Source organism: Pleurodeles waltl, chromosome 8 (assembly GCF_031143425.1).
Source record: "Pleurodeles waltl isolate 20211129_DDA chromosome 8, aPleWal1.hap1.20221129, whole genome shotgun sequence".
NCBI lineage: Eukaryota > Metazoa > Chordata > Amphibia > Caudata > Salamandridae > Pleurodeles > Pleurodeles waltl.
In genome coordinates this window covers 1,429,868,043-1,430,012,221 of record NC_090447.1, presented here as the reverse complement: position 1 = coordinate 1,430,012,221, position 144,179 = coordinate 1,429,868,043, and positions in this window count along the sequence as shown.

Sequence of the window (144,179 nt, the reverse complement as noted above, 5' to 3'; positions counted from 1 at the left end):
ACAAATTACACCCCTAAAAATATACAGGATCAACATTGGACCACACACATGAACAAGACACCTCTGTGAAATTGATCACTGGAAATATGTGGACACGTGCTGCCTCATCTGCTGGTCCACCACAGCCACTGGAGAGTTGTGGCTCAGTTATATGACCTCAACTGTGGCGTCATCATACATTTGTGGTTCACCTTTGGCTGTCGGGGCCAACTACATGGTACCCACTTCCTCAATGCATGTGTCTGACTCACTGTGGGATTCACCAACAAGTGCCTAGGAAACTGTTACCAAACATCTAGGACATAGGATGGTGAAATTGTGGACCATTGACATGAACAAGTGTCTGCCATCTATCTGGTGCATGCTTTGTCATCTGTGGTGTCTACGTTACCCAAAATCTTGGAAGTGCACATAACAGATGTTGCTACATGTATGACTAACACATGTCCTCTCTCATTTCCACAATGACTTGCATCTAAGGTTTGGACACATTGACTTCACATTCATACAAGCATATGTTCAATAATACATCATGTGATGCACACACACTCGGTCAACAACTACATTAGTTGCCACTGCACACACATTGAGCCATAGGCATTGAGGTATTGTACATATGTGCGTCACATTGCTATCCTCTCCTGATGCCAAACATGCCCAAATTGGGCAATACATATATGTAGGCCACACACATGGCCATCTAGTGCGTCAGCCAACCGTCAAAATCCTGTTAAGGAAGTAGCGGGTCATGGTCCGCTGCAGTATGATGTCTCACATGTGAACATACACCATCAACACCATAGTGGGTGCCATCAGCCTATCTCTGATGTGTCCCAAATGTAACATAACATAAAAACAGAAAAAATGCCCAAAACCAGGTTATGCACTGAAATTTTGACGTTGCTGGCGTTATGCGTCATTTTTTCCCCACCAATACAGATTGTGCGTCATATTTTTTGACGCACAGGAATGAAAATTAGGCCGCATCCAAATAATTGTACAGACAATTTACTATTATTTGGATGCGGGCTAATTTTCACTCCTGTGCGTCGAAAAATATGACGCACAAACTGTATGCGTGAAAAAATATGACACATAACGCGAAAAACGGCAGCCATGTTATGCAGGAAGTGATGTAATAGGATATCCTGTTTACAGATTATGTACAGTGGGTGTACTTTCATTTTCACTTTGCAGTCTGTGAATCTCCTAGACTGTGTGGCCGTTTTCTGAGTGGTGTCCAGTGATTTTGTGCTTTTGTGTCCTGTGTGCTATCTCAATTGTCATTTTGTGAAATAAATATTATTGTTGTATAGTGTCCTACTGTGTTTTGTTTACATTTGTCCAGTATTCTAGTGTTTTTGTTGTTTGTGGGAGTCTGTTGTGGGTAGTGCTAGTTTGGGGATAGTTGGGCTCTTTTAGTGGTTAAGTTTACTTTTCATCTGTTTTTGTACCCCTACTTTCCCCCTTTTCCCCTTTCTACTTCTTTTACCCCTATTCCCCTTTTCATTTGCAAGATGTCTGGTAGGCCACGTCTTGGCGGGATGGGTGAAGAGGAGTTGGGGGGCTTTTGTATGGGGGCCATTTCCTACCACTGATGATCGAGGCAGGGTGATACAGGGGTATCACACTGAGGCGTGCAGAATCCAGTGGGGAAAGGTGCTGCATCACCTGCAGCGCGTGTATGCCAGCCAGAGGAGTGACCACCAGCTGAAGCACCGGTGGGCTGACCTCATCACCAGGGAGCAGGATCTCTTGGACCACCTGGGAATCGTGATTGGTGGCCCTGTTGGTGAGTACTAATCATGTAAATATGCACGATTAAATGCTCTGTAGTGACATCAGATGATTTGTACAATATCTGCCAGCTAACTTGCTGACTGTGTGTAATGCTGTGGAAACATACAGGGTACTTGATGCACTATGTGAAGGATCACAATTGCTAGCTGTCAGGAAGCACGTGCTCTGCAAACGTACAGGATACTTTTCCGTTACTGCCTTTGTGTCAGACACCCAAACAAAATAGGAGCCAATCATGTCTATATAGGCCACATTTGCCAGAGAAGTAAAGATGTACTAAAATATTGACTAACTTTGTTGACGCAATAGCTAGACTGACTTTAGAAACACTACATGATGCAGAAAATGAGTGCTGGCTTCACGTCAATTGATGATAGCAAAGTGGCCCAGACATATGTCTCATGTGAGTCTGGTGAGTGTGGAAGGAAAGCGTTCACTGAAGTTCTATGAATGTTAGGGATTATTGTGGTCCTTCATCTTTTTGGATATATGTCAGATCAGGATTTGAAAACATTGTGAAAAGGTGTAAGGTGCCCTCAGCTAACATCTTAGACTGGTATTTGGAGTTAGTTGTGCCACATTCCAATTAGGGATGGCAGTCCAAAGGTATGCACATGGCTTCACATCTCCATGGTTGGTGCAAATCACCATTGCAGAGCCACATCAAATGAAGAAACTGTAACAACAGGAGGGCTTACAAAAGTCCCTGTCCCTCTGTACATTGTACCTATGTGTCATAAATGTGTCATGGCCACATAGGCTTTTTGACTGGTAATGCAGTCCTCAAGTAACCAGGCTTTGGATGTCTCTCTTGGATGCACATGATGAGACGATTACACTCCATTATTATTTCTGATCACTAATTACAGGGCATGTTTGCCACCACATGATAGTTAGGGCCAATGCATGTGTGCAGATATGTGTCTAACTGTCACAGGAGACCCATGCTATATACGTGTTGGCCGTGATATATCAGATGCAGTATCATCATGTCTGAATGGCTGTCATTTCGTTATTCAGCTTACACATTGTATATGTCTTTGAAATTGTTGGTCAGTGCACAGATTTTGAGCACATTTCTTCCTTCCATGCCTTACAGGTGGACCGGCACCCTACACTGTGGGAGAGGTGGCTACATTTGAGGACCCCGACCACTCCAGTAAGTGTTGATATGTCTGTTATGTGTTGTGTTTGCTGGTGATGTGTGATGGACTTGTGTGTGTTGAACACATAGCAAGGTGTGATGCGCTGGCCAATCATTTGTCTTGTTCCATGAGTGGGATTTCAGTTTCTCAAACGTTTTGAGTTGGCCAATGCTTATCCTATTGTATTATCTGGGGATTGTAGGTCATTCCTGTAGGCCCCACAATGAGTACTGGGGTGAGTCATGTGGATGACAATTGTATCAACAAGATTTGCACTGGAAGTCAGCTCAGATTTAGTCTGCCTGTCAGACCCACATTCTCCCAGATTGGTACTGCAAATCGCTTTCCAACAGACTTCTGCTTCCCTATTCACCAAAGTACTAATTAAACTGTAGGTAGAACTTCCTAGCAGCATGTACTTCCACATGTAGTGCTACAGGTATGTGGAACTTGAGTGCAATGGCCTAGGTGTGCATGCTAATCATGATCATGGGTGTTCTTGCAACTCTGTGTTTTGTGTAAGTCATGCCTTAATGGAAGTATATGTTGTGTACCAAGCTCTGCATGTTCTGACATGTGTGGCGCTATGATTGGTTAATGGTTTGCAGACTCCTAATTGTTGATAGACCTTACCTGTGGTGTCTGTAGAGCCAAACACGTGTGGAGTTTTCTATACACTCCTCGGTGTCCATGTTGTTTGGAATTGATAGGTGTTTCTCCGCCCCCACCCCCCCCCCCCCCAAACACAGGCATGGGTTTGTGAATAGGGTACCTAGGACTGATGCTACCAGTATGTTACACATACATGTGAATAATTGACTGTTTGGTCGGAACCTAGTATACACACTCAGGTATGGCACATGGGTACTATACTGGCAAGTCCAGTTACAACTTGCAGACCATGTGGCTTTAGTTTTGCATTCCGTACACTGACATTTGTAGCCCAGGTATTGGCGGAGGATATGCAGCATGATTGTTAGCTGATAACTGGCAGAACTCAGATGGCAAGTCAATGCCAGTTGCTACCCATCTCGTAGGTTTTGGATGTGCTATGTGTGATGTGACCTTTGTAGGCTGGCCTGCCATGTACTTCCTCAGGGACATTCAATGATCTGTATGGTGATATGAGCTGTTACAAGTACAGTAGATGTATTGCCTGATTGACTTCTCGTGCCATTTCACGCAATGCAGTTCCTAATGTACATTATTTGCATTTGTCTTCACAGCTGCAAACATGACTCCCATCCAGGTCCGTGAGTTCAAGCGGCGGGCCATGAGATATCAACATATCCTGCTGGTAGAGTCGGGGTTCAGGAGGATGGCCCGTCGATACCGCCATGAACGGGCCTCCGGGGCATGGAGGGCTTTCCCACAGGGTGGCCCTAGTTTGCCCACCACAGCCACCACCAGCACAACCACGAGTTCTACCCAGGTGGCCCCACCAACAGCTGGGACTGTTGTCCCTACGTCTGCTGTAGTTCCAGGCCCCAGCATTGCAACAGCTTCAGGACAGCCCACTGGCCTTGGCTCCACACGCCCACAAACCTCCTCTGCCGGTACCCAGACTGCCCCAGCTCCAACAGTTGACCCTGCAGCATTCCACGAAATGGAACGTAAGATGGACTGTGACTTGAGGAAGATAAGTAATCTGAGCCGGGATGTACGCCATATTAACAGGCATGTGAAGTCCATAATGCGGACCCTCCGGAGGGCCAACCTCTAGACTTTGGTGACAATGGACATGATTCCCTCCCCTCCCTCCTCTTTCCTTGTTCTTATACTTAGTGGGCTTAGGGGGCTTAGTGTTAGGTTAGTAAAGTCTGTTAGTTTAGTTAGTGTTAGTGGGTGGAGGGTGGGGGGTCCTGATTCTTTCTATTTTTACTTATTAAGTGTGTGGGTGGCTATGTTGGGGTTCTTGTGTGTTTAATTAAAAAAATAAAAAGAATCAAATAAAAAAATACAAAAAAATATATATTTGTTTAGGATAGTATAGTATGTGTTTAGGTTAGTATGTGTTGTCCTCCATGTGTCCCGTCTCATAAGGGGGTGGAGGGTTGATGTTTAGAATGTTTTGTTACATGTGATAAATAAGTTTAGCTTAGGTTAGTTAGGGACAGTTGTGGGTAATGAGTAGTCAGGGTAGATTAGGGTAGGTAAGACTTTTCCCTCAGTTTCCTCTTCTGTGATTACCATTTAATAAATATATAGTTAACCCTTTACAGTATGTCTTAAATGATACTTGATCATGGCCTTGGCATTAGTGTACATGAATATTGTTCTATTACATTTGTGTCCTATGCTACGAACAAATCCCAACTGAGCTGTAAGATTGGCAGCTACCCCAGAGCTACCTTGCAAAGATTCCACCATTCGTTGCAACCACCAATCACAGTTAATATGGATCCCAACGTGTTTTTGTCAATAAGTATGTTTTCTACGTCACAAACAGTGCTTCCAGACTTGGTATTGGGGGAACAGTTTTAGGTCTGACTGCAGTGTGATGTTCAAGGACACCCTTATAAGATGAGTTGTCGTAAGCACTCTTGTAGTCTTGTCTTCATGACTCACATAGATCATTTGTGACACTATTCAGCATGATTACCTATTTGGATGTAAACTCAGACAGCTTCATTCATGAAGTTTTTGTAGTGTTAGCTTAGATTTGTGTGCACTGTTATGTGTGTTAGTATTGCATGGTGACAACATTTTGCTGCCACTATTTGATGACTTACATATCCCTTGAGGAAGCATTATTCTGTCCAACACAGCATGATGGTGTATGGTTTCTCACTTCATCAGATATTACCCTCAGGAAGGGCAGAGTATGATGCAATCCTGCCCACTGTGCAGATTTATCTGACTACATAATATCAGGACAGTTGTATTGACAAGCTACGTTATTTGACATTAGGCACATTTCAGTTATCTACTGCACGGTTAATGTGTCACATTACCCAGAGACAGATTTGTTGTGTAAGTGCTATTTATTGAAAAGTGCTGTAGTGCTATATGTACATTGTCCATGATTGTGAGTCCATTATAGTGACATCTTAAATTATGATCCTACACAAGGGGTTAAGGAAATGCTTTTGACATGCTGGGGTGATGTTTCAGACAGTGCAGAGGGACAGGATTTGCCAATGATTAAGAGAGAGACAATCACTGGGCAGGCTGACAAGATATACAGTGGTTAGCAGAATAGTCATTGAGTAGAGTTGTTGTAAGACTGGCATGTTACAAAACGCAGGACCTTGATAATAGTTGGCCATGTGGCAGGGACTAGTGCTTCCGGGTACTTTTCTGTGTGAATGTGATCTGTTCCATGTCTTCTTCTTCTGATGTGTGTGTTGCCTCCTCTGTCCTTGTTGGTGGTGGTTGTGAAGGGGCAACACACCCCTCAGTGTTAGAAGACGTGGAGTCAGACAGCCCGGTCACTGCTACCTGTGAAGGTCTTAAGGGCAGTACTGCAGCAAGGAGGATCTGCTGATTCTTAAGAATAGCAGCCACATCACGATGGTAGGCAACCAGGTCGGCCCTGAGGGGTTCAATGTTGCATTCGTGCACGCGTTGACAGGTTTGTTGTTGTAGGTGTTGGGTCAACTGCATTACAGCTGTGCTGATTTCCTTCAGGCTCTTTTGCTGTTCCTGCAAGATAGATGTTAGCCCTTGCATAGCTGCTGCCTGATCTGCAGATGACATCATGCACGAACGCACCCCCTCAAGGCTGGCTGCCATAGTTTGCATCCCTACCCGCACCTCATTGGCCAGCTCCCACTGTACCCCAACTACAGTTCTCTCAAAGCTGGTGCCTGTGTCGTCTGAGTCCTATTAGAGCTGGCAGGTCTTACAATTGGGGTGGTGGGTGGGTCCTCTGTGATGGCTGCTTGTTCTGTGCTCCTCCTTGGGACTGAAGGTGGGGTCTGGAGGGTTCCAAGGACCTCTTGGATAGTCTCCTGGGGAATGTTTGTCAGCTCGTCATCCATGTCATCAGGGTATTCTGGGACAGGCATATCCGCAGGAGATCCATCTTCCTCTGCAATGAAACGGGGTACAATTAGTGTGTGTGTGTTGTGGCATTAGTGATGTGACATGCCTGCCTTGTGATGAATTCACATTGTGATCTTGTTTCGTATTCACTGATCCAGTCTTTCAGATGGGCATTCTCCCAGGCCTATGGCCCACCTGCATGTCACATGTATAGTATTAAGTTATTGGACTTCTCAGCATCATCTCCTCTAGTATTGTTTTAGGCCAAATAGTGAATTGCCACCTTCTTGTCCTACTCAACCCTCCGTCTACATCCATTCTCATGGTGAGGCCTTTCACTGGCTGTGGGTGCTCTGATGGCACTGGCAGCACACTTGACAATCTGGACCTGCCCCAGTCTCTGATCTTTCACATCCACTTAAATGTAGTTGACATGTAGTGTATCCTATGCATAGCATCGTTATGGCACGATATGGATGTTGGCATTGGTAATGTGTACAGCTGATGTTGGGAATGTGTGGTCCATTGGATTGCCCTGATAATCGTATCAGTGTCCTTTTTCCTCCTCTGACTGTGCAGGTGTATTTCAGTGACCAGTTACATGTGTCCTCCCCCTCAATGCTGTTGTCTGAGCAGTATGACATTTGGGATGTTACATTGTGACCCAGGCACAGGATGGAGCCTGACATATGCAGCATGGGTATGTCCTTAGTGCTGTGTAGCTCCTATTGTTGATGACATTGGCTGATGTTTGCGACAACTATGGGCATTGACATTTGACAGTACTGGGGCCTTTGTCTTGTTTCAGGGGATTACTGGAGTTGTCATCCTCAACCCTCTAATTTAGGTCTGTATGATCCATGGGGAAGTTACTGCCATTGGCTACTTGAGCTGCACAAAGAGCGGAGGTGGTAGTGGCAACTGTTGTCGCAGTTACATTCCAGTTGTCGGTATGGCTAGAGGTTGTTAATAGGGCCCTAGTTAATGTAGGGGTTATGGTGGCTGACGTGTGCCGGGATGTCAGTTTGACGTTGTGCCCTTCCCTCCTGGCGTGGCTTTACCTTTGCTCCATCGTTGGTATGGCAGCATGCCCCCATGGGACTGTTGTTGGTGTAGTGTTATGGTGTGCCCCAGCTTCTGTCTGTGCTGGCCATGCCCCCATGCCATACCCCTTTACCCATGCCACTCCATGTATATGATGACTTCCATGCATTTTGTGGTCAGTATCCCCCCCCCGCTTGCAGTTAACATTAGTCAATTTTAATTCCCCATGCGACTTATCCTGCATGTGCGTTGTATCCTGGTAGTCTGCGCTGTCCTGTCCTTGAATCCCTGTGACGATCTCCTCAGGGATGACGGCTGCGACCATCTCCTCCATGTGGTCCAGGGCCCCCTGGTGTGCTGGACTCCCACCTCCAATCTGCAGTGCTGCCTTCCTGTTCCTGGTCATCTTTTCCTTTGTCCCGCACTTGCAGTCATGCCAGCGTTTCTTGCACTCGATGACTGTTCTGCGTACTTCTGCCACACTGTTGATCTTGTCGACAATTTGTTGCCATATTGCCTCTCTCCTACTAATTGGCAATTTTGAGGTGACAAACAGTTGGTGCTGGTGTTCCGTCACCTCTTTAACCAGAATTTCCTGTTCCTCTGCACTAAAGCAACACTTTCTTTTCTTCTTAAAAGTGTCCTGGTTCTTGTGTGGGTCCTCTTGGCTGGTTCCTGGTCTGTTGTCATCTTCCTGGGGTCTGTAGAGGCATCTGGGATCCATTTTGGCTCTCCTCTGCTGAAATGGCTGTGTTCGCAGGGATTTTTGACACTATTGTGTCAAAAAACGCAGCATATCCGGTTTGCGGGGTCGTAAATCGACCCACAGTCATGTCCGCTACGTTAACGTCGTTTTCCTTTACGACTTGACAGTGTGGCACTGATGCAGTTTTGCGTCAAAAAGTATAAGTATGGCCCTAAGGGTCCCAACTAGAAGTTCCTAGTTATCTTCATGGGGGATACAAAGGGCAGTAAGTAATGATACGGGCCCCCATAATATCGAAGATAACAAGCAAAACTGGCAATACCGGGTCCAATTCTGCATGTTTTCCCCTGCTGAGAGAACTAGCGGGCCCAGATCTGCAAACATTTACCGACTGGTAGGTGCAGTTGGTAAATGTTATGGGGTCTTTTTCTTCTGCTCAAGTGTAAGTAGAGGGGGGACAACCCAGGAGGGAACAATGTTTTTTTTTTCTTCAGTAGGGCAGAGCTCCTTTTGCCACCCCCCACCTTTACCAAACTTTTCTCAAGCTGAAGGATGCAGATGAGGGGGAGGAGGGGGCACACAGCTGCCACTTGCCCTCTCAGTTAAACTGTTGACTCCAGGTCTGGGGTGCCCAGGCTCATAATTACCAGATCCAGTGGTGAGGACACGAGGATTATGGACTAGGCGACACCAGAAAGCATGGAATTGCCAGGAGCTGTATCCTCTAGCGGGGCACCACTCCATAAACTCACAATGGGAACCTTTCACAAAATGGCAAACTTGCAAGCAGGACTTTGCAGACATGTTTAGAGGTAATGTACTCTGACCAGGCGCGGCTCCTCCACTAGGGGCGTAGGAGCGTTGCCCCCCCACCCCCCTGGCCAGCAGCAGCAGCTGCAAAGCTTTTACTACAAAATGATAATAAACTGTGTTTATTATTGTTTTGTAGTAAAAGGGGCGGTGCCACAGGCTATGACGAGCACTGAGGGGAGTGCACTGTGCACTCCCCTCAATGTGCATGTATGTTTGGCTGGCAAAACACACATGCGCACAGGGCTCTCTCCAGCCCGGCACTGTGTTGCCGGGCTGAAGAGAGCAGGCCCAGGCTCCCAGCGATTCCTAGCGCTGCTCTGAGCAGCGTCAGGATTGGCTGCAGGGTAGGCTGGGAGCCTGTGCCTGCAGCAGAGGAGCCAAAGGTGGTGGTGGCGGCGGTGGTGGTGACGATCCGGGTAAGTGTTTTTTTCGTTTATTAATTCCCTGCCCCCCAGCCCCCTGCGCATGCTGCCCCACCTATAGAAAGCACCACAAGCCACTCCTGACTCTAACCCACAAAATGTAGGATGATGGACTTTGCTGGGACCCTTTGAGGAGAGTTCTCACACTTTGGCAACTGAGAATGTTCATTCACTTGCAAGAAACTGATGAATGAAGTACAATCTGCCAAAATATCAGCAATGAGGCAGACCTTGTTGTAGCTCTTTGAAATGGAGTGGTAGTTACACACCAAACCAGAGGGGTAAGAACGTGGTAACTTGGATCAAAAATATATAAGCATAAAACCAGTGATAAATGCTGTCCACAGTAAAGAAGGCAACGGTTACTAGAAAGACACCTTAACGCTAATGTATATGTTACAATCCACTTATTCAACCAATGATTAAATCTGGTGCTAAAAACACTGGATGCTCCTAACAAATGTAATCTGCATTGGTAATGAAACAAAACTAGCGACATACATGGCTGTGTTGACTGCTGGCCATAAGGGTTTCGAAAACCAATGTCCAAGTTCCTTTCTGAGAGGGGAAAGTGATGACAAGGATACAATTTGCTTGCGGTACCCTCACGAAATATGGTATATTAGTAAATTAAACAGCATTTCACAGCATACACAGATATAATGGTGCGATGGTAACATAGATGTATAAAGTGTGATATAATCAAAAACACGTGGCTCGATTCACAAAGACATTTTTGGCCATGGCTCAAATGGTTTTACTGCAGCAAATATCTCTGCCATGGTGAAATCACTCGTAATGAATTCCACACAAGGTGTGGGAAGTGGGCAGAACAAAGCGTGATTAGCCTTGTAAGTTTGAGAATGCCCACACATCTGTAGATTTTTTAAGGATTCTGAAACTGAAATTAGACAAGATTTACTGCAATGGGTGGAATAATCATGAGCGTAGCAGTAGCTATCAATAGTGCGCTCATTGCAGTTGCAGCTGCTGGCAGTAAGGGGTGGGGGAAGGGAGGGAAGTGTGCAGACCAAGGAGTACGGGGGCAGTAAAAAAAAAAAAAAAAACGTACCTGCCCCTCTGTGATTCACCACTCCCACTCCAGCCGCCTCCCGTCTTCTTCACTCCCCAACCAATCCTGACGCTGCTTCTCTCATGCTGTTACCCAGCATGAAAGAAGTGCAGCGATTGGCCAGAGTGGGCAGAAATGCTGCTCAGGGAGGGAGTGGGGCACACTCCCCTCCGACAGCTCCTTGAGACCCCATAGGTGATAAACTGCGCTATATAAATTATTGATAGTATTAAATGCTGAAATTAGCCAAACTCTACACTATGAATGCTCGCCGTTTTCAATTCAGCAGAGACAAAATGAATCGTATTTTGGCGTGTCTCAAAAAAAGCAGTTCTTGGCCACAGCCCCAACCTGGAGCCACAGCCAAGTCACCCAGATATTTTACTTTCTCATTTTCTAAAGACTTCCCGAAAAGCTTTGAATGTGATATTGTGAAGAGCTGCATGGCTTTGTAAATGAAAATGATTTCATTTTAGATCCACTCAGTTGGTGGAAGCCGCTAGTGATCCAGCTTTTACAGACCCTGTTGATACCAGAGATGCCCAGCTCTTGACAAGTCTATCAGATGGACTTTTCAGGAGTGAATCATTAAGAACCAGTGCAAGGTAAATTGCCATAAACGGTGTTAACCTACCTTTTCATGTGTGTGTCTGTGTTAAGAAGCCTTGGGAAAAACGTATTACCCCATAACGTATCATTATCTCAAAGTTGATTTTCCAACCACAAAGTTGTGTGGCTTATTAAGTCACAACTCAGTCTCTCCTAAAGAAATAATATTATTCTATTCGAAATTTTGAAAAGTGGAAGTCTAATTATATTGTGCAGACAGTCTTTTTGGGAGAGGCATCTGCTTTCCTGATCACAATATCTAAGGACAGAAAGCGCTGTGACTAAATCACCAGACACCGTAAGGAGGTGGAAACACCTGATAGCACCTTCTTGCCAGACATCCTGCCAACACTGTGTGGATCTGTTCAACTCCTGTTGTTGTTCTTCAAGAAGATAAAGGCCTTTGTTGTGTCAGATGATGGAAAACTTTTAGAGGTTTTACTCTCAAATAAAGTCCTCTCCCATGGTAGGAGAGTGAGAACAAGAGTACACTAAACGTTCTCTAACATGAAGCTAACTCTCACAAACTGTCAATTATATTTCACTGTGTAAAAAGGAGGGGGTTCCTTAAGGAGCAGCAAGGGCTTGGTCTACAGTACCATTCAATAGAATCTTAAAATCACCCTCTATCTTGCCATGTACTCAGGTATGTTGGGTGGGCACTCAGCCACAAGAGACATAGGCCCTCATTCTGACCCTGGCGGTCGGTGATAAAGCGGCGGCCAACCCGCCAACAGGCCGGCGGTCCAAAATATGCAATTCTGACCCTGGCGGGAACCGCCAACACAGCCCGCCGCATTAACACTCCGACCGCCACGGCGGAACAAACAAACAGCGCAGCGGTCACCGCCAACAGCCAGGCGGCAGACAATGTACCGCCCACACTATCACGACCCACCAATCCGCCACCTTTTCCGGGGCGGGAGCACCGCCGATAAAAACACGGCGGAAACAGACTACGAACGGGAAAACGCTCACCTCTACGCACTCCACGCGAGATTCCGGCAGTATGGAACCCGAGTTACAGGTCATCCCCGCACTCCTATACCTACTCCTGTACCAGGAGCAAGCCCGGCGGCGCGGAAGACATCGGTGAGTACTGCACCTACGACACAGGGGAGGGAAAAGATTACCGGCACACACCCACCCACCCACACCCACTACAACACACACATCAATGCATTCCCACAGATCACTGTCACAACCCACAAACCCCCCCCTCCGAAATAATGCAAAGACCAAAAGAAGAGATCTTAAACGGGCAGATATATTGAAAAATGGACAGCAGTAATCCAAATAAATAAATAAACTATGTACAAAATGTATACATCTACTATATGTAGTCCAACCACTGTCCGTGGACCACAGAGGTCCTGAGCAAAGAGGCAAGGCCCAGTCCCACGACAAGAACTCCACGGAGAGAACACTGCAGGGGCATCAGAAAGAAAAAAGGACAGGCACCTCAGGGGGAAGGGAAGGGGGGGCACCTCAGCCACTTGAGTACACGACGCCAGATCCACGAGGGGACTCCATGACCACTGGCCCATCCTGGGGAGAGCAAAGCCACAGTCCATAAAGTCCATACAGTGGGTGGCCTGCCCACTGGGCCATCCTGGGGAGTGCAAAGCCACAGTCCGTACAGTCCATACAGTGGGTGGCCTGCCCACTGGGCCATCCTGGGGAGTGCAAAGCCACAGTCCATACAGTCCATACAGTGGGTGGCCTGCCCACTGGGCCATCCTGGGGAGTGCAAAGCCACAGTCCGTACAGTCCATACAGTGGGTGGCCTGCCCACTGGGCCATCCTGGGGAGTGCAAAGCCACAGTCCATACAGTGGGTGGCCTGCCCACTGGGCCATCCTGGGGAGTGCAAAGCCACAGTCCATACAGTGGGTGGCCTGCCCACTTGGCCATCCTGGGGAGTGCAAAGCCACAGTCCAAACAGTCCATAACAGACTCCACTGCCACTGGAGGAGGCATGTTGGCCAGAGGACATCCTGCAGCCCTGCCCGAGACAGATCCTGCCCTGCCACATCTGCCAAAGGGCCAGCGGTTCTTGCCTTGAAGGGCCCAGTTCAGCGGTTCTTGAGACGGCGGTCCCCAGCGGAGCGGTGCTGGAGACGGCAGGGCCCAGTTCAGCGGTTCTTGCCTTGAAGGGCCCAGTTCAGCGGTTCTTGCCTTGAAGGGCCCAGTTCAGCGGTTCTTGCCTTGAAGGGCCCAGTTCAGGGGTTCTTGAGACGGCGGTCCCCAGCGGAGCGGGGCTGGAGACGGCGGGGCCCAGTTCAGCGGTTCTTGCCTTGAAGGGCCCAGTTCAGCGGTTCTTGCCTTGAAGGGCCCAGTTCAGCGGTTCTTGAGACGGCGGTCCCCAGCGGAGCGGGGCTGGAGACGGCGGGGCCCAGTTCAGCGGTTCTTGCCTTGAAGGGCCCAGTTCAGCGGTTCTTGCCTTGAAGGGCCCAGTTCAGCGGTTCTTGCCTTGAAGGGCCCAGTTCAGCGGTTCTTGAGACGGCGGTCCCCAGCGGAGCGGTGCTGGAGACGGCGGCCATTCTATGGCCAACTGCTCATTGCCTGGTGGTGCCCTCCTGGGCAGCGGGGATGGTGCTCCTTCAATGCCCACCTGGGCTGTGGGGCCCTCATGGCCAGCTGGGCTGTGTCCTCCCTGGGCAGCGGCTATGGGGGTGGTGGGCTCTCCCTGGGCAGCTGTGCCGGTTCCTCCCTGGGCAGCGGCTATGGGGGTGGTGGGCTCTCCCTGGGCAGCTGTGCCGGTTCCTCCCTGGGCAGCGGCTATGGGGGTTGTGGGCTCCTCCTGGGCAGCTGTGACGGGTCCTCCATGGGCAGCAGGCCTGCTGCCTGACTTCTCCGCCTTGCTGCCCTTGCCCTCCTTAGTCGGGAGTCTGTGGCCCTTTCCTCCCTTTGGAGCTGTGGCTGTTGACGGTGGCTGGCTAGTGTCCTGGGGGGATATAGAACCCGGGCTCCTGCGGCGGCCCTTCCGCCTTCTGCTCCTCTTCCCAGGGGGTGGGCTGGCTGTCCCCTTGCTGCTGGGCGAAGATCCAGACCTGCGGGCTGGTGGGCTCCAATACCCCTGCACCCTTGTCAAGGGGGCTGCAGGGCTGGTGGTGGCTGAGGTGCTCTTCTTACCCCGACGAGAAGGAGGGGGGGGCTCAGGGTCAGGAAAGAAGGTAGCAGTAGAGAGATAGATTTTCTTGGGACAATGGAGAGTGGTAGGTACAGTGGGTATGGGAGTGGAGGGAGAGGATGTGGTTGTAGGCGAAACAAGTTTGCTGTCTTTGGGTGCAGGTGCAGGAGCGGGAGGCTGTCGTGAGGTGGATGGCTGTTGGGTGGGTGGGTGGCTGCGTTTGTGTGGTGTGGAAGAGGGGGTGACAGACACAGTGGGAGAGGACACAGGGGACGTGTAAATGGCAGTGGGGGTGGTGACTGCACGTGTGCGGACTGTACTGGAGGGTGTGCTGGTGATGGAAACACTGGCTGATGGTGAGGTGAATGAAGGTGTGAGTGTAGACGTCACAGGGAGGGAGGAGGGAGACGAGGAGGTGGGGGTCACAGAGGTGGTAGTGACTGTTGGCATGTCTGCATCGGAATGTTGCTTGTGTGAATGTCTGCGTGATCTGTGGTGCTTATGTTTGGATGAGCTGCTCTTGGGTGTTGAGGTGTGTGCAGGCTGGTCTGAGGGTGTGGGTGGGACAGGCAGAGGAACAGGAGACTGGGAGGAGGGAGTTAGTAGAGGGAGGCAGGAGACAGGGACAATGGCTGCCGTCAGTGCTGAGGCCAGAGCCTGGAACGATCGCTGATGGGCAGCCTGACCCGAATGAATGCCCTCCAGGTACGCATTGCTGCGATGAACCTCCCTCTCCACCCCCTGGATGGCATTCAAAAGGGTAGTCTGCCCAACAATGAGCGTTCGGAGGAGGTCAATGACCTCCTCACTGAGGGCAGCGGGGGTAACTGGGGCAGGGCCTGAGGTGCCTGGGGCGAAGGAGATGCCCGGCTTCCTGGCAGAGCGGGCACGGGGCGAACGCTGAGGGGCTGCTGGGAGGGCGGAGATGGTGCGCTGGGTGGCGGCTGTACCTGTAATGGCGGGGGGCACGGATGTTGCCCCCCGCAAGGGAGCTCCCTTCCGAGGACGTGTCTGTGTCGCTGCAGGGTCCAGTCGTCCCCGTTGTGGAGCTCCCCTCGCCCTCCGTCTCACTGGTCCAGTCAGACTCTGTGGCATGGCCCTCCTGGGCCATGTGAGATGCAGCTCCCTCCTGCCCCGATGCCACTTCTCCTCCGCCTGATGATGCTGATGCACACAAGCACAGAAAGACAAACAAAAAGGGGGGGGGGAGAGAGAAATAAAGAGATTTTGAGTACATGGATCACCGGTACAGTTAGCGGACATGACAGACACAGATGCCCCCTGCACTAAGTTGCGCACTTGGGGTCCGCTACGCATTCCGTGGAACATGCCCTACACGCCTAGAGTTGACAACTGCACCCATGGATGACACGGCCCAGGGATGGCTGTACTGGCACACTACTGAGGGTGGTGGCTGGGGACACAGGGGCTTACGGGGGTGCCCAGCCTACAGATATCGCCCTGGCCTAGGGGGACCCACAGCCCTCCTCCCCCACCCAGACACCTCCACTGCGCGACAACAGAGTAGATTATGCTTGTACTCACCCCCTTGTGTCTGCTGTGCTGCCCTCACGCGCCCATCCAAATCAGGGTAGGCCACCGCCAGGATCCGGAACATCAGGGGGGTCAGTTGACGGCAGGCACCCCGCCTACATTGGGAGGCCATCCCCAGCAGAGACTCGGCGGTCTTCTTGGTCCCGCGGCGGATGTCCTCCCACCTCTTGCGGCAGTGGGTGCCCCGTCGATGGTGGACCCCCAGGGTCCGGACTTCCTTGGCGATGGCACGCCAAATCCCGATCTTCTCATGGGCGCGGACCTATGTGACACGTACAGGGAGGGAGAAATACCATGTTCAAGTTTGTCTGCATTTTCGTTGCCAGTGGCCCAACGCCCCCCATCCCCGCCAGGCCCCCCGCCATGCCCCCCGCCATGCCCCCCGCCAGGCCCAACATGCCCCCCCATCCCCGCCAGGCCCCCCGCCATGCCCTCCGCCAGGCCCAACATGCCCCCCATCCCCGCCAGGCCCCCCGCCATGCCCCCGCCATGCCCCCCGCCAGGCCCAACATGCCCCCCATCCCCGCCAGGCCCCCCGCCATGCCCCCCGCCAGGCCGAACATGCCCCCCATCCCCGCCAGGCCCCCCGCCATGCCCCCCGCCAGGCCCAACATGCCCCCCATCCCCGCCAGGCCCCCGCCATGCCCCCCGCCAGGCCCAACATGCCCCCCATCCCCGCCAGGCCCCCCGCCATGCCCCCCGCCAGGCCCAACATGCCCCCCATCCCCGCCATGCCCCCCGCCAGGCCCCCTGCCATGCCCCCTGCCAGGCCCAACATGCCCCCCATCCCCGCCAGGCCCCCCGCCAGGCCACCAAGCCAGCCAGTGGCCCCAAATCCATATTGAATTAAACTCACTTGTTGGTCTGGAGGACCGTAGAGTAGCGCATACTGGGGGAGGACCCCATCCACAAGTTTCTCCAACTCTTCTCCAGTGAAGGCAGGGGCCCTTTCCCCAGGCGCAGCAGCCATTGTCCCTTCCAGACCGAGGTCACAGCAACACTTGCAGTATAGGTCCTCTCCTGTGAAAGTTCAAGTCGCGAGTGAATAAGTAGATAGAAAATGGCGGTCACGCCTGCGGCGGTGCGTACCGCGGCGGTGCGTACCGCCACCGCCGGCGCCCTTCGCCATTGGCTCCTGAAACCCATAGGCTTCAATGTTAACCAATGCGGCTTCGCGCCGCGGTCTTCGACCGCCGACCGCCGCGGTGTGCCACGCCAGCGCATTGACCTCACATCCCATTGTCACACTTCACAGGTCAGGCAGCCGCCATTTCGAGGGTCCACATGGCTCAATTTCAACTGCGTCACACAGGCCTAGGCCTTGCATAGCCACTCAGACACTCACTGCATAGAGAATCGTTTACTGTGCAAGCTGTGAGTACGTACCTGTGGGTTGCTTGACTGTGTGCTCCATGTTGTCCTTCCTAGGCACCGTCCGCTGGGTTTGGCGAGGAGACGGATGAATCCTCCCGTGTACAGGCCGCTGGTGGACCTGTCGACAATGGAAGCACGCCACATTATCCTGACCTACCGGCTTGACCGTGCCACTATACATGAACTGTGTGCCCAGCTGGAGCCCGACCTGATGTCCCCCATCCACCAACCCACAGGGATTCCCCCTCTGGTGCAGGTCCTGTCAGTACTCCATTTCTTGGCAAGTGGGTCATTTCAGACAACAGTGGGAATTGCTTCTGGGATGTCGCAGCCCATGTTTTCGAAGGTGTTATCCAGAGTGTTGTCTGCCCTGATGAAATACATGAGGAGCTACATCCTTTTCCCTGAGGTGGGCGAATTGGCTACAGTGAAGGGTGATTTCTATGCCCTTGGACATATTCCCAACGTCATTGGTGCCATTGATGGGACCCATGTGGCTTTGGTTCCCCCAAGAGACAGGGAGCAGGTGTACAGGAACAGAAAAAGTTACCATTCCATGAACATCCAGGTGGTGTGTTTGGCTGACCAGTACATCTCGCATGTAAATGCCAAATTCCCTGGGTCAGTGCATGACGCCTACATCCTAAGGAATAGCAGCATCCCTTACGTGATGGAACAGCTAGAGAGACACCGTGTATGGCTATTGGGGGACTCTGGGTACCCCAACCTGTCGTGGCTACTGACCCCAGTAAGGAATCCCCGGACCAGGGCAGAGGAACGGTACAATGAGGCCCATGGGCGTACTAAGAGGGTGATCGAACGCACCTTCGGCCTCCTAAAGGCCAGGTTTCGGTGCCTGCATATGACAGGTGGATCCCTAATGTACTCACCTAAGAAGGTGTGTCACATCATCGTGGCCTGCTGCATGCTTCACAACCTGGCTTTGCGCCGCCAGGTGCCTTTCCTGCAGGAGGATGGTCGAGACGGTGGTGTTGTGGCAGCTGTGGAACCTGTGGAGAGTGAAGAGGAGGAAGACGACGGGGATGAAACAGACAACAGGGACAGAATCATTGAACAGTACTTCCAATAGGACACAGGTAAAAATTCAAACATAATTTAGTAAATGTAAACTACTCTCCTGCATCTCTGCTGCCTGTCTATTTGCCCCAGTGTATGATGACTGAGTTGTGGCTTTTCCCTCCCTATTTCAGATCTGGGGTCCCCACTACGAGTCCTGTGCTTCGTTTCCCCATGGACTACAGCTTTGTGGCAGCTGTTTGTTGACTTCACTATGTACAAGGACATATTTGCACTGTCATGTCAATTACAATATTTTGAAATCACAGCCAGACTCCAGATAGTTATGTGCAAAATAGGTGTTTATTTCAGTGCTCAAAATGGGATGGGTGGTTTCAAGTGGGTGGGGGCTATGGTGAAGGAATGTCCATGGCAGAGTCCAGAGTAACAGTCACACAGGTGCATTGTCCATAGGCCTGTGGAGAGATGGAGCATGGGCAGTTCAAGGATGGACAGGGTGACAATGTGGGACAGTGGGATGACATCAGGTGGTATCCTTTGCTGGCGGGGGTCTTGACATCCTACTCTGTCTTCTTGCGAGATCTCAGGGCCCTCTTGCGGGGTGGTTCTTCTCCTGCAGGAGGTGGGGGTCTGGTGGGCTGCTGTTGTGCGGGGGCCTCCTGTCCACTAGCTCCGGCGGAGGTGGTTGGCTGTTCTTGGTCCAGGCTAGTGGCAGGGGCCCTTTGTTGTTGTTGAGTGTCCGTCCTGGTGTTGATGAGTTCCTGCAGCAGCCCTACCATGGTAACCAGGGTGGAGGTGAGGGCTCTGATGTCCTCCCTGTACCCCCGATAGTGTTCCTCCTGCAGTACCTGGATCTCCTGGAACCTGGCCAGTACCGTCGCCATCGTCTCCTGGGAGCGGTTGTATGCTCCCATGATGGTGGTGAGGGCCTCGTGGAGAGTGGGTTCCCTGGGCCCGTCCCCCCCCTGTCGCACAGCTGCCCTCCGAGTTGCCCTGTTTCCCTGGGCCTCTGCCCCCTGGCCGGTGTGCCCACTAACACTGCCCCCAGGTCCCTGTTGTTGTTGGGGTGGTGGGTTATCCTGGGTGCCCTGTAGTGGTAGACACACCGCAGATTGACGCGCCCTGGAGACAGAGGCATGGGCCCGCTGGGTGGGAGCTGTGCTGGTGTTCCCAGAGGGGTTTGGGTCTGTAGTGGCCTGTGGCTGTCTGAGGGGAACCGACTGTCCAGAGGTCCCCGATGGTCCGGGCTGGTCATCAGTGTCCAGGTCGACAGAGCTGCTGTCATCGCTGACGGCCTCTTGGGTGGGGGGTGTGGAGAATTCTGGGCCCTCCGTGGCGGTGTGTTGGCGGTCGGGTCCTGCAGGGGTATAGAGGTATGGTTATAGTTTCAATGTGTACCATATGGGTGTATCTGTGGGTTCCCGTGTCCCCAAGTGCTGGCATTCGTGTGTGGGGGCTTTGGTGAGGGTGGCTTGTGGGGGGGATGTGTATATGCATTGGGCACGCTTTGGTGATGGGTGTCCATGCTTAGTGGACGCATGCAGGCCTAGGTTTTGGGATGTGTGGGTTGTGATGGTGAGACATTGGCAGGGAATAGGTGTGCTGGGGGTGGGGGTGAGGATGGTGGTGGGGGTGAGGGTGGGGGTGAGGATGGTGGTGGGGGTGAGGGTGGGGGTGAGGATGGGGGTGGGGGTGAGGGTGGGGTTCGAGGATGGGGGTGAGGGTTGGGATATGATTTGGCATGCAGGTGGGGGGGAAGCAGTGTTGAAGCTTTAACTTACCAGAATCCATTCCTTCGCCGACTCCTGCGAGGCCGTCAGGATGCAGGATGTTCAAGACTTCCTCCTCCCATGTTGTAAATTGTGGGGGTTGAGGTGGGGGTCCTCCGCCAGTCTTCTGCACGGCGATGTTGTGCCTGGATACCATGGAACGCACCTTTCCCCGTAGGTCGTTCCATCGCTTCCTGATGTCTTCCCGATTTCTGGGGTACTGTCCCACAGCGTTGACCCTGTCGACAATCCTCTGCCATAGCTCCGTCCTCCGGGCAATGCTGGTGTATTGGACCTGTGTGCCGAAGAGCTGGGGCTCTACCCGAACGATTTCCTCCACCATGACCCTGAGTTCTTCGTCTGAGAAGCGGGGGTGTCTTTGGGGTGCCATGGAGTGGTGTGTATGATGTGTGGGGTGGAGTATGTGTAGTTAAGTGTGTTGAGTGTGGTGGTGTGTGTTGTTTTGTGTGTGGATATTGTGTGGGTGATGGTGTAGTGTGCCTCTGTGTGATGGTGTTCTGTGATCGCTGCTGTGTCTCTCAGTGCTTCTTTTTGGATTTTGGTCGAAGGGGTTTGTGGGTGATGTGGGTGTGTGTTTTATATTGTATTGTGTGTGTGGGAGTGGTGTGTGTATGTTTATCAGGTGTGTGGAATTCAAATCGTCCAATGTGGCTGAGTTTTGTTCGTTTGTGTGTATTCTGACCGCGGCGGGGTGTACCGCCAATGGAAAACCGCGGTTGAAAGACCGCCGCGTGGATTCGTGGGTCGTAATGGCATGGGCGTATTTCTGTTGGCGTGACGGTGGAGGTTTGGTCACCTCCACTTTTCCGCCGACCGCTGGTCTGGCGGTCTGTTGTGGCTGTCGGATTTTCGGAGGTTTGGCTGCTGCGGGTCAGAATGACCGTGGCGGATTACCGCGGCGGAATTATGGAGGATTTCTGACCGGCGGTAGGCGCCTTTTACCGCCGAGGTCAGAATGACCCCCATAATGCCTCTGGTGTATACCACTTCCCACACCCTCCATGGGCCAAGCGCATTTCCTACCTATGACAATCTGTTCCCTCTCTGCTTTTTGGCTTTGGTAACCCCCGATCAAACAACACACCACCATTTTTTAATAGTGCTCTGAAACTCTGAAATATGCTTCTCGGGGACCACTGGCATAGAGTACATCTACTCCATTCTCTGTAAGTTAGTGATCACAAAGCTTCTACTTGAGTTGAAGGTGCTCGACATGCCTGACCGATGTCAATGTCAACCAAACCTGCAGGCACCAACAAACAAAGACCTGGGTACGCACTGGGTTCCTGTAGGCAATTAGGCTAATTGTAAATTAAATCAAGTTGAGTTTGGTCAAAAAGCAACCTCTGCCGGGCTGTCCTAAAACTTTCAATGATTCTTTTCAGCACGTCACCTACTGTCCTGTTGTTCTATGGGGCTATGAGGGCATCATAGTCTCTCAGTCAACATGAACACCATACCCCCCAAGAAAGTGTAAGCATGAGGTGTGCCACAGAATGAGGCGGTGCAGCTATTCCATTAGCAGGAGCCACCGAAGACACCTGCAGGTAGCAGATTATGCTGCCAAGGTAACTAACATCAGAGGGCTGGTTACCATGGCAATGTAAACTAAAACCTTGAGAGGTTTGCATTGGCTACTTTATTCTTCAATTGCCTGTTTCTGATAACAATGGTCACCATGGATTTCAGTTTGAGTATCGACCGTCATTTAATTTACCTCGATCGCTCGTTTGTGCTTTCACCTTCAAGCCGGCATGGAAATGCAAGGAGGCTGGCGTTGGCCCTGAACCTCGGAAGTCATGCTTTTTATTCAATATACACACACTCTCTAACTCAAAGGATGCGAGTTTCTGTTGACAACAAATGCAAGTTTATATGAAACTGAATCTAAATTCCATGATAATTATCTTGAACCATATTGAGGGCCCTTTGACCTCGTACTATGTATTTGACTCTCCTTGAATAATTAAAAGGGATGTTTTATTGAGCGTTATCATGAAATAATTTTCTCCCACTCAAAATGTGCATCAAACTGAAGGCAAATAATTAATGGAAATGCCCTCTTCCATTTTATTAAGGAAAGTAGAAATGCTTCACTGTAGCAAAAGGGCGGCTAGAAAATTAAATCTGAGGTTTTTGTTTTAAAAAATGAGCACATTTAGAGATGTCCTAATCATCAGCAGAAAATCTTGAAAGGAACACATTCTGGTTGGCCGAGGGGGTACTTTTACATCACATGGTTCAGAGTTGTGGCAAGCAAGCATTTACTTTCTCATTCAGCTCATTGGCGAACACAGCCTGAAAATTCAATTCCATGTACTTATAAAAATAGACAAAAAAAATAAACCAGGCCCTCACGTTCCTCACGCATCCCCAGCCGGCTATTTTTCCTTGGATATCACAGGTCAGCTTTTCGGTCTTGGCTTCTTCCTGCCAGCCTGTCCACCGTGCAAAAGCAGGAGGCCTTTTTTAAATTAAAGACAATCAGCACCAAGGGAAGTTAACAAACCTTCAATCAATCTGCACCGTAAGGCAAATATCTGTAGGCATTGATGATTTTTTGCTTTTTTTCACAAAAGTGCTAATCTCCAGGACGTAACTTTATAGTCCAGCAGGCTTTCTGGGGCTGATTTACAACTGGGCCGGAGGGGAATCTGTTATCACCGGCAGTGCATACTCACATTTTTGCCATGGCGGAGGTGATGTTGTCCGACGTACATGTGCTGATTTCGACCAGGATTTTTCAATCCAAATACAGCAGATTTTCCTCCACTCTTTGGGTTTATCTGTCTGTAGAAACTATGGGAAGGGCAGGTGAATTTCTAGCTACTGGTCAATCTCTAATTACTGCTCTTCAGTGCATAGTTTGAATAATAATGATAAAATAACCATAATAATAACTGCCAGGGCCCAAAGTTTTTCTCAGGAGGCCGTCACTAGTATTGCTGAATGCAGAGCTTGTCAAATACCAAGACTGCCCGGGCCTGGTTTAGAATTTGGCAGATGCAGGATATCAGACAAAAAGAGGTTTATATTCCACTTGCTCTAATTACAGTCTACTGGCATTAAACCACCACACTCCCCTGCAACCTAGTAACACTAGGGTGTTCTAAGCTTGGGTGTCGATTCGCCAAAATGCATGGGTACCGGAAGTGACATCACATACATAGACGTATCTTGATCAGTATGAATGGGGGGTTAACTACAGATTTCCCGACAATCACTCTGGCACATGATGTTAAAATACTTTATACGACAAGCAGGGCGCATGAGAGGGGCTTAAAAGGCAGTGGAAAGAGAGAGGAATACGGATTGGTAGGTGTACTAAGTGAGAGAAAGTGGATTATTTTGTGAAATAACCAACATTTGTGAAGTCTTTCCAAACAGAGAGAGGGAGAGAGTGTGTGTGCATTTTTGTTTGTGTGTAAAAATTCCTTGTGAAACCCGATAGACACCTCACATACCAGACTAAACGCACCTGCACCCAAATATTTGTCACAAAATACATTTATTAGGGTCGTGTAACAACCCCCGCCCCTGAAGCTATGCCCCTGATCACATACCCTTTGACGTTAATGACATCATAAGAAATTACCTCATATGACCCTTGACCCAAAGTATTTCCTGCAAGGCATGTCACAGGACCCCAACATCACATTCACATTCTCTTACACACCCCTACACTCATTCTTATTCAATCTCAAGTACTCACGTTCGTTTTTAATCTCACTCATGTTCACTGACACTCAGGCCCAGTGTCAAACAGGTGCAAAGTGTTAGGTTGGGATTTTTGTGTTGGATATTGTCCCAAAGTAAGACAAAATTGCGCTATGCACCATTTTGCATTATTTTGTGTCAAGTGAGTGTTCCATGGTGATGCATGGGCATTCCCATGCAATCACCTTTGGGTTTTAACACAAATCTCTATCTATAAATATTAGTAGAGAGGAATTTGGGTTAAAAGCCTATGACTGTGAGACGGGCTTAAGAAGGAAAAATGTTATAATTTCTCTTTGTTTTTCCAACTTTGCATGTGTGCTGCATTGTACACCACACAAAGAAAGTGGGAAAAGCCATGAAGCATAGTTATTGTACTAGAATGTACCCCTTCTAGTACATAACCGGTGCTCAGAGAACGCATACACCCTTGCACTACCGCGCAAGGGTATGTGCATTGGCGCGAGGGTGCCAAAATTGAACCCATGAACAGGGAGATAAACAATCCATCATAGCTTAGTAGATATGGTGCATTTGTTCTTTTTCTTACTAGAATAATAGCATATTATTCACTATTAGCATACGTTTAAATGTGCTCAAAATATGAAATGAGAAGCCGCCCCTGGGTGTTTTTGGCACTGATTTTACCACCTCTGAGGCCAGGGGGTTGCAAAGACAGTACGAGCTGCAACCCCTGGCAACAGGGTCAAGACTGATTTGCACATGGCTGGGTTCAAACTGGGGTGGCATGGTGAGCAAAATAATGGATGGATTAAACCCAGATCTGTGACTGGGGGTGAATGTTTGATTGGTTCCGCATTCCGTCCATCCAGTTACGTTATCCCACAGCGTTTGTGTTTTGCTTTGTTTTTGCCGCCCTAAGTGCGCCGGGTATGCCCAGACGTGGGTCCCGGGCTCACTGTGCCACTGGATTCAAGCTATCCTGGCTGATGAGGGGTGAAACCCCGAAACCGGTCCCAGGATGCTTGTTTCCGGTCCAGGGAGAACCTGGCCTGGCAGTTCGGGCTGGACTGTTCCCATGAGGAACAGGGTCAAGACTGATTTGCACATGGCTGGGTTCAAACTGGGGTGGCATGGTGAGCAAAATTATGGATGGATTAAACCCAGATCTGTGACTGGGGGTGAATGTTTGATTGGTTCCGCATTCCGTCCATCCAGTTACGCTATCCCACAGCGTTTGTGTTTGGCTTTGCTTTTGCCGCCCTAAGTGCGCCGGGTATGCCCAGACGTGGGTCCCGGGCTCACTGTGCCACTGGATTCAAGCTATCCTGGCTGATGAGGGGTGAAACCCCGAAACCGGTCCCAGGATGCTTGTTTCCGGTCCAGGGAGAACCTGGCCTGGCAGTTCGGGCTGGACTGTTCCCATGAGGAACAGGGTCAAGACTGATTTGCACATGGCTGGGTTCAAACTGGGGTGGCATGGTGAGCAAAATAATGGATGGATTAAACCCAGATCTGTGCCTGGGGGTGAATGTTTGATTGGTTCCGCATTCCGTCCATCCAGTTACGCTATCCCACAGCGTTTGTGTTTTGCTTTGCTTTTGCCGCCCTAAGTGCGCTGGGTATGCCCAGACGTGGGTCCCGGGCTCACTGTGCCACTGGATTCAAGCTATCCTGGCTGATGAGGGGTGAAACCCCGAAACCGGTCCCAGGATGCTTGTTTCCGGTCCAGGGAGAACCTGGCCTGGCAGTTCGGGCTGGACTGTTCCCATGAGGAACAGGGTCAAGACTGATTTGCACATGGCTGGGTTCAAACTGGGGTGGCATGGTGAGCAAAATAATGGATGGATTAAACCCAGATCTGTGACTGGGGGTGAATGTTTCATTGCTTCCGCATTCCTTCCATCCAGTTACGCTATCCCACAGCGTTTGTGTTTTGCTTAACCCCTAAATGACGTCCATGTCTGTAAGCCACGGAACAACTGTAGTGCTCCAAAGTTTTGCCCATTAGATGAAGCACAGGGTGTGGAAAATTGGTTCCAGTGTGGGATATGGAAGGATAGGAAAAATGGTTAATGGAGGAAACAAGATGAATGAGAATAGAAAAAAATAAATACATTAATTCAGAATTCACCGTGGGCACCAAAGACGAAAACACATTGGGGGTTATTCTAACTTTGGAGGCGATATTAATCCGTCCCAAAAGTGACGGAAAAGTGACGGATTTACCACCAGCCGTATTACGAGTCCATTATATCCTATGGAACTCGTAATACAGCTGGTGGTATATCCGTCACTTTACCGTCACTTTTGGGACGGATTAACACTCCTCCAAAGTTAGAATAACCCCCATTGAGTCTTAAGCAGTATATCCAACTGTTTATTCTGTATTTTCTCAAAATCAAGGATCATCTCTAGCCAACACGTATTTCGTAAGGCCCATCAACCATGAACTAGAATAATATATAATGTGAATAATAAATTCACTTGCTCCAAATTAACCAAATAGTTTCAACCTTACCAGAACTTCATGGTGGTACTTTTACATCAGTTGGTGTATCAAAAGACTATAACCACTGTGCGCAAAAAAGGTTTATTAAAATATCAGTAAAACCAAGATAACACTTTTGTGTATATTCAGCACAACAAACATTAGAACTGTGGTGGACAGTCGAGGTGACACGAGTGGTCTCACTTAACCAATAAAAACCATGTAAGCCAAAACAAAGGCCAAAAAGGAACTAAAGAAGAATGAGACTGTAAGAGTGAGAGTTCTAACTATCCAATATAGCACATGACATAACAATCTATCACCAAACCTAAATCAAAAAAATCATATCTGAAAGCAAAATATCATTGCTGCATAATATATGGAGACCACACTGCAAAATAAAGGACCACTGTATAGTACAAATTACCCAGTAACACTCGGGAGTCATCAGGGCCTTCAAAGGAATATCACAAACATTAATACAACAAGAAGTTGAAAGAAATCGTACCCTTTATACTAAACATAAGTTGCCCACAACAATTACTCTGTGTCCCACAACAGAATCAAACTAATGAAGGGACTCACTTTCATCAGCTTAGAGGAGCTGAAAATGTATTATGCTCCCACCATTGAATGGACCAAGCAATCAAATGTCTCGGTAAAGGCATACAATTATATATATGTACTCAAAATTTCCAGCACTATTAAAGTATTTGCAGATCAAATTCGATAAGTCTGTGACAAGACTTACTAAAATCATCTATGAGGTCAATCACTGCATCTTTGAGTTAATCCCAGAGGCATCCTGCACGGGCACCATATTTCAATCTGTGTATGTGCAGAAATAGACTGAAGACTTGGATCAATTCTCAAGTCATACAACAACGTGAGCAAGCAGATCACTGGAGTCCATGAACGGACAAATAGTTTTGAACCCCTCATATCTCAAATCTTAATGTATGCTGACACCGTTGTTTTATTTTTTATTTTAATATTCCTCCAAATTGAATCTTCTAATTATATGCATGGATTTATTATCCAAGGACCACAAATGCTGATGGTGCAGTCAATCTCCATTTCTACAGAGTCAGTTAAAAGGTGCATTTCAAAAACCTCGATTTTTATATAAACATCAAGTGTACCACCCATATCAAATTGGCTACGTCCAACCATCTTACTAAAAGAGAAAAGTTATGCCTCATACTGAGTATTCTTTATATGAAATAAAGTTCACATGAGCAAAAATGAGGATAATCATTTACAATAATCACTTTTAGAACCAAGGGTGTCTCTTCACACATCCATTGGTCATCAACCCAATAAGGAAATATTACTTTTCTACTATATAGACTCTAGTTATAATATAATTTTCACCATAGTCAGCCAACACATTTTCATACTATGTTACCACAGAGTTGACTATACAGATTATGAGTTGTTCCCAGCAATGTAAATTAAATACATTATGAATAAACCACCCAAGAAATATTGTAACTCGTGGTCACCATTGAGACCTTTTTCCACCCTCATAACTTCAAAATCTGCACTGTCTCTGCGTTACTGAGGGCAAATTCTCTATTATCATGACTAGGGTCCACTGGGGTGCTGTGTATTCCATGAAATCTAATTTATTTACAACTGTTACCCTTGTATACATTAAAATGAGTGGATAAGGGATAGCTCTCATTTATATTTTCAAGCGTCCTGATGTGTTCCAAGATGCATTCTCGCAATGGCCTGATATTGCTACCAATGTATATCTGTTCACACTTAAATATGGGAACATATACTACATATTTAGTGGAGCATAAAATAATACTCTATATCTGATATATCACAAATGCTTTATATTGAAGTCAGTTTTTATCCTCTGCAATACCAACACATATTGCAATTACCATATTTAACAAAACCCTTGCTGGTTTTACTTAACCAATCATTGGATTCCTTAGGCCTTGGATAACAAGGGCTCAATATATTACACAATGTAAGATCCCTTCTGAATGAAATACCGGGTCTTTTGGGCATCACTCCCAGCCAATGTTGGGTCACTGGTGAGTATATTCCAGTGTCTGTTCAAAATATTACTCAATCAGCCTGTATCTGAACCATATGTTGTAATGAGCCTAACCCTATCCACATCCATTACTTGTTTCTTCTTGCCCTCACACAAGGTACCCTTCCTCTTCAAACGTAAGACTCTCTGAAATGTCTGTTTAATGACTTGTGCACTATATCTGCTCTTTAAAAATCTTTTCTCCCTATCAATAACCTTGTTTTTAAAATTCAATTCTGTTCTTGACTGCAATTTCTTCTTGCCCTCACCATCTCACCATAAGGTTTGCCCTTAAGTTGTACCTTAGGGTGTGCACTGCTGCCGTGGAGGATTGCATAACATGACGTCTCTTTCCTGAAGAGTCTGCTGTCTGTTATATTGCTTATTATGTACATTTCAACATCCATAGAGCATTTTTTTCTAAATCACATTTTAAAGTGAATTGCACATTATATATTATAAGGGTTGTCATTCTGAGACGTAGTGAACTGTTATATTTGATCCATAGAGACAGACCATATAATAAGGATGTTGTCTATAAAACGAACCCACTTGACAATAGTATCATGCCATTTAGAACTTTCCTGACCTGTTATATATTTTTCTTCAAACCAACCCATGAAAAGACAGGCATATGATGGCGCAAAACACGAACCAATTGCAGCCCTGCAACACTGTTTACACCAATCATTTTTTAATAAAAATACATTGTTGGACAAAAACAATTTGACCATTTCTAGTAACATTCCTGTATGCTCAAAAAAAGTTCAACTGCATCTATTCCATACTCATGCTCTGTATTAATGTACAGTGAGACTATGCCCCTCGTCTGCCGAAGTCCCGCGGTCGGGTTACCACCACTGCAGTCCCCTTCCCGTGGCCCCTATTAAGAGTTTCCCAGTGGGTCAGCGGGCAGAAACAGAGTTTCCACCTGCTGGCCCAAGGGGAAACAGGCCACAACATTGACGCCACTCATAATAGAGCCGGCAGCAATGTTGCGGTGCATAGGGTGCACCAGCACCTGTTGCGTTTTTCACTGTCTGCAGTGAAAAGCGCGACGCGGCTGCCCATCGGGGCCCCTGTACTGCCCATGCCAGGGGCTATGTCTTGTGTAACTAGCATCATTCCTAAGTCCGAGTGGGCATTCTAATAATATTAAAAACATGGTTAGTGTCCTTAGTATATGATGGAAGTTTTGCCACAAAGGGCCTCAGGAACACATCCACACACTCTGACAAATGCTTTGTTGGGCCACCTGTACCTGAAATGATAGATCACCCAGGCAGAAATGGAGCTTGCTTGTGAATGTTTGGTAGGGTGTTAATACAGGGGTAAAGCGGTCTCTCTGCCAACAAATATGTGTATTTATCATCATTCAACAATTCTTTGTTCAACCATCCTTTACGTTCAGTATTAATCAGCTTAGGTATCTGCACAGTGGGACTATTACTCAATTTCAGATATTTTTTTCCATCAGACATTTTTGAACAATTTAATTATCATAATCTTGCCTATTGAGGACAATAAGATTACCTCCCTATATCTCCCTCTCATATAATGATATCATCATCGTCTCTCAATTTATTTAATGCTTTCTTCTCTGCAATAGTCAAATTGCCCATCCCATATCCTCTACGCTTACGCTTATTTGCCCATTCATCAAAATCATGTAGTACTCCTCTTTGGCACTCACGGTGAATTCTGAATCAGTTTTATACTTCAGTCCTGTATCAAGAAGGGTTGGACGTGGCCTCTCTTTTCACAAGTTGGAGCACATTGAGGATGTGTATGACTAATTATACTTAAGGTGCTTTGCACCAACAATTCTTGCTCTGGTTACTTTTTCAGATTTTTTTCGGTCAATAAATAAGTGTAAATCTGCGACTTACTTTATGATAATAAAACCCTGACACTAGGGATGATAACCCCACAAAATATGGCTATGGCCATCCTGCTGAATCTCTCTGCGGTGTTTGAGGTGATGCATTATAGTACCATGATGCACTGTTTGAACTAAATTGCAGGAGTCAGGCACAAGTAGAAATAGAATCACCTCTTTTTTAAGGGAATATCACAACCAGTCAAACTACATACTTTGTTATCTTCGCCTCCTCTTGTTACACCTGGATCTGGAGTCCCCCTGGTATTTTCACTATTTCCCTATATTTTGTCCATATGTATGTTGTCTTTGCTTGATCTCATATGGCTGCATAATCTTTCCATTGATGATTTCCCAACTCCTAATTAAATGTGTGGAAATGTCAAATGCCTTCTCTGCTATATAGTGGATATAGAGAAATTGATAATTGAGACCTGGCTGTGTTTAAATGGTTCCACGGCAGATAATTCTGTGTTTGGACCACTGGAGTCTGCTGAAGTGGACCTAGCACTGAGTCTCTCATTCTTTGGGTAGAAGGTAGCTTTAGCCTCGACTGTGAAGAACCTGCGAGTCACTTTTATTAACCCACTTACATTTGGGCCCTAGTTGAAATAAGTAGCAGGAAATGTAATGTTTCATATTAATAAAAGGATTGACTTAGTTCTACTTTACTTATACCCCTTTGCGGTAGGATAGCTTCTCAATTCCCAATTGGACTATTGCAATAGTTTATACCTGAGGCTTGGAGGAAAGCAGGTGCCTCCTTTGTGGCAAGGCTTTGACTGATGGTGGGACAATGCATACTACGGAAACTAATCAACTATACTGCACCTAATCTTATGGATACAAACCCGCCATTTGGAGAAATCAATTTCTAGTGGAAATTCTTAGTTTATAAAGGAGATGCTGCAATGATACAGCACACCTACCTTTCCAGGCATCCCTCATGCAATGAATGACATACTTTATACAGTCCTGAAGTTGATGGACAAATCAGTCATGCCATCAGTTCCATGAACATTAGTGGGTACTGGAAGCACAACATCAAAAAGAAATTGTGTATCCACAATCACAAATGGATCAGGATCTAGCAAAATCTAGGATGCAGACATCATTTAGTCTATAGGAAACTCAAAACATAGAATCTGCAATGACAAGATGAAAGTACTGATATGAAGAATATGATTGCCCAGGAGAACAACTGTGTTTCTCATGCCCCTGGACAGACACACTCAAAATTACACTGTTGATAGAAACAACAAAGAATTCAAATGCAGGGACCAAAGGACAATAAATCTACAACTAAATCAAGTACGGCAGAAAAGTAAATATATAACACTGTTTATTGATTAACATTTCTGTTTAAAGAGGGTAACAATCAAGCAAAACCAACCCTTTTCACAAGGGAGGAAAATCAAACAATCTACTGAGGTCTGTCCAGATATTAAACCTGTAAAATCAGGCACTGGGAAAAGCTCTGTGACAATGCAAAAAAGATTGTATCAAAAAGATACAGAGCTACAATAAGGCATTTCGAGGATAAATGTCCCTGTGAATACAAATTGGAAGTTTCCACAAACCCTTCTCTGAAACTGTGAAACTGTATGACAACTTAGCATCAAACTCAAATGGTTTATGGATCCACATATGATAAAAGCAATACACATGTGAACAATCGATCTAGAGTTAATGATTAGGCGCTGGATTTTATAGACATTCTGGGGATATTATGTTACACCTGCACAGAATACAAATCTTAGGTATCCCACATATGATATTACAACTAAAACTACTTAAATCATGTGATACTCAACCTGTGAGTTACCATGAATTGGCTTAAAAATTGATATCACGTGACAACATTGTGGTGAATCCAATGTAGTTTGTATTGGGACTAAGGAGATTAGCTTAGCCTTTTGGCTTGCAGGCCTGTGCCCCTGTCACCTAATGACTTTTAACCTACTTAGCTTGCTCTGTTTTAATCCATTTATTTTATTATTTATTTTAAGATGGCTGCCGTTGTTTATATTTTACAAAGATGTCTTGATTTACATTATCAATGCCACTCTGTGAAGGCGTCACTATCAGCGTCATAATCAAGCGATGCACATAGGTATTCACATCATATCCCTTTCTCACTTACGTGTGACAGGAACATAACGCACACTCGTTAGGAATTGTTTACATAATTGCTGCTACAAGTCTGCCTCCTTATCAATTGTTTGGGCACATACCTGCGTCAGGGTCCCTACAGGATCTGTGTAAATACATCTCACACATCAAGGTTATCAGATTGATTCCTTCCAGATGCCATCTATGCTGTACGTCACCTTGCTGCAGAACTCAGCCTTGGTGTCACCACGGACTCTGACCTACAGACCTGATTCCAAGGTAACAATGCACTATCACTCTATTCCAAAAACATTTTTTTTAAATAAATTCCTTTAAAGGTAAAATTAATATGCTCAAAAGGGCTGAAAACAAATTAAATTTGATTGGAAACTAGGGAGGGAATAACAGGAAAACGTATCACATTATGTTTACCTTAGTTGTCCAATCTTCCACATATTGGTCAATTAAGCAGAAAGACCATGGCATCAGGAGGAGATTCCAATCAATTTATCGATCACTTGTTAAAGGACATTCTTTTACAATTTTTGCAGTTATATAATGCAAAGATAACCACAAACACCGTTATACAGGACTCATGTAGAGATTTTACTCTTTGCATTTTTTAACAAGATTGAAAGCGACATATTCAACGGTGTATATAATTTATCTAAATCAATTTTTTCCACCAGAAGCACTTTGCCAGAAATTTAGAATACCTAGCTCAGACTATAGAGCATTAGGTACAATAATTCACTGGGAGTACCGCATATATTATGTGACTGACAATTCAGTGTGAGCTCTACTTAGCAATAATTACAATTGACACACTCTAAACGATGAAACTTCATGCATAATCTATCTTAAGAACTGCACCATTTAAATGTAACATGGAATGAAGTCCTAACCTAGGGATCTCTTCTTCAAGTAAAGTTTAAATTGAAAAATTGAAATCCAGGATTGCAAAACCAAACTTTGAAGCAGATCGTGTGCATTGTACAGGCCTCTCATTATAGTAGGTAGGAGCAGAATCATTAATCCATTTACTTTATTATTTCTTTTAAGATGGCTGCCATTATTTAAATTTTACAAAGATGTTTTGATTTACATTATCAGTGCCACTCTGTGAAGGCGTCACTATCAGCGCCATAATCAAGTGATGCACGTCAGCATTCACATCATGTCCCTTTCTCACTTACGTGTGACAGTGTTGCGTAGGCTCTCGTTATTCTAATGAGACTACAGGATTTGGGCGGCAGAATCAATTGCACTATGGGGGACTGAGTCTAACCCACTTCAGGTGACACCTATCAGCCTAATCCGGGTTTTGCTTCGGCTAACTAGCAGTGCCTCATCTCTACCTAAAAGCAGGGATGATTGGGCAGCTGAGCGCATGACACAATTGATTCCTCAGGGAAATCGTGGTCACTCAGATCGCATCTGTTTCTCTCAGTTACATTAGTCTCACATATACAAGGACAATCAGAGATAGTATATGTTTCAATAAGGTTTTAATGAAGCAACTGCATCTTAGATAATAAAGCAAGTACTGCAATGACTAGAATGATGAAGCATGACAGGATTAAAATTGTGACAAGGAGAGTAAAGCATAAAAGAAACGCTACTGTATTGTCGCTAGAATAATTAAAATAATTCCTATCTAGGCTATGTTAGAGCACAGCATGTTAAACTCTAGTTCTGCCCTTTAGGTTCCTCTGGGACGACATCATCCCTCATACCTGAGCAAGAGGCCTGTAGTCTACATAAACAGCTGCAGCGAAGCATTCAGCAATCAGCATACAGTCATGGTCAACTGGCTGGAATCTTCCTCTAACGTGTATGGGACAGAGAAGTGGTTTTATAATAATACCGATGATGTTCCAAGAAAGTATCCCTACGTAAGAGTGTGTATGTTTCTATGAACACTAGAGACAAAGCGTTACTGCGTTTGCCGGCAACCTATCTTACTGTAGCCTTGAGAAAAGCATAGAGTGAAAGAAATGTCTTGTTTAAGAATGCAGTGCTAGCCTAGGCAAAGGACAACTAGATAGAGAAAAAAAAACAAGACCGTGAATGTGGCTATTGTTAAAATAATAAAAGAAGCTGAATAAAATATGTCTAGGTTAAAGTGCACAGCGGCAGGCCTAGTTTGCTAAAATGACGTGTATGAAGCTATAACTAAAATAGCTACACAACACACTCCCCTTGCCGGTTCAAAGGTGTTTCAACGCCTAATCATGCATAAAAGCTACTAAAATTCAACCTAAGGCATATATATATATAAGAATGTCAATAATGACAAGTTAAAAAGCCACTTGAGCATGTCTAAAAAGGGCAATTTAAAATAGTAACTGGTGCAAAAAAGGCTGAATTCCAAGAGCCAGAGTCATTTTGGAAGTTGCCGTACGAATCTGGGATAATTGAAGACAGGAAATCTTCCACTTCAGCATGTGGTAAAGTAGGAAGTTCATCACCAAAGAAAACCAAGGAGCATTCGTGTTCCAAAGCCTGAGCTCCAAACAAGGAAGCAGCATTTCGTGGTGTGCCCAACAATGAGTTTAGAGCTGCATCCTCCGTGAAGAGCAACTCATAAGCAGCTTCCCATAGCAAACACACCCTCAACGCACATGTTTGGTAATGAGCCTTCAGCGAGAACATCAACAGATCAGAGTCAAATGAAAACAAGCGCTGCGTAGAAAGTGTCAGAGTCACCAGATCCTCGGGGTCTGTGCACGTTCCCAACACTTCCACCACAAGACAGCTCCAATACTCTGATTAGATTTATCACAGAGTCTAAGAGAGTCCAAGTGGGGAAAAGGGGATTAGGGCGGGAACAGCTGGGAAGGAGACCTGTAGGAAGCAAAAGGTTAAAACACAACATCAAAATTACATCTCATGAAATCAGTACCATGCTACAACTCTAAGCTTCGTCTTTTCCGAAAAACATGAACAACCCTAGAATAGTCCTAAAACTGACTAGGCTTTAGATGACCGAATGCCTGAGGGGGAAACAGGAAAAGTTAAATAGGACTTCAAGATTCGAGTACTTTCTTTAGCATGAGAATCAGGAAACACTCTGAGCAATTTCTAAACAACCATATGAATCTCCTTTTAAGAATATATATCAGGAACACACAGCATTACATCTAGAACTCTGGTATTGTTGTGTTCATCTCAGAAAAAACATTGGGAAGTGAATTGCGCACATTGCAGATTTTTATATGAGTATTAAACACCATAAAGAATTGTGCACCATGAAATCACACAACGTAGATTCAAGGAATAAATCACGCAACGTGTCAACTTGAAATGCTACCAAGAAAATGTCTTAGAATAGTAGCGCACAGTAATTTACATTATTTATACACGAGGAAAGAATTGCGCGTCTTGCCAATTCAAATGCCACCATACAAATGCCAAGAAATGGTAGCGCACAATGAACAACATGAAAAGCACTCAGGGAAAGAATCGCTCGTCTTGTCGATTCAAATGCCACCATGCAAATGCCAAGAAATGGTAGCGCACAATGAATAACATGAAAAAACACTCAAGGAAAGAATCGCGCGTGTTGCCGATTCGAATGCCACCATGTAAATGCCAGAAAATGGTAGCGCACAATGAACAGCATGAATTACACACGAGAAGTGAATCGCGCGTTTCGCCGATTCGAATGCCACCATGTAAATGTCAAGAAAAGGTAGCGCGCAATGAACAACAAAGTTAAATGCTCATGAAACGAGTTGCACGTCTTGCCAACTCGTAAAACATTTTGTAAATGTCAAGAAATATCAGCGCGCAATGAACAACAATGTAATAATGAAGTCAAATCTTTATGGAATAAATTGCGCCTCCTCCCTATTTGCAAACCACCATACAAATGTCAAAAAATGGCAGCACACAAGTAATCTGTTATTCATTTAAGAATTAAAATCAAGAATATGAAAATTCTCAATTACGGTGTTTGGAAATGTCCAAACACCATCTTACCGCCTGGAAACAGTGATCACCAATGAGAGATGAGTGCAGAAGACTGGAAAATCTAAATAGGCCGCCGGGACAGGAGCTCAGGAAGAAGCTGCTGCTCTGCACCGGGACCTCTGACTAGTGAGCACTGGAAGTTGGGCTGACTCTCTTTTATAGAGTCTTGGCCCAGCCTAGAACCACGCCCAGGCATGTTGCAGGGAAAGTCTCTAGAAGGCCCTGGAAAGGGACCACACCCTAACACACTCTGAATGTCTGCAGCAATACATTGCAAATGTACAGTATTTATAAGCACCTTAAAAATGAATCTTTTGGATGGAATTCTGCAATGCAAAAGGTTAAACAATAACATATCATCACAATGCATAAATTACATTATCTTGCGAGTGTTGGGTTTTTGCATTCTAGATGCCCATAGAGCGCGCACTGTCCTGGTGTTGACAGAAAGACAAACTTTCAGTGCATGTTTGAACGAGCACCAGAGGCACCAAAACACGGGCTGCACACAATGCAAAACTGGTCTGAATGACAGTGACCAGTCACGCTCCAATTGCTCCAGGAGTGTTGCTCCGAAGTACTGCATCATGCGTTCACGACACAGCTGCACTGATGGGAGCACTTTCAGTCCTCCTTGTTGCGGTGGGACAGCCATTGCGCAGAAAGAGTAGCAATAGCAAGATGCCACCTATTATAGAGAAAGTTATCCGAAATCCCCCGAAAATACTGGAGAATATTGAGTGGATGGCTGATGGCATTAAACCTAATATAGAGGAGAAGGTGAATGAAACCAGAACCAACAGCCTTAAAGAAATTTGCGATTCCAGTAGTACTGGATGCATTAAATATTCGTCCCACTAGCTCACCAAAGTGCATCAGAAAGTTGGTACTTAAAAGGGACTGTATCTCTCCTGAAGACATTGTTGCCTGAAGTGCATAGGTCTCGCGTGCAGATGTGAGCGCCACATGTTTTTGGAACAATAAAGCCTTGAGTCTGCTCAACTTGTCAAAATTCACATATGAAGTAGCAATATGGGGCCAAATCTCAGCTATTTCCCTTCGTCTTGTGGGAGGAAAAAGTACGTTCCCGCAGCATGAAACAATCTTAGAGACCGAAACAACAGAAACTATTCCGGCTCACATCCCACAACAGTTTTCACTATTGAGGAGGACATAGCTGCCATTGGAGAGCACCTGGAATGCAGGTCTAATCAAGGGGACTAGAACTCCCTTCAGATTACAAGCCAAGTTCGCTGCCGAAGCGTTACACGCCCAGTGTAAGGACAGCTGTTTACAAACCATTGAATGGCTGACAGAAGTCTTGCGTTCACTACCGCTAAGAAAGACCTCTTTCATGCGGCTGAGACATTTGTACGAGAAGGGCAGCTCCCACACCTCATAGATTTAACTATCTCCTAGCCTTTCATATCTGCCTACTGGAATGTGTTTTAAGCAGGACGTGAATTGAAGTGTTGAAATAGGCAGATTAATAACCCCGTGTATTAACCACTCATCAGATGGTACTTCAGCCACAGTAAAGGGCAACCTTTCTAACTTTTCAATATTTAACATAATGTAAGTTGCTTCTTTCTTTGCCAGTAGTTGTTGTTGTCATGTTAAATTAAATGCGGAAAATATGTCCCTTGCGCTAACGTGTTGCAGGGGACGCGACCTGCCTTCAATGTTTGTAGTATCCAACCTAACTGCATAATGGTCCTTAGTTGACTCTATCCATGGTGTAAAGAAGACATGTCACTTTGTATTATGTCTATTGCAGAAGAAACAATGTTGTTTAAGGTGTATATCCGGTCAGACAGGGTATTAATCCCATTATCTACAACAGCTAATGCCTTCTGTAAGTTTCCCTGATCTATTTGCCTTAACTGGACAGCAGCTTCGTGTTGGGAAAGCTTCCAGAGGAACTCTTCAACAATTGCTGGCATAGTTTCCCTACAGTGTATGTTGTTACTATACCCGCATGTTTGGATGACACATAGCGAGGGTCTGGCCTACTTGTTCTAAAAAAAACAGTGGAGTTTATAAAACATTTATGACACCCATTGGTATCTATTCACCAAAACAACCACCCACCAGAACATGACAGTGAAGCATTAAATGTGCCATTCTGGACCCATTCATCAAGCTGATCTTCAGTTGCATTTATATACTTTTGCTATTTGTAACATTTTTCAGAGGTAGGAATACTGGGTGCATTCAATTCCTTAATCTTTGCTAAGCCCAAACAACTTGTCTGTTGTACAGTTTAATTTAGAAATATCATTTGAACAGGTATCAGGCATGCTCTAAAGAATGCTCCCTTCCCCTTATTTGCCAATTTCTTGTTCCTCACACACTTTTTAAGTCAATCGACTTCAAAGAGTACTCATAGCCTTCTGTAGCCAAATGGGAAACAAAGGAATCTGAATAAATGAATTTCATATCTGTCAACAATATATGTACATTTTCCATCAATGGCAATTTGAAATAATATGACTTGGCATTTTTAACATTGTGCCCAGGAAAATATGCAAATTGTTTAGAAAATGTTTTCGAACTCCCTTGTGGTGGAGTTGGACAATGTTCCCATTGTGTATAATTAAAACTAGTCTTTGAGGTACTTGCTCTATTAATGAAATGGTGCCCATAATAATTATAGAAAAACATATCACCATAATTCTCTTTAGATTGATAAACATCTTCACTTTCAAATACAGTCAAATACTGTAATTCTGTCATCATAGAATTAACTGTTTTCACATCCCAGTCATTAGAAACAACTCTTGGTATTCTTACATCGTCCATTGAAAGTTTAAACACATATGGTATTTGAATGACCGCAGTGGGGCCGTATATATCAAATGTGACTTAATCCCAAACAATCTCATCAGGAATTGGTATAGGGGAAATGTTCACGAAAGACAAGTCTCTGCGGACCTTGTGAGAAGAAAAATTAGGTTTTAGGACCTCATCCACCAGTTCAACTGTTGATCTTTCAGGAAGAAAAGGACCATGTATTAATAGAAAAAATGTTATGACAAAGCCAATCCAAAGGAGGAAAGCTAAAACAGTCAAGGAAAGCCACAGATAGTTCCATGGAAAAATAAAGTAATTTGTTTTAAGCCAGTTTATCAGCTTAAGTGTTTTTGGCAGTTCAGATGAGGAAGAGGCAAATGAGTCTGAGAAGGTGTCGTTAATGTCGGCAAAGTATCCAGAAGCAGTTCGTGCAAAAGCTGGATCCGTATTTGTAGGAGGAGAACTGGTAGAGGTCTCCCACTGTGGCTCATAGTAAATGACGCCATTCGTCTGTGTTGAAGTTGTGTAAAATCGATCAGTAACTTCTGTGTCGTTTGTTGTAACAGATGTTAGTGGAACTAATGCAAGATCATTTTCCATCATCCCCAAGCTCGGAGAGGTGTCAGTGTTGCTGCTCAAAACTTGTAGAGGGACGTCTTGATCAGTAGTGAGAGGGATTCGGGAACTACTGGCTGCTCCTCTTGGTCTGCTGTGCAGGATCGGCCACATGGTGTAACGTGACATTGTCGATAGATACAAAGCGGTTTTCTTTAGTGCCAGGCAACGGTGGTAGAATGACAGTTCTGGTACTGTGTATTCCCAGGACTAGGACTGGTGCATGATAAGAAGGACCAAACTCCTTTTTCACAGCAACTTTTTCATATACTAGATCCCCAACCTTTGGAATCTAGCCGGTAGATGTTATTGGTACATCCTTTATTCCTGCGGAGGCAGCACTGGCAGAAGCGTTGTCTTCACGAAACTATTGTAATTCCTGAAAGACAGTGACACATTCATTTATGTCAAAAGATGTTACTGCCACCTCCACACCAGGGCCATGACGATCTGGAACATACATTCAAGTTCCAAACAGGCACTCGTATGAAGTACGATCCCCAGGGACCTTCAACGCAGATTGTTAAGTGCTCGCTGGACTCCATACAGATGGCTAAGCCAACTACAACCTGCACCTAAAACTCTGGCTGTTAAGGACTGCTTTAAATCACAGTTTCGTTGCTCCACAACACTATTTCCCTTGGGATGAAATAGAGACGAGTAATGGAGTTGAACCCCTAACGAAGCCATAAGGTCCCTGAATGCCCTTGAGGCAAAAGCAGGGCCCTGGTCAGAGTGGAAAGCCGCAACTGCATATATGCCGATAAAGACTTGCAAATCTTTAATAACAGTCCGAGCGTCAGCCGAGCATTGTGGCCACACCCATAGAAATCTGGAGCAAGAGTCAACAGTGACTATATTGTATTTGTATGCACTGCCCGGTGTTAGGGGACCACAATGGTCCAAATACACACATTGTAAGGGTTTGTTGGAAATTAGGAGGGATGTCTGCGGTGGGCGTTTGACGGTGGAGCCCTTAATTTGTTGGCAGATGTCACAATAAAGGACATACTGCTTGGTCTTTTTATATAGACCTGGCCACCAGTAACGTTCTTTCAATAATCATATTGTAGCCACCACACTAGCATGGGCAGATGCAACCCCCTCATGCGCTGCTTTAATCAACTCTGGTCTTATGTCTTTATTGGGAATTACTCGTACTCCCACGCCTGGTATTTTTACTTCAGCGTCAAGGAAGCCTCACATTCGGTAGGAATATTTAGAGGGAAATGCTTTTGGATAGGGCGTGCCTTCAGCCGTATTTTTAACTGCAGCCCAAATGTCATCATCCGGTTTAGGTCCAGAACGAGTCACTGCAGCAACAGCAGCCATAGCTACTGCTGATTTGGCTGCTTCATCACCCAATGTATTTCCAGCAAAGTGTATTCCAACGCGCTGGTGTTCCAGTGTATGTACAACATAGACGTTTGGTAGCGTTTCCTTCAGATCTGTTACTTTCCCCCACAGAAGTCTATGTGTGATGGTGTTGCCTTTAGAATCTTTAAACCCATTCTGGCGTCAATAATGCAGGTATTCATTGAAGGACTGGACAGAATAGTACGAATCACAGACGATCGTGTTAGCTGTGCAGGATCCGTGTGTTCCAGTGTCATCACCAGAGCCTTTAGCTCTGCTAGTTGTGCTGTGCAATCCCCTAGGGTTTGCGTGAATGTATGTTGGGGACAACATTTATCACCCTCCATGTAGTCACTTACGACTGCGCAAGCAGCGGAGTATTGATGCTTTGTACCAACTGCAGGTTGTATCGAGCCATCAGTGTACATGACTCTTTGATATTGATCAATAGGCAGTGTATTTGCCGGAACTTGAAATTCTAGTTCATATTGCAGAAATTCTTAGAGTTTGTAATTTTGGGTCGAAAATATAGTCAACATCAGTGGCTGTCAAAGACGTTGTCCCTTGAATCCTACATGGATATAATGATTTAGCGTTTGGAATGCTGGCTTTGGTAACAGCCTTAAGGGCTGGAATTGGAGAGATGACAATAATGCGTTTCCCCTGGGCTAGTGGTCTTTCTTTAATGACTGCCATCTGAACAGCAGTGAGAATTTTCTCAGTGGGAGCAAAGGTTGTTCTGCTGCTGAATACAAATGTGATTTGTATGCAATCGGGACTGTCTCACCCTCATTGAAAGTTACATAGGTGAAACCAATGGCACCAGCAATTATTCTGATAACCAGATGTTTTTTGTTGTCCCTCGTGTGTAAGTGTTGTGCTGCAAGAATATCTGTTTGCAAAGCTCTGAGAATGCATGTGTGTTCGATTGTCCAAAATTTACTGGAAAAGTCAGGACGTATTAAGTCATATAAAGGTTTTATGCGTGATGTGTAATCTGGAATGTAAGTTCTGCCGAAATTTGGAAAACCCAATAGGGATTGGAGTTTTTTAATGGTATTTGGAGGTTGTAACTGTGTGCATTTTTTGCAAGAATTGTGGCGCAGGGCTCTTTCCTTCACTTAATAGCTCATATCCCAAAAACAGGACGCTAAGGAAGGCTATTTTGTTTTATTGAAGTTGAATTTATTGCCAAATTCAGCAAATCCTACAATAATGCGGGCTACTAGTCTTACATGTTGCAGAATTTCATCATCTGTGAGATAGATATCATCTACATAGGACAATGCTTCAGGGTCAGTGCAATATTGAAGTCACACGAGCCACGAACAGTCCTGGACTGTTCTGATACCCCTGGAGTAAACAACAGGCTTTTTTCTGAGAGTCTAGTGTGCTGAAACTTGTTAGGTCTCTATTCTCAGGTGCTATATTTTGGCAGAAGAATCCTTTGGAAATATCCAGTGTTGTTTTGTATTTTTTACGCACTATGTTGATTATGAGTGCTGTGCTATGTGAGTTTTGTATAGCGTATGTGCATGTATGACTGTTTAAATGTCTGTAGTCTAAGACTATTCTGTACGAATGGTCCGGTTTAGCTACTGGGAACAAAGGATTATTCATTGGTGAGACGCAGGGTTCGATTACGCCCTGATACTACAGTTGTGTGAGGATTTCCCTCAGGGGTGCTTTTGCATGATGTTTTATTGGATACTGTGGTTGAGGTTGGGGTTAATTTTTAATAGGAATTACATGATGGGGGGAATCTTTATCCCACCATATTTGATTGCGATATAATGTGGGTGCCTGCGCCAATGCCCAGTCAATGGCGTAGGATTCAAGGAGCTCATCGGCAACAAGCAGCGAGAAAGAAGGTTTGATAACATCTTCCCCATATGGGCAATGTTAGAAATGGGGTCTTTAGTTGGCAGTCAGGTTACCCCCTTCCCAAGCAAGGACTCTCACTCTAGTCAGGGTAAGTCACACACAATCCAAATTATCCTTTGCCCACCCTCTGGTAGCTTGGCACTGAGCAGTCAGGCTTACCTTAGAAGGCAATGTGTAAAGTATTTGTGCAATAAATCATACAATAACACAATATAGCACCACAAAAATACCCCACACAGTGTTTAGAAAAATCTATAATATTTATCTGGATATTTGTAGGTCAAAAACGATCAAAGATCCAATAAGTAAATGTAGAGATATCACAGAAAAGTGATATAAAGAGCCTCATTACGACCCTGGCGGCCCCTCCAACATACAAACAAGGCTGGCGGTAAGGGGGACTCAGGGTTCCCCTGGGGGCCCCTGCACTGCCCATGCACTTGCCATGGGCAGTACAGGGGCCCCCAGGCACAGCCCCATCGCGCGTTTCACTGCCCGAATTTCGGGCAGTGAAATGCGCAACGGTGCAGCTGAACCCGCTGCACATCAACATTGCCTCCTGCTCTATTATGAGTCGGCTGCAATGTTGATGTGACTTTTCCACTGGGCCAGCGGACGGAAACACTGTTACTGTACGCTGGCCCAGCGGAAAAGTCATAATAGGGAGCCAGATATACCGCCAGCACTGGCGGTATACTGGTGCCCGCAGCTTCGGCGGTCTTTTGGAAAGATCGCCGAAGTTGTTATGAGGGCCTAAGTGTTTTAAGTCTTTTTAAAGCAAACAAAGTCTCTTTCAAGCACAAAGTACCTGGTTTACGTGAAAAATATCCGCAAAGGGCCGCAAAGGGCCGCAGAGGAGGAGAAGAGTGGAAACAAAGGGGTGTGCGTCGATTTCTCAGGCCGCACACAGGGATGCGTCGTTTAGTTTCCACGCAGGGACGGCTGTGCGTTGGTTACTGGCGCTCGGTCATGGATCCTCTTCGGGTTGCTGGGTTTTCAGACGCCCCGGGGGCCTGTGGGTGGAATCCTGGGCTTGCGCTGCATCGTTCCAGTGGGCGTTGCGTGGAAGTTTTTCCGCATGGCAGGCACTGCATCGGTTTCCCCTCTGGAAGTCGGGCTGCGTCGTCCCAGGTTGGCAGTGTGTCGAAATTTCGGTCACAACGCATGTGTCGCGTCAATCTTCTCCTTACGAAGTCGCGCTGCGTCATTCCGGTTCGGCATGCCGTGAATTTCTCACTGCGGGGAGGGCTGTGCATCGGTTTTAGCAAGCTGTGCGTCAAATTTTCACCACACAAGGAGTCCAGTTGCAAGAGAGAAGTCCTTTTGGTCCTGAGGTTTCAGGGAACAGGAGGCAAGCTCTATTCAAGCCCTTGGAGAGCACTTCTTCACCACAGCCAGAGAGCAGCAAGGCAGCAGGCCAACAGCAAGGCAGCAGTCATTCACAGAAAGCAGTCAGGTGAGTCCTTAGGGCAGCGGGGGAGTTCTTCTTGGCAGGATGCAGGCTTTGGTTCCAGTTATCTTCTCCAGGAAGTGTCTGAGTTGGAAGGGGCAGAGGCCCTGTTTATATACCCAAATGTGCCTTTGAAGTGGGGGAGACTTCAAAGAGTGGCTCAGAAGTGCACCAGGTCCCCTTTCAGTTCAATCCTGTCTGCCTGGGTCCCAGTAGGGGGAGTGGCATTCCTTTGTGTGAGAGCAGGCCTTCCACCCTCCCAGCCCAGTAAGACCCATTCAAAATGCAGATGTATGCAAGTGAGGCTGAGTATCCTGTGTTTTGGGTGTGTCTGAGTGAATGCACAAGGAGCTGTCAACTAAACCTTTCCAGACGTGGATTGTAAGGCACAGAAAGTGCAGAGAAATGCTCATTTTCTAAAAGTGGCGTTTCTAAAATAGTAATATTAAATCCAACTTCACCAGTCAGCAGGATTTTATAACACCATTCTGGCCATTCTAAATATGACCTTCCTACTCCTTTCAGATCAGCAGCTACCACTCAAACAATGTATGAGGGAAGCCCCAGTGTTAGCCTATGAAGGGAGCACAGCAGTGTAAAAACAAATTTAGGAGTTGTACACTACCAGGACATGTAAACTACATAGGTATTTGTCCTTCCTTTTGCCTACACAGCACCCTGCCCTATGGGTTACCTAGGGCATACCTTAGGGGTGTCTTATATGTAGAAAAGGGGGAGTTTTAGGCTTGGCAAGGTGAATTGGCAGTGAAACTGCACATACAGGCCTTGCAAGGGCAGGCCTGAGACAAGGTTAAGGGGCTACTTAAGTAGGGGGCACACCCAGTGCTGCAGGCCCACTAGTAGCATTTAATCTACAGGCCCTGGGCACATATAGTGCACACTATCAGGGACTTATAAGTAAATTAAATAGTCCAATTGGGTATGCCCCAATGTTACCATGTTTAAGGGGAGAGAGCATATGCACTTTAGCACTGGTTAGCAGTGGTAAAGTGCGCAGAGTCTAAAAACCAGAAAAAACAGTGTCAAAAAAGTGGAGGGAGGCAGGCAAAAAGTTAGGGGTGACCACCCTAAGGCTGTCAGGTCTAACAGGCAAGTATGGACAAATTCAGGTGGTCAATCCCTTTCGGCCAGTAAAATATATATATTTATGATGCAGTCCCCAAAAGATTGCGTTGCTTGTGCGCTCAATGTTACCTTCTAACTGTAATTTTACTTTGTACACCCTATCAGGCGTGGAGACACGCATTTCCGCAGTTTCAACTTGTAAGAAATCTCTTGTAAGTAAGCTCTAGAAGATTCCGGCAAACTATTGTGATCTCTGCCGCACTGTCTAATAGTGCTATTGCCCACTTCTTGTTCTTCAATAGAGTCCTCTTCTTCAGTGGCATGTCGAACTGCAACTGGTGCCACTTTTTTCTTTTTGAATTGGGGTTTTTGTTGGGGAAGATTCTCTTCTTTTTTTAACAGAAACTTCTGTTGAGCGTTGTGATTCCTGTCTCAGTTTCACGTACTCAGTTCTTCGCTATAACCGCCCACCTCTCTCACTGCGTTTATCCAGTGAGTCCTGAAAGGAACGAGATTGGCATGTATCAGTATATTGATGTCTGTCAGGCATTTTTATATTATCCCTATTTCTGAGATTATGGTGGTCATTCTGACCCTGGCGGTCTTTGACCGCCAGGGCGGAGGACCGCGGGAGCACCGCCGACAGGCCGGCGGTGCTCCAATGGGGATTCCGACCGCGGCGGTAAAGCCGCGGTCGGACCGGCACCACTGGCGGGGTCCCGCCAGTGTACCGCCGCCCCATTGAATCCTCCGCGGCGGCGCAGCTTGCTGCACCGCCGCGGGGATTCCGACCCCCCCTACCGCCATCCAGATCCCGGCGGTCGGACCGCCGAGATCCGGATGGCGGTAGGGGGGGTCGCGGGGCCCCTGGGGGCCCCTGCAGTGCCCATGCCACTGGCATGGGCATTGCAGGGGCCCCCGTAAGAGGGCCCCTACATGTATTTCACTGTCTGCTGCGCAGACAGTGAAATACGCGACGGGTGCAACTGCACCCGTCGCACAGCTTCCACTCCGCCGGCTCGATTCCGAGCCGGCTTCATCGTGGAAGCCTCTTTCCCGCTGGGCTGGCTGGCGGTCTGAAGGCGACCGCCCGCCAGCCCAGCGGGAAAGTCAGAATTACCGCCGCGGTCTTTCGACCGCGGAACGGTAACCTGACGGCGGGACTTTGGCGGGCGGCCTCCGCCGCCCGCCAAGGTCAGAATGAGGGCCTATATCTATTTTGTAGGGTCTCTGTATGAGGAGATTCTCCCCTTTCTTTTTTCATCCCAGCATTTCGTAGTACCCTCAGGAGATTGCTTGGTAGAATCTTTATTAGATTTTCCCTGAAATTGTGATTTTGTGGGTCTGGCCCCCAGACTATCTCGACCAATGCTAGAGTAGGTCTCCTCTGTAATCTTTGGCAGCTCACGTTCTTGATCCTGTGGATGAACATCCCGGAGCAGCATGAGCACCGCAAGTAAACTGCTTATCCTTTAAGGTTACTTAATATAATTGTGGATACTGTGGCAGAATTGCCCATTAGTTGCATCCCCAAGACCAGGGCCGGGGCAGCCCCATATTCGTCTTGAATTTGTTTCAACACTTCCGGTAAATTGGCAAGTGTCGGGTTGACAAATACCGTGCCCCATGTATTGCAGTTATCTATAGTGAGAACCATCCCAAATGGCAAGCACATAGTTAATATTCTATGCCTATACTGATGTCCCGTATGGGGCAATACTGCTTCCAGTGCGTTTATTTTTTGCTCTAACCAAAATGGAATTTCTTCTCGTTTGGCGGGTACTTTACCATGATCGAATGTACAGTCGCAGGATTAATGCCTGGTGGTACTGCATGTTGTTGTGCTAGAGCAGCACTTGCTGGGTTTGTATTTAATGTTTGCATTATAAACTGTACTAATCGTCTGTATATTTCTGTCAACTCCACACATAAGAGACGGACTTCAGCTACCGTCAAGGTTGCAGCATCAGGGTGGGGTGTATATGTGGCCAATAAAGGCCAGGTAGGACCATCATTACTCAGAGGACCTAACCTAACATGTAGAACTGTATGGGGTAGGGCGCCATCAAGCCAATTATTATGTTCTTGATAAGACAGCAGTATTTCTAGATATGCATACGCTCTGTATTGTGCAGGTATATTTGCAGCTGTGTAGTGATGAAATGTATTTGTGTTCTCATCAGCTGCTGAAAATGTGAGCCAAGAATAAAAAAATGTCTGTTCTATGGGCTGGATGAGCCTCAACAACAAATGTGACTGGATCCCTGGGCCGTTCGGCCATGTGCCAATAAATGTGCATTAAGGGGTGGTCGCATATTAATTGCAATTGCTACCCGTTGTGGGTTCGCCATAATGAATGTTAAATTTTGTTCTGGGATAAGCACACCAAATGGGGAGTATCCTTTTCATGGTTCAAGCTTGAACAACCTACAGCGTTAGTTAGGTATTCCCTACTTAGCTGAGGAGGAGAATCCTCAATACCACTGACGTCTCCGTATATAGTACTGAGGTGTCTTTGTATGTAGTGAGACAGAGATACTCAGGAGGACCCGAAAATTAGAGCCTGACCCAACGTTGGCGGCACCATGTTGCGTAGGCTCTCATCATTCTAATAAGACTACAGGATTTGGGTGGCAGAATCACTTGCACTGTGAGGGACTGGGTCTGACCCACTACAGGTGACACCTATTTTGCTCTGGCTAACCAGCAATGCCTTATCTCTACCCAAGAGCAGAGATGATTGAGCAGCCGAGTCCATGGCACAATTGATTCCTCAGGGAAATTGTTGTCACTCAGATCGCATCTGTTTCCCTCAGTTACATTAGTCTCACATATACAAGGACAATCAGATGCAGTATATGTTTCAATAAGGTTTTAATGAAGCAACTGCATCTTAGATAATAAAGCATGTACTGCAATAACTAGGACGATGAAGCATGACATGATTACAATTGTGACAAGGAGAGCAAAGCATAAAAATAACGCTACCATATTGTCACTAGAATCATTAAAATAATTCCTAGCTAGGTTATGTTAGAGCACAGCATGTTAAGCTCTAGTTTTGCCTTTCAGGTTCCACTAGGAAGACATCATCCCTCATACCTAAGCAAGAGGCCTGTAGTATACATAACCAGCTGTCGCGAAGCATTCAGCAATCAGCATATAGTCGTGGTCATCTGGCTGGAATCTCCCTCTAACGTGTATGGGACAGAGAAGTGTTTATAATAAAACAGCTGATGTTCCAAGAAAGGATCCCTATGTAAGAGTGTGTATGTTTCTATGAACACTAGAGACAAAGTGTTATCACGCTTGCCAGCAACCTATCTTACTGCAGCCTTGAGAAAAGCACAGAATGAAAGAAATGTCTTGTTTAAGAATGCAGTGCTGGCCTAGGCAAAGGACTACTAGATAAAGAAAATAAAACAAGACCGCTAAGGTGGCTATTGTTAAAATAATAAAACAAACCTGAATAAAATATATATAGGTTAAAGTGCATATTGGCAGGCCTAGTTTGCTAAAATAACGTGTATGAAGCTATAACTAAAGTGGCTACACAACAACAGGAACATAATGTACACTCGTTGGGAATTGTTTACATAATTGCAGCCACAAGTATGCCTCCTTATCAATTGTTTGGGAACATACCTGCATCGGGGGTCCTACAGGATCTGTATAAATACATCTCACAGAGACAAGGTTATCAGAGGGATTCCTTCCAGATGCCGTCTATGCTGTACATCTCCTTGCTGCAGAACTCAGCCTTCATGTCACCACGAAGTCTGACCTACAGACCTCATTCCAAGGTAACAAGGGTTGGGAGGCGCTTCTCATTGACATGGTTCTCGCAGATTAGGTTTATCATACCTAGCTCTCATTGAATTAGAGATTAGGTTCTCCTTGCTAGGGATTTTATATTTCATGTTTATTGCAAGATGGTGGGGGTCTTTGTATTCACAACTCTCATCTTAACAATGATGCTTCTTTTATTGTTCTTATCCTAATCATTGCAGCTCATTCATTTTACTGTAGATTGCAGTCTTTTCAATTAATATACTGAAAACTTTCATGCAGCTCCTTCATTGCCTGTGTGTGACTGAGACTTATTGCTAACATGAGAAAAGGATAACTTTCATTCCACCACGACTCCCCTGTGTTGTCGCAATCTACAGTCCATGTGTAAGGCTGCCAGAAATCACCTTTTACTGTTTAAGTTTATGGTGAGATACTACTTGTGAGCCGGGAGGGATGGGCTGACAGTTGCGACTTGTTGTAGGAGTGACTTATTCCCCTAAAAACAAAAGTGGTGTGACCCCTAAATCAGCAGTTTCGCCTAGGAGAGAGAGTCCAACTATGACAGCATTTACAGACACTTTTACTTCAGGCATTGTAGCCAACATGATACTTACTAAATTGGATCTTCTATGTGCTTGAGCCATTGATAGTATTTTGGGGAAATGATGCATCATTAGCTGGTACTAAAGTTACTTCTATGGATAAAGCTTGAATTACCTTTACTTCTTTCCAATAAGCATATTAAAATCCAACATGAACTTTTGGGCAGAATTGACCATATGCTGCACAATATGAAGAACAACAAACATGGTATTGGTTGCTAGCAATTTTGATCTCCCAAAAACTTAAACAGATGCTTCACAAATTTGTCAGAACTCCCTACAGCCTCCGATAAAAGTGAGTTTATTTTTCAACTAAATGCTTCTACAGTGTTCCTGTAGGAAACATGATGGTGCTCAGATTTCTAGTTGTTTAATTACTATGTAATGCCAAAGGTGCCAATAAAGTCCAAAAGATGTCACTGAAAAGGTGAACTGGCTTCTTTGCTCTCTGCAGAGTTTACCTGCCAGTTCAACACAGTGGTGAACAACAATGAAAATGTTTTGACTAGTAAAATTAAATACCTACCTGATAATTCAAGGTATCACCCCAATGCTTATTTTTAGTATGTTTGTTCCACTTGGTAAATAATGCAGGGAGTACAATTGCCACTGGCACACACAAGATCTCCATTAATGTATTAAAAATTATTATACACTATGGGGAAAATGTATGTCCTTTCTATTTAAAATTTGCCTTGAGACTGGTACCAACCAAAACTCCTGGAAGGAGATTATCATTGTGCCAGTTTATAAGAAAGGCAGATGATGTGATTTTTCGTGATTTAACCTCAATAGGTTTACAACGAGGACTTGATGCACTATCACTCTATTCCAAAAACATTTTTTTAAATAAATTCCTTTGAAAGTAAAATTAATATCCTCAACAGGGCTGCAGACAAATTATATTTGATTGGAAACTAGGGAGGTAATAACTGGAAAAGGTACCACATTATGTTTACCTTAGTTGTCCAATCTTCCACATATTGGTCAATTAAGCACAACGACTATGGGATCAGGAGGAGATTCCAATCAATCTATCGATCGCTTGTTAAAGGACATTCTTTTACAATTTTGGCAGTTATACAATGTAAATATAACCCCGAACACCTTTATACAGGACTCATTTAGAAATTTTACTCTTTGCATTTTTAAACAAGACTGAAAGCAACTTTTTCAACGGTTTATATAATTTATCTAAATCAATTTTCTCCATTAGAAGCACTTTGCCGGAAATTTAGAATACCTAGCTCAGACTATAGAGCATTAGGTACAATAATTCACTGGGAGTACCGCATATATTATGTGACTGACAATTCAGTGTGAGCTCTACTTAGAAATTAATTACAATTGACACACACTGAAAGATGAAAATGTATGCATACTCTATTTCAAGAACTGCACCATTTAAATGTAACATAGAATGAAGTCCTTACCTAAGGATCTCTTCTTCAAGTAAAGTTTAAATTGAAAAGTTGAAATCCAGGATTGCAAAACCAAGCTTTGAAGCAGATCGTGCGCATTGTACAGGCCTCTCATTATACAGGTAATAGCGGAATCATCAATTTAAAAAAAGCATCAAGAATATGTGACAATTCATTTAGAATACAGATTAAACATAAAATGCAAAGATTGTATTCCTTTAATGACAGGGGATTTACCCTTGAATATTACTATTGGCAGATGGGAGGTCCTAAATTGAGATTATCACCTATTCCCTTTGTGTAAAGAAAGGGTTCGGGATTAAATACACGTAATTTTTCGTTGTCCTTCAATAACATTGGCAAACTGAAAAATGCTAGGACCTACGTTCATTTTTAACCATCTTTGCACTGCTAAAGAAACTTTCCTATATGTCAATGCCTTCTCAAATGCAAATGACTGTTATTATACGTTTTTATAGTGTTTTAAAATGTACGTTACATTGGTGCTTCTATAACGTAACTAGTCTGTAACTTTAGCTACAGCTACAAGATTTCTTAGTTGGTGCTTTTTTTATCTGACATGAGGAGTCCCGAGTTTAATTGGAAGTTCCCCAAAATCGACTGTAAGATTACAAGATGGCTTTGTATCCATTTAGAAATCGCACATTTAAATCACAGTAGTAGTAGATTAGATAACGGTCAGGGAAATAATGAAGTTCCCGTTCCTGAGGCCTGCCTGCATGCAGCTTATATCTTGTTTGCATGCTTGCTGGGCACCCAAAGCTCTGCTTTCAATTGGCTATTATTGTAGGTGGGGGTATCCCTCAATGATGAAGCAGTACATATACAGAATAACATATAGAATAATGTAACATGAAAATAAAAGTAGACATCTTTCCTTCTGTGGTGGCACAATTGTACACGAGGAATTGGCGCTGACTCATCTTGCAGAAAAAACATGTTTTGAAAAACACCCCCTGAATCACATGGGAGAACATTAAGTGACTGCAATGGAGTTTCTATGAAGAATGATCATTAGCCAAACTCCCAACAGATTGGTCTGTGAGAAGCCTGTTTAGCATTCAGGCTCTGGCGGCAAAGGCACTGAATCGGCATCTGCATTTAATTACCTGAGACGCCGAGATGCTGTGCATCCAGACGCTGACGCCTGCGTCGCTGCTGCATTGCATTGTTGCTGCCAGGCTGCTCTGCTCCGCTGGCGTTTGAGGTGCTGCTGAGGTGCCGCCGGTCGCCACTTGCTGGCCACCGGCTGCCGCTGTCTGCTGGTTTGCAATGCTGCAGTGCCACGTGCTGCAACTGCCATTGGGAAGCTTTCATACGGTGCTGCCATACCTACCTCAGATACCTCATTGTTGTGCCTTATAGAGATCAGCCCTCTAATCCTTAGCCCAAAGTCCTTAGCCCTAAGATCCTGGGGCAGGGCATAGGCTCCATCACCGTACCGGCTGTGTGTAGGCTGTGGATGTAGGATATTCCCACCTTTCAGCCAGCCTTTCAGCCTTTTAGCCCGCCCCATAGCCCTCTGGTACGACGTGCTGACTCAGTTGAACCCGCTGAGTGGTGGATACCAGAGGTCACTGGATATTGGCAGCCTCAAGTACCAGGACCATAAGGATTCCGGTGGTAATGTAACATAACGTAAGGTGAGGTGCGATGGGTTTCGGTGTGGTGAGGTGTTGAAGTGGCTTTGGGTTCTGGAGTGGCTTGGAGTGGTCAACCGTTTTCTTTTGCCGACATTTGCAGATTTGTGGTCCCTCTGGTGTCTCCAGTCCAGCTCTTAGTACTGACACCGGAGACTGCAACGACTGCAGATGGATGTGTAGTAATTGTGCCTGATGTTTCGGATGCAACCAATTGGTAGTGCCCAATCGCTTCTTGAATCGGATTAGATTGGATGTGGTGTCACTATTGGATGGACAAGGACTTCTAGGGTAGAGTGTCCGAGGCTGCGAAAGCAGCTCATCTTAAACTGGTGCAACTTGTGGTCCTGGTGCACTCTCCCTGATTATGAACTGATTGTGAGTTGAACTAAATCCTGGATCACGTTTTAAAGGAACAGAGGATGCATTTGTAACTTTTGATCCCTCAAACAAGTTTCCTACTTTTCCCCACTGCGTGCTCGTGCTCCTCAGATGTTGAGGTTTGGTGACGTGTCCCCCCAAATCCTAGAGATTGGACGATACTCTAAGGTCTGTGAACAAAAAGAATATAGATCTAAACATTCCTTGACAGAGAAGAGGCACTTAGGAAAGAAAAGGGCAACCCAGCAGTTAATTAAGAGAAAACAAAAATCACCATCTTTGCATTCAGCTAAGAACCAGAAGATAAAAATGAATAAGGAGCATCAGACCATAATTTCTCTCATCTCACAAATGTTTGAGAAATCCGTAAAAGTTTCTCATAAGTTTGACTTTTGGAAGGATCCTGTTGGAGCTATTTTTACTATTCCTGAAGGAACAGTGGTTCTTCCACATCCAATTTCCCCAATTCAAAAGTTAAAGTAGTCTTGTATGTGAGAATGGGAAAACAAATCGGGCTTGAAGTGGAGGTGGGGATGGAGGTTAATGCTCCTAGTAACGTTTTAGAATTATCGGAGAAAAAAAGAGAATGCTTGGGGTTCAATTAGTGAGATAGAGTTACTTACTTTAAGATCATCCTCTCCATCTCCAGTTGCCTCCATGTTTCTATTGGGAAATATCACAATAGGGTTCTTGGAAAACGATGACCTGGTGCCCTTAGAGGTGAATGTTACAGTAAAGGAGGGTATAGAAGCCTCAACAATGTTATTTAACCAAGGGACTTAGGAGGGTGGACTGATGTGTTGTGATGAAAAGTCTCAAAGTACTTCTTACGCTTTTGACAGAGAAGGTTCTCTTAAACAAAGTCCACTTACTCCGAGTACCTCTGACTCGTGCACTGCTAAGTGCATGCCTAAAAATATTGATCCAATAGACACTGCGGCTAATACGCACGTAGTGCAGGCTACTGCTTCAGTTCTACAGGAGGAGGTAATATCTCATAGATAGAGGATTCCGAGCTGTCTTGGATCACTACAAGTTCAAATATCTGACTGTTCTGGCCAGGGGGGGAGCAACGAGGATCGCCAGCTTTCACAAAGCCCACTAGCCAAATTGGTTCAAGGTGCTGTGTGGGCTATTTTCTTTAATACTTCGCAATTAACTCTTGATCCTCTGTCCTACCAGTCTACAGAAATGGATGTGCAGGTGGACTTATTGAATGTTATGGCTAAATCTGTATCAGGGATCGACCAAAAGTTGGCTGACTTAAATGCCTTGAGTAAAAGAGCACAGAATTATGCAGAAACAATGAAGCTGGGATGTACCTGTGATCCAATAATTATTAAGGTTGTTACACTTTCAGAGGTTTTAAATACATTATTGGATGGTTTTAAGGTGAACCTCAACATCGTTAAAAGTGGTAGAAATGTAGCCTATTTGAATCAACAGCAAGAGGCTAGTGTTTGTACTACTGAGGGAAGTGTTAATGACAATGTCTACTGTACTGGGGGAAGAGTTGGTATTAAAGAGGGAAGTGTTAATGAGGATGTCTGCTCTACTGAAGGAAGATTTAGTGATAATGCCTGAAGTACCGAGTCATTAGAAAAGGGACAAACCCAAATACTGGAACTTCAACTGAAAAGATGTCTTTAGAACAGATCCCAGTGCAACCCTCTCAAAAAATTAAACAACTGGATGATCAATCTAAGCAACTAGATGAACAAACTACTAAAAGGCAAGGGAAAAAAACAATGCAAAGCTAGAAAAAAGATAAAAGGTGCTCCAGCTGTTACTTTTGATGCCTGTGTGAGTACGATAAATACTTCTGCCAAAGAAAATGGGAATAGAAAGAGCTCTGAGCAAAATCTAAATAAAAAGGGTAGCCCTTTGGGCACTAAGTTGTTCCCACTATTTAACACTCAAAAGGGTGGTCACTATCTTCTGGGAACAAATAAGCCTACCTTATGTCAGGAGGAATCAGTATTTAAAGAGCACCATGGTCCCCTTAAAGCTAAGAGACGGGGATATGTGAATCTAGAATCTTACATTTCCAAAATACAACAAAGGTTTGGGGATGGCAAGATAGATACTAACCCAAGGGTTGAAAGTGAGATTATAAAAGCTGAGGGACAAGGAATGATAACTAGCAAGATATAAATTGAAGGTGCTTCTGCACAAGGTGCACACAAAGTAGAAGATTCTGAGAGTAAGGGAAGCTGTCCTGTTATCAAACGATTGGACATTGCTGCGCAAAGGGAGCAGGGAAAGGATGTCCATGCAAGGCCTACATTTGAGGCTAAATTGGTAAACAGGTCAGATGAACGGATGGATTTGCTCCACCAGTGGAGGTCTCAGGGCCCGATAAATGATCTAAGCGGTCCAGCTTTTGATATAGAACAGGATGCGTCTAAAGGGGGGTCCCCATTACAGATCCTCCATAGGTGATCATCAAATAATTTTTGCACCACAATATTGGAGGGGCTCCCATGACATACTTAATCGTAGAAACATATTTAAACCTTTACAAGTAATACCCTCCCTTAAAAATATTCAGACTACAGACATTGATTCTATAAAAAGTTTTGCCTGTGTATTAGGAGGATGTAAATAACACGCAACAATCCACTTTGGTGACATGGATGACACCTCAGCTTGCTAGCAAGGTTTTAAATGAAAAAAGTTCCTTTTTAAACTGGGGAATTGTGCTTACAATACCGCGACAGATAGGATACCCTGACCCTGTAGAAATCAAAGTACCTCGCCAAAATTAAACAAAATGAGAGGTCCAAAGCAACCCTTCTCAGTTCTTAGAAATCCAATTGGAAACTCAATTTCAGCTGATAATCTGGCTCATCTATTCCATCAGATGAGATATATGTCAGATAATAGACACCACCTTGAGCAGTTAAGTTTAGGGTGATTGTCAGCTGCTCTCCACAATGGTAGCCATCAATGACAATTATACAGTCCACTGATACAACCCTGTATGGTAAGATCTTATTACAAATCGTTTAAAATCTGCTCTTGGAACATAAATGGGATTAATTCAAACAATCAACAAAAGGGCTTAACAAGTCTATTAAATGATTTTCAAATTATTTTATTACAGGAGACATGGGCTACAGAACTCTTTACAATAGATGGATACATGGGCCTTTTCTCCCCCGCATTAAAGGTAGAAATGTTTGGACACCGGTGGGGGGTCTTGCAACCTTTATTGCAGTAGGGTTAAAGACGTCTTGCATACAAGTAGGAGTGGATAATGCTGAATTTCTGGTAGTAAAACTGCTAAATTGGACAAAAAGATTGTGAGACCACTCTTGGAAATTAATGTCTGTATTCATCCTGATGCTCATTCTAGGAAGCTTATGACCTCCAAATTGGTAGAAATAATACTAACAAGCTTACAAGAACCTGCTGCTCCAGAGCTTCTAGTAGCTGGCAACTTTAACTTGAAATTGTTGTTGCCTTTTGAAATAGAGGAACAGATTGTGCAACAGGGTCTTTTGTGGGCAGTCCCACAGCAATCAATTTGGGCCCATATGTTTAGGTACTATGGATGCCAAGGCAGTTTCTTTTGTTAAAAGCCTGAAGGCCCTTGGAATTAGACTCCTGAATGTGAGATTTGAGCAAGATATCCCCACATCAGCGTCCCGTTATGTTTTTAGAACCCATTCAACAATTAATTATATAGTGGTCTCTCTGCCTTTACTAAACCTAGGGCCAGATGTATCAAGCTCCCGGTTTGCATTTCTTAAATAGCAAATTTTAATAAATCGCAATTTTAGAAATGCAAAATGTGATGTATCAAACTTGCTGATGACATCACAACCAGGAAGTGAGTCAGCCCATGCTCTTTCCAGGAGCCACACCCACAGGAGCAGGCAGAGAGACACAGCCCAGCACCAGGGAGCCAGCCAGCTTTGTGAGCCAGCCAGGACCAAACCTCAACATGGCCAATGATGGGAATGTGAATGAGAAAGGAGATAGGAAGCGCAAGCTCAAATTCAGTGAGCAGGAATTGGAGGTGCTCACTGAGGAGGTGGTCAGGAACCATGACAAACATTTTGGGAAGAACTCACTCCAGGTACCTGAAAGTGAGAAGAGGAAACTGTGGTCAGAAATCCAGACCAAAATATGCGCAGTAGGTGTTGCGCAGCGCTCTGTTGAGGAGATACGCAAGCAATGGTATGACTTGCATTCCCGTGCCAAAGAGAGGGTAGCCAGCAGGCTAAAGGAGGCAAGGCGCACCGGAGGAGGACCACCCACCCAGACACCGTCCACACCAATGGAAGACATGGTGGAGTCCACACTGCTTCGTGAAGCTGTCAGTGGTGTTACTGACATTGACACCTCAGGGACACCCAGCACCAGCAAAGCTAAGGCCAGCAATGATGTCTATCCCCATATGTGCATGTACAAATGCCCCTTAGAAAATAGCTATTAGTTTGATGCATTGTGATAAGTAGTCCATGCCACATCTTACATACAACGCAACAATGCCTTATGGGAGTGGTAGTCCACAACCCTAAAGTGAAAATACCACATAAATAGCAAGTTAGTGTTCAGCCACATAGAGAAACAACACACACAACTCACAGTGATACGATGTCAGTGTACATTTATTACTATTGTGCAATGTCTTGTGATATATTCATAAATGACATGCTGCACATTGTCGTTGCAGATGTCCTGGGCCCTGCTGCAGCAGAATGTGGAAATGCAGGGGATGTCGAAACACAGCCACAGTCCGACTCAAACACCAGTGAGTGTTTCAGTATTGCACCAACTAGACGGAGGGCAAGGGTGCTACCTCTCCCAGTGTATAACCTGGACTGAGATGAAATGCCGGATGAAGACCCCACACCAGCCCCAGATGCTAGATCCACAGGAACACAGCAGTCCCTGCCCCAGCGTCAGTCAACTCCCCTCAGGAGGCATCACGAAGCAGGCAGACAGTGCACAGATGAAGGAGAGGGCCCATCAATCTTTGGCGGCCTTGAAGCTTCCATGTTGAAAGTGCAGCGTCTGCAATGCAAACACATGAGGTCAATGGACAGGCAGTTGGTGTCAATCGATCATAACATGCACAGGCAGTTTGAGTCTCACAATGACAATATAGTAGTAGTGCACAAGCAGATGGATGCACTCAATGAAAACATTGGATCAATGCACAAACAGTTGGAGTCTCTGAATGAGGGACAACAAACATTAGCAGAAAACGCAAAGGAGTTGACAGACACCATTAGGGACCTCTGCACTGAGATTCAGCAGGAGCGTGTCCGCCACCGTAGGCACCATCACCAATTTATGGGAAGGTTTGATGGGTTCTGCTGATCGGTCAATCGGCCCGCTAGCTCAACTGCCTTGATATCACGACATGCTGTGGGCATACAGGTGGAGATGCCACATTGCAGTTGGGACGTTGCACAGGGATTGGTGCAAATAACCAATGTTCTGGATGCAATGCAGACAGCACGCAGTCCTACAAATAGCGAACTGGGTTGTGGGGATAGTGAGGAGCTCTCTAACCTCAGCTGTCTTACAGCCCCTGTGATGGATCCTATGCATCGCAGTACCAGACACAGTACAGTCTGTGAACCTGCTACAAGAGGTGCCAGTGAGGCCACTGAGCACTCAAGTGGAGTGCGTGGACGTAGGAAGTAATGTTAAGGGCTACAGGGGACTATCGTAACATGTACTATACAGTTATACTATGATGCTAATAGTCTGACACTGTTAATCGCACGTTTGCCTATAGTGCATAGCTATGTCCTATTGACACATACGTTACTTGAAGTCAAGGTAATAAAGTTGCTAACTACAGAAATATATAATATTGAAGTCATTACTTACATCAGAAACGGTTGCGCGTGATGCCAGCATGTCCTTGCCTGCCCTCTGCTGCACTGCTCCTGTCTACTGGGTGATGGGTTGGTAAGGGATCACCATCCTCATCTGAGTCCGGCTCCATGGGTTCAACAGGTATGCCCCTTCTGGTTTCAATGTTGTGCACCATAGCACATGGAGCCACAATTTTGCAGGTTGTCTCTGGGCTGTACTGTAGTGCACCTCCACTCTTATGGATGCACCTGAAGCGGCTCTTCAGCAGTCCGAAGGTCCGCTCCACCACACTGCGGGTTGCCCTGTATGCAGCATTGTACCTTCTCTCTGCTGGCGTTGCAGGGCTCAGGTAGGGCATCAGTATATAGGTCCGCACTGCGTAGGCACTGTCTCCTGGAATGAACGGAGAGTAAAATGACTACTTGTGATATCTGACGTCACATTTACAACAATGCAACATTGTCAACTATTACATTACCCAGTAGATATCCTTCGCCAAACTCCCCAGTTAGCAGTCTTGTGTGAATCCCACCCATATCTGCACATGGGTGGGTATACTATTGATCCTGTGTGTGGTGCACTGCAGTATGGGTTGTAGATCTGCTATCAGGTCAAGTATCAAGGCTGAGCTTAACCTGTACTTCTCATAAATGTCTTCCTCTGTCTGGTTAAAAAGGGTTATGCGCACTCTGAAAATGTGCTCTTGTCTCCTCCTCCCTCTCCTCAAACCTGCCAAGATCCTCATTCTTCTCGCCATCACGTACAGTGCATTCTGGGCCTCTTTATATAGGTTGCACCTGGTTACCACCTGATTTCAATTCGTGGTAAATTGCATGTGCAAAAGGCCATTCTGTGAATATGCGCAATTTGTGAATTTTTGATGCACCGCATTGCAACACGGAATTTGCGTGTCGCAATTAGCGTATTGCAAATTGCATCAGGATTTTGCGGATCGCTATCTGCGATTCGCAAATCTGTGTCGCAATTTGCGTCAAGCAAATAGCAATTCGGTAATTCATGTCGCTATTTGCGATACGCTGTTTGCGACACGCAAAACCATGTCGCAGTCGCAAATATTCGATATTTTAGCGATTCCTTATTTTCACACTGCGAATGCCTTTCGTACATCTGGAAAGGCATTTTAGCATTCGCAAACGGACGAATTTTGCGATTCGCACCGTTTGCGAATGCAAAAAGGTTTGATACATCTGGCCCGTAGTAACTAAATTTCAGACCATAAAGACAGATAAGAGTGACCGTGGTTAACAAAGTATGGAGATTAATTATTGTTCCTCCATGCATAAACCTTCAGCTACACTCCCAGGTGATGTCACCACTACTAATTATAAGAAATTCCGCTGGCCTGAAGGTTCAATTGATGCCATAGGTGCCAAAGCAATTGTGTCAAAAAAGTCATAAACCGAACAGTGAAGAGCAAATCCTTAATTATGGATAAGGGTCTCCTTGATGATAGACTCCTCTCATGGATGATAATAAATGAGTAAGAAACCCTAAAACCCTTGTTATACCTGGAGGCGGGGTGGTCCAAAAAAGGTAAAGACTTATTTATTAGATATCGTTTTGGCCACCTCCCTGGTCGAGTCAATACAGGTCCCTGGGAAAAGGTTTGGTTTAAACTCTCTGTTTAGCCTGTGTAGATGTGAGGTAGAAGATGCTTTCGATTTGGTTTGTCTTTGTAAAGGGTTGTTAAATGAACGCAGAAGTCTGTTGATGGCTGCCTTTAATCAGAGAGGTATATATCCTGCAGGCAAGCTGTGATTGCCAGTTTTAAATCATGAGATATTATTTTGAACTCTAGATTAACAAATTTCTTACACTTGACATCAAATAATCTGTATGTACAAAGCAAGATGAACTCAAACGGGGCAGGTGAGTGAGGTTTTTAGGGTTTGATGAATGTTTTTCGAAAGTGGTTTTGAAATTATTGTACTTTTCTTTATTCTTAATATTTTAGGTGGGTGGGTATGGCTGTTGGCAATGAGTTGAGTACAAAGCCTTTTTAGGTCAATATTTTACTTTGCACTTTATTGTTATATTGATGGGATGATAGGGTTACACCCTATAAAGAATTAGGGGAATTACTCCCTGGAAATTAAAATATATAAGGATTACATTTTAAATATTGGTGCACTTTAAAACTAGGTAACTTGTCAGTCATTAGTTGTATGGTACTAGGAGAATGTGTTGTAATATATGCTTTTGCTGTACTCTGTTTGTTTATGTAGTGCATTAATCCTATAATGAATTTATGGCTACAAATTAAAGAATGTATTTATGTGTTTTCAATCCTTTTACTTTGCATGGTGTAATGGTTTTGATTATCTATGCACTTTAAATAAACTTGAAGTTGAACATGGTTTATGGGTAGCTAACCTCAATTCCTGGTAGTTGAAATGAGTGCCCTCTGATTTCCTGGTCACTTCTACCTTTGACATGAAGAAACTTACGTCTTTGAAATTTCAATGCATTTGTATTTTATTTGTCTGTAAAGGTGCACAAGGTTGGAACAAGATGGAGCAAAAAGAGACATCCACAGCCCCTGATATTTTTCTGCTTAACATCAAAGCAAAATAATCTGGTGGCTGCAGCAAGACAAGGAAAGGTCTGCCAAACTATATGAAGGCAAAAAAGAGAGATTCAAAACTGAGGATGAAATGGGTTAAATTAAGACACAAAACACTGATGTGATCTCAAAGCAATAAGAATTTAGAAATAACTGAACTCGTGGCTGAATCAAATGTATAAAACACATTTTCAACAATGTACCACTTTCCGATAACTACAACATGGCCCTACCATCATTAGATATTCCTATCACAGCTCCTTAAATTTCAAAACCCATGAAATCGCAAACAATTCATTAGGAATTGAACTAATGATCCACTTAACGAGCTTTTATAAAGTACCAGTAGACATTTAATTACAGGCAAAACACATTTTTATTTCTACTGCATTTTTTAAATCCAAGCAAACATTCTCCCTTAAGCCTGGCCTTGGCTAATGCAAGGCTTTCTCAATATATTTATGGTGGGTGCCAATGCATGAGGACCTTGGTACAACATGCTTTTAGAATTCAAAAGGAATTTGATTGACATTGATGGACTTGCATTTTAATTGTGCTCATTTGGCATGACGTACCTTTGAAATGTGTTTTTCTAGTCTACATAAAATACCACAATCCATGGGATTCTGTCTTCACCACTGAAACAAGTTCCCATTCTGCCTTCCAAATATAAGACCCAGATTGAGATAACAGTATACAAGGTTATTTATTTATAAAGGTTTTACTACAGTGCTTAATATCACTCAATAGTTGTCCCATGAACAGCAATGTTAAAAAAATTAAGACATTCTCTCTTTATGCCAGAGGCATGCAACACTCATAGATTAAGATGCAGCCAAGGGTATGCTCTGAACATATTGGGGTTTGCTATGGCCAAAGGTAATCAGAAAGAAGTCGATTTTAAATGTATTTCAGAGCCTCAGGAAACTTTTTCTAGTTACTCAGTTGACTGACCATCTTGGTGAGGCAAACCCTCACTCACCAACCTAGATGGCATGCTTCCTCACTGGGATGCTCCACATCGACAACACATTTTAGGAGTGGATGAGCTCCAAGATTATAAAATTGCCTCTAGATGACCCGTACTCATTTTATTGGGGGAATCTGTGAAAATATTAAAAACATAATTGGTACGGATGGTGAGGAGGGTTTCAAAAACCCTCGCGTAATTTCAGATACAGCTGCAATCAGATGACGAGAAATAAGTCCCAGTCCCCAAAAATGACTGTCAGCGTGCATCACCTCCAAACAACTGCACACATGAGGCGGTGCCCCCACCTCTGATACTACTCAGTGATCAATGACTGCCCCAAGAGGCAGGGAAAAGTTCTCGTAGACACAACCCTGTGCCATTGTTTTCCAGCATTTTTCTTTGTCTTAAAATATTTTCAGTTCCACTGAAGTTTGAATTGTGCAGAGGAAGAGTGCAGCTTGGACATATCTCAGACAGTCTAGGAGCCTGGACGCTGAAACCATTCTCACAATGGATGAAAGGTGAAAGACACTCACTAGAGTTTATGCTAGGGTCACCCACTACTCTTTATAGTACGGAGTGAATTCACAAGTCTGAAGTGCTTAATTCGTTCTGGGGGTTGCAGTTGATGGGCACCGGCATTATTGGGAGCCAGGATTTATCATTCCTCATTAGGCTTTGACCCAGAACAAGAGTGAAGAATGGAGAAAGGATGAGGAAGAGAAAGATAGGAAAACAGTGACAAAAGGGATGGGTGGTGACGGAAAAAACAAAATCTGCAACATGTGGAAGACACAGTGCTTCATTTGTAAATAAAAATGTGCCGTGCCCAAAGCCCTCCTCTTAAACATGCGGCTGCTGCAATTAAATGTGCGAGCACAGAATACTGAGGCAGCGTAATCCTGAAGCGTTCGGGCCTCTTCAAGCCATTTAAAGTCACTTCCTGCCCCTTCAGCTAATTTCTGCAGCTTTCTGCTTTCTCCCATTGTGACGCTTTTTCGTTTTTCTCCTACTCCGTCTTTCCCATATGTGTCTTTTGCTCGCAGCAAATGCTTGAGGCAGAAAAATAAGCGCCGGCCCTCAAAAATAAGTGCTGATGCTCAGCACCGGAAACAACAAGCACAAATTAAGCACTGGTGAGACATAGAAAGAAAGAGGCATAGGTGGAATCAAGGCTTGGCTGTCTTGGTATTCAGCACCCTGCCGGGTTTCCCAATGCAGTACTTCAGCATGTGATGCCTCTGTCCCTCTTTCTCTGCTCTGCTTTCAGAGAACTGAGGATATTCAGCTGAGATGAAGCTGGAAATGACTGAGCAGCACTGGTGCATTTCAGTCTGCATCAAGCTGAGCTGTTTTATGCAGACGAACCGCAGATTGCAGGAAGATGCCTTCACGGCGCTTAATTCATTCAACTGTCTACAGATGCAACAATTGACAGCTCTTTAAGTTGAAGTTGTCTTCTGGTTGGTAGCAAGGAGTAAAGTCACTGACCAGAGACACTATGGGGGTCATTCTGACCTCGGCGGTCGGTGTTAAAGCGGCGGCCAACCCGCCAACAGGCAGGCGGCAAAAAAAAATGGAATTCTGACCCTGGCGGGAACCGCCAACACAGGCCGCCACTTTAACACTCCGACCGCCACGGCGGGGCAAACAAACAGCGCGGCGGTCACCGCCAACAGACAGGCGGCAGACAATGTACCGCCCACCCTATCACGACCCACCAATCCGCCACCTTTTCGGGGGCGGGAGCCCCGCCGATAAAAACACGGCGGAAACAGACCACGAACGGGAAAACGCTCACCGCTATACACTCCACGAGGAATCTGGACAGCATGGAACCCGAATTAAACATCCTACCAGCGATTGTCTACCTGCTCCTCTACCAGGAGCACGAACGCCGCCGCTGGAGACAACGGTGAGTACTGCACCTAGACACAGGGGAGGGGGGAGGAGAAAAGATTACGGGCACACACATATGCGACCCCCCCCCCAAATCCCCACACACCAATGCAGAGCAACAAGTCAGAGTTACACCCCCCAAACTCCCCGGAATAATTCAAAGACAAAATAAAATGATCATTAAAATAGAAGTATATTAAAGCATATTTGAACTTAAGTGAAATATGAGATTTTTAAAACAAATAAATCACAACATGAACAATGTATACATAGTCCAAAAGTCCAGCACATATTGGCTACATGCCATTGTTCGTGGGCCAATGTGCATAAACACATGGGCAAAGCCCACACACGAGACCCGATTCCATTGGAGAGAACACTGCTGGGGCATCAGATAATAAAACCACAGGCACCTCAGGGGGAAGGGAAGGGGGGGCACCTCAGCCACATGAGTCCACGACGCCAGATCCACGAGGGGCCTCCATGCCCACTGTACCATCCTGGGGAGTGCAAAGCCACAGTCTCTCAAGTCTCTACAGTGGGTGGATTGCCCACTGTACCATCCTGGGGAGTGCAAAGCCACAGTCTCTTAAGTCTCTACAGTGGGTGGATTGCCCACTGTACCATCCTGGGGAGTGCAAAGCCACAGTCCATCTGGTGGATTACAGACTCCACTGGTTATGAAGGAGGCATGGTGCCCAGAGTGCTTCGTGAAGCCCTGCCCGACACAGATCCGGCCCTGCCAATGGGCCAGCGGTGCTTGAGATGAAGGGCCCAGCGGAGCGGTGCTTGAGATGAAGGGCCCAGCGGAGCGGTGCTTGAGATGAAGGGCCCAGCGGAGCGGTGCTTGACAGGAAGGGCCCAGCGGAGCGGTGCAGAGACGGCGGGGCCCAGCGGAGCGGTGCTTGACAGGAAGGGCCCAGCGGAGCGGTGCTTGACAGGAAGGGCCCAGCGGAGCGGTGCAGAGACGGCGGGGCCCAGCGGAGCGGTGCTTGAGATGAAGGGCCCAGCGGAGCGGTGCTTGACAGGAAGGGCCCAGCGGAGCGGTGCAGAGACGGCGGGGCCCAGCGGAGCGGTGCTTGAGATGAAGGGCCCAGCGGAGCGGTGCTTGAGATGAAGGGCCCAGCGGAGCGGTGCTTGACAGGAAGGGCCCAGCGGAGCGGTGCAGAGACGGCGGGGCCCAGCGGAGCGGTGCTTGACAGGAAGGGCCCAGCGGAGCGGTGCTTGACAGGAAGGGCCCAGCGGAGCGGTGCAGAGACGGCGGGGCCCAGCGGAGCGGTGCTTGAGATGAAGGGCCCAGCGGAGTGGTGCTTGACAGGAAGGGCCCAGCGGAGCGGTGCAGAGACGGCGGGGCCCAGCGGAGCGGTGCTTGACAGGAAGGGCCCAGCGGAGCGGTGCTTGACAGGAAGGGCCCAGCGGAGCGGTGCAGAGACGGCGGGGCCTAGCGGAGCGGTGCTTGAGATGAAGGGCCCAGCGGAGCGGTGCTTGACAGGAAGGGCCCAGCGGAGCGGTGCAGAGACGGCGGGCCCAGCGGAGCGGTGCTTGACAGGAAGGGCCCAGCGGAGCGGTGCTTGACAGGAAGGGCCCAGCGGAGCGGTGCAGAGACGGCGGGGCCCAGCGGAGCGGTGCTTGACAGGAAGGGCCCAGCGGAGCGGTGCTTGACAGGAAGGGCCCAGCGGAGTGGTGCTTGAGATGAAGGGCCCAGCGGAGCGGTGCAGAGACGGCGGGCCCAGCGGAGCGGTGCTTGAGATGAAGGGCCCAGCGGAGCGGTGCTTGACAGGAAGGGCCCAGCAGAGCGGTGCAGAGACGGCAGGGCCCAGCGGAGCGGTGCTTGACAGGAAGGGCCCAGCGGAGCGGTGCTTGACAGGAAGGGCCCAGCGGAGCGGTGCAGAGATGGCGGGGCCCAGCGGAGCGGTGCTTGAGATGAAGGGCCCAGCGGAGCGGTGCAGAGACGACGGGGCCCTGTTCAGCGGTGCTTTTCACGGCGGGCCCTGTTCAGTGGTGCTTTTCACGGCGGGGCCCTGTTCAGCGGTGTTTCTCACAGCGGGGCCCTGTTCAGCGGTGCTTCTCACGGCGGGGCCCTGTTCAGCGGTGCTTCTCTTGGCGGGGCCCTGTTCAGCGGTGCTTGTCTTGTGTTCCTAGGGAACCAGATCTGGGCAATCATTCCCGCTCAGTCGCCATCCGACCTATCGCTTGCGGGGCCCTCCTGTGCTGGACTCCTGGGCCCGGGGGTGTCCTCCGTCACACCCCAAATGGGGCTGGTGGGGCCCTCCTGGGCAGCTCGCCTGCTGCCGGACTTCTTCGCCCTGCTGCTCTTGCCCTCCTTGGAAGAATCTCTGGGGCCCTTGCCTCCCTTGGAAGAATCTCTGGGGCCCTTGCCTCCCTTGGATGAATCTCTGGGGCCCTTGCCCTCCTTGGACAAATCTCTGGGGCCCTTGCCTCCCTTGGTGGATGGGCCAGGTGACGGTGCAAGGCTGGTGTCCTTGGGGGCAGCCGTCTCAGGCCTGTGGCGCCGGCCCTTGCCTTTTTTGCTTCTCTTCCCAGGGGGTGGGCTGGCTGTCCCCTTGCTGCTGGCCGATGTTCCTGCCCTAGGACCTGGTGGACTCCAATAGCCCTGAACGATGGTCCTAGTAGGTGCAGGGCTTGTGGTGGCTGAGGTGCTGGTTGGAGTCTTACGAGATGGAGGGGGTGGGTCAGTTGTTGGAAAGAGGTCAAGGTTGGAAAGGAAAATCAATTTAGAAAGACAGGGACGGGTAGTTGTAGTGGGTATGGGAGTGGAGGAAGAGGATGTGGTTGTAGGAGAGTCAAGTGTGCTGTCTTTGGGTGCAGGTGCTTGTGACGGAGGCTGTCGTGAGGTGGATGGCTGTTGGGTGGGTGGCTGCCTGCGTTTGTGTGGTTTGGAAGAGGGGGTGACAGACACACTGGGAGAGGACACAGGGGACGTGTAAATGGTAGTGGGGGTGGTGACTGCACGTGTGCGGACTGTTCTGGTGGGTGTGGTGGTGATGGACGTACTGGCTGATGGTGGTGTGCATGCAGGTGTGAGTGGAGATGTCACAGGGAGGGAGGAGGGAGACGAGGAGGAGGGGGACACAGTGGAGGCAGTGGGTGTTGGTGTTTCTGCATGTGGATGTTGCTTGGGTGAATGCTTGTGTGATCTGTGGTGCTTATGTCTGGATGAGCTTCCCTTGGGTGTTGAGGTGTGTGCAGGCTGGTCTGTAGGTGTGTCTGGGATAGGCAGAGGAACAGGGGAGTGGGACTGGGTTGAGGAAGTTGGAGGGGGGAGGCTAGACACAGGGACAATTGCTGCCGTCAGTGCTGAGGCCAGAGCGTTGAACGATCGCTGATGGGCAGCCTGACCCGAATGAATGCCCTCCAGGTATGCATTGCTCCGATGCACCTCCCTTTCCACCCCCTGGATGGCATTCAAAAGGGTAGACTGCCCAACAATGAGCGTCTGGAGGAGGTCAATGATCTCCGCACTGAGGGCAGCAGGGGTAACTGGGGCAGGACCTGAGGTGCCAGGGGCGAAGGAGATGGCCGGCTTCCTGGCCGAGCGGGCACGGGGCGAAAGCTGAGGGGCTGCTGGGAGGGCGGAGCTGGTGCGCTTGGTGGCGGCTGTACCTGTTGTTGCGGTGGGCACGGATGTTGCCGCCACCACAAGGGAGGTCCCTTCCGAGGACGTGTCGGTGTCGCTGACGTCTCCACGGGTCCCCGTTGTGGAGCCCCCCTCGCCCTCCGTCTCACTGGTTAAGTCCGAGTCTGTTGCAGGGCCCTCCGGGGCCATGTGAGATGCAGCTCCCTCATGCGCCGATGCCACTTCTCCTCCGCCTGATGATGCTAATGCACACATGAACAGGAAAAACAAAAAAAAGGGGGGTGGAGAAGAAAGAAAGACATGTTGAGTGCATGCATTGGCGGCACCGTTGGCGGAGAGGACAGACAAAGTAGCCCCCTGCACTACGCCGCGCACTCGGGGTACACTACTCAATTCTAGTGACTTGGCCTACAAGTCTATGGACGACAAATGCACACATAGGTGAGCCCGGGCCATGGATAGCTGTACTTAGCACCCTACAGAGGTGGGGGGCGGGGGCACAGGGCCATGTCTAACGGAGGGGCCTAGCCTACAGAAACCGCCCTGGCCTAGAGATAGCCACAGCCCTCCTCCCCCACCCAGACGCCTCCACTGTGCGCTAATATAGCAGAATGTGCTGATACTCACCCCCTTGTGTCTGCTGTGATGTCCTCATGCGCCCATCCAAATCAGGGTAGGCCACCGCCAGGATCCGGGACATCAGGGGGTTCAATTGACGACTGGCACCCCTCCTACGTTGGGAGGCCATCCCCAGCAGAGCCTCGGCGGTCTTTCTGCTCCCGCGGCGGATGTCCTCCCACCTCTTGCGGCAGTGGGTGCCCCGTCTGTTGTGGACCCCCAGGGCCCGGACGTCCTTGGCGATGGCACGCCAAATGTCGATCTTCTGATGGGCGCTGACCTATGTGACATGTACAGGGTGGAAAAATAAATCTCATCACTTTTCTGCATGGTCGATGTGCGCCGCCCCCCCCCCCCCCAACCTTGCCATGTGGCACATGCTCTCATCTGTCGTGCGTTGCACTCCTCATTCGCTCCCCTCCCCACCATCTTACATCCACCCCACTCAACACAGGCATAGCCCATACTACGTGCTCCCAGTGTACTTACCTGTTGGTCTGGAGGACCGTAGAGTAGCGCATACTGGGGGAGGACCCCATCAACAAGTTTATCCAATTCCTCAGATGTGAAGGCAGGGGCCCTTTCCCCAGTCGCAGCAGCCATTGTCTCTTCCAGACCGAGTTCACAGCAGCACTTGCAGTATAGGTCCTCTCCTGTGGATGATCAGGTCTCGAGTGATTAAGCAAGTAGAAAATGGCGGTCACGCCCGCGGCGGTGCGTACCGCGGCAGTGCGTACCGCGACCGCCGGCGCACATCGTCATTGGCTGCTGAGACCCATAGGGTTCAATGTTAACCAATGCTGCTTTGCGCCGCGGTCTTCGACTGCCTACCGCCACGGTGTGCCACGCCAGCGCATTGACCTCACATCCCAATACACACTTCACAGGTCAGGCAGCCGCCATTTCAAGGGACCACATGGCTGAATTTCTACAGCGTCACACAAGCCAAGGCCTTGCATTGCCACTCATACAAGCCATTCAATGCATAGCGAATCGTGTAATGTGCAAGCTGTGGTTACATACCTGTGGGTTGCCTGACTCTGTGCTCCATGTTGTCCTTCCTAGGCACCGTCCGCTGGGACTTGCGAGGAGATGGAGGAATCCTCCCGTGTACAGACCGCTGGTGGACCTGTCGACAATGGAAGAAAGACATGTCATACTTACATACAGACTTGACCGAGCCACTATACAGGAACTGTGTGCCCAGCTGGAGCCAGACCTGATGTCCCCCATTCGCCAACCCACAGGGATTCCCCCTCTGGTGCAGGTTCTGTCAGTACTCCATTTTTTGGCAAGTGGATCATTCCAAACAACAGTGGCCATATCATCAGGGATGTCTCAGCCTATGTTTTCTAAGGTTTTGTCCAGAGTGTTGTCTGCCCTGATGAAATACATGCGGAGCTACATTGTTTTCCCTGAGGTGGCCGATTTGCCTACAGTGAAGGGTGATTTCTATGCCCTTGGACATATCCCCAACATCATTGGTGCCATTGATGGGACCCATGTGGCCTTGGTTCCCCCCAGTGGAAGTGAGCAGGTGTAAAGGAACAGAAAAAGTTATCATTCTATGAATGTCCAGGTGGTCTGTTTGGCTGACCAGTACATCTCCCATGTAAATGCCAAGTTCCCTGGGTCAGTGCATGACGCGTACATCATGCGAAATAGCAGCATCCCTTATGTGATGGAACAGCTACAGAGACACCGTGTGTGGCTAATAGATGACTCTGGTTACCCCAACCTGTCGTGGCTACTGACCCCAGTGAGGAATCCCAGGACAAGGGCAGAGGAACGCTACAATGAGGCCCATGGGCGAACTAGGAGGATTATAGAAAGAGCCTTCGGCCTCCTGAAGGCCAGGTTTAGGTGCCTGCATATGACAGGGGGATCCCTAATGTACTCACCAAAGAAGGTGTGCCATATCATCGTGGCCTGCTGTATGCTTCACAACCTGGCTTTGCGACGCCAGGTGCCTTTCCTGCAGGAGGATGGTCCAGATGGTGGTGTTGTAGCAGCTGTGGAGCCTGTGGAGAGTGAAGAGGAGGAGGACGACGGGGACGACACAGACAACAGGGACACAGTGATACAACAGTATTTTCAGTAGCACACAGGTACGAATCAACAACGCCATTTTACATTTACTTAAAGTCTCCTGCCTCTCTACTGTCTGAGTTCCCCCCCAGTTCCTGTTAACTGAGTTGTGACTTTCACTTCCGTTTTCAGAGCTGTGGGCCCCACTGCGTGACCTCTGCTTTGTTTGCCCATGGACTACAGCTGTGTGACAGTGGTATGTTGTCATCACAATGTAACTGCACATTTTGGCACCGTTATGTCTAATACATTTGTTCAAAATACAAGCAGACTCCAGATTTTTTTAGTGCAAGAAGTGATTTAATTCAAGTGCTAAATTTAAGGAACATGATTGTAAAACGGGGATGGGTGATGGTGGAGTAATGTCCATGGCAGAGTCCAGTTCTCAGTCGCACAGGTGCATTGTCCATATGCCTGTGGAAGGATGGAGCAGGGGCAGTTCAAGGTTGGACAGGGTGACAATGTGGGACAGTGGGATGACATCAGGGGGTATCGTTTGCTGGCCGGGGTCTTGCAATCCTACTCTGTCTTCTTGTGAGATCTCAGGTTCCGCTTGCGGGGTGGTTCTTCTTCTGCAGGAGGTGGGGTTCTGGTGGCCTGTCGTTGTGTGGGGGCCTCCTGTCCACTAGCGCCGGCGGAGGTGGTAGGCTGTTCCTGGTCCAGGCGAGTGACAGGGGCCCTTTGTGGTGCCACATGGTCCTGCAATGTGGTGACTATCTGGGTTAGGGCCACGACGATGGTCCCCATTGCGGAACTAATGTTCCTCAGTTCCTCTCTGAACCCCATGTACTGTTGCTCCTGCATGACCTGGATCTCCTGGAACCTGGCCAGCACCGTAGCCATCGCCTCCTGGGAGTGGTGGTATGCTCCCATGATGGAGGAGAGGGCCTCTTGGAGAGTCGGTTCCCTGGGCCTGTCCCCCCCCTGTCGCACAGCAGCCCTCCCAGTTCCCCTGTTTCCCTGGGCCTCTGTCCCCTGGACGGTGTGCCCACTACCACTGCCCCCAGGTCCCTGTTGTTGTTGCGGTGGTGGGTCAACCTGGGTGCCCTGTAGTGGTGGACACACCGCTGATTGACGTGACCTGGAGACAGAGGCATGGGCCCGCTGGGTGGGAGCTGTGCTGGTGTTCCCAGAGGGGGTTAGGTCTGGTGTAGCCTGTGGCTGTCTGTGGGGAACCGACTGTCCCGAGGTCATAAGGGTCCAGGGAGACAGAGCTGCTGTCATCACTGGGGGCCTCTTCTGGGGGTGGGATGGACATCTCTGGACCCTCCGTGGCGGTGTGGTGGCGTTCGGGTCCTGCAGGGGTATAAGAGTATGGTTATTGCTTCTGTGTGTGGCATTTCGTGTAATGGGTGGGTGGCCGTGTCCCCCAGTGCTGGCATTCCCTTGTGGGGGCTTTTGTGACGGTGGCTTGTGGGGGTGATGGGTGTGTGCAGTGGGCATGCTTTGGGGATGGGTGTCCATGCTTTGGGGACGCACGCAGGGCTAGGTTTTGGGATGGGTGGGATGTGATGGTGAGCCATTTGCAAGGAGTTGGTGTGATGGGGGTGGGGGTGGGGGTATGATTTGGCATGCAGGTGGGGTGGGGGGAATGGAGTAGTGAAGATTTGACTTACCAGAGTCCATTCCTCCACCTACTCCTGCGAGGCCCTCAGGATGCAGGATGTGCAAGACTTCCTCCTCCCATGCTGTGAATTCTGGGGGAGTAGGTGGGGGTCCGCCGCCAGTCTTCTGCACCGCAATGTTGTGCCTTGATACCATGGAACACACCTTCCCCCGTAGGTCGTTCCACCGCTTCCTGATGTCGTCCCGATTGCGTGGATGCTGTCCCACTGCGTTGACCCTGTCCATTATTCTGCTCCATAGCTCCATCTTCCTGGCAATGGTGGTGTGCTGCACCTGTGCCCCGAAGAGCTGGGGCTCTACACGAACTATTTCCTCCACCATGACCCTGAGTTCTGCGTCAGAGAACCTGGGGTGTCTTTGGGGTGCCATGGGGTGGTGTGGATGAGGTGAGGGGTGGTGTATGTGTTGTAGAGTGTGGTGAGTGTGGTGGTGTATGGTGTTTTGTGCGTGGAAATTGTGTGGGTGATGTTGTGATTTGCCTCTGTGTGATGGTGTACTCTATGCTGTGCTCTCTCTCTCTGTCGTTCACTCGCAATTGTGGTCGTAGGGGTTTGTGGGTGATGTGGGTGTGTGTTTTATATTTAATTGGGTGTGTGGGAGTGGTGTGTGTATGTGTCTCAGGTGTGTGTATTTTGAATTATCCAATGTGGTAGTGTTTTGTAAAGGTGTGTGTATTTTGAGCGCGGCGGTGTGTACCGCCAATGGAATACCGCGGTTGAAAGACCGCATCGGGGATTTGTGGGTCGGAATGGTATGGGCGTATTTCTGTTGGCGTGACGGTGGAGGTTTGGTCATCGCCAGTTTCCCGCTGACCTTTGGTGTGGCGAACTTTTGTGGATGTCGGGTTTTTGGCGGTTTGCCAGTTGCAGGTCAGAATGACCGTGGCGGTTAACCGCGGCTGCGGCGGTGTTATGGCGGCCTTCTGGCCGGCGGTAAGCGACTTTTACCGCTGAGGTCAGAATGACCCCCTATATATTTTATATTACAAAGTTTTTATATATTAAATATTTTCAAAGGAAATTTGAAGAAAGTGTATGTGATGAAACCTGGGGAGCAAAAAAGCCAGCAACTTATGTTGGATCCTGTTTAACAAATGCAAGAAAATAACATCTATTCATTGCATATATGTACATAATTTACTTATGCAAATTTATGTGTTGCATTAGACTAAAAATATCCATGTATACAAGCCAGAATGGAATGTGAATTGAATGAAAATCCGAGTTTCCAACGTCAGGCCAGGTTACATGCAGATATTTGTAGCCTATGCATAACCCGCTGAGCGATTTTTCATGGATTGATATTTGCCGCCTGCAGGGTACACAAGTATGTCTGTAACACACAGTAAGAAACCTTACTGTGACATTAGCTTGTGATTTGTAGATTCCACACAGAGCTGCAGCAGGGTCCTGTAACCATTTTAGGACGATTCAAATCTGTGACTAGCAGTTTTCGCATAACTCCTTCTAATAACTGCCCAGGCTTCCTTATTTGACAAATGTTAACCATTAAACAGGTATCATCATAGCTTAAAATGCAGATGAGCCCCCACCTCACTGTGCACTTTGAACGCGCACACTCATGTCACAAGACACCAGCGATGGACAAGCATTTGCAAAGCCAATACGTCTGGCCTTGGCAGGCTATGTTGTTTATGGCACAATACGTTTATTACCTGTTTGGCAAGCATAAGCAAGCTAAATGAAAAGAATGTAAAAATACTGTGGCCTAAACATGGCAGACATGTTTGCAATAACTGGAAATGTAGCATAGAGAGCGGGCACTTCAGCCAATAACGTGCACTACTACCATATGGTTGTTGGCTATAGACTTAAGATACCCGAATTCTAATGTCGACTTCCACTTGATTGCATTGTGTGATCCTACGCACAAGTACATCTGCCACAACACTTAGGATAATCGAGAACCCTGCATAAGAACAAGTGAACATTAACAAAAATATGCCCATAGGGGTTGTTATGTGCAAATTATTCTGAATGGATTTACGTCTTGTATGGAAGCAAAGTGTGCAGAGGCAGAATGTTCACACTTCCGGAGCTTCTAAGTCGCAAGTGTGAAAATTATTGTGGCATGACCATTCTTTTTGTCTGCCTGAATGCAATCAAATTTCCTTCTCCTGCTGCATAGAGTTCAAACTAAGGGCCTGGTTTAAGAAAAATACAGTTGCACCCAGTGGAGCGCCACTTTTCTGGCACCCCTTAGTGCCCCCCCTACTGCCACCATGTGTCCGCCATATTTAAAATACGGCGCACCATGACACAGGGTAGGGGGCAATAGCGTCAACATTTTTGACGGTATTGATGTACTGTTCAGGGTTAGAGCTAAAATGTTGGTGCTAACTCTGAACAGTACAAAGGGGCACATTGTAACCAATGGTGTGCCCCCTTTTAACGCTTGCTCTGAGCAGGTGTCAAAATGCCGGGAAGAAATGGCAGAAAGAAATCGTTTCGTTTTCTTTGTGACATTTTTTCAGCCCCCCCAACGGAGGAACCCCCCCCCTTGCATACATTAGGCCTGGTGCAGGCATAATGTGGCGCAAGGGGTTACGAAGTGGCGCAATGCATTGCATCACCTTGTAAATATGACTCAGCGTTTTTTGCCATAATATCACCACATTAGTGGCAAAAAATAACGCTAATGTGGCGATATATGGCACAAGGGGCTCATAAAGCTGCCCCTAAATTACATAAATCAGCGTTTCCCAACATACCACAAAAGGGCGCATAACACCTTTTCCTCAACACATCTACACTTGAGGCTCTATTTTATATCATTTGTAGTAACTCTCTGGTAATATCTACCCCAGCTTCAGCTCAGCATACTAAAGGCATGTGGACAGCAAAGACGTCCTCCTACAATGATGGCTTTGTGTTTTACGAGCGCCATCAGCAAGACTGAAGCCAGTGTCTGTAAATCAAAACCTCATCTGCACATTAGGAGGCTGTTGAACAGATTAAGATTAGAGAGGACGAAAGTCACCCAACAAAGCCACTGGGGTGAGTTGAAAAGCTATCAGTGCTGGGAGATTTGCTTGCACCTAGAGGAATCATGCCTGTATGTTCACAAGTTACGGAGCACGCCAGTGATCATGATAGAGAGAAGAAGTTTGGAAATGAAGTAAGAAAATATTAAGGAACAGAAAAATACGAGAAGATGTAAAGACATAAAAACAGAAGGCAATATACATAAATTGTGGAAAAAATGGCAAAAAGCAGAAAGAAGAAATTAAAAGTGCCTGTCAAATATCCTAGGAAGCAAGGGTCTGCAGCACCTTGCTAAACTTTACAAAGCACTTCTTCTCCAAGGCTTCAGATTCTGCCCAGGGGCGTAGTTTACTCGGTGAGATCCGGGGGTGGGGGGTGGGGTGAATCGCAAATTTCCCAACTAAAATAGACAGTATAAAGAAGGGTGAAGGGATCGGATGACCACGTTTTGGGGTACACTGTTCCCACGGGGAAGTGGTTTTATTCTGATTTCTATTAGGTGGGCCTCTGTCTCAGTCCCTGATGAAAAAAATGACAAGTTAAAATATTTCATTCAAAGACGAAGGGAAAAACCAATAAAGGCGTAGGAGGCCCGACCCTGGGACCCCAGAACCAACTCTCAGGCCAAGAATGCATTTATTTGGGAGGGGAGTGTCACACCCCAAATCCCCACCCTGAAGCTATGCCCCTGGTTCTGCCTATCGGCATGTCATACACCTTCAGGGTGGTCTGGTTGTTCTAGCTGAAATCACGACCCCAGAGATGTAGCAGAGGATTCCCTTTCAGAATTCAGCCACCATCTTTGAATAGATACATTGTCTGATGGTGGCCCTGTGACAGGTCCACGCTGTAGGTCTCTCAAAAGTTAAAAGTCAGTTAGTTAGATCAACAATAATATTGTTTTTATGACTTCTTAATGTTTTAGGTTTGTGTTCGGTAGTTTGTTAGATAAAGATGTCACACTGCTGTCAGAACGGTGTGTGAATAGCAAAAACCTACTGCCAAGATAAAAGGCTTGGGTCCGTATTCTATGAGTTTCAACAGAGCTAGGACTACTGATGAGCAAATGGTCATGTTGAATCTTCCTGGTACAAAGAGACTACCTCACCGCACTCACTGTCAAATCCTGTGATTGGTCCTGTGGGTAGGGACAAGCTTACAGTGGCCATTTTGAATTTGGGAGCATTGTGTATAGCAAATGGATTTATAGTGCTATTCAATAAAAACGCAATTAGGATGCCATTTTGCATACTTTAACATTGCACAATGCATTTTGTCTTGTGTCCATGCTGCTGGGCCCCACTCACATGTGCATCTCTGGTGCATTCATTTTTCGGTCACTGTGCACATGTGATTAAGCGAAATGCTGTCACTCACAGTATATGACAGCCAACTGATGAAGTAGGCTGAGCCAGTGACCCATGTTGAATGCTATAGTGGGCGGAAGCAAAATATGATAGACACTTGGAAGAAGACAGGTGACTGAAAGCCCCTGTATATAAGTACATAAGCATTATTTAAATGATTTATTTGGCATACATGAAGCTGGCGAGACAGCTAAAGCTGCCTCTAGGCCAGACCTAAAAATGTTCAAAGTTGCCACTATTTTGCAAATTAAGCACTGCATGCACGGTGGTATAGGGAAAGAAAACAGGCCAGGGCACCAAAATACAATTGGCCGCCATGGGTGAATTAGATAGCTAACAAAAAGTGACCCATGTTTGAAAATTGAGGCAGGTTTGTTTGACTTGTGAAGACAGGCTGTTGAAGTGTTTTAGAAGGTATGGAATACTGCATGGATTTCAGCTTGCTTCAGGCAATGTTTTTTGTAAATACCGGCAACCTATAAAAAAGGCCTATAAAACAGTCAAAATACCGCTCCACAGTAACTTATAAGACCAGGCAATGTTTTTTGTAAATACCGGCAACCTATAAAAAAAGGCCTATAAAACAGTCAAAATACCGGCCCACGGTAATTTATAAGACCAGCCCTTCTGGTGCCTGGTTGCCCTGCTATGAGCCAGTCCTACCCTGACAGCAAGGCAGTGATGCACCATATGTCAAACAATAACCGCTGTATTACAAACCCTCCCAATGCTCGCGTGCTCGAATGACTCACCTAATGAACCAGGAAGAAGAACACGACGTCAGAGCCATACTGATAGTTACGAAGACAGATGTAATCAGGCCAACCATAATGTATGCGTTTTTGACAGACAATTGCTAGTTTCAAAAGTCTTGCATGGAAACTGTCACAGCTTACTGGTGTTCTGCGGAGTTTAATTTGAACTCTGCCTGCCTCTCGCTCTCTCCCTTTCCTCAGGCATGACAGGGCCTCTGGCGGCGCAGAGCCAGCGCGAGACAAGTCTCGTCAGGGCTTGAACAAGGCACGTGACCCACAGACTAGCAATGCAGCAGGGTCTCTGACAGGCCGCTTATCACAGGTTATGTTCTAAAGATCCTAATCTTCTTGGGGATTTTTTTCCTGATGAATTCTAGCCTTTTAGACGAAGAAGATGCACTTCGCGTAGGCATCTTCTGGCTTGTAAAGGCTTGCACCGGGACTAGTGAATGCTGTGCAGTTCCACGCAAGTAAAGACCGTGAGGCGTGAGCACAGGATGCCCCACAGTGATAGGCATGCACTTTCAGAATGTTGCAGAGTCCACTTTTTACGCAATAGGCCTACAGCACAAAGAAGGCTGGGCACTGCATGTTTTGCACTGAACGGAAACCATGCTCTCCGATTTGAGGTGCAAAGGGTGGCCCTCGCACGGGGAAGGTTCAGACTCCTTACAAATAGCTTATGATAGGATGGAGGTCTGCATGGGGTAGCGTTTGCAGTTGCATTTCAATTGCAAGGTCTTATAGGCACAGGGTTTACAATGTCACAAACGGTGGCACATTGTCAATGTAACATAAGGGCGATCTTTCAGTAGTCTATGGGACTGTGGACTGTGCCTCCTGCTTTTCGAGGCTGCACCACCTACACTACCCCGTTTTCCAAAGAATAATGAGTGTCTAAGGCTGAGGAAAAGGCCAGCCTGACAGACACTGGCCATGTCAAGGTCAGGCAGCCAAGTACTTTACATGTGCAAATGCACAGACACCTGGCAATCTGAGCCAGGCTGACTATTTTTCAGCCCTTAAAGCCCTGCGAGGATTCCCCCCCTCATGACAAGGGGAGCGTCCCTGATAGAGTCACTCGTGGATTCTTCAGGTTCAAGCCCCGTAGTGCCCTGGACTGATTGCCCATCAGTGGTGTTTTACATCACCCTTCCATAATTGTCACGGAATGGGGTGGGATCAGCAAGTTTCACTGACCCCATTCTACTCTGTGACGAGTTAGGGAAAGTCCACCTCTCATTGGCTAACACTTGACAACAATGTTAGCCAATGAGAGGAGGTGAAGAGATCTTCTCTTTCCTGCCTTCCTGCCTTCTTGCCTGAAGCATCCACACACTTGGCTTGTCATTACGTCTCAGCCTGCTAAGTGCCTTTTTGAATGTTTGGGTGCATGTGCGTATGTATAAATGTATGTGTATTGTGTGTGTGTTGTGAATGTTTGAGTGCACGTTTGTGCCCGTTTGCGCTTGTGAATAGGTCGGTGTGAGTATGTGAGCTTTTTTTTAAACCAACTTTATTAGCATTTAATGGTTAGCATACCACAGATTGCCAGCGATTGATAGCTGGATGTGCGATACAGTATAGATATATCATGCCTGTTCATGTACTACTATTGTATCACGTCATGTTTGCACTTACAGGAGTTATGGGGTCTCATGTTGATAAACAAAAATAACAGTAAAACAGCAAAAGAGAACCATTAATCAAGCATGCAATCGCCATGTTCAGGGCTTCCCACATTATTGGGAGCTGACACAAAATAATGAAGCCCCTTGCCCTCATTGCCCCACAGCCCCACCTTTTATTGGCTTGACAATATATCACACCCTGCTGAATGTATCAGCACATGCCACGCCTACCCCACGTTGAATATTCATCTATCCGAATAGAAAGTTCTACGATCCTGGGAGGCGCCGCGGAGTGCTATAGTCTTAGGCACCTATGGGCGGTTGCAGGTTTTCTAGCAATTCTTCCCAGGTTGCCGCTATAGGTTTTTTCATGGGTGGCCGGCCTCTTCGCATCTCAGTGCTGTTGCTTGTGTGCAAGTATGCTCTTGTGAATGTATGTATGTATGTGTGTGTTTGTGAATAGATGAGTGTGAGTGTGTGTGCTTATCAATGGGTGGAAGTGATTGTGTACGTGTGTGACCGCCTCACTGTGGGCCGTATTTATACTCCGTTTGCGCCGAATTTGCGTCGTTTTTTTCGACGCAAATTCGACGCTAAACTAACGCCAACTAACGCCATATTTATACTATGGCGTTAGAGGCGAATAGCGCCAAAGTTCCCGGAATGTGCGTCATTTTTTAGCGTGAACCCCTTCCTTGCGTTAATGATATGCAAGGGAGGCGTTCCCGTCTAAAAAATGACTCCCAGGCCTTTACGTGGTATTTATACTCCCGGGCAAAAGAGACGCCCGGGAGTGGGCGTGGCTAAAAACGGCGCATTTGCGCCGCTTTTTAACGCCTGGGTCAGGCATGGCGTTAAGGGACAAGTGGGCTCAAAATGAGCCCAGAGTGCCCTCCCCTGCCCCCAGGGACCCCCCCTGCCACCCTTGCCCACCCCAGGAGGACACCCAAGGCTGGAGGGACCCACCCCAGGGACATTCAGGTAAGTATTTTTTTATTTTTTTAAATAATTTTTTTGTGGCATAGGGGGGCCTGATTTGTGCCCCCCTACATGCCACTATGCCCAATGACCATGCCCAGGGGACAGAAGTCCCCTGGGCATGGCCATTGGGCAAGGGGGCATGACTCCTATCTTTACAATGATAGGAGTCATGTTGATGGGGGATGGGCGTCGAAAATAAATGGCGCAAGTCGGGTTACGACGATTTTTTCGACGTAACCTGACTTGCCCCATTTTAAGACGCCCATGCGCCATTTTCCCCCTACGCCGGCGCTGCCTGGTGTACGTGGTTTTTCTCGCGCACACCAGGCAGCGCCGGTCTGCTTGCGCCGGCTAACGCCATTCAATAAATACGGCGCCCGCATGGCGCTTCAGAATGGCGTTAGCCGGCGCAAAACTTTTTGACGCTAAACTGCGTTAGCGCAGTTTAGCGTCAAAAAGTATAAATATGGGCCTGTGTTTGCAAGTTACTAGCTCCACAGACCTCCTGGTGTCTGTAGTCAGCACAAGCAGAGCGTAAACGGTCAAATTCTGCGAGCTTTTACTTAGAGAATGGCTATCACCTATTGTAGACAGACTCTTCCCAATCCCAGCTGATGGTACCACAAAAATGGTTGCAAAACATTTGTGCATTCCACTGCAAATCTCAAGGAGGTGGAATGCTCTGTAGTTGTTCCCATTCAATTGTGAATTGCAGGGGTTCGAAATCTGCAATGAGATTACTAATGTCTATTAAACATTTCAATAAACTCTGTGTTGTGCGGTGCTAATTGTGTCGTAGCATTTGCAAAGTTTGTTGCACTAACTTTAGGAATTCAAAGTCGTTTGGTTGTTATTACCAGAGTGTTTGCTTGTGCACTTGGTTGTCAGAGCAAAATGTAATTACAAATCCAGTTTACACGAAGAGCCCAGGCGTACTGCTCCTTTACACAAGGCACGATGCTACATATTCTAAAGTCCTGCTATTTATTCCATTTCCTTTTTGGAATTACCAGAGCTGTTTTCCAGGAAGAGACGGCTGGCCAAACACACATTCGCACTTAGTGCACAGATTCCACTCCCCTCTACCTCTCCCGTGTCCCAGCCACGCCCCCCACCCCGCTGCTGCTGATGGCTGAGCCAGCAGCTGAAAGATAAAATTATAATTAAATATTGTTTCATCTTTCAGGTCCCGGCTTAGCCGGGGGGCACCGCTCCTTCGCCATTGCGAAGGAGCCACCCCGTAAGAAAGCAGTTACGGCGCAACTCAGTTGTGTGAGACATGGTAACTAAGGGGCCAAGCAGAGAAAGTGCTGGAGGGGGGACAAAAGGGGTTTGTACTGAAATGGTAGAAAGTGCTACTCTCTCAGTATTTAATAAGCTAAACATCCCTCCAAAGAACTGTTTAAGACTGGCAATTGTCTTTTCTCCTTTGTTATCTGGCATACCTCTATATCTCCATCCCAAAAGTTATGTGGCAACCTTACCCAGTTCTTTATTGATAAAATCTTCACCATTCAAGCTGGATTTGATCCTCAGCTCTCGATTGTCTCCTTGCAGTTATTGAACTTCCCATCTGTCTCCCTGTCGGGTTACTCAGCAGATTGATTTTCATGTCACATGACACCATGGTCACCCTCAATTCGGAATCCCCTTCTGATCCAGCCCCTCTCCCCCACATAGCTTATTTACAGTGACTGACATTATTTGTTTCATACTTCAAGATTTCTGTGACTAAAATTCAAATTGATCCACCCCTTAAATGTTCTATTTTTTATAGAGTCTTAGATGAAAATAAATAATATATTTGGAAAATGTAACAATAAAATATTTCCGTATAGAGAAATGCTGAGAAAGGACAAGTTGCAAATTACTTCAAAGATAAAATATGGGCATTATGTATCTGCACTGGCATTACATCTGATGGTGTATGGATAAATATTGTAATTATTTAGTGTAATATTATTATTATTATTATTAGTAGTAGTAGTAGTAGTAGTAATAATAATAAAACATATTTTTAAAAGCAGTAAGTACATCAGTTTTTGGTATTTTTATCTGAACGCAAGTCATCTTTATGCAGTCTTCTCCCATGCATGATTAAATATTTGAATAAATCATACAAGAATGACTGAAATTTATCTAGCACAAACAGCTACTCAAAGGTGTCCTAGCACTACTCATAAATCAAAGCCTTATTACTAATACTGCCTTTATATTTTAGAAAACATAGGTTTTGAGTTGCTTCCTAAATAATGTATCTGACTCAAATAACAAAGAGGAGCTGGAAGCTTGTTCCAAATCTTTGCACCAAATATGCAAAAGACATATCTACCCCCCTGCCGGACCTGTTTGAATTTGGGGCTTTGAACGAGGTTCAGGTTAGGGATTCTCAAGCATCTGTTCACAAGACTATGGCCCTCATTACGACCTTGGCAGGCGGCTGACCGCCGGGTGGCTGCCAATGCGGCCGCACCCCTCTGCGGGCATTTGGAGATCCCCGCTGGGCCGGCGGGCGGAAACCTAGGTTCCGCCTGCCGGCCCAGCGGGGATCTCGGCCGCAACACAGGAGCCGGCTCCAAATGGATCCGGCGGTGTTGCGGCCGTGCGACGGGTGCAGTTGCACCCATCGCGCTTTTCACTGTCTGCTATGCAGACAGTGAAAAGCTGCATAGGGCGCTGTCAGGGGGCCCCGCGACTCCTCGTACCGCCAGCCTTTTCCTGGCGGTTCAAACCGCCAGGAAAAGGCTGGCGGTAGGGGGACTCCTAATCCCCTGGGCAGCGCTGCTGGCAGCGTTGCCCTTTCGGATTACTACCGCCGGGGCCATTGTGGCGGGAAACCGCTGGCCCCGGCGGTACGTCCCGTGGTCGTAATGACCTGGGAAGCACCGCCAGCCTGTTGGCGGTGCTTCCGTCATTACAGCCCTGGTGGTCTTGTACCGCCAGGGTTGTAATGACCCCCATTGTCTCAGTCCAGCTATAAAATATTTTGGCCCGGATCCGTAATAGCCTCTGTATGTTTACGCCAAGGATTTAAAAAGATCAGTTTTTGCATAGGTTGCTATTGTCGTTGTTTTTAGTGGGCTGTTGTATGTGTGTAGCAGGGAAGCTTAAGCACCATTTGCAGTGGTGGCTGCCGCCAATGAAGGGTGGCAGAATAGTAGGGGTGAGGGGAGGAGGACTGTGGGTGGGTGGGGGTTAAAAAAGATAAAAAAATAAAATTTACCTGCCGGCCGCCTCTGTGACGCTCCTCTTTTCCCGAATCTTGGCACTGGGGCACAAAGTACAGGCTCCCAATCCAAAAGCTGCTTTCATGCTAAAGCAAGCATGAGAGCAGCACGGGGATTGGCCTGAGCGGGCTGGTTTGATACCTGCTCAGGCACAGGGAGCCTGTGCCATTTCTCGAACCCAGCTGTGTAACACAGCTGGGTTGGAGAAATTTAAGTGCGCATGTCGGTTTGGCCATCGTAAGATGGCTGGCCAAACTGACATGCGCACTTACAAGTACAAGTACCCACCCCTTCTCCTCCCTGCCATGGCCCACCCTGCCGTAGACTCCTCCTGCTATTACGGAGGAGCCACCTCTGACCATTTGAGCTGCTGCATTCAGTACGAACTGTAGTCAGTTAATAAGAACATTTGGTAGCAAAGTTGATTCCTGAAGTAATGAGAGCATGAACTAACGACTTCTAGGATTCTTGTGGTCCAGGCCAGGCCAGCAATTCTAGAAACTTTCTAACTGCACTCAGAAAGGTAAAACAAGTGCCAGTACTTGAAAAGTTGTTAATATTCCATAAGAAGTATTTCTGTTTTTTCTTCATTACATTTGAGATGGTTCTCATTCATCCATTCCATAATCCCACTGAAAAATACTTTAAAACTCTGATCTGATTTGTTCCTGTCAAGGGAGAGAACCAATTGTGTGTCATCGATATATGATATTACTGCAATTCCAAATGACTATCAACGTGGCCAGTGTGACATATAAACATTAAACAATAACATGAAACAATAGTGGACTTAGGGAGGACCCCTTAAGAACTCCAAATTTAAGTACTTTATTTTTTGAGTAAAAAGTAGAGATGTTAAGTGATTGTTGTCTATGTCAAGGAAAAGAATGTATCCATTTAAGGACAGTTTCACTAACCCCCATTGCCGCCGACCTTTGTAGGAAGAGTGAATGAGAAATCATGTTGAATGCTGCCTATAGGCCTATTAAAATCAGGACAGCGCTCAGTCCATTGTCCAATGATGATTTAGTCGTCTCTGCTACGTCTAATAATGTTGGCTCTGCACTACTGGGGTCTGATCCCCGACTGAGTGTTATGAAACAACTCATTGTGCTCAAGAAAGTCTGCCAATTGGTTATTCACAAGTTTTTCGAGCATTCTGATAAAGACAGCAGTGAGGAAATGGGCCTGAAATTGTACAAGGTTTCAGAGTTAACTGAGGGCTTCTGCTTCCAGATCTCAGAGACTTCATCTAATTCTAATGAAGTATTAAATAACTTCTTGATATAAGAGTGAATTATTTCTATTGCTTTTGTAAGTACCAGGGGTCGGCAAAGATCATCAGGAGATCCTGACTCACAGTCTAAGATTATTTGTTCTGTTTGTTCCAGTGTTCCAGTGTTAGGTGATACGTGTTAAAAATGAACTATTTGAATTCGATAGGGATGGCACTGGAAGATCCCACCTCTGATTTTTCACAGTGGAGTTTTTAAAGCCTTCTTGAATTTTCTCAGTTTTTTGTCAAAAATAGCACGAAAGTTTATCACATAATTCATGAGAGGTTTTCACCTCTATTTTTGTTGTTTTAGACTCGAGGAATTATTTTGCTAAATTAATTGTGTTAATGTAATATGCTGCTTGTACTATTTAATGGCTTAATGGTATTGTTTGATATCTTGCCTATGTGAATAAATGAATAAAATCTTTATTCGTTATACAAAATTGTAACCATAAAGATAAAAGACACATTATCAAATGCAATCTTATAAAAAAAAGATACAGAATATAAAAAACACACAGTGAACAGGAAGTGAAAGACAATTTGACAAAACACATCAAAATACTTTTTCCACACACAAAAATACAGAGATTTCCAAATGTGGAATAGATGCACAAAAAACATGCGCAATGGAGACAAGGAGAAGGTTCTTATTGTACAACAAGTATCGCTGCCAATGCCCGACACAGACCCCTATTTCCCATTTAAAGTGCCTTGTGCAAAACATTACAGTAGCTTTCAAAAAGGTGCAGCAAAACCCTTGCCTGACATGCAAAAGTGCAATAATAAATGAGATGAATACTTATTTCCTTACTACCTTTCTCAAATGGACAGCAGGGACTAAAAATGTATATATCATCAAACATACGTACTCTGTTTGAAGAAGCTGTAGGAAATAGAGGGCGAGTCTACATCTTTTAATATTTAAGTGCTTTAATAAATGGATTAAAAACTGCTTCAGCGGAGTAGTATATAATTTACAGCAAAATAGAAAATGCAGGAGGGACTCGCTTGTTACTGAGTCGCACAGACAGGGATTCGGAAGGGAGTCGTAATGGACAGTTTCGGGAGGGAGTAGTAATGGACATTGCTGGGATATAAGACTAGAAAATGAGCAAGACCTATTTTTCCTATGTATATAGTTGTCCCTTTCCCTACAAGTTTAACTGTTATTTCCTTTCTAAGGTCTAGATTTAGATGTTGGTGGTCATGTCATTGTTCAGCCAGGGTGAAGGAGTAAATTCCTCCATAGCTCTGGTGGTGGTCCTGACGCCAGACTTTGAAGAACCAGAACCTTATGGGCCTGGCGGCGCAGGGTACGCCTGAAATCTCCTTGGATTCACCTGCCTCAACTAACAGAGACACAGGACACTCTGTCAGGCGTAAAAGATCAGATTTTATTAGCTGCAGCTAGTACAGTTGTCCAAGAAGTACACAAGGTATGTTCTCAGGAGACTGCCACTTTACTTTGTGGCGCACAATCTTATATACCGTATAAAAACCATTTATTAACTACATACACTCCCAGAACACATAGAAAGGAGCCAGTAAGAATAATGTAAAGATAGAACAGAGCCAATAGAAATGTCGGAAAACAAGACAGCACCAATAGAAGGAATTGGAAAACAAAGTATCAAGTGACTTAAGGTTGCCTCCCCTCCAGCTGTGTTTGTCACCCCTCCCTTGAACTAATTCATTAACCGATCCACAACGAAGTTGCATGTGGTGCGATAAGTTTGTGTGCGTTTGGAGGACAGTTGTGAAATGAGAGAATACTAGCAAAGGACAGCGAAGGCCAGACGATAAGATAAGATCGGCGGAGAATAGTGTGAGCCTACAGATAGTTGAAACAAGGATTAGAAAACCAGACAGGGATTAGTGTACTCGGTCAGACCTTAATACCAGCCTTGTAAAGATAGAGGCAGAAGGCTGTTTTGAACACCATGTTGCAGAATAAGCAGAAAAGGCAGAATGGACTTCGTTCGCTGTGCTGCCTGAGTGAAGGCAACATAAAATGGCGGCGGGCCACAAAATGGCGGGTCGATACGATCGTATTAAAAATCTAATTTCCTCAGACCCTCCTTTTGCCAGAACTCAGGCAAGATACACAAACTCATGTTAATCTGAGTCGATGTCTATGGCCATGAGGTCATCAAGCTGTTGCTGTACCATCATTTTGATATTCTCTGCTCTTTGTGACTTGGGTTTGGGAATACATGCAGTAGCACATAGGTTGCAGATGGCAGGACCGCAGTGCATACAAAGACAACAAGAGAATATAAAAGCTAAAATTACTCCAAAGAATGTCAATACCTTCCAACCCCATTTGGACAGTAATTCCCAAAACCACTTTGAAAAGGACCAATCTCCTTCGTCCTGATGAATCGACTCGGAGATTATGTGTAACTTAGAGATAGCTTGGTATACTGTCGGAGCGTCATTAGGTATGAAAATACAGCAACTTGATCCGATCAATTTGCATACTCCACCACGGTCCGCAAGAACAAAGTCTAAGGCAACACGGTTCTGCAAGGTCATAAGACGATCAGCCTGTAGTTCAGCTGTAATGTTACTTAAAGCTCCTACAGTGATGTCTATGGTGGTTTCTACGACACGAACCAATTGCCTTATATTTCTGCTGTTGGCCATTGGACCCCAGAAGGGAAGAAATCCTTTGAGGAAATCTCCTCCCTCTTGTCCTGCTGTGTCTTTCGAATCCACAATCCCTCTGCCATATCTATTTTTATGATGGTTCGCAGGAGCGGTGTATGTAGGGGGAAGAAGAAAGGCTATATAACAAGTACCAGAGAAATCAGCTGGCAACCATGTATAAGCCCTATCGTGGCAAACGAAGTATGTACCTTGAGATGGTACTAACGGCAGTGAATTCAGGGCTGAATAAACATATGTATGGGAACATAAACTTTCTCTTTGTCCGGTGTTTGGAGTTCTACCATTTATTTGCAGACAGAAATTTCCTTGTTGGGGTATGACCCGTATCGGAGGAGATTTTCCTTGCTTAACCTTATCATTGAGGCTGGAAATGTAATTAGTTATGTTCCAATTGGTATATGCTTTTCTTTCATCTATGGAAGCTTCACTTTTTTCCATGATTTTAGCCATAGCTACCATTCCCTTTATCAATAAACTATGACTGAAATCTGAACCAACACTATGTGAACTGACAGGTTGTTTAATTTTACTTTGATATGCATTATTGAAAATGACAAAATAAGCCCAAGCGGAACCTTCATAGGAGAATGGAAGAACTAAATATGGCATTCCTTTTTCTACCGTATGTGGTATGAGTCCACACACCCAACAGTCAGTTGTATTGATCACTAACTGATGTTGATGTAACAACTGGACGAAGGAATTGTTAAAGTATTCAGTTCTTCTGATGAGTTCATGCTGGGGAAGAGTGTGAAATAGGTGCGGAGAGATAGTAGAAGAAGATGTAGAGGTAGGAGAAGAGACAACTTTTTGCTGCAGAGTAATAATGATCCAGTTTACAGATGCCAAAAGAATACACGACAATATAATGACGCATAGAGCAATACTACAACGACTATATATTTCTTTACAATTATTCTTTACATTTTTACTTTCTCTTTTATCTAATGTAGCCTCCATCTTACTAAGTGGATGCTCACGGCAATCTTCCTCAATCACTGTAGTCACGATTATCTACCGTCCTATGACACTGTGAGGTCCTGCAGGCCTATTGCCACTTACTCAGGTCGTAACTAAGACTCCTACCGTGACCCTGCAACCGGGATAGAGTACTACATAGGAGAGAAATTTACAAGTTCTTTGGTCTTGGTCTCAAATTATAGCGTTCCTGTCCAGAGGCAGTCTGGTTTTGAAACAATGTTCCTGGATTTGTCGTGTTCAAGCGACGATGCGATGGTATTGCTTCTTGAAGGATGTCGTCGTCCTCTTTCTCAGAAAGTGTTCCAATTAGACGCGCATCACTGAATGGTACAAATTGCGGAACTTTCTCACTTTCAGAGTCACTGATGCCTCTACGGACCCACTGATCGAAAGGCAAGGGCAAAGGCACTTTCTTGCAGTGCACGGCATGCACCCAGTTTTTCTTTCCTTCGACTTTAACTGCTGTTCTTGTGGTCAAAAGAACCAGGCGTGGCTCTCTCCATCTGGGCTCCAAATTTCTCTGTCGTTGGAAATTTTTCGTGCAGACCCAGTCACCTGGTCGGATGGAATGACCTGGGTCTGTGGAAGCCTCTGGTAGAGCACTCTGAACCTGTTGATGAAGAACACGCAATTTAGTTGTAAGGTCATGCAAGTAGTCAATCAACATCGGGTATGGCAAGTCTGAGTATTTCTTAGGGCGAGGAACTCCCCATACATTAGCTGGGCGACCAAATATCACTTCGTAAGGGCTAAGCCTCAAACGAGAGTGTACTGCTGTTCTGGTGGACAGAAGAGCCAATGGTAAAGCATCAGGCCAATTAAGTCCTGTGCTAGCTTGCACCTTAGCAATTTTAAGCTTCAAGGTTCCATTGTAGCATTCTACTAAACCAGCCGACTGTGGGTGATTCGCCGCGTGGAACTTCTGTTTTATGCCAAGACCTGCACAAACTTTTTGCATGACTTGACCCACAAATTCGCTCCCATTGTCACTCCAGACAATGCGCGGCAAACCAAACCTAGGGAAGAATTCTTTCAAAAGTATTTTGGCAGTTGATAAAGCAGTATTGTCCTTCAGAGGGTAGGCTTCTACCCATCTAGAAAAAGCACATACTACCACCAGAACATATTTGAGGTTGTTGCATCGTTCCATGTGAATATAATCGATCTGCAACACCTCAAATGGATATGTTGGAGGAGCAAAATGACCTGCTGGAGTTGGGGTTCCCTTTCCCGGATTGTACATCAAGCAAACAATACAATGTTTTACTACATTATTTGCACACTTTGGGATCCCCTCATTTTGCCACACTGGAGCCAGAAGTTTACATATTCCTTTTGCACTTAGGTGAGCTGGACCATGTGCCATAGTAACTACAGGTAGTACATAAGCATCTGGTAACAGCCGACGTTGATGTTCTGATAATTCAACCCAACATCCCATCTCATCTAACATTCCTGTACTTTCCTTCCACTTTCTCAACTCATTCTCCGTAGCCTCTCCTTGAATTGATTTCACACTCTCTACTGTATCTTCACACATTCCCTTTTCTCTTACGCAGTTTGCGGGACCTGCAACATACATTCGACTTGTGTTGTCTCTGGCTGTCTTTTTCGCTACCTCATCTGCAAATGCATTTCCTCGACCAACATCGTCCACAATCTTTTTGTGTGCACTACACTTCACGATCGCTATCTGAGTAGGCATTGTAAGTGACTCAAGAAGTTCAGTCACTAATTGACCATGTTGTATCTTAGTACCATGGGAAGTAAAGAATCCTCTTTCCTTCCATAAACGCCCAAAGTTAAACGCTACACCAAAAGCGTATTGGCTATCAGTGTACACGTTTACTCTTTTTCCTTTGGATAACACACACGCTCTAGTTAAGGCTATCAATTCAGCTGCCTGAGCTGAATTATGTCTAATGCGTGCTGTCTCCACAATCATATGCAAAGTAGTAATAGCGTAGGCTGAAACTGTATCTCCATTCGGGAGCTTGAAACAAGAACCATCTACCCATAGTGTTCCATCTGGATTCACTAATGGCGTGTCTTTTAGGTCAATTCTACCCTTAGTCTCTTCTTCAGTACGGAGAAAACAATCATGCTGTTCAGAGACATCTCTCTCTTCTGGAAGAGGCAACAAAGTAGCTGGATTCAGGGTATTACATCGTTTGATGTGTATGTGACTAGCCAAAAGCGTCAGCTCATATCCGGACAACCGAGCACTCGTAAGATGCTGCGTTTTTGTCCTATTTAGTAAAGTATCCACTGCATGTGGCACCATAACAATGAGAGTATTATCTAGCACTACTCCAGCAGACTGTCGAATAGAAATTTCTGCTGCCGCTGTCGCCTTAAGACAACTAGGCAATGCTTTAGCTACTGGATCTAACGTAGCTGAGAAATATGCGCATGGTCGCTGTTGATCTCCAAAACGCTGAGTTAAGACTGACAATGCACAACCCTCTCTTTCGTGGACATAGAGCGTAAAGGGCTTACTGTAATCAGGAGTACCCAATACAGGAGCAGAACACAAAGCAATACGCAAATCAGTAAAACTCTTCTGACATTCGTCAGTCCACGGAAGAGGCTGAGGCGTATCTTTTAAAGTTAGCGCCAACAGCGGTTTAGCCAATAAAGGGAAACTCGGAATCCACTGTCTACAATAAGAAGTAATGCCCAAAAAAGCACGTACCTCTCTTTGTGTGGATGGCACTGACATTTGTGCAATTGCCTGAATTCGTTCGGGGGTCAATCGTCGTCCCTCCTTTGACAAGAGATGACCCAAATAAGTCACCTCGCGACAGACATATTGTAATTTAGAAGGAGAAACCTTGTGATTTAGATCAAACAAATGACGCAACAGTGCAACGGTCACGTTTTTGCAAATCTCCTCTGAATCAGCGGCAACTAATAAGTCATCCATGTACTGAATGAGAGCGGCACCGGACGGTAAGGAAAAGGCATCAAGATGACATTTTAGAGCTTGACTGTAAATAGAGGGACTTTCACAATAACCTTGAGGTGCGCGTTTAAACCGGAAGCTTCGGCCTCCGAGGGAAAAACCAAAAATATCTCTACTCTCTTCGGCGATGGGAATACTAAAGAAAGCATTCTTTAGATCAATAACTGAAAACCAAGTCGCTGTAGAAGGTATCATCGTCAACAGAGCAGTGATATCTGGGACTACAGGAAACTGCGGTACGACAATCTTGTTTACCTCCCGAAGATCAATTACAAAACGATAAACAGGAGGCTGAGAAGGATCAGTGCGTTTAAGAACCGGAAGAACAGGACTGTTACATGTATTTCCTCTCGTTTCCTCAACCACACCCTTCTGAATCAAATCATGGACAATTTCCAGAAGTGCTTTCTCACCTTCAGTAGAGATTCTGTATTGCGGAATACGTGGCATTTCAGCATTGGGCTTAAGAGTAACAACATAAGGTGGGATCTCAAGACAACCAACGTCATTCGGACCCGTAGCCCAAAGCGTTTCGGGAAGAGAAAGCAATTCAGGTGGGAATTGATCTTTTGATAAGTACATTGGACTAGTCATTTTCTGTCCTAGAGTGAGGTATACACCAGAAGGTGAACAATATATCGTAGCATGCATTCTTTTTAATAGATCTAAACCCAACAGATTTTCACCACAACCATTCGTCAGAAGAAGCGGAGCTTCTAAATCATAAGGGCCTATTGAAACAGGCAAAGGGCAAGAAACTGGATTGCGAACAGGGGCGCCAGAAAATCCTACAGATACATTCGTTAAGCCAGACAAAGGTGCGCCAGGGAGTTTAGAATGAATGATAGAGCTTCTCATGGCACCAGTATCTAAAAGAAATGGCTCTGAAACACCCATTGTAGTGACATTAACATAAGGTCCATTCTGATCCACTGGAATTGACGTAACCCCCTTACTTTGTCCATGGCTGTCCTATTCAAAATGAAGACTTTCATTCCCTCCTTCAATATACTGATCCTCACTGTAATACTGTGTAGACCTAACATTTTGCTGGTCAAAATAATTTCCGGAATTTGGAGGAACAAAGGAACGCTGCTCTTGGGTTAACACACCTCGACCTCTACCTCTATTTGCTGACTGAAGACCACCACGACCTCGTGAAGCAGATGTTGCTCCATTACGCTGCAACAATGCCGGACAATTGTTCTTAAAATGACCTTCCTCCCTACAATAAGCACATTGATTGGGACCTAGCAAAGGTCTTGGAATGAATGGTTCAGGCTTTTGATACAACCTCTGAAACTGCGGAGGCTGTTGAAACTGAGGCTGAACATAACGAGGAGGATAAGCCTGTTGCAAGAGAACTTTAGTTTTTAATTCTTTCGTCTTTTTCTCTTGTTTTTCCCTTTCTTCTTTGTCTCTATTTTCATAATATTGTGCAGTAGCCAATATCTGGGCGGAAGAAGAAACTGCCCATGAACTCTCGGAGTCTTTTAGCTTGTGTGATAGTTCAGGAAGCAAGTTATATACGAACTTATCCACAAATAATCGCTGTCCCCCTTCTGTAGCCATATCTTGACCACTGTGATCAATGAATGTCTCCTCGAATCGGGTAAAGAAATCGGAAACACTTTCATCTTTCTTTTGTTTACATACTGCTAGCTTATCCCAATTAACTCTCAAAGCAGGCATCATTGTTTTCATTAATGTAATAATCCTACCAGGGAGTTCTGAGATCAAAGCGTCGGGCTTTGCACCACCTACTTGACCTCTATCTGCGGCAATAATAGCGTTCCAATCGCCGCCTAATTCTTGAGCGTGATCCTCTCTACGAATTTTAGCCCATATTGTCTGTGGAACTACATTTCCCATCAACATGTCAATATCTGCTAGATTCATAGTACATGCATCAACTGTTTGCGACAACTCTTTATAGTAACCAGCAGGATTTTTGCGTGGATCTGGTAGTGACTGTTTAAGTGCTAAAACTTCAGACCTTTTCCAGGGGACATGTATCCATATGCGCTGAAAATGCGCAGGAATAGCTGGATTAGCACCTGCTGCTGCAACTTCTTCCTTCCATATTGGAGAAACCTCTCTCATGGGATAGTTTTTCAGTGCTGTCCTAACTGAAGGATCAGAATCAGGAAAAGTCTGTGAGAACAATAGGGATCTGAAAGAAATAAGTGTTCTGACAGCGTTTTCAACCTTAGGACCCACAATAAGTCCTTTGTCAAAGTCAGCCTGAACATCTAACAGATCCTGTGGGACCGAACCCAAATTCATATCCTCCCATTCTTTAGCGAGAGTATCGCACATAACTTTAAAAACATATCTCTGCGTAGGTGCATTCCATTGCAGAAAGGTGGACATAATATCAGACGTACTATATTGGGGACCCTTCTTGATCCATCTACAAGCAAGTGAGTCCAATTTTTCTCGCTCTTCGGAGTCTGGGAATTGACTACGAGACTGTCTTCGAGAAAAAGCTGGAGACACATTTAAAGCTTCAAAGAAAGGTGATAAGAGACCAGAGACAGTATCTGCAAATCGCTTACGCATAGATGGAGAATTTGACATAAGGATAGGGGACAAGGTATTAGGTGAATTAACTAAAGGAGCATTAGGAATTGCCAAAGGAGCAGAAGGCAAAGGAGTTAAAGGCAAAGCTGGCATAGGCAATACTTGAGGAGGCAAATGTGGAAAAGCTGGAGCAGGCGGAAGCACAACAGGCGGCTGAACAGGCTGTAACATCGGGGGTGCATTAGCACCTTGTACATAGGGCGGAGGCAATTTCAATAAGTGGGACATTAAGGAATCTTCCTCAAAATCTTTTCTCTTATCAAGGGAAGAGATAGGCAACGTCGGATAGCATTTATCTATTGCCATTCGATGCTGTCTGTCTGAAATTTCCATTGCATTATCTATTTTATCATCTTTGAATTGCTGAGCAGCCTGTATAATCGTCATTCCCTGTGTTTTCCTATCTCGTTTCGCTTGTTTAATTTCTCTCTGTTTGGCTTCCTTACGCCAAAGGCGAAAAGAGTCAAACATTGCCGGCCGGGCTTTTCTTTTAAATAACGTTGCTTCTAAATTATCTAGCACATCAGTTTCGAAACTACCATTTTCTGGCCATTTTAAAACACCATCTTTCTTTGTATATCGGGTCCATGTCTTATTAAAGGCAATAGGACCAACACCATGTTTAGAATAGAGCTCATATGTGGGAGTTCCAACCGAAGGAATCGGACAGGAGTCCTCAAGCTGGGAGTCCCTATTACAACCAAAGCAACAAAGTTTTCCAAACTTAGTCAGACCAGACATCTCACGATTTTTACTGGCTGTTCACAAACATCAAGGGGGTAAAACTTTCAGTTTACACAGCACAAATGCACTTACCCCTCGGCTTTGGCCACTGCAATGGCCAAATCTAAGGACCTAAGGACAAGACAAAGACCAAAATTTGTGGGCGCGACCCACCAAATACTTAACTAAGGATGTCTTCTTACACCAACAGAGGCCCGTCTATCGTCTCGCTTTACCATACATCATCAAAGAAAGGGCCAAGGCAGGGCGGCAGTCAGGGCAGCAGTCGTCAGTAGCCGTCAGGAAGGAGTAACCGCGCTGAAAAAGACCTTCGGACCACTTCGACATACAGGGGTCGCTTGACGTGGCTCGCGATTCCTCCAGAATTTTCTTGCGGGGTTCCTCACGACCTTCAGGCAGAACCGGTACCGCTGAAGCCGCCCCACGTTGGGCGCCAGTTGAAGAACCAGAACCTTATGGGCCTGGCGGCGCAGGGTACGCCTGAAATCTCCTTGGATTCACCTGCCTCAACTAACAGAGACACGGGACACTCTGTCAGGCGTAAAAGATCAGATTTTATTAGCTGCAGCTAGTACAGTTGTCCAAGAAGTACACAAGGTATGTTCTCAGGAGACTGCCACTTTACTTTGTGGCGCACAATCTTATATACCGTATAAAAACCATTTATTAACTACATACACTCCCAGAACACATAGAAAGGAGCCAGTAAGAATAATGTAAAGATAGAACAGAGCCAATAGAAATGTCGGAAAACAAGACAGCACCAATAGAAGGAATTGGAAAACAAAGTATCAAGTGACTTAAGGTTGCCTCCCCTCCAGCTGTGTTTGTCACCCCTCCCTTGAACTAATTCATTAACCGATCCACAACGAAGTTGCATGTGGTGCGATAAGTTTGTGTGCGTTTGGAGGACAGTTGTGAAATGAGAGAATACTAGCAAAGGACAGCGAAGGCCAGACGATAAGATAAGATCGGCGGAGAATAGTGTGAGCCTACAGATAGTTGAAACAAGGATTAGAAAACCAGACAGGGATTAGTGTACTCGGTCAGACCTTAATACCAGCCTTGTAAAGATAGAGGCAGAAGGCTGTTTTGAACACCATGTTGCAGAATAAGCAGAAAAGGCAGAATGGACTTCGTTCGCTGTGCTGCCTGAGTGAAGGCAACATAAAATGGCGGCGGGCCACAAAATGGCGGGTCGATACGATCGTATTAAAAATCGAATTTCCTCAACTTATAAAGGGCCGCCAACCTGGTAGTCATATATAAAGCATTGACAGGAACCACAATCACGGCCGTTCGCTGTTTGGTGCAGGGCTCAGGCAATATACAGGCCGCTATTTTTTTTAATGTGTTGTTTTGCTTAACGAGTGTAATTAAATACCATGGTGCCGCACATTTTCTATTTTGCATTCTTACCATTTTAAGAGGAGCCAAATAATTCATTATCAGCTCTAAACAATTGTTGACTTTCTCAATATCTGTTTTTAATTTGCCTGTTTGGGAGGGTGCAGTTTTAGATAGGGTGATAATTATGTCTTGTTCATCGATCTTGTCCCATTGTGAAAATGTGTTTTTAATGATGCTCTTCCTTGTCTCAAATTATTCCTGTCGGTTCAAGCCAATGAAATAACAAAATAGTCAGACCAGTTACCAATTGTCTTAAATTAAAACTAGACAATGTTTCTCTAAATATTTGAAAGGCAGTGTTGTTTATATAGTTGATTTAAAGATTAAAATCATTTAATGAAGTGAAATTAGCTGCTTATAGACAATGTGCTGCTAGGACTTTCAGCAGGGAGCTAAGAAGCTCAATGCTGTCTCCTGAAGAATGATACACCACCCTCCAGAAAATGATGATTGCTTCTACAATCTTAAACACAAGCCCATGTCTTCTGCTCTTAAACAATGATTTAAAGAGAAGGTGAAACACTGTAAACTGTTCTGAAAAATAATAGCCAATCTGCCACTTCTTTTACCTATTCTGTCTTGATGCAAGATTGAAAATCCTTGTGGGGCAGCAAAAGTCATATCTGGGTTGGTTGTTACAGTAAGCCAAGTTTCTGTCATAAAATAAATATCTCTGTTTTTGTCTATAATTAAGTTATACATTTTGAATGTGTGTTTCAGAAGTTCTCTAGCATTTATCAGGCATCCCAAGAGCCTGTTTATACCTGACAATAACCTTTGGTGATGATTTTGTTGGGATGTTGACAGAGACTGATGGCTAACCTTTGGTCAGTTTGCGTGGGTGCAGCTGACAAAGTCAGTAATATTTGGATTCTAACACACCAGAGCGAACGGATCATTCATCCCATGAGACACCAGAGCTGCACTCATTTTCAATTCCATTTCAGCAGAGTACACATGATGGGCTGAAGACCAAGGACCTGAGGTAAACCAAGTATGATTTTATCTCCATTATTCAGCAAGGGACCTGCAAGAGGACCAAGGAAAACCAGTGCATGTAAGTGTACGTAAGATATAGTTGATTCATTTTAGCCAATCAATGTTCAAAACTGACTGTCTTCAAGAAAACTCTACAATCAGCTTACTGAGTTCACAATTCTAAAACTCAGTAAAGGGAAAGAGCATGATGCTTAACAGTAGAAACACCATACATCTGCCTCATTTACAAACATACATATCCAGCAACAATAGTAACTACAGAGAAAAATTAAAGGCTATCAAACAACATAACTTCTTATGTATGATACCACACTCGCTAAGAAAAGCTTCCACTTCCTTTCATCATAGCTAAATATCATTATCAGTCAACAGTGAACCTGGAAAAACGTCCTGGCGAAAAAAGTCTTGTGTGAATTCTACTACTGGCATAGAAGTAATGCCACTGACACGTGAAACTTCAGGCGACCTCACGAACAGATCCATGGCTACAAGTAGATATGAAGTTGCTCCCTCTCCTTTCAATGGACCAACAATGATCTGTGGTCTTGGATATAGAAGATAAATAATGACATTGTTGGTCCATTAAAAGGAGGAGCTATAACTCTTTCTTTTCAAAGCATTCACAACTTCATTTTACATTTGTCACTTCGAGCAAAGTCTGATCCCTTCTTGGGACAACGTCCTTAATGTGCCTTATTTACTAGAAATATTGGGAATAAACCAACTGTAAATTTGAATCACCCCCAAGAATGAGACTACCTCCTCCTTGACCACGGGCATTTCTAAATTACATATTGTGCCCGCTAGTTCTTTCTTTGGTTTCACACCCATCCTAGAAATAGTTTGACCAAGATATGAAAACAAATTTACATTTCACGGCCTTAGAAGCCAAACTCGATATTTGTAACTGTTTTAAAACTCTATGTAGTCTATCACGGTATTCTTTCTGTGAGCTACCATACATCAAAATTTCCCAAAAATATCCTTAACAACTTATACAACTCCAAAGGAGTCACAAATGCAATGAGGTCCTGGGAATCTTCCTATAATCTGACCTGATGAAAGCCAGACACCAAGTCTAATGCCGTGAAATATTTGGCGATTGCCACAGTAGAGAGCATTTCCACCAAGTTAGGAATAGGAAATTTATCAGCAAGAACTTCTTTGTTAAGGCACTTCTTGTTATTTGCCAGGTACCAAGGCATTTCACAAAGAAAATAATTCACTTGGAGCACTTGGGGGACATTTTGTTGTTTCCCATTCCCTTTGTTTTCTGCCATATTAACATCTTCTGTATGCCTTAATCTTATTTAACTCTAACATAACTTGTGTTGTACATGACTGGCAGTGGCAATCATATTATACAATGATGGTTTATCTTTGAGCAACAATTCTTCTCTTAACTTAACTAATTTACAGTGTACCAAAAACTGATGGCAAATTATTTCTTTACATAAGGCCCCCAAGATGAAGTTAGTTTCTTTCGGGCCTTTATATAATCCGCAACTGTTCCATTCCCCTTGTGGACCCAGCTCCCAAAATGAAACCTTTCTAAGATAGTGCCTAATCTTGATAGATAAGGTCCATCTACTTTCTTTATCTCCACTTCAAACTCATTTGGATCTTGGACTTCATCAGGTCCAATATAGGTTAAGGTTTCTAAAACCTTTTGGCACTTGGCACTCAAAGAGTGTGTTAGAAGTGCAAGTTTTCTCTCAGCACTTAAATTGGCCCTGCACACAAGTGCATAGTTAAAAAAAAAACTTGTTCCTGCTTGTTGCAGCTAAATACAGGTTCCAGGATCTGACACGAAAAACAGTGGAGGTAAATCATTCTACATGATTCTTTTGAATAGTTGTAACCCAAGATATTCTTAAACCTTTACTCAATGTGATGTATGACACAAGTGAAAAAACAGTGCTAAAATCATCACACAACCGTGAAAGTCTTGAAAAATGATGACATGGTGATTACAGAAACACATATTTCCTCCACCAGTGATTGGTGCTCTTAAAACCAGGCATCGTCACATCTTTTTGTGCAACACACATCACATTTTCTTGTGCAACTCTTTGGACAACATTTGTGAAGAAGCAATAATTCTACCATACAATCGCCTGAACAAAGGTTCACAGTTAGAATGTCACTTGTTTAGTCAATACTCGTTACCACTAATCTGCACCACACTGTTGGACTTAAAGTGATTACTTGAACGTACCAGTGCACCAGTGCAACAACCACAAAAACCCAATGTTTTACTGGTGCGTGCTCCTCGTGAAGCACTCATACCAATCCCAGCAAGAGACTCACAGCACCTGACCTTGCATGGGAAACAATTGCTAATGTTCTCCTTAGTTGCACAAACGATGTGGTCTGAAGTTGGCACCACGCTTGTGACATGACGTGCATGTGGTCTGCATGGATTTTTTTCTTCGAAACACAAGTTTCGGTCCTACAATGTCACTGCTTTTGTGCCATGCAGAGGGCAAGGATTCCTATATTCGACATCCATGTAGCGTTCAAATGATGTCCCCACCTTTGCGACACTCTGTGCATGTGACACGGGTGTTCGTACTCAAATACATCCAACGTTGTGTTTCACTGTTGCTCCTTCAAACCTGCACTGTATGAGCTCTGCCACTGATGCACAAAACACTCACCTCAGACTCAGCTGAACTGCAAGGTATGCCTTGCATCTTGCATAGTGCAAAGTGCACTGGGCAGGACACTCTCCTAGAACCGGTCGCGTTGAGCTGAAATCCGATCCTACAACTCCTTGCTAGTGCAAGATGATCAAAGAAAAAATGTGCATGCAAGAGTGAGGTGAGAGCTAGCTAATTCCCCTCAGCCACTCACTGTCCAATGCCAACTGTCTTCATGAGAACTGTCACTACATCCAGGCCACTGAGTTCCCAATTCTGGAACTCAGCTAATGGCAGAGCATGATGCTTGATAGTGGAAACACGACAGGACCCTCCCCAGTTATCAATGTCCAGGGAGAGTGTTAACCGCCACATGACTGGAAGACAGATGAGACATACCACGAAATAGAAGCACTTTGGGTGCCCGCTAGGATCCTTTGTTCAGTTTATGTACTGGTAACTGATAGAGGATTCAACTAGGCAGGATTTATCAGGAAATATGAATAACAACAGGTGAAAAACGTATTATAAAGCTAGAACCATATATGTATGTGGATTAATGTGAACGTTCCCAAAATTACGGGGGTATTTTCAAATGTTTTGTGAGGTTGTTCACATGCCTAGAGCAACGCAAAGCATTCCATCAATTTCCTTACCTGTATAAAAACCTGCAGGCATAGAGCAAAATTGCTGAGCGAGTGCCTATGCGAAAGTGTCATATCAGTGCCACACAAACCTTCGAAAGTCAAGGTTCTAGGCTACGAGACTACTTCCACTGCTGCACAAAAGGTCGAGCCACTACTAAACTACCTGGGCTACACCTACTCAAAGGAAAATATTGTAAAATGAACTAACATACTGGAAGTGTACCAAATATTATTCAAACCAGAGCTATGGAAGAACCACAACTCTGCACGAAACCAAAGGAAACATAGATATAAAAAAATAAGTCCACACCTCACAGCTACTACTGAAACATTACTGAAAAACTACTTACCACAAAATCCTCTCCAACTAGGAAGCAAAATGCCTTTGATACTCAACTTAAAAAGAACAATAAGCTGGAAATGCAAACAACATAAAGACTCCATATCACCACCCAAAACATTATAACAAATTCATATTCACTGACAGTGACATACAGTGAAAACCCTACGCTGCCTATGTAACAAGAAAGAATAATTGTATTTATCACTGACCCTCACTAAAATCCTGAACATGACTCATTCATGTTTCCTTTAAGTCATGCTCTGCCCCCTTTTGTTCACAGATACACCCTCTATGGGCAATGTCGTAGGGACAAAACCCATTGGAATATACATTGCTTCCAAGCAAGCAAGCAACGACATACAATGAATTAATCACATTCCTCCAACAACAAAAAACACAGATAATACAGTCTACAAAATATTGCTATGGAAAATGTATCCCGAGGCACAAATTCAGGGATTTTTTATTTTATTTTAAACAAGATATATGCAAAAAAAAGCCATTATACTAGATTACTCCACAACAGAAAATTCCAGTTTGAAATCAGGAAATCAATACCCCTAGCTTTTGTAATACCCTAACAAGGCACAACCCATTATGACTTATTAACTGACTGCACACGCTGTAAAAATAAAGAAGTTAAACTGTCCCTACTGCTTCAATATTTTGATGATAATTGGAAGTTGATGTGCACTGTTCCAGAAACTAGCACACACCTTCCACATCGATTGGTGGAACAGTTATGAAAGCATCAGAAATCAACAAGCAAAAACAATTGCACGTGAGGGGCAGCATACTGCATTCAAGCGGTTGTACGACGGAACGCCGACTGACAAAACAACGGGTGCCTAAACAACGAGGTCGGAACACCGACCTCGTTGTTACTACTAATGCCTTTACCACGAATGCCTTAACAACGATATTTTGTTGTAAAGGCATTCCTGGTAAAGTCATTAGTAACAAGCACCCATTGATCCTGCATGCCTCACCCCAATCCCCCAACCCCACCCCAAAACCTAAAACCCCCTGACCCCCCACCCCTGCCCCAAAACCTAAAACCCCCGTCCCCCCCGACCCCCCCAACACCACCCCAAAACCAAAAACGCCCCACCCCCATCCCCACCCCAAAACCCAAAACCCCGACCCCCCACCCCCTCCCCAAAACCTAAAACCCCGACCCCCCCCAACCCCACCCCAAAACCAAAAACGCCCCACCCCCCATCCCCACCCCAAAACCCAAAACCCCCGATCCCCCACCCCCTCCCCAAAACCTAAAACCCCGACCCCCCAACCCCACCCCAAAACCAAAAACACCCCACCACCCCAAAACCAAAAACGCCCCACCCCCCCAACCCCACCCCAAAACCCAAAACCCCCGGCCCCCACCCCCTCCCCAAAACCTAAAATGCCCCAACCCCACCCCAAAACCTAAAACCCCGACCCCCACCCCATCCCCAAAACTTAAAACGCCCCACCCCCCAACCCCACCCCAAAACCTAAAACCCCCGACCCCCCACCCCATCCCCAAAGCCTAAAACGCCCCACCCCCCAAAACCTAAAATCCCCTGACCCCCCACCCCCTCCCCAAAACCTAAAACGCCCCACACCCCTACCCCACCCCAAAACCTAAAACCCCCGACCCCCCACCCCCTCCCCAAAACCTAAAACGCCCCGTCCCCCCAACCCCACCCCAAAACCTAAAACCCCCGACCCCCCGCCCCTCCCCAAAACCTAAAACGCCCCACCCCCCAACCCCACCCCAAAACCTAAAAACCCCTGACCCCGCCCCAAAACCTAAAACCTCCCCACTTACCTGAGTCGTCGCCTCGTCATCTGCGTCGTCCTCCTCAGCCGACTCCCTTGTTTGTACCTTGACCACGCATGTTCGTTGTTCAGGACATGCGTGGTTAAGGCACAAAATAACTAAGTCGTGGTTAAAGAAGGTGTTGTTCCGCTTTCGTTAACCAGGACTTCGTTATAAAAAAGTCGGCATAAAGGATGTTTCCCCATTCAAGCTACGCTATAAAAATAAAACAACTCCCTCTACCACTTCATCAGAATAGTATAAAAAGAAGAAATGTAAGAAGAATTACAACAGAAACAGTGCTAGCTACACGTGTATGCCCTAAGTTGTTGAAACAAATAATACAAATGCATGTTGTGTAATATGAAAAAGTCAAAATGTTTGACAACATTTGACTACTTATGGACTACTTATAAACCATGACCTACCGTTTACAGTAACAAGCAAATCTAAACCAAGAATCAAAAATATTGTATAATAAACACATCAAAATTCCACCCTCACCTGTCAATAAAATAGCACATAACTGCACTGATTATAATTAAACATTTATTTGAAAACAGATTACAATGAAATAAATACAAAGGGCCTCATTGCGAGTTTGGTGATCTTCTGACTGCCACACTCATGGTGGCGGTGGAACCGCTGCATTCCTGGCGGTCCCACCGCCACATTACAACCCTGACGGGCGGGACCGCCTAAAGACCGCCGTCACCGCCAGTACCATGGTTGTTGATAGTTAGATGGTGGTGTGAGTTGTGGTCAGCCACAGCAGTGCTGAACTCAGTGCCGCCGTGCTTATTACAACTCAATTTTCCACCAGCCTTGCCATATCAGGCACCCCGCCATGGAAAGTCTGACAGAAAGACGGTTCTGGGGGACACGGGGGTGGTCTGCACTACCTAAGCCTATGGGGGGGGGGGGGCTCTGCACTGCCCATGCCCTTGTTGCAAACCAGACAGTGTGCATTCTGAGGGTGCTGGCGTGCTATGGTATTGGCCTCTGCTCCCTTAAGGCCTTTAAATTACCATTCAAACTATGGGGGCCATTTTAAGATTGGCGGACAGAAAACTTAATCTGCCAAACTCCCAATAGGGTGGCTGCTGCCTACACGGTGACCTCCCCGCTGGAGTTATTAAGGGTTTCCTACTAGGTCAGCGGGCGGAACCCTAAGTTTCCACCTGCTGGCCTAGCGGGAAACAGGCTACAGCATTGTCTCCAGCTCGTGATCGAGCCAGCGGCAATGCTGTAGCCATCCGGGTACACCAGCACCCTCACAATATTCATGTTGCAATGATGCTGGGAGTGGGGCCCTGCACGGCCCATGCCACGTGCCCTTGTGCCCCCCTGCACCTATTCTCCTCCAGCCTTGTCATGGTGGATTAAGATCTCTGCCACCGCCAGACTGCTGGGATCCAAGATCCTGGCAGAGCTGGTGGTTCCCTGGTGGTCGGACTGCCAGGGTTGTTATGTGGCGGTTGGACCGCCACTGCGAGGGTGGCGGTAATAAGACTGCCACACGCATAATCAGGGCCTATGTCAGGTACTTACCTGGGGGGACACCAACATAGGAAGGTGGATATACTTGCAGTACACCCATACAGAAGCCCAGATATAATGGCCACACCTATACTGTTGGTCAGCTCTGTTACCATAGTATGTTGTGCAGCTGCTAGTTGACTCTATGATGCTATACACCTAACTAGGAGCTGACTTTACATTGTCAAGTCATGCATCAGACAAGATATGAGTCAATGAACAGTCTTCTAACCACAAAGATACACAAACATCTTGTGGCAAGGTGTATTCAATTTGTAATCTCTGTGTCCCATATAGCTCTAACCCAGATTTGGAAGCTAGTGTCATTGTCATATCTGGGGATCACGCAAAGGCTCTGTGTACAAGTCACATAGCATGTCTATCAGTCAAACTTTGATATCACTTGTTGCATTACTTTCAGCAACTGTTCCACATCTCCTACAGGTAACCTAGCCATTGTCACCATGGAAAGGACACCAGAGACTGCCACTACCCCTCTGGGTGAAGGCCTCAGTGAGGAATACACCCTTGTGTGTGTGCTATTGAGGACAAAGCTGGTCCATCTGGGACACCTGGTCAGTCAACAACTGTAAGCCTCACCCTACCTACATCAACTCCTCCCAGCCCTGTTGCCACAACATCACAGGCAACCATTTGCTAACAAATCTGTGTTCCAAGGACAGTGTCTACCATCTTACGCCCCCCAGTACAGGTACCTGAGTCTCCTGTCCTAAACCCAGACAATGATGGACCTGCCACCAGTGGGAGTGGGCAAACTGTACCAGGGGCACAGGCATGGGGGGGTAGGGTGCGTGGAAGGAATGGCGTGGGCCAGAGCATGGAGGCTGCTAGGAATACAACCGACCAGGACCATCTCCCAAGCCTTGGGAGCTTACCAACAATCCCAAGGTGAGATGGGCCAGGTACTTACCATGATGGGGGAGATCCAGCAGCTGGCTGCAGAGGGACAACTACCAGCTGTGACAGGCCCAAAATGCCCACTTGGCTTCCATTGCAGGGATGCTGAGAAATATGAATACCACTCTAAGTAGGTTTTGTACCCAACATCTGGCCCCTTCCACTAGCAATGAGACATCAGCCCTTTCTACATCTGTTGCTGCTGTGCAATGGAGGCCCCGCAAGGGGAAGCATAATCCTCAGACCCCCCCCCGCCTCTCTTGCCGAACCCCCCCGCAACGTTGACATTCCCCCAAACATCCAGGAGAAGCAGATGCCAAGACCAAATCTACTGCCAGGAAGTGAACCTCTACTGCTTGGTTCCCCTTGTGTGGCACAGATACACCCTGTTGACTGTTCTGAAACCTATCTCCATTTTTCTGTGGTGCAAGGACACTGGACTTGTGTCCCCAAATGTTGTAGCAGCTACCTTGATGATTTCATCCACCATGACTGCACCCTTCACTGTTACCTTTGTCTTAAATTGGATACAATTCACTCATGTTGCTATGCACTCCTCAGTAAACACAACTTAACCACAGATCATGTGTGAGTCAGTCAGTTATTTTATATTCATCTATAACACCTCTTGCACAATTTCTTTTTATCTCTAATGTAAAACATTTGTTATGTTCCATCTCACATATACTGTTTAATCAGGCTAGATTTTGCAGTACCTAATAATGGTAGAAATAACTAAAATCACTGTTAATGAACTTTCCCACATATAGGGGGTTATTACAACTTTGGAGGAGGTGTTAATCCATCCCAAAAGTGACGGTAAAGTGACGGATATACCACCAGCCGTATTACGAGTCCATTATATCCTATGGAACTCGTAATAAGGCTGGTGGTATATCCGTCACATTTGGGACGGATTAACACCTCCTCCAAAGTTGTAATAACCCCCATAGATTGGGAGAATGCCAATGATCCCACAGGGAAGTACTGCTGCCCACTTCAGTGTTTCAGCATAGTGTCAATCAATACCACCCCACAGACTTCTGAAATGAGGGACATTTCAGTCTTTCACTATCGCAATAGGCAAACATATTGACATATTGGTTCAATGTATCATCAGCTAAAGGCTTATCACATTCCCATACCATTAATCTCAAATGACCATACCCCATGAAGCAGACAGAGGTCAGTAGAAATGCCCCCAGTCATGGAACCTTCCACTTACCGTTGTCAGGTATTAGTAGGCATGCTACTCACCTATGTCAGTCTTGATGCACATGCACAGTGGCCTGCAGTGAGGACACACACTGACAGCTACAAGTTAGTCGTTACCAGCACAAACCATTTTAATGGTTGAGGGTATGGATAGCACAGGATGACATGTGTCAAAGACACAAGAGCACACACATGGCACCATTGGGTCCACCTCCCATGGCAAACATGTCATTGGTGTGGAATAGGACACTACCATCCCTCTGTCCTAACAGTCTGGGCATAGAACTCACACACTAGAAATCTCATGCCTGACAGTACCTGGTTCAATCCATGTTCACCTCACATGTCAGTCTGCAAACCCCACCTGCCTGTGACACTGTCTGATATTGCCAAATGAGGATGACCTTGCGAGGTAATCTGAAAAATATAAATGCCAAAAATAAGGTATAGTCCGCATTGAAACAAAATAATTTAAACAGCCAATTCCTATATGCAGAGGTAACTTTGACTGTGCATTGTGATAAACTTTGACTATGTAGATTTAAAAACTGCACACTACTCCATGTAAAATTCTGCATGCACATGAGTTAGTGGCTTAGAAGTTACTCATGACCTCTCTGATGGTCCTACTAAGACCATCATCAAGCATTCCCAACCTCACTAATACCCCACTGAGTCACTTAAATTATGAAACATCACATACCTAAAGTCAGGCGAAGTAATGCATGATGAAATCAGCCCGATGTCTGCAGGTTCCTCCTCATAATACTCATCCTCACATGGTAAATTGCATTCTCACCCGCTGGAACTGCTGACTCCCCCTCTTCTGGTATAAATGGGATTAAATGTCTCAGGGTTAGGTTGTGGAGCATGAAGCAGGCCACAATAATTTGACATACTTTGGTGGGTGAGTAGAGAAGGGCTCCACCAAACTTATCAATGCTATGGAATCTTGCCTTCAGGAGCCCAAAAGTCCGCTCCACAACACGCCTTGTCCTTCCATGGGCCTCATTGAAGCGGACTTCCCCGGGTGTGGTTGGGTACCTCACTGGTGTCAACAACCAGGGACGTTTTGGGTAGCCTGAGTCCCCGGTAAAGTAGAGTTTAGAAAGACAAACATAAGTAACGGACATCCACACGTTTGTTAGCAGTTTAATATTACAGACACACATGACATATGTAACTTATTAACCAGCCAGGCCCGATCTGTGTATTGGCGTGTCATCAGCAGTGGCATATTGCTGTTCTGCATGATGAAGGAATCATGGACTGACGCCGGGTACCTTGCACAAACCTGCGAAATGTAGAGGTCAGCCAAATAGACCACTTGGATATTAATGGATTGGAAGTTTTTCTTGTTCCGATACACCTGTTCATTGACAGTTGGGGAAACCAAGGCTACATGGGTGCCATCTATTGCTCCTACCACATGTGGAATGTGTCTCAAAGCATAAAAATCAGCCTTCACATGGGCCAAATCTTCACGTTGGTGAAATCTGATATAGCTGTCCAGGTGTTTCAACAATACAGACAGTACAGCCTTCAAGACCAGACTGAACATACGCTGAGTCATGCCTGCAGTTAGGTCCACTGTATTTTGAAAGGACTCTGTGGCCAGGAAGTGCAGCACTGACATATCTTGTACAATGGGTGGTATGCTATAGGGATTACAAATGGCAGGCATCAGATCTGGCTCCAACTGACAACAGAGATCTCTGATTGTATGCCTATCCAGGTGGTAGATCTGGATCACATGCTGCTCCTCCATGGCCTGCAGCCCTGCTAGTGGATGGTACATTGGAGGTTCTCTTGCTCTTCTCATGCCGGGGTAACTATTTGGGTGCAAACCAGAAAGTATGTGCATCACTCATTCTGTACAGCATAAGTATGATTACACTTGTGTCACATATAATGCTATCAAATGCCCCATGAAACTGGTAAAACGTACATAGAACATACCTAGGCAAAACATGCTTATTACTGCACTCACATCCCCTTACCTCTATCATATATTAGAAATGGAGAGGTGTGTCACTGACAGTCTATATAACAATCACATTCTTGACATGTTGCACATATGTGGAACACAAATACCATATTTCAGATTGTCATTGCTCTGCTGACTATTCTACTACATGTAAACTACTCTAAACACATCAATTTTTCATCCTGCACATAATACATGCACATTTCTACATGTTTGCTCAAAATCAGCAGTGAACACAATGTCGTAGATATGTTTCACAGCTTGTGACGCAACTTTTAAATACTTTTTCGATCATATATGAGCTTTAAAATGGCAGCTGCCTGACCTACTTTACTGGACATTAGGAAGTGACCTAACTCTGCTAGCGAATGTCGTTGTGGCGATAGGCTGATACAACAGCGATGGACATTACCAATGAACACATTGCTGCCTTTGGTGGCCTTGGGCCAATGGTGTTAACTGCCGGCAGTGACGGTCTTTCACATGGTGGATATTATCGCCATCTCATACTTCAGTTCTCATTTGACTCCTGACACTGCTGCCAGCAAGACCTCCACAACCTGAGCTGCTGTGAACTGCCTCTAGGAGCAATCATGCCACATCCTACAGGTGACAGGGCCTCTGCCTTTTCCCCAGAGGAGCTTCAGAAGCTTGTGGAGGAAGTCCTACCCCAGTATGAACAGCTGTACGGTGCACCAGAAGAACACATAATTGAAATGCAATTACAATGTTTGAAGGTTTAAGTGTATGATAATATCCAAGAAATGTGTCTCTATGAAGGTTTGTGGTAACATTTGTGGGTAAATGGGCACGTGCCTATGTGTACAGATAGATTTTGAGTCCTAAGACATGGTAGAGAGTGTGAGAAGTATGTACCCTGACCCAACTGCAGACTGTAATACATGATAATTGAAGGTGGTGTGCAATTATTTGGAAAGATATACTATGTTTAGAGATATACTTATCGTGTGGTCAAATGTTTCAAGGTGACACCTGGTGATGGATATGCATTTTGTATGCCTGCCTCAAAATAACACATGGCTTGACTGCAGAGGGTCATCCCTTATTGAAAGGGATGTTTAAGGCAGTCTGAGTATGGCTAGTTATACTAACTTGTACTTTTAAACACTGCTTGTTTTGGCATTGTGCATGTGGACATGACAATCTCTTTTTTTATGTGTCATCCATGCAGGTCAACACCCATCAGAAAAAGGGGATTTGGTGTGCCATCACCAAGAAAGTGCAGATCCTGGGGGTCCACAGCTAGCAGAGCATCGACTGTAGGAAGCGGTGGGAGGATCTGAGACCCTGGGTCCGGAAGACTGCAGAGGCCCAGCTGGGGATGTCCTCCCCCAGGAGGACGGGTTGCCCATTGGACCTTGACCCCCCCCAATGGCCCGCATATTGGTGGCGGCCTGCCCGGAGTTGGATGGGTGTTTGAGGGCAGCACAGCAGCCACACGGGGTAAATACAGACTTGACACATTTGCATCTCTTTCCCAGGCTAGTGTATGATGTGAGAGAGTCTAAACTGTGACAATGTGGTAAGTGCAAAGGGTCAAAGATATCCAAGGAACACATTGATGTACAGTCACCAACATTGGTACTCTCCTATGTCGTCTCCTCTGTACAGAAGCATATGATAATGCACATGTGACTGTATTATCTGTATACCACTATACAGCTTATCATACCATGCTGGTTGATCATTTCCATCAGCAGGTCTATACTCCCAATACCATGATGGTAAGTTGTCCTGGTTCCTGCTCTCTGTCTATTCCAATGTTCCCTGAGCCATGTCTATGTGCAACATTGAGTCAGACAATTTAAATGTCATTTCCACTTTTCAAAATGTTTCTTAAGAGTGGTAGCTTCATGTGAGGCTGTGATGTCCACCTGACATTTCACATGCCATACACAAAACATATTCTGACCTGTTACGAGATGAACCCCCTTGGTAAGTGAGGGATGTAAACAGGCCTCTGCAATGTGTCATCTAAGTGGACATCCTACATGTTGGTAACCATGGAGGTTTTGCTAAACTCATATTGCATCACATTCATTGGTGTCAGAACAATGAATGTTAGTGCCATGTTCATGGTCTCTAGGTGGGAACTGGCTACACAGCTATTCCTTTAGCCATAGTATTGTAGGCATGATATATAGGCCAAGACATCTTACTCACAGTTACAGTCTTAACAGGTTGAAGCCAACATGATGTGTATATTAAAAGGTTCTGTCATAAATGCACATGGTCATGAGTTGGAAACATACTTTCTGTTGCTTTTATGGATATGTTTGGACTTCTTGTTGTATGGAAACCTATTGTTTTCAGAGCACCAATGGGGTGCAGGTGTGGCAGTTCACATACACGTGAGTGGATTGATTTGGTTTGCATCATGGTGGGTGTAGCTGTCATGGTAGCCTCAGAGTTAGTTTGTGTCTCTGAGTTTTTCACAAATAGATGTAAACCTGATCATGTCTGATCTGTGGATAGTGATGTTGCCATTCAGTCTATGGGCTGTTGAGGGGATAATAGCATGATACATTGAACTGTATGGCACCTGTATGCACATGATACGTGTCCCTTGACTTGAGAGGGTAGATACAACCTGTAGTTGTATGTGGGTACATGCTCTGAGCTAATTGGGCCATTATATGAGTGCTATACGTTGTTTTCATGTCAACAATGACTAAGATGACTTGGTCCACAAAGTATGTATCATCCTTTCCTACATCAGTGTTGGTACATGTGTAGGTGACGTGTCCTGACCGTTTCATCATTTAACATTTGGTTATGCCAAATAGAGTAGTAGCATGTCTAGAAAATTCCATTGTTAAGGTTGTGGACTCAGTGACATGTAGTGGGTATGGCTTGTATGCAACATGGTGCCTTGTGTTTACATGACATAAGGCCAATTTCTTAGTATGTGTTGCGTTTGTGGATGTCATATTTGGATGACAATGTTACCCCTATTTCCCATAGCTTGTTTGTTGGTTGACTATGTTGCTGTGAATAGGGACCGCATGTTATGTGGCCAAGTCACCTTGTCATGGAATGGTTAGTGTGATGGCTCCACTGATGTGATGTTAATGTAGGTGTGAGATAGGTAGCTTAGCTGGTGTGTGGCTATGTTAATATTGAGGGGTGTGCATGATATCTTGTCATGACATGATGTTGGCACTAAACTAGTACTACCTAGGGGTGTTGTACAACTAGATTTGAAGTTACTGATGTATATAATGTGATGTAAGTGGTATGTAAAGAATGTGATGACCTTACCTCACTTTCTGTTTTCCAGAATCAGCATGGGCAGGCAAAGGAGATGGGGCACAGCCAAGTGAGGAAGCAGCTGGCCACAGGACCTCCAATCATGAGACCACTGACAGCGAGGGACCCAGTGTCTTATAGGGTGAAGCGGTGTCACGAGGGAGACTGGATCCAGGTCATTATCTTCTGAATCCTCCTCCAGTGGACACTCCCTGGCGGTGGTGGACCCATCTGGGACCTCCCTAGCACCATCTCTGTCCGCCACTCCCCTTTCTTTCACTGCCCTCCCTGTAGCTCCTCACCCAGTTGGCAGTTCCTTATCACCCAAGAGGGTGGACGTCTCCTTCACTGCAGGCACCTCTGCCCCAGCCCCTGTTAGCCCTGCTGCCCTAAGTGAGGAGGGTATTGACCTCCTGAGGTCGATCTCTGTGGGTCAGTCGACCATTGTGAATGCCATTCAGGGACTGGCAACTCAGATACAACAGAGTAATGCGTTCCTGGAGGGCATTCACGGCACACTGGCTGGCATACAGAGAACATTTCAGGCTCTGGCCTCCACACTGACGACAGCCAGCCACCCGTTGTCTACCGTCCCCCCTCCACCTTCCTCTTCCCAATCCCAATTCCCTCTTCCATGACCCAGCTAAAGCACTCAAACAGAGAGGCATGTATCCACCTCAACATCCAAGGGTAGTGCAGACAAACCAAAACACCACAAGACACACCACCGACATAGACACAAGCAATATCCACCTGCACACACAGCAACAGTCACAACCTGTACTGATACCACCGTCACCCCCAGCATTACAGACACCACACCTGACACGCCTGCAGACCCCACGCCAATATTCACAGATCCAGCCACCACACCCATCCTACCCGCAGACAGCATTCCAGCAGACCCTCGGACATCCACCCCAGTCACCATACCAGCAGACACCACAACCACTGACACTCCTACATGCAGCACATCCACCACACCTGAAGTCACCACCCCATCAGACAGCCACACACCCACCAAGGCATCCCCAGGCACCTCCATCCCCTCTCAGCCCAAGACACATAAATGCCCTCACTCACCCACCCAACAGACACCCACCACCCACAAGCATACCTCCCACAAACACACACCCAAAACATCCACACCAACACCTCATACAAGCATTCCCTCTTCCTCCACACTCAAACCCTTTTGTTATGACCGTCCCTGTGTGTGCAAATAAAGCTTTCCTCTCGGAGTTTGACCTTTTCCCTACTACCCCCGTGACACCCCTAAACATTCAGGTTCCCTCCCCAAGGCCATCCCTTCCACCTCCAAGGCCTTCCCTACCCCCCTGCCAGTACCCTTGCCCCTCCCCCTGCCAAAATGTCGACCTCTCTCAAGAAGACCCAACCCTACCCCAAGCCAAAACCACCCCCCTCCCAAGCCAAAGCCCAACCCTTCCCCAAGCTTAATCCCAAATCCCCCCCTCCGGCACCCCTCCCCGATCATCCCTGAGGTGCCTGCCTACCCCCTTGATACCCATACCTGTGGAGGTTACGTTGTAGTCAGGAGTCATGTTGGGGCACCATGTAGTGCCTTTGGCACCCCACTTTGTTTTTTATAATGGACTGGCCAATGGCCTTGAACTTTTGAATTTGACATTACTATTAATATATTCAGACCAACCAGTTGTTGGTTTACTGGTTACATCTTTGTCCTGCGTTTTCTTTCCTAGGTTTGAGTTGTTCCTGCCTGGCATTGGTTATGTGTGAGTTTGTGTGTGTGTGTGGTGATTGTGCTTCCTCTATGGTTTGGGCAGTATTTGAGGGTGTGTGCAGTGCTTTTGTCCCCCAGGGATATAGGTTGTGTGCTGTATGATGGGCATGTGTATGTTGCAGACATGCTATTGTGATGGTATTGTGTAGTGTTTGTGTTGAGATGTGTTTGTTGTTGTGGTGTGTGGCTTTGTGTGCTTTGACTGTGTGAGTGCGCGTGTATTGTGCTTGGTAGGATAGGTATAATGTGATGTGTCTGTGTGATGTGTGTGTCGATTCCTAAATTGTATGATTGTGTAATTGTGTGTGTTCGTGCCCTGTTGGATGTACATTATGTTGTATGTGTGATGAGTCCCTGGTCAGTGGCAATTGTGAGTGCATGACAATCTGCATACGATGTATCAGTTGCGGTCTTGTTGTGATGTGTTGTTATGTTGTGGGAGAGTTTTTGTGACTGGGTTTGTACCGTATTGCCGTGCATAAGTGGATATTCTTGATGTGTGGTGTGTGTGTGCCGGCTGCAGTGTGTGTGCTGTGTATATGTGGGTGTCTTTATTGTTGTATGTGAGTGTGTGTGTGTGTCAGTGAGTGTTGCCCTCTCAGCTCCCTCCCTACGGTATGTTATGTAACTGTATAGGCTTACTATACCACTGGATTCAAGCTAACTGATGAAGGGTGATATCCTGAAACCGGTCCCAGGATGCTTGTTTCCGATCCAGGGAGGACCTGGCTTGGCAGCTTGAGCTGGACTGTTCCCATCGGGAACAGAATCAAGGCTGATTTGCATATGGCTGGGTCCAAACTGGGATGGCGTGGTGGTCAAAAAAAAAAAATATATGGATTAAACCCAGATCTTTGTGAGTGGGGGTGAATGTTTGCATTGTTCAGCATTCCGTCCATCATCTGTTCTTTTTGCTTTTTGCTTTTACCACCAACAGGGTGGTCCTCGGACCGCCAACGTTTTAATGAGGCCCTAAATTGTAAAACATCTCATCAGAAATAAAATAATATAGAACTTGCATCGAGGACTGTGGTACATTCAACACAACACAAAACATACTGTAAGTGGTGGATGAGGAAACATAATTATTTTAACTAATAGTATTTAATAAAAAATATAAATAATATTTTTTTAAATGAATACGCACTCATATGTTGGATTGTAGTGTAGGTGTATTATCACTTGTTATTATTGTAGTCCTAGGTGAATGGGATTTAGGGAAATATGTTTACATTTAAAGTTAATTTTCTTAAACTTCTCTATAAATTTCTATAGAGAGACCTCTGCCTTGTTGGCAGAGACCTCCACAAAGAGGTGGAAAGTTACTATTTTCAAATAGTAACTTTACACTTATAAATTCTGTCATCTAATATTTAATAGCAACTCTCTTTCTTTGCTGTAAGAAATGTAATGGAATTGCCAAGGTTAAGCATACTGTGTTGCTTCTCCTGAGCCTGATGTTTGAACAAAATCAAAACACAAGAGTCAACTAATTTGTAACTGTATATATCATTGAAGCCAATTCAAGATTGCTTCCTGCACTGTTTAGGGCTGTCTGATGTCTTAAATTATTGAAGTGCTTGTGCTGTGGTATTTTCCCGTCCTGGATAGTAGTAAATATTTTTTTGTCACTAGAATTTTAAAATAATGTTTAAGTTTAAATTGGAAATGCAGCAGCATTTGTGGCCATCTCTAAAATTGATCAGAACACAGCACAGTGGCATAACATAGGGCAAAGTAAGAACACTGCAAAACAATACCAGGGCACAAGACAAACCAATATTGAAATCTGAATGCAACAAAACAACTCCAGTAAAACACAAAAATAACAGAGAACAATAATGCAGTACAAATACAGAGTAGCACAAAAAAACAACGCAACACATCCCCACCTCAACAAAATACCACACAACACATATATACAAACCTTCTGGTTGTACACTATCACCTTCTCAAATCTGCTTTCATAATACAGTGGTGAAAGGTCTCTGCACCAATAACTGCCTTACATGATACAAAGGGCATGCAGCAGCACTAGGCAAACATAATTTGTGATCTGGCCCATTCATTCCTGTGGCAGAATGGAGAACTCGCTTACTTAGGCATCCTATTCACGTGAAGACCAGGTGCTCAGGTTATGTCAACCTTGCCAGTAGAGTGGAATGAGATACCATCATATGCTAGGTCATGGGTTTTAGTAATGGGTATAACAAACAGGATGCGCGTGTGCACAAACACACATGCAGAGATTTGGCACTTTAACCCAATTCACAAACCTCTTATGGATATACAAGGGGAAACTAAAGTGTCATTATTCTGAAAGATGCTGTGGAGATCCAACCAGCAGCTTCACAAGGTCCTGGTACATGGTCCATTGTTGGTGCTGTCCACTGTGTTTGGTATGTTCTGTTAAGTATGACTTGTTATTGCCAGTTACGCATTCTCCATCACTGCCTCTTACCGCATCATTGCCGAAGAAATTCAGAAAATATTTCTTCTTCCCCTACCTACCTATTCATCCTTAAGTCACCCTCCTACTGCTGTCATTCAGAGCAAGTAGACGCTGCACCAATAGGTCAGACCTGCAAAGTCCAAGTTTATCCTCTTCCTCTCATAATGGGGCAGGTGTTACCTTACATAACGACCGAATAGCAAACAAACGGACTGTGCAAGGCACAGCAGGACAGTAGGGCCTATTCGGCCCTTCCCCTTCTGAGGTTGCTAATAATAACACGTGTACGCCCAAAGTCATCTATACTGCAGCATTCCTGTGGTCCAAAAACAGCAGTACCAGGTGACACAGATAAAAAGTGTTTGCTTCTCACTTAGCAGCAGAAACCAATTGGACCCACCGGGGTTCTGTGGAACACGAGCAGCAGGTATTAAACTGAAAGTCTTTAGCGTTCTTTTTACAGCCCTTGTTTGTGCATTAACTGGAAGGAAGAAACTGTGAATGCAGTTTGTATACTGCTAAAAATATCCCCCAAAATGCAACGTCTGGCTCGAGCCAAATTGCCTTAAATATTTTGCGTTCCCAAAATGCATCCTTTGAAGGAGGCCTGATGTCTTAGTAAGGACTCATCAAGTGAAATGAACAATTCATCATATTCTGGAGATTACGTAAATGAAATGTGTCTGATGGAGAATTTGCAGCATGTGGTAAAAGCGCTCTGAAACGATAAATGTGACTCTGATTTGAGGCACTGCTGTACATGTTATTTCCTGGTTGACCATTTTCAGCAATCCCCTTCAATCCATTTGCAAATGACATTGTGAAGACTGAAAATAGTGATTATTTCAGACAACAGATTAAACCAAATCTCCTTGAATGTAAATGTGTCCATTAATTTGACTTTTGTATGTCAGGTTTAATCTGCATTTAAATACAGAGGCAGAGAGAAAAAGTGGGGCGTTCAAACTATCTAACCTTCAGCAGTTATCAACAGAAAATGGATTTGGAATTAAAAAATGACAGGAATGCTTAGTAGGCCCTTCTTGTGATGTCTCTGCTCTTGTAGAGTGCACTTCCGGACACACCATCCCATCCTCCCAAAATGATGACGGACGGTTGTTTGACAGGGGCAATGAATGTGGCCACAGGCTGTATTGTACTGTCAGTTGCAATCTAAAATGTATCCCTTCAGAGCATGCCTTTTTCTCTCCTTTGCATGATGACGAATTGATAAATGCTACATTCCCTGCCACCCATCATTGCAAGGCATGCAGCGGTCAGCTGGCGACCTGGCCGCGTGCGCATGGCCATGGTCGCTGTTGCTCGGCCATACCAGCCATACCAAATAGAGTGGTTACTCTTAACTATATATAAAGTTGTTCTTTGTGAAGTGATTTGACGAAGGTGCCGCAAAGCAACTAATATTATTTTTTCTGTTGTTATTTTGCTGTTGATCTGCTGCTGTTATTAATAGTATTGCTATTGTTACTGAATAGCTGTTGATGTGGGTCTGTGCTCCCATGGGTGTGCCCATGGTCAGTTCCATTGCAACACAAAGATCATTCCTCAATGAGACCTTCCTCAGGACCTCAGGTTCCTCTTGGTGCCTTCTGCCTGGCATCCTGGTCATCCGATGACCTCAGCTTCCAACATTGCCTCCCAATGGCCCTTGAGACTTATGTGATTAGGCTTTGAACCTGTGTAACTTGAGAGTATTTTGGACATGTCTACTTCTCTGTGGTGGCACAAGAGTAACAAGGTAGCATGTCAGATATTATTAATTATAAATATCTTTTACCTCGTGGAAGATGTCTATACACTGTGTGAGCTGCATGTGCATGCTTTGAGCTGAAAGGTCACCAGTCATAATGGTATAACTTTTGCAGCCCCTTCACACGCTCACCTATACCCCTACTCATACGTCCCTGTCCTGCCAGTTTCCTGTCCTTTGTATCTTCAATACTCCAAGCTTCATAACCCTGCCTCATGGCTCCTCAAGCTGTCATTACAACTCGTCCATGATTTGGGAAGGAAGGGAGGGATCTGCCCCAGGGAACCGGCATTCTGCCCTACTTTCCATGGATGTAAGACAATATCCTTGAAAAACTTACCAGAGATCATCTCTTTTTGCAAGACATGTCTCATTATGTGGTAATCCAGTGAGTTGTACATATCATCCTACAAACATATTGTAGGCAGAATATGAGTACCACAATATTGTGAAGATATAGTATACATATGTAAGTATACATTTACTGTTCCTAAATCTACATCTATGTACCTTGAAGTTATATATGTAGTTGATATTTTTTCTACGGTATAATTATAGTATGAGGTATATGTACCCAATCTTCTGAAAAACAAACTAGCTTTTGCAAGTGTGTCACCCTCTTCTCCCACTTACTGGTCAACTAGACTCTAGATGTAGGGTCCACCATCCCTTATCAACAATCTTTTAGGAAATCCTGAAAATTGCTCCAAGACATCCTTTGGCTCCACCGTCTAGTGCATCCACAGGTTCCACCTCTCCTGCAGACTGGCCCATTGTATCATTCTCACAATGAGTTTCAACTTGCAATGAAGGCATCTATGATCCAGATGTCCACGTACATGAGATATTTATAAAGAGGAGGAGGGAGGATTCATGCACAGTATACAAGTAGACTGTGGAACAAATTGTTTCTCACAATTGTCCAAAATGATTATTCTTTTCTTCAGTAGTTTCCTTAACTCTGTTTTGCATACAGAAAGGACCTTGAAGCGAGCTGGTAAATGCCTCAGTGATGAGCTGCAATGTTCACAAACCTTTCCAACAAACTTCGCTTCATTTACACTTAGAATACAATAGTAATCTGTAATGCAATGTAACGTGGATTTGTAGATCACAAGACTTGTCATCCGTGACAACATCTGGGATCTACTAGCAGGGCCATAGCTTAGTTAGTGAGATTTGGAGGGTGCAAATCTCAGATTTCCCAACTAAAACAGTGGTGGGCTGCAGGTTGAGGGGTGAGATGATCAAGGTTTGGAATTGACTATGTTTATGAGGAATATCGCCAGTATTGATCTGCATTAGGTTGGCCTCTGTCTATAATGATGCAGTGGCTGAAAAATGATGGCTTGGAATGCTACCCCTAGTGATTGCCAGTGTTCAGACTATTTACAAGCATTCATCCCATCACCTTTCGGGTGTTTGATTGCTAGGAGTATCCTGGAAACATGAGACTGGGCATCTCTACAAGCCTACAAATGTACATACTCCCTGTATCTATCAAAGAAAGCACTGATCTCACTGGGGCTGATAAGCAATACTTTTTTTAACTTTCCAAAGCTCATACCACAGCCTTCTTTCTAAACTCGTTCTCCCCTATTGTCTAGCTTGAAAGCATCTTTACCCATGAGTTAGGTGAGGCTAGGAGTCCATCTGAATCTGGGGGTTCATTGGTTGAATCTGTCCTGGTGGGCATAGACTTAAGCCAGCCTTGTTTCAGTAAGGAGAGAAGCACAGTTAATCTTTTCCACCACAAGGCTCCTTCTGAGGACTCTTTCAAGGATCTCAGGTGGATAGCAAATGCTTTTCAGACAGTGAGCCACATAAGCTATTGCCGCAGAGCGTGCAAAAATGTTCCTTGCTTTGCTCCAACAAAATATATTTTCAGAAATAGTTTTGTGAGAGTTAATATAGGTATTATTTTTTTCTTCATTTAAAAAATGAATTTTGTATTTGGTGCCATCAAACCTTTTTTTATATGGAAATAAACATTTAGCCATAAGGCCTCAGGGATACAGCATCCATTTTAGGACATCCTCCTATTTCACTCCTCATTCCTACTTCTCATCCCTACTTCTCATCCATCATCCTTGCTTCTCATCCATCATCCCTACTTCTCATCCATCATCCCTGCTTCTCGTCAATCATTCCTACTTCTCATCCATCATCCCTACTTCTCATCCATCATACATCATCCCTACTTCTCATCCATCATCCCTACTTCTCATCCAACATACATCATCGCTGCTTCTCATCCATCATCCCTACTTCTCTTTCATCAACCCTACTTCTCATCCTTACTTCGCATCCATCATCCCTGCTTCTCATCCATTATCCCTACTTCTCATCCATTATCCATCATCCCTACTTCTCATCCATCATCCTTACTTCTCTTCCATCATCTCTACTTCTCATCCCTCATCTATGCTTCTCATCCCTATTTCTCTTCCATCATCCCTATTTCTCTTCCATCGTCCCTACTTCTCTCCCATCATTCCTAATTCTCATCCCTCATCCCTGCTTCTCATCCCTACTTCTCATCCATCTTTCATCATTCCTACTTCTCATAACTCATCCATCATCCCTGCTCCTCATCCACCATCCCTACTTCTCATTCCTCACCCCTCAGTCATACCAACACATTTTCAGTTATGAGAAATACACCTTCACACTGATTGGTTAGCAACAGCCAATCAGATTTGTGAGAGACCTGTATTCTATTTCACTGAAAAACAGCCTTCTCATTTCATGTGCTGCATGAAGATGGGGAGAGGAAATGCAACTGTGTGTTTGTTTCCAGTGAATTCAAGGCTGTACAACATTTCATTTTATTTAACTAAGTGTTTTTCTGTTTACAGAGGCCTCTGTAGAAAGCTCTGCTAGTTTGGGAAATAAAAAGGAGCTCACAGCTTGGGCCATAAATCACTCTTGGAGAAAGGGTTATGCAGTTTATCTACAGGTTGAGGAAAACCTTCCAGGTTTTAGAAAAGAAATAAAAAACAGTTCTCTTAAACTTTTTGTTTGTTACAAAAATAAAACCTGAAAAGTTTTGGATGAAGTGGATTGCACTGTCACTAGTGTTAGTTTTAAATATTTTCTTTCTACATATGAAACTGAAACCAGAAAGGTTTTTGGTTGAACTGTAGATGAACTGTATAACCCTGTCTCCAAGAGCTGATTTATGGCACCAGCTGTGGGCTCCTTGTATTTCCCAAACCAGCAGAGCTTTCTGCAGAGGCCTGTGCAAACAGAAAACAGTTAAATAAAATGAAATGTTGTACAGCATTGAATTCACTGGAAACACACAGTTGCATTTCCTCTCCTCTGTCTTCACCCAGCACATGCAATGAGAAGGCTGCTTTTCAGTGAAATAGAATGCAGGCCTCTCTTACAACTCTATTTGGCTGTTGCCAACCAATCAGTGTGAAGGTGTGTTTCACAAAACCGGAAAATGTGTTGGTATGACTGAGAGATGAGGAGTAGGGATTATGGATGAGGTAAGAGGGGTAGGAATGATAGATGATGGATGAGAAGTATGGATGAGAAGTAGGAATGATGGAAGAGAAGCAGGGATGAGAAGCAGGGATGAGAAGCATGGATGATAGAAGAGAAGCAGGGGTGAGAAGTAGGGATTATATTTGATGGATGAGAAGTAGGGATGATGGATGAGAAGTATAGATGATGTATGTTGAATGAGAAGTAGGAATGATGAATGAGAAGTAGGGATGATGTAGGATGGACGAGAAGTATGGATGATGGGTGAGAAGTAGGGCTGTGGATGAGAAGTAGGGATGATGGATGAGAAGTAAGGAGGATGTATGATGGATGAGAAGTAGGGTTGATGGATGAGAAGCAGAGATGAGATGCAGGGATGAGATTAAGGGATGATGGAAGAGAGGTAGAGATGATAAATGAGAAGTAGGGATGATGGATGAGAAGTAGGGATGAGAAGCAGGGATGATGGAAGAGAAGCAGGGATGATGAATGAGAAGTAGGGTTGATGGATGAGAAGTAGGGATGATGTATGTTGGATGAGAAGAAGGGATGAAGGATGAGAAGTAGGGATGAGGAGTGATGAATGAGGATGTCCTAAAATGGATGCTGTACAGGGGAAGCTTGGGTAGTAGGCAGACAGCATAAAGCACAGTGTGTATTGGCACACATGGTACTGTAATACAAAAAGTATTTCAGAATTTACACTGTGGCCTGGTAGAAGTTCTATATTACTTTTACTTCCCTTAACCAGTGTAAGCCACTTTATCATATGAATGTTTAAAACAAAACTACACATGCAGCAAATGACACAGGACATCACTAATTTTAACAGTTTGGACAATGTACCCAGGCATTTGTCAAGAAAAAATGAAACATATGAAGTCTGAGCAAAACTCCATATGTCTCAAAATTAATCTGAGGTTTCCAACGGGTGTACAGACAAGTAAAGGGTGCAGAGGAGCATAAAAGGCAAACTCACCTGGTGCAAGCTGTTCACTGATAATGACCTGCTAGATGAATGATTAACACGCGGAAGGTTCTGATGTGTAGGGCGGGATGGGGCACTACATGTGTGTCTCACTTCAGTGATGAAAATAGTTTGGTTCTGTCTCTTCTGGGCTTGACCCTACATCCAAGTAAAAAGTAGGTAATACATCTTGTTTAATCCATCACACCCAACTTTTTCATACCTAAACTAAGTCAATAGGAGTTTGTTTGGGTGCACATCTGCTTTGACAAGACTTTTTGTTGACATATTGATTTACCATCCAATGAAATAAACATATTTTACTGAACAATGTTGAGCCTTTTTTTCATCTAATAGAGTGATACGTCATAGCCTTATAGCCCGCTGCTGAGGGCTATACCTGTGGTTAAAGGCCTTGCGCCCAAGTTATAGGCCCAAGCTCAGGTGAGGGCCTATAACCAGGGTGAGGGCCTGTAAAAACTGGCATAGCCCGAGATAGAAGGGCTAGAAGACTATTAGGACATTCCACCCACCAAGGGACACATTTTCCAAATTAAAAAGGTAGAAACAGAAAGTCAACCATTGGTATATTGGAGCAGAAGGTTTATACCAGACACTATAAGCCTGGATCCACTCCATAGTCTTCAATGGAACTCTCAACATTCCAATGTTCAAACCTACTGTAGAACGCTCAGCCACACATGTTGAGCCTTCCCTTAGCCAATGAAGCGATAGATTCCAATGAAGAATGCTCAGCCACATTTTTTGCTTAAAACAATAATCCCATGTGCTTCCTGAAGGCTGCAAGGAATCAAGGAGTGAATTAAAACTCATAAGAATAGTACATTGTAATACTGTTTCCAAGCGTTTCACCCAAAGTGATCTGTGAAGTGCAATCATCGGCTGTTGCAAGAAACAAATTCATGTAATAGGAGTGTAGAATGATGTCCGGCATAGATCGTGCATCGCCTGCTTGGACTAGGCTCCAATGCCCTGTACTTCTTGTGAAGGTCACTATCCTGCCATGCTTTGGGTTAGAAATGAGGTTCATTCTCGGGTTTGCAAGTATGATAGAACAAAAAGCTACTTGGTGACTCTAACTGCAGAAAGAAATCTTATGGGTGAAGAAATTCTTAACACTTCATAATGTTCGATATCTTTTTGCAATCTGCCATTTTTTACTTCTACTACTGGCTCCTTTAGAGAGCTCCTCCATTTTTAAGTGCTTCTTTCAACAAATCCACTTTTGCACTTGTTTGCCCCTTCTTAAAGCATGGACCTGATTTTTCTCTAATGTACAAGCTCTCTATCTTCATTCTCACGCACCTACAGAGAGTGCTGGAAAAGGTGGTCACATTTAATTGGGATCCTATGTTGTGAATAGTGAATTCTTTCAGGTGTCAGGAAAGCTTAGACCGTATTTGGGAGTCATCTCATTATGCATGGGTTTTAGTTTTCTCTTAATCAAGAACAGAGGAAGATGTTGTGACCAACAGGTGTTTTTTTACAAGAAACATGGACTGGCATGCATTGGATCACCTCAGTCTTCTAAAACAGAATACAGCAGATTCTGGTGTGTGCTCATCTGTCTATGGCTAGTTTCTCCCCAGGGGCAAAAAATCAATGTACAACCCCTATCCTGCAATCAGTGTGTTGTGCCGCAAGGAGACATGATAATCTGTTTCTTGCTTTCTGTTCAACCAGATATTGAATATCCAATTCTGTCAGAGGACAGTGCAAGTCTGTGTACACACACACAAAAACATACACACACACCCGCCCCCCAGTGACAATTAGATTTGAGCATTTCTTCGGTCAAAAAAGCACAGCCTTGAAATTCAGTAGGGAAATACCTGCAATTCCTTTTTAACTTTCAGAAGATTGTTCCACCATGAATTTGTCATTGGCCTGAAGTAATTGGTTCACGCAATCAGTGCTTGTCTTTTTTTATCTCGGGGCAATTAAGTGGTTATTCAGATTTAAGTTAATACACTCGTATACAGTAAGAAAATAATGTCTTAAAAATGTAAAAGAAAGGTACATGTTTTCTTGCTCTGGCTAGCACATCCTAGTGGAAGTGTTCCCTCCTGAGTGAGGCACTTTGTGTTTTGCCTTTTTAGGCTTGACAATAATAAAGCGGCTCGCTCAAGCGAAAACTGTTTATCTTTTTGTTACTGGTGATGGTCATTCACCTGTTCTTATGAGCACTATGAGGCACCTGCCTACACTCTGTGTGATATTTATACCGCATGTCCACTACTTAGAAACGTGTATTTTAGGGTATAATGTGGAGTCTTTTCTTATTGAGCTTGACACCAGTAATGACTTCGTGGAAATGCCTGATCGATTGACTCTCAAACTCTTAATTTGTATTTTGACAATTACCCATTTCAAACTCTGAATTCCACCTGTAAATAGAATTCTTCAGCATGCAGTACCTCTTGTTTGATGAAATTGAGGAATTGTGTCTCTAGCAGCTCAACACACCTTGATATGAGCTGTTCCATTAGTTTTCTTTCTTACTGATATGTTCTCGCAATAAAGATACACGAGCCCATTCATATTTGGAGCATGTTGTTATCAAATTTGGAAATTTTATTGACAGTCACACATTCACTTAATTAGGAGAGAGGAATGTAAAATTGTATGTACTGACAACTCTTCTCTTTGTTAACTCTCTTAAAGGGCCTGATAAGAACACATCTTGAGCCCAGGGGAAATGATAGAAAATATTTCTGGTGCATGATGAGTTCAAGATAGTCTCAGGGTCTTATCAGCATCATGTTCAGGAAAACCTTAGTAGAATGTCTAAAGACAGGTATATTTATAGAGAACATCCTGATGGCAAATGCGAACCAGGGAGACTGAACAGGTTGTGCAACTGTGTATGTTATTTCTAAATTGCAAACCTAGCCAAAGGGCAGCACAGCGCTGTACATGGTCAAAGGCAAGCTTAAAGACAGTGAGTAATAGAAGAGGAAGGCGCGTTGTGTACAATTAATGCATTGTAATGTAGTGTTCTTTAAAGAGGTGACTATTCCCTTTTGTTCTTCAAAATATGTAACTTTCCAAATTTAGAAGATATCATTTTCACTAAATCCGGCTAAGAAAGTATAAATCTCTAGATAGTCATGGCTGATGTTGCTATGATTGCAGGCGAGACATGAGGATTTGGGCCATGACTGTGGCCTTCATCTCATAGAACAACTAGTGGACTTGCAGTGATGGGAGGCTTGCTCTTGTTGTGTCTTCTCCACTATATGATATGCACCAACATTTGGTGCGAGATACTCCAAAGGAACAGGTCACTGTTAAGCATGAACCAGCATTCTGTGCAGCTGCACCCAAGGAGGAGATCAATGTTAGACATGCGCCGGCATTCTGGGCAGCCGCACAGAAGGAGGAGATCAATGTTAGACATGCGCCGGCATTCTGTGCAGCAGCATCCAAGGAGGAGATCAATGTTAGACATGCACTGGCATTCTGTGCAGCCGCACCCAAAGAGAAGGTCAGTGTTAGACATGCGCCGGCGTTCTGTGCAGCAGCATCCAAGGAGAAGGTCAATGTTAGACACGCGCCAGCGTTCTGTGCAGCAGCATCCAAGGAGGAGATCAATGTTAGACATGCACTGGCATTCTGTGCAGCCGCACCCAAGGAGAAGGTCAATGTTAGACACGCGCCGGCGTTCTGTGCAGCAGCATCCAAGGAGAAGGTCAATGTTAGACACGCGCCAGCGTTCCGTGCAGCAGCATCCAAGGAGGAAGTCATTGTTAGAAATGCACCAGCGCTCTGTGTGCAGCCCAAGCCCAGCCACAAGAAGGAGGTCAATGTTAGACATGCACTGGAGTTCTTTGCAGCCGCATCCAAGGAGGAGGTCAATGTTAGACATGTATCAGCGTTCTGTGCAGCCGCACCCAAGGAGGAGGTCAATGTTAGACATGCACCGGTGTTCTGTGCAGCAGCATCCAAGGAGGAGGTCAGTGCTAGACATGCACCGGTTTTCTGTGCAGCCGCATCCAAGGAGGAGGTCAATGTTAGACATGCACCGGTGTTCTGTGCTGCCGCACCCAAGAAGGAGGTCAATGTTAGACATGAGCCGGCATTCTGTGCAGCCGCACCCAAGGAGCAGGTCAATGTTAGACATGCACCGGCGCTATATGTGCAGCCCAAGCCCAGCCCCAAGGAAGAGGCCACTGTTGGACAAGCATCAGCACTCTGTGGAGTCCAAGATCAAGGACAAGGCTAGTTAGGAAGCACCAGCTGGACATGAGAAGCATTCATCCACTAATTCATGAATCAGTGGTTTCCACATATAGACAGTCCGAAATGTGATCAGCTTACATGCCCTGTCCAACATTGGCTCATTGCATTTTTGTTGGACTTGCATTGAATCTGGCTAAAAACAATATTCATTCCCACCCAGTGATTGCATTTTAACCCACTTGTTCCCATTCCTTCTGCCATCGGAAATGGCCCTTCTTTTACACTTGTGACAGTGCTGGAATGGAGATTACATTGGTTTTAGGGACCACTCTTTCTAATATTCCTGAAATAAACACATCGCCTGCAATCATTTCAGTCCTGTTTGGGATACAGTGGACCTTCCCTTTTTTTATTTCATGTTTTTATTCGCGGTTAGACATGCAAACAAGGCACGTGCAGTGCATTAGGAAACCACTTTCATTTGCAATGACTATTGTGAATAGTAAAAGCAACTTCCCAATTTGTTACTACCATCACAGGACAGGGGACAAGACCCCCTGCCTTGCAGTCAGAAGGAGATATACCTTCATAATGACTGCATGGCTGTCTCTTACCACCGTTAACAGGGCAATGTAAGAGGAGAGACCCTGAGGAAACACTGGGAAGCCTGCTCCTTCAACGGGTAGAGGTCACCATTATCTTGTGCTTTTTTTCTGGAAGGGAATAGAGAGCTGCTGCATGTCTCTTTCTTGTCCCCATCTAACTAGCTCAAACCTGCGACCAGGCTTATAAATTGTTTTCGCACAGTACCAGGAGCCTCTTCTGCTTATGCACACATGGGCAGGCGTGAGCTGCACCCAGGGACGTCAATTCACTGAAATGCCAGGGGTAGCGGAAGGGACATCACACGCCCTTTGACCTTCCCTTTCACTCACACACACATTCTTACTCATACGCACAAATTCACACTTAGATACTCTTTCTCACATAAACACACTCACCCGCAAGCACGCACACAACATACATTTCAAAATCTTGTGAGACCAGCCCCATATGGTGCATGGCAAGCGAGTGCAGGGAGCGAACAACCACTACAAGGGGGGTTTGGGGGAGATTTCCCTCCAAGAACATTTGGGGAAAAAGTGACAAAAATGCATTCATTAATCAGCGGCGGCTCCTCCGCTATGGTGGTGGAGCTTCACCCCCTGCCCGGAGCAGCCGCTGCAAACCTTTAACAACGAAACGATAATAAACCATGTTTATTATTGGTTCGTTGTTGGGGGGCAGGGCATTGGGGATGATGGGGACAAGGGATAGTGCACTGTGCACTCCCCACATTGCACATGTATGTTTGGCCGGCCGTCTTCAGCTGGCCAAACACACATGCGCACTGTGCTCTCTCCAGCCTAGCACTGTGTTGCCGGGCTGATGAGCGGGCACAGGCTCCCATTTTGCCTGGGAGAGCTGTAGCTGGGCGCTCCAGCGAACCCTAAAGCTGCTTTGAGCAGCATCAGGATTGGCTGCAGGGCAGGCTAGGAGGAAGAAGGAGCGGCTGTGCGGCGAGGAAGCGAGGCAGGTACTTTTTTTTTAATTTAATGTTTATTACCCACGCGCGGTGCGCCACCCCTTCGCCACTACTGTCTACAATACATTTTTCATTATATATTCAAATGTATTAACTTTTAAAGCATAGTAAATGATGACCTTACGGTGCACCAGGAAACCCAAACATACCCACAGACATTCTTATGGAGAACACAAACACCAAGATGTCAAGCATGAAACATGAATTTGAATATAACATAAGTGCACATTTTCACTATTAAGCACAGCAAAGAAGCTGAGGACACAATGAGAGATCATTTCGGGGAATGTTACCATCCTCCACCACATTAAGCTGCACAGCAGGGCGGGCTTTAGCTCTGGTAGCAACCGTTGCAAGAATATTTTCGGGCACCGCCCCCAAGTAACCTCCTCCTCCACAGATTCCCTCACTATCACTCTCCAACAGTGCCCTTCGAATCCATAGCTCCTCTCTCACAACTATTTCATTTTTTTTATAGCTCTTCTCTTGCCAGTGTATGGTGCCAGAGCACCTTACACCACACACACATACAGAGACAATGAATTATATGTGTGTAAATCAGGGTATAGAAAATGTTACAAAAGACAAATGTGACTACAAGATGTAGGATTCAGATGTTATCAATGCTGGTAGGCATTTTTTAAGAGTGGTTGGTCTGAAGAAGCAAAACTCAGGATTCCAAACGTAACACAGTAGTTAGGGTTGGCTTTACTAATATTTTGTTTTTTAACCTAAAAAAAACCTTTTTCGCAATGAAAGATGGAGAAAAACATGACTTTCTAACCTGTCTCATGCAGTTTGCATGCTAATTTTGATGGCAATTCATAGCTCACTGTGCTATATTACGATTGTAACTTATGAACTGCAAGTAGTAAGAGGCTCTCTGTGACAAAAGCAGTACGCACTGAGCTAACAACATAAAATACAGTTCTGTGATCTGCATGGTGCATGTTTTTACAGCAGGGATGTTAACCCTCTGCGCTACTTTAGATGAGTCACAGCTGCCGCTAGACTTAATTAGGAGGGTGGAATGTAAAATAGCATGTACTGACCGCTCTTCTCATTGTTGACTATCTTAAAGGGTCTGTTATCAAAACATCTTGACCCCAACTTCCACTAGACAAAACTCTGATCCCTCTCCAGCAGGAACATTAATCAGCAGAGTTCTCTTAACATTTTTATTGTTGCCTGAAAACTACTGGATATGCAAGGAACTCTTCATTGAGTGCTTTTAAACCATATCAATGTACAAAACACAGTGCCCCCAGCTCTGCAATTGGTGCAGTCGGATGGCACGTGGTGCCCATCTCCACCATCAACATAATTTAACATTTTAGGTAGCATCACAGACATGCACTCGGTTAGCACTGAAAACCTTTGGTAGTAGCAGAGCTTCCTGTCGAGGGCAGAGAGTGTAGGGCAGGAAAACATAATAATACCAGGCCACTGGTAGCTAAGACTGGCTCTGGTGGTAGCTGGGCCCGGAATTGGCTACGGGCCTCTTGGCCTGGCTGTCTGCACCAACTCCTAGCATCACAAGGTCCGAAGAGGAGAGGCCATGTAAGGAATTGAGGGAGGGATGAGAGGGCAGCGTGGGGCGGGGCAGGGTGAAATGATTTATACCAGGACAGTCATTGGTAGAGCTTTCGCACCCTACTACAGATTTACTGCCCTGTGAGCGAGCACACCACTAGTGGTGGATGGTTGTCATGTGGTGTTACACAGGGGAACTAGGTTTGAGTCTTGGCGTGTGCTCGATGGATCAGATGTAAAAAGACATTTAGCATTTCTTAACGGTCCAAATCGCTATTTTGAGTTGTTACAAAATGCTAAATGGGCTTTTCAGATATACATAGCCCTTTAGAGAATCGCAAATTGAAATTTCTACCCAGTAGAAATCACAATTTGCGATCCTCTAAATTAGAAATCGCAAAAACGGTTTACCTATTCGTGATTCCTACTCAGATGTACAAAGCATTTCCTTAGTGCGAATTGGGCAATTAGGAAATTCAATTACAATTGACTCGAAGTCGATGGTAACCATGTGCAATTTAAAAAAAGTACTGAAAGATGCTTTTTTTAAAGTGCAATAGAGCACACACATGCCCCTTGGGCATATGTGTGCTTTACATGTGCACTGATAATTTTGGGGTGCATCTCGGGGGATGCCTTTTGCCCATAGCCATCCTTGATTTTGCACTTCCAAAATAGTGATTCCCTAATAGGAATTTGCTATTTTGGAAATGCAAAACCAGCCCATTGTAACAAATGGCATGGGATTTCTTAATTGCGATTTCCTACTAACGATACCTACATTGTGGGATTCGCTATTAGAAAATCGGTATTTTGATACATATTATTTGGATTTCCTAAATAGCAAGTTCTATGAAGTTGCTGTTGAGGAAATGCAAAATTGAATCTGCCTACATCTGGGAAAATGTACTGTGATTCTAGTCTTTATCTCTCAGCGCCACTAAACGAATTTTACCTTGTGGAATGTAATCTGCTGCTCATATAAAGCGCTATATACAACTGCAAAAATAAATAAACGTCTCTAAACTGTGGCCTGATCATTGTAATTGGCCTAGTACAGGATCTACTTGGAAAATTACAAAAGCAGCTAAAATCTCTGTGTGAAAGACTTTGGAGAAACAAGCAGGATTAGAAACAACAATGCCTACGTGTTACACCCTAATCTGGTAACTCCTGTTATTTTTTCCGCCCTGGGAATTACCCGGACCCCAGTAACAGTAGTTCTGGAGTTGTGAAATAAAGAGGGTATAATAGGGTCGTTCATAAGTGCGATTTAAATCACTGAGTTAAAGAATTATTGCAAAATAATGCATATGAAGTATATTGCATGATGTACTCAACAGCGGACACACCCATACCAAGCTCATGACATGGTCCATGTCCCAATAATCATGGCAAAGCAGCAAGCAAAGGGGATGTACGTTCGAACAGGGCATTTTGAGGCCGGGCTCAGTTGCACCATGAGGCAATCACCTAGCAAATTTGTATCTGGCCCATTGTCTTGTGCAAGTTACTGTCCTGTATGGCTGGTTTGCACCTGGATATTTGTAATTTATAATCCCTCTACACATTGTTTCAGTTGTAATGTGAGAGGGATGGATTATATTACAATTTATGGGTAAAATAACTATGTAAAAACCTACATCGAAGACCAGACTGCACTTAGACAACATAATGCCTCTGTCGGGGATTACACAATTCTAATGTCTGTTTAGTCCAGCAATAACATGCATAGAGACTTTCTGACTCCACCAACAAAGTACTTCTTTGCGTTAACGGGAGTCCTTGGGGTGCCTCTGACATACATAATAAATGTGCAATCCAACCACTCAAATACTCTGATGTGGTCAATTTGCACTTAAAGGCTACCAGTATATTTATAATTTATATTGTTTTCAACACAATTGAGTAATCACATTTAATTTGCACCAGTTTTTGATTGCAAAAAGTACTAATGGGATGCATATCTTGGATAGCTTTTAAAGGACGCTCATTGGGAGACGATGTTTGGACCAGTGGGCCTAACAAGTCCCTCAGCCTGGTGAGGATGGTGTGGTGGTCCCTCGAGGCAAAAGCTGCCGTACTACTGAGTGTGATGAGAATCCATGTGCTTTTTTCATCAGCAATGCTTGTTAGGTTGTGCCATTTTGAGATCAGTGCAGGTTCATTTACCCTTATTAGTAGGAATTCAACCTGGGCTGAGCCTAGGAATGAGTTTGCCTTACATAGCATTTAAAGTGGCTGAACACATGACTCTTCAAGGGTTTTCCAGATGTGCTATGTTAAAGATGGGTCTGTAAATCAGTTCAATTTGTTTCTTCAGCACTTTCTTCAAGTTACAGATTAGAATGGCAAAGCGAGGGACAGAGGTGAAAAAGGAAGGGTTGATGTATTTGGCAAAGATTGACAAGTGCAAACAAAAGCAAAACGTGTATTGCATTTGTTTCTGTGTAGCACCTTTCTCAAGCTGAGCACAGATAACACGTACAAGAGTCGTGCACATGCACGTAATACTAGCTTTTACTATGCTGGTGGCTGAGCAGGGCACAGCATTGGAGAATGAGCTGGGCACAGCGGGATTAAGAATTTGTGAGAGCTCTGCCAATATGCAACTCATTTGCAGAATAAGGCAACCACAAGGTAACAGTAAAAAAAGAATGTTGTCAATGCGCAACACTGTCCTGATAAATTCTGAGTTGGAAGCTATTATAGGGCTCCATAGAAGACAGGGAATTGGCTGGAAGGCCTGTGGTGAGTATATTTTGCCCCAGGCCCCGAGAAAGCGTTTGACTGGCCTATTAACAGGAGACCAATCATGGCAGGTTCTGAAAGTTAGGTGAGGAACACAAGATGTTTGTGTGGAGAGTTCACAGTTGGAGGATTTTTGTGGGTGAACGCAGTGATGTGGGAAGAGGGGCAGGGATTAGGTAAAAGTTGACTCAGGCTGGGTTGCACGGATTGTGATCGCTCGAGGGGAGAGGGAAGCACAGGAGAATATTGTTATGTGTAAAGTCACACCTGGATGTGATTATGAAACACCGTTGGCATGGCAGGCAGCAAGTTAGGCTTCTGCCTATAAGGGCTGGAAGTTTGCCAATTTCTTAGGGTGAACGTTTGGCCAACAGATGGAGGAGTGTGGAGGGGACTATTACCACTTACACATCATCAGGGTTATTGATCAGCCTGCATCCTAGTATATTGGTATACACCACACCTTCCCCCGCCCTACTGGATTGAATTACCTGCCCCAGGTGTGCTAATGAGTCTCAAATATTGTTGAGCAGAATTAAGATCTGCTAAAACTTCTGTTTTCATCTTCTTGAGTAGGTATTTTGCGCTTTAAACATTCACTGCTCATTTGATGATCTTGGGACAGTTAATTTGTACAAAGGAAGAGCACAGACAGGTTTCCTCCAACCATAATTACATTTAATTAAATGGTCAGAATAAAAGGAAAGTAGCGAGCTTGAGCCGCCTGGTTCCCACTGAGAGAGAAAGCACAACTACAGCTGCTTTTTATCAGATCTGGCAGCGTGTTTTCATCCCGACATGTACAAATGGCGTTTGGGGGAGGCATGTGTGCAGAGCTGAAGGAACACAGCGATCCTTGTAGTTTCTGGCTGCCCACGTGTAATCAGGCAACGTGCTCTAGCCAAAAAAAGGACTGCCCTTGACTATATTTAACCTTCCAAGATCCAGGAGACCGCCCAGGCTCCGGCCCACGCGTCATCGCACAGCTGTGTTGCTGCTTCTGCATGGGAAGTTTTCTTTCTTTCAACCCTGGCTAGCACCAACCACTGCTTCTGTTTGGAAGATGGGCTTTGGAGAACATAACAGAGCCTGCATGTGTTATTGACGCCGAGAAAACATCAGCAGGCACACAGATGCTAACAGGATCTGTTTGACTCAGCCCCAAGTGCACATACAGGCAGATCTTTATTGCACCTATTTTTGCACTAGTGGCCGTCACAAACTAAGGGCCACATGTAGGAAACTCCGAGATTGCGACTCGGAAATTGCGAGTCTGCCCGACTCGCAATTTCCGATTCGCAATCACGGATGCAGAACGGTGTCTCAGACACCGTCTGCGACTCGCTATGGGGTCGCAAAGACCCACCTCATCAATATTCATGAGGTGGGTCGCATTTTGCGACCCCATAGTGAGTCCCTGCACTCACAGGGATGGTGGCCTACTGAAGTCAGCAGACCTCCATGTCTGTGACTGCTTTTTAAATAAAGCAGTTTTTTTGTTCATTTTGCAGCCCGTTTTCCTTAAAGGAAAACAAGTTGCAAAATGAAAAAAATACCAAAACCATTTGGTTTCGTTTTTTCAGAGCAGGCAGTGGTCTATGGACCACTGCCTGCTCTGAAAAAATAATTTAGTTGACATTCACAAAGGGGAAGGGGTCCCATAGGGACCCCTTCCCTTTTGCGAATGAGTTACCACCAGTGTGACACTGGTGGTAACTGCGAGTTGCTTTGCGACTGCATTTGCGGTCACAAAGCAATTCTGAAGTGCGATGCGAGTCGCAAATAGGAAGGGAACACCCCTTCCTATTTGTGAGTCGCATTCCCAAATTGCGAGTCGGTACTGACTCGCAATTTGGGTATGAGCATCGCGTTAGGCTGTTTGCATGGCGCAAACTGCGATTTTCGCAGTTTGCACCATGCAAACGGCTACCTATATCTGGCCCTAAGGCCCTTATTTACACTTTTTTTGCGCCACATTTGCGCCGCTTTTTGATGCAAAAAAGGCGAATACTTACAAAATACAATTGTATTTTGCAAGTTTGCGCCTCTTTTGTGAAAAAAAATTACGTAAATGCGGCACTAAAAAAGTATAAATATGGGCCTAAGTGCAAAAAGCACGTGCATACGTGGTGCTCGGGAACTTTTGCCACTAGTCTCAGCATTTAGCTCGTGACACCTGCTTGAAACCAACCTAAAAAAACAATAAGCAAAATCAATAAGTTTGAGTTTGTATAGGGCATGTAGAAGACATCGAATCATTGAAAAAGATTACAGATATATGCAGGTTTGCAGACAGGACAGCTTACCGTAAAGACATCAATGTACAGACAGAACAACTCACCTTTAGGTACTCCTGACTAAAGGCAAACTGAAAACCATGCACACAGACCATCAGACAAGCATCACCAATAAAGGGCAACAACCATGTTATTTTAGTTTCTTGCATCCAGGGTTGTGCGGCTCTAATGTCACCTCCCAAGGCTAGAGTTACCAGGACAGCAGAAAACAGAGAGGAAGAACATATCTTTCTGAATGGAGCAGTGTGGGCAGCTGGACTTAACTGTTTAGACTTCAAAGAATAGGCAGAAGAGGAAAGCAGAGAGCAGGAGAGGGAAGGAGAGAAGAGGAGAAGAGCTAGAAAAACAGTATGAGAATTCAGCTCTGACAGAGAGTTAGAAAAATATGATAGAATGTCAGGGATCTACAAGATGTCAGATCCCCTTTCAGAGGGTCACAGGACAAGCAGGAGCTACTGGACACAACATTGGGTGTCAAGGCCTTTTACTGCTGCGGTCCCGGAACCCGACCTAGTATAGATCCTGAGCAACTGGGCCAACTACCCCCTTAGCACTTGACTCAGTGGGGAGGAAGGGGAATAGATAAATGGGAGGTGAACACAGCCTCACATCTCAACATATGTTCAATAGAAGCAATACATGATTGTCCAGTCAAACATTGTCTGTTAAGACAGAAGTAGTATTTATCTACAAACACAAAGTAAAATACAGCATACACAAACAATACACACAGTCCCCTGAGGTCAGGGCTCTAGTGTCCAATAGGCAGGTCCCTGAGTCCCACTTCCTTCTTATGTGCGGTAATGGTTATTCCCCGTTCATTATAGGTGGCATTCAGGATAGGGCCTACTAGCAGTCCCAGACTTCAGAGTCCCACTCCAACTCTTTTAGAAAAGTCAAAAGTGTTCCAGTGCTGAAGCCCTCTCTGGCAGACAAGTTCCCCATTGCATTCCGGCTCTTCAATCAGTTTTACCCACACCACCAGGGATTGGATGACCAGAGTCTCTAAGAGTGACCCACTTGCGTTTGCCGAGCCTGCAGCAGCTGTCTTTGGTTAAGAACACTCATGGCTCTGCAGAGGCAGTGGCTGAGTGTCCTTGGCACTCCTCTGGTGTGACAGTAAGGGGCATATTTATACTCTGCTTGCGCCGGATTTGCGTAATTTTTTTTTACTCAAATTCGTCGCAACACTAAGACCATATTTATACTTTGACACCAGACCCGCGAACGTCAACATTTCTTAGTGTGTGTCATTTTCTGGAGGCGTTCCCGCCCCAAAAATAACTTAAACACCCGTACACCATATTTATCCAACCGGGCAAAAATGGTGCACGCCTGGGAGGCGGAGCCGGAAAATAACGTTAATCCTGATGTTCGTCAAAAATTAAAGCCTGGGTCAGGACAGGCGTTGAGGGACCTGTGGGCTCTTTTCCATGGTGGAAGACCATGGAAGCAGTTCACAGGTGCCCTTCCCTGCACCCAGGGACATCCCCTGCCACCATAGCACACCCCTGGAGGACACCCATGGATGGGGGGACCCATCAATGGTGAGTGCAGGTAAGTATTTTTAAAATGTATTTTAAGTGGCACCCCCTTACATGCCACTGTGCCTAATGGCCATGCTCAGGGGACATAAGTCCCCTGGGCATGGCCATTGGACAGGGGGGCATGACTCCTGTCTTTGCTAAGACATGAGTCATTTCCATGGGGGCTGTGCGTCACAAAATGATGCTAGTCAGGGTTGAGTCAATACTTTTGACTCTAACCTGACTTGCACCATTCTTTGATGCACAACCCCCATTCCTCCCTACCCCTCCGCTGCCCGGTTAGAGTAATTTATTTTGACGCTAACCAGGCCGCAGCGTCGGCTAATGTCATTCCATAAATAAGGCGCCCGGCTGGCCCGTTGGAATGGCGTCAGCCGGCGGTAAACTTTTAGATGCAAATCTGTCCAAGCGCTGATTTGCGTCAAAAGTATAAATATGGGCCTAAGTTTCCTTTGGCCGACCCACTTCCTCGTGATCAGCACAACAGCAAATTCTCCTTCACAGCGGCCAGCTCTAGCATACAGGATCACCGAATCTCCTGCTGCAAATGGGCAATGCCCCAATCGTCGTGGCTAACTACACAGCAGCCCCCTCTGGCATACAGGGTGACCAACTTATACACAGGACACAGGCGATAGCCCAATTGCCATGGTTACTTCACAGGAGCCCCTTCTGACATACAGGAATGCTGACTTTCCTACTGCACATAGGCAACAGACTGATAAGCATGGTTAACTTCATGGTGGCATCCTGTGACATACAGGGTCACTGACTTTTCCACCACACAAAGACAATGGCCCGATGGGCATGGCAGTCCTCACCTTACATCTCACTACAGAGATGCTTTCACCTGGATCCCTCACTGGACCTCGCTCTCTCCAGCAATTTCCTCTTCCTCACAGGGCACACTGCTCTTGGCTAGCAGGCAGGCATTGATGCTCCAGAGTAAGGTGGTCTTGGATTTTTCCTGGGTGATGTCCCCTCACCCAGGTGGAAGACTGGCAGGCCTTAACCCCCAGTCCTGGTCACAGGTAGAAGTCTGGCAGAGCTTCTCTTACTCACACACTCCGATAGGCTGCTTGACAGCTGACAATTTTGGGGGCCTTGTGCTCCCCTTCCTATAGTTCATTTCCAGACACCAAATGTGATTTAGGGTGTGGGTCATTGGGGTTTGTGTTTGGGGACTGTTTCCATGAAGTGCCCTCTTCTGTGTTCTGCCCTTTCCCCCCTAAAAAGATTCTGTCATGGCAGGAACAATCCCAAATCTGATAGCCTGGCAACACAAGTCATTGGAGTGACTAGAGGTTCACATCTGTAGACACTTTGATATTTGTATCAAAAGGTTACTAGGTCCATCTCTGAGATGTGCTCAGGCTCCTTTGCAAAGACTCTCTGAATCAAAGAGCACCCTTTGAAGTGTACTGAAGAGCCTGGCTCTTCTTCCTCCAGGGTGTGTGTGTGTGTGTGTGTGTCTCACACCCAGCTCATAGAAATGTGGCAATCCACAAATCTATTTTGGGGGGTGCTCTACCTCCTCATGCACGTCCAGTCAATCTTGGGTCTCCTAACATGGAGCCCTGAATCTACCATGTATTGTACCATTCACAGGCACACATACACCCAGCACATGCATACAACCCTCACACACTGTACAGCACTACATACTAGCTGGATGTAGGCCAAGGGTGAGTTAACCACACATCAGCTGAACTTTACATGAATTAGCCTGTAGGCCTGACTTCAGTGACACATGTAAAAAGGGCTTGTTCCCTCCTTCTGATCACTACACAGTATGCTGTCACCCTGCATTGGTGCTACTCGACCCTTAGCAATGGCAGTAGCCTTTCACCACTATGAGGGTAGTGATTTGGATGTCTGTCGTGGTCCAGCTAGACTGCAATCCAAGAGACAGGTCTATGTCATGGGGCACATGCATGATCTGTGTTCGCCCATGGCAACAAAAATCAGCAGCGGAGATCTAGACATAATTGCATCTAGGGCACCCAAGGCAGGAGTACACATCCTATACCATGCAAGGGAAATTTCTGTCCCAAAGCACAGGCAAGCCAGGGAGAGTTGGGAACCCATGTACGCAGTCCAACACACCGAGGCTAACACACACACAGACAACAAACAAACATACTCAAGTTCAGTGCCAAACAAGAAAGAAATATGAAGACAGCCAACAAGGGGACACATCCAGGGGGTATACACAGAAAAGAACAGACAGATGGACCTTGGGTCCATGAATGTAGGTCTCATGTCTAATAAAAAGTTAATGTCCCTTTACTGACAGATTTCAGATACAGGAAAGAGCGGAACCACACCTAATAATTCCTAATAAGTCATTGAGCTCCCCTTGGAAAAAGCTCAATTGATAGGAGCTCACTGAATCGTTACCCTCTTTGGAATGGCCACTGTTATGTAATAAGACAGTGCACTGCATGACCACACTACAGTTCAGTTTCTTTAACACTAACATACGACACACTTATTGTTGGCAGATCAATCGGTGCACACCAGGCAACGTTTATCCAGCCCTGTCCTTTCTGTTTACATACCATTGGTGTGAGGTATATTGGCTCAACTGAGGAAAGTAAGGCTACAAATCCCAACCCCCAAAACATGGGACAAAGTGTTCAGAAATCAAACAGGCGGCCTTTTGACTTATTTAAGTGTTCATGCTTTCAAACAAATTATACACCTCCTGGCATTTCCAAACAAGATTCCAAAAGGCAAGCACTGTACAAATTCTATAGAAATATTTTCATTTACTAAGCATTGATTGGTGTTTATAATGTCTCATTTGCGTATGTCTGCTTTCAACACGCTGACAGCATAGCCATCTGCAAGACCTATTGTTACCGATTTTTTAAAAATATACAGAACGGACTTTGGCTTGGCCTGGAGAAGTATTTATCTCTCCCCTCATAATATTGGTAGTTGGTATATATGTCTGTATCCAAAAGGTGTATGGATTGCAATGTAAGAGGGACTGTTTTGCATTTCAAAAGTGGATTGGGCCATCATACAATAAATTCATGTATAAGAGTGGATGCAGTAAAGCTCTCCCTTGTTTTCTTCAAATTTGCCCGAAAAAGGACAACACCTTTCAGTTGCCATGGTGCCACCTGCACTTAGCATACAAAAATGTCATGTGTCTCTTTAAGCGAGTTCCAGATAGGAGAAAAACACACGAAGGGCAGAAAAAAAACCCTTAGAAATATTAGTAGTTCTTGCTTAAAGATGAAGAGTTTTACATGACCTTGAAGGCAAGACATCAAAACCACCCTGGGCTAGAGTAGAGAAAGGCAGCTGCAGACAAAAAGTAGAAAAAACATGGGCAATAGGTGGGTGATGAATGCAACCAGACATAGGGGGGTGCAATGCACCACACCCTTTTCAGATTCAGACTTCCTTATACTTGAGAAAAACAGGACAAAACTTCACACGAAAAAGATTGAACACCATTTTGGACAGGTAAGCTTCAGCACAAGAAACTGGCAATACGATCATCTTGGTTAGAAAGGAACACAAATCTACCCACTCCCACCGCCAAACGAAAATTGTGAAATCCTTTTGTGGCACTGCAATTTACAAGAAGGTAATTAAATGAATGCTTGAATTAATCTCAGCCACTGGCAATGAGCTGGGGCTGTGTTCCACATAATAAAAAAAGAAATGTGAGTAAAATAAAATACCTGGGCAGTTTGCATTGGAAATAGAGTGTGAGGAGTGAAGAACTATACAAAGAGTGTACATTTGAGGGAAGAGAACGGGAAAGAGGTGGGCAGGTGCATGGATTACTGATGGAGCAGAGATTGGAAATCGGGCCTAAATGTGGACTTCCACCGGAGGGGAGAAGGTAATCTGGTCAGAAAGGTGAAGGAAATTAGGGAACTCCAGAGGACAGCCACTCTGCCAGCGAAAAAACACAAAACCGTGGCGGGAGAGTGGTTTGAGGTGTGGATCACCGAAACAAGGAAGCATTCTTAACCTGAGAAGATCTCACCAAACCTTTCAACGAGGTTGATCAGCACTGGCAAAAAGAAAAATGCTCATTGCAGATGCTGAACAGCATTGGTAAAAAAAAAACCTTGCCGCAACATTATATTTGCATTCATGTGTCCTCACTCATGCATGCATGTGTAATGATGTTATGGCGGCTCCAGCATGATGACATGTGCACATATGTACATTCATACAGACGTCTTGATGTAACGGTCATTATAAGATCAAATATTTAAATAACCTTACTATTCATTAAACTGCATTTCATTGGAATTATAAAATGCGATATAAATATTCAGCTCTTCGTACTTTCTATTGGCTGTATCTATTTTTAACAAATTCAGACTCAGCCAGCATATCCTCCTTCGCAAAATATAGCTCATTCAAAAAAGTTATTATAGCTCATAATGAGCCTCATCTTATAAACTGTTATTCAGAGCACATTTCATTGCCTCCTTAGCATTATGCCCAGGGTCATGCCCAACATCCCCTACTACCATGGTATAGTTCTTTATTACTATAAACTATTCCAAAAAACGCATGATAGTGCAATTCACAAACCTGCTGAAATTTAACGGCGGAAAACCATACAATATTTACCGTGTCATGCAAATTTTGGTAAATAACTTACCCCATGTTATTGTTATTTATCATATAAGATAATACCAACTTTACTGTTAATCAGGCCCGAAGAGTCCTGTGGTCATATTGACACTGGAACCCCAAAGTAATAAGAATGAAATGCCAGTTAACACAGTGGTCTTCAAACTGGGGGGCGGGCCCCCCTAGGGGGGCCTGAAGTGATTCCAGGGGGGGGCGCAAGGCTCTGCCCAAAAGAAGCATTACACAGATAACTGTTTTGTTTTAAGAAGAAACATGTTATTTCACTTTTAAAATGGTCACAGTACTTAACTGCAATGTTTAAATATGTCTAGACATATTTAAACATTGCCATCTTTATAAAATAATTGGGAAAAATTCTGAGGGGGGGCAGTGATTTTTATTTTTCAACTGGGGGGGGGGGTGCAGCATAAAAAAGTTTGGAGACCACTGATTAACACTTGGCTAGCTATAACATGAAGACCCTGATAGCACTGTGTAACAACTAGTTCCAAGTCGGTGGGTGCATTTGACGAAGAAAGGAAGTACGTTATAGGTAGTGGATAAAGTGGGGCTTATATATTCATACCTCTACAGGACGTATGTTGCACGAGTCTATGAAAGTGTGGTTTTAAGGAAACAATCAAGAGATGTGTCACAATCAATCTTCTTAAATATAAAATACACTTATTTCAATAAAAGACAATGGGCATCATTACGACCCTGGCGATCCACATTACAAGCATGGCGGTCGTGCCACGGTCGGACCGCCAGCACCGCCAGATCACAACTTTTTGTCGGTCTGGCGGTGCTAGTAGTCCTAATCCCCCAGGGCAGCGCTGCATGCAGCGCTGCCCTGAAGATTACAGGTCCCTTCTCTGCTGGCGATTACATGGGGGTAGCCCCGCCAAGTACAGGCTGGCGGAGACAGGGTGCAGGGTGCTTGCCATGGGCAGTGCAGGGAGCTCCCTGGCCAGCCCCATCGCGATTTTCAAATCGCGAAGGGTGCTGGTGCCCCCTACTCACTACAACATTGCCACCGGCTCTATTATGCCAATAATGTTGTAGGCCGTTTCCCGCTGCCACTGACCCAACGGGAAACTCATAATGGGGCCCTCTGGAAGGGGACCACACTGGCAGTAACCTGACAGCGGGGGTTTGGCGGACAGCCTTTTCTGTCTGCCAAACTCAAAATGACCCCCAATGTCATTTTCAATACACATATTTCAATAGAAGACAATGTCTTAAACAATGATAATAAACCAATTAAAAACCCCACCTCTAGGACTCTCCAGTCAACATATTTCTGCTCGGTATAAATATGTTCAAAAACTTCCTTTTGGACCTCAGCATAATTTAAATTCTGAGATGTCCTATTCAGATTAAGCAAAAAGAGTCTTACATTTACATGTTTGTCACATGCTAGGAAAATATATATTTCCATAGATTCTGTTTTTAGTAATTCTTTGCTTAGTAATGTAATCTCTGGTCTTTGCCTTGACTTTCAACAGAGTTTGGGGTTAATGCCAGACTCTGATTACCAAAAATGGAACAAAATGTTCCCTGTGTGTTGTATCTGAAAATTGTAACCCTCTTACAGGCTTGTGTGGGGCCTGTTTCTCTTTTCAGGAGTGTAACAACATTATTCATGGTAACATCTATTGCCTCTATCTTTCTAATTGGGATTGTGAGCCATCACTTCAATTTAACCAAGTTACCCCACCTCCTTTGTTGAGAAAGAGAAGGCGATCCACAGCTATGTCTGGCTTGGTTTTATAAGTAACTATGGCCCACAAGTAGGTAGCTTTTTGCACGTCGCAAACAGCGAATTTAGCTGTTTGCGATGTGCAAAAAGCACATCGTGATGCACAAACCCAGTTTTGACTTCAGTCACCTGGTTACCGAATCGCAAAACGGGTGTGCCACTCGCAATTAGGAAGGGGTGTTCCCTTCCTAATTGCGACTCGCAGTGCAGTGTAGGATTGTTTTGTGACCGCAAACGCGGCTGCAAAACAATCGCAATTAGCACCCATTTCAAATGGGTGCTAACCCATTCGCAAAAGGGAAGGGGTCCGCATGGGACCCCTTCTCCGTTGTGAATGTCACTAAAAACATTTTTTCAGAGCAGGCAGTGGTCCTACGGACCACTGCCTGCTCTGACAAAATAAAACGAAAACGTTTCATTTTTGGTTTTTGTAATGCACCATCCAACATTCGGATTTGCGACACGCAAATCCAAAATTTCGTACATGTGGCCCTATGAACCGGACACATGGGAGAGGAAACTAGATAAAGTATACCTCAGCACCAGAGAAGAGGCGTCTGCTCCTGTGTCAAGATGGTAGCCCCTGTCAACGTTTGCCCAAAAGCTTTTATAATGTTCCATCAGGCTTCATCTATTACCCTGTGAATTGATGGAAGTTCCAAGTTGTACCACCTAACACTTAGTGGAACACCCTGCTGTGTACTATGGCTCTTGTAAGTCTGCAGCTCCTAAATTAGGTAGTGGACGATGTCAAGTAAAAAAGAAGCGGATATGGGCCAGATGAGTGACAGAGGTATCTCACCAAGGTTTTATTAGCCTACTAAGAGCGAGAAAAGTACATTTATGATATGGTTTTGGGCACTGTGTTCTATAGGTAAGCTGTCATACCAAGAGTGCACTATCGTGCCATAGGGGAAATCTAGAGAACATGTTTCAGGTATAATATGATATGATAGATATTACAGTTCAACGTGTAGAACACATATTTTGTTAGTGCACTGGTTGACAGATTTTTGTTTGGATTTTTTTCTTTTTAGATCCTGGTGTTTGTTTCTAAACATGGCAATGACGACGCCAGATAGACCTCTCAATTGAGAGATATAACTCTACAAGTTTTATTGTACGTTTTGAAAATGAGTGCAATGCTGAACACGCTCTTCTGAAAAATAATGGTGTACATTAAACATATTGCTGAACTCTAGGTGAAGGACAGCTATATTGTTGGGAAACATATCTAAAGAGTTGTGGCCTGAGAAAGGCTTGAAAGCACCATTCTGAGGGCTGTTTAAAATGCACAGGCAGAACAAAAGGACAACTTATATGTAGCTCAGAATGGATTTTCTATATTGAAGGAGAGGCACTTGGGTGATTTGATTTTAAAATTATTTTGAGAATTAGGTCCCAGGAGCTACTGAGGAAATACCGCTCTGGCCCATTTTCAATGGGCTGGTGTTTCTGGACCTGAAATCATTGGGTCCTCAAAAACCGAATGAAGTAATTTTGGGTCCCAAAACACCAAGCCCAGTTTTA